The 123,973-nt window shown below is 43.0% G+C and overlaps 6 protein-coding genes and 1 long non-coding RNA gene across 9 annotated transcripts; 6 read left to right on the top strand and 1 right to left on the bottom strand.

Annotated features, from left to right (window-relative positions):
• The first annotated feature begins 3,181 nt into the window (after positions 1–3,181).
• LOC116684790 (uncharacterized) lies at positions 3,182–31,444 on the top strand. The gene is made up of 32 exons (XM_032510209.1): positions 3,182–3,310; positions 6,025–6,220; positions 6,351–6,513; positions 9,544–9,629; positions 10,376–10,464; positions 12,320–12,402; positions 12,525–12,612; positions 12,784–12,886; positions 13,095–13,215; positions 13,669–13,784; positions 14,155–14,292; positions 14,475–14,574; positions 14,677–14,771; positions 14,882–15,076; positions 15,159–15,314; positions 16,284–16,413; positions 17,423–17,491; positions 17,900–18,097; positions 18,201–18,318; positions 18,436–18,524; positions 19,420–19,559; positions 20,108–20,320; positions 22,065–22,128; positions 22,220–22,309; positions 22,421–22,627; positions 23,401–23,476; positions 23,610–23,769; positions 23,882–23,977; positions 24,678–24,828; positions 25,187–25,272; positions 27,179–27,256; positions 27,362–31,444. Exons 1-32 carry the CDS (start codon positions 3,234–3,236, stop codon positions 31,442–31,444), a joined length of 7,854 nt encoding a protein of 2,617 aa, XP_032366100.1. The 5' UTR covers positions 3,182–3,233.
• On the top strand, positions 31,421–38,837 carry LOC116684803 (complement C3). 2 transcript variants are annotated; one of them, XM_032510235.1, is made up of 11 exons: positions 31,421–31,641; positions 33,244–33,325; positions 34,851–34,899; positions 35,018–35,108; positions 35,189–35,278; positions 35,360–35,462; positions 35,548–35,637; positions 36,921–37,013; positions 37,136–37,219; positions 38,269–38,413; positions 38,570–38,837. In XM_032510235.1, the coding sequence occupies exons 2-11, from the start codon at positions 33,244–33,246 to the stop codon at positions 38,709–38,711; spliced, it is 969 nt and encodes a 322-aa protein (XP_032366126.1). In that variant the 5' UTR covers positions 31,421–31,641; the 3' UTR covers positions 38,712–38,837. The 2 variants fall into 2 exon arrangements, with proteins under 2 accessions (XP_032366126.1, XP_032366127.1); XM_032510236.1 differs by having other exon boundaries at positions 34,854–34,899.
• Positions 38,838–55,963: 17,126 nt separating this feature from the next.
• Positions 55,964–68,938, bottom strand: LOC116684813 (uncharacterized). Its single transcript, XR_004330846.1, has 3 exons — positions 68,927–68,938; positions 58,870–58,876; positions 55,964–56,255 (listed from the first exon to the last, which is right to left on the bottom strand). It is a non-coding gene; the product is annotated as an uncharacterized LOC116684813 (long non-coding RNA).
• Positions 65,848–81,691, top strand: LOC116684812 (GTP-binding protein 8). 2 transcript variants are annotated; one of them, XM_032510244.1, is made up of 8 exons: positions 65,848–65,972; positions 68,553–68,753; positions 71,146–71,299; positions 73,183–73,281; positions 75,226–75,356; positions 76,006–76,105; positions 79,135–79,253; positions 81,504–81,691. In XM_032510244.1, the coding sequence occupies exons 2-8, from the start codon at positions 68,584–68,586 to the stop codon at positions 81,592–81,594; spliced, it is 864 nt and encodes a 287-aa protein (XP_032366135.1). In that variant the 5' UTR covers positions 65,848–65,972; positions 68,553–68,583; the 3' UTR covers positions 81,595–81,691. The 2 variants fall into 2 exon arrangements, with proteins under 2 accessions (XP_032366135.1, XP_032366136.1); XM_032510245.1 differs by having other exon boundaries at positions 68,578–68,753.
• Positions 81,609–93,854, top strand: LOC116684811 (ileal sodium/bile acid cotransporter). The gene is made up of 7 exons (XM_032510243.1): positions 81,609–81,624; positions 89,173–89,803; positions 91,384–91,502; positions 91,667–91,755; positions 91,855–92,030; positions 92,967–93,124; positions 93,598–93,854. Exons 2-7 carry the CDS (start codon positions 89,409–89,411, stop codon positions 93,786–93,788), a joined length of 1,128 nt encoding a protein of 375 aa, XP_032366134.1. The 5' UTR covers positions 81,609–81,624; positions 89,173–89,408; the 3' UTR covers positions 93,789–93,854.
• Positions 93,855–106,569: 12,715 nt separating this feature from the next.
• LOC116684791 (actin-fragmin kinase) lies at positions 106,570–113,549 on the top strand. The gene is made up of 5 exons (XM_032510210.1): positions 106,570–106,828; positions 109,880–110,072; positions 110,521–110,603; positions 111,118–111,196; positions 113,470–113,549. Exons 2-5 carry the CDS (start codon positions 109,904–109,906, stop codon positions 113,547–113,549), a joined length of 411 nt encoding a protein of 136 aa, XP_032366101.1. The 5' UTR covers positions 106,570–106,828; positions 109,880–109,903.
• Positions 113,550–115,325: 1,776 nt separating this feature from the next.
• LOC116684808 (tRNA wybutosine-synthesizing protein 2/3/4) lies at positions 115,326–121,175 on the top strand. The gene is made up of 3 exons (XM_032510240.1): positions 115,326–115,522; positions 117,986–118,178; positions 120,032–121,175. Exons 1-3 carry the CDS (start codon positions 115,366–115,368, stop codon positions 120,588–120,590), a joined length of 909 nt encoding a protein of 302 aa, XP_032366131.1. The 5' UTR covers positions 115,326–115,365; the 3' UTR covers positions 120,591–121,175.
• The last annotated feature ends 2,798 nt before the right edge of the window (positions 121,176–123,973 follow it).

Consider the following 123,973-nt stretch of genomic DNA (forward strand, 5'->3'; position numbering starts at 1 on the left):
ATATATAAAGTCATTTGCACGCCAATATTAGCTATTGTATGGTTTTTAAATGTTATTACTTCTATAAGTAGGGGTGGATCAGAAGAAGAGTTGTGTTGAAATATGCACTTTGGATTGGAGAGATGGAGAGACAATAATAATATCCAATGTTTCAAAGTCACAAAGTGTTTCATAGGTGTAGAATTAAACACACCAACAGAAACATTAAAAAGCAATAAAAAAGAATTAAAAAAACCAGTAAAATAAAATGTAAATACAAGCCTAAATTGAGATGACAGAATGTATGACAGTATGTGAGCTTATGATGTGTTTCTAATCATTTTTGGACAGTGAGAAAAAAGATACATACACACACAACAGTTGTCAGAAGAATCAATTCATTGTTGTTTTGGGTCTTTTTATGGGATGACAATAACAAAAATATAGAACTTCATCAGCCTCTTCTGCTCTTTATATTAAATTATACCAAATATTTGGCAAACCGGTTTGCACAGAAAGCTGATAAAATACAGATGACTACCTCTAGTACCACTTCTGTGTGTTCGTACATCAACCAGCTTTAATCACTGAAACATTTGCAACATCAAAGTTTACCGTTCATGTTCAGTCTGTCAAATATGACCTCGCTCTCTCATTGCTGATTGCTGTGGGATGGAGTCAGTGTTCCCGCAGCAAAGCGCCGCTTTCATCCCCATTTCACCGCCACACTGTCCTCCTAAGCAGGTGCCAATCACAGCAGGCTAACTCGCCCAAAGCCCGGAGCGGCTGGAACTCATTAGAAAAAGCTGGGCATGTTTTGGTCCTTTGGTCCTCCAGAACCCAATGTGAGACATTCCTCGGGGCGGGGAGAGGTTAATCAGCAAGTCAAAAACAACGAGCTGAGATTCTGCAGGTAGGGAGGAGGAGAAAGAGGAGGAGAAGGAGGAAGAAGAGGGCGGATGATAGTCTGTGTCCGTGGGTGTGCAAAGGACGGCGTGCTGGGTCGACTGTGAAATGAGGAAATGCATCAGGAATTGCACAAGGACATCCAGGATGCTACACCATTTTGTGTGTGCAGCATTTTTTGCAATGCATACTAAATCGCAGCATATGAAGTGTGTTAGAGACATGGAAGTGGTACAAGTGAAAGATCTCGTGTTTTGTTATCCTTCACAAAGACTTTAGAAATCGAGTTGAGTGCAAAAGAGGAAATTCGAGGAAACACGTTGTAGTTACGGTTTTTCTAATTTGCTTTGAAATGTTTTTTGGGAGGGTTTGTCTCTGTAAGGTGGGAGCAGATCTACAGTGTAATGGATTCTGGATAGCTGGCACAGTTTTATATGTACACCACGGCCCATTTTAACCGCTAATGATGCAGGCCGAGTGACGATTCAAGGCCAGTCCGGCTGTAGGACTCGCTGCGGTTAGTTTTTTATGAGACACTTAGCGGGCACGCCCTTGGCCCTGGTCCATGCCAGGCAAACCACATTTCCCTAACATATATGGGACAGACATACTGACCAGCAAACATAGTTATGAAAAAGAATGATTCAAAGAAGACACCTAGGACTGAGCTACATTTTCTTTGGTGACTCAAGGGAAGATTATTTACAGCAATACGGTTTGCAAAAGAGGTCAGTGATGAATCAAATGCCTGTACACTCTTGCTCACACTCCACCCTCAAAGATGTTGAAAAAAAAGGTGTTGATAACACCCACCTTCCTCCACTCCTCTGCCTTCCCCTGCCGCAGCTACTGGACACATTCATTAGCACATCAGGTCATTTTTACTTGTTAACATGCACCAGCCTTATTAGTTTGTGCCTCAGTTATCAGCCTGTACTATATGCTGTGACAAAGAGAAGTACATTTCCAGGATTTTTTACAGTCTATGATAAAACCTGATATCCAGCAGGATTTGCCCCTCACCCCACGTTCACTGTGTTACTGTTCACAAAATCCATCGCGTCGGGAAACAACAACCTTCGATCTACAAATACACGCTGAAAATGGCAAGTTTTCATGAAAGTTTAGATCGTGCAATAAGGCAGGCATGATTGTTATTTTGGTAAATGATTGTAAAGATTTACACGTAATATGTTTATGGCATTTACTCTTTAACTTTGATTGGGGGACCAGTTGGGAGCAAATTACGTTTTAGCTAATTTAAATAACTAGCGTTACTGTAGCCTACTGTGTTCACAATTTACAACTTACATTCAATAGTTTGTGTTGCAGGGTGCAATCTTGTCCCCCCTGCCTATCCTTCACTTTACACACATACTTTGGGTCAGGTTAACTCGTCGCAAATACCCTATAATTGTCACAGTTTCCCCTCATGTGTCCTTCACATTTAGCACACACAACATGTCCTCTGGGTCAGGTAGACCCCTTGCAGTTAACCCCATAATAACCCCTAGAGCTCTTTTTTCCATCTGCTCTAGCAACACCCTCCTCCTGTGCCTCTTGTTGCCCATCCGTCCGGGGTTGTCTTTCGCCAAATGACAAAAGGCGTTGTAGGCAGACACGTCTACGATCTTGAGGAAGACGGCCAGGGGCCAGCGAGTGGTCCTCCGTCTGCAGCTGTACCCGCCGATCAACTTGTCAGGGTTGTCCGCCCTTGTTGCTATTGTAGTGAACGATCACTGATCTCGGAGTATCCATTCAGCTTCTTGTTCGTCTTGGTGGTTCCTCTTCTTTGGTGTAAAGTTCCTGGTTTTTTTTTTATTTGTGTGTGTTTTGTTTTTAGTAATTTAGCTTTTTCCCTTCCTGCCGCATGGGCAGCCTGATGTTGGAATGGGTTTCCCGGGTGGCACAGGAACTTGGCAGAAAACCTGGGAAAATGAGAACACGAGGAAAAAACAAATAAAACTCTTCTGAAGGATCCACCAAGCAAAGTTTCCAAAACGGGACCTCTAAGACCATTAGTTTTATTATTACAATTATTATCAGTAGCTTTATTATTATTATTATTTTTATTATTATTAGTTACAGTAGTAGTAGTATAAGGTCACATTGACCTGATGGGACGCCACTCCGGCCGGGCAACAACGCTCTCCCAGGTCGTGCTGACCCACTGGGTCAATGGGAGGGTTGAGAAATGCAAACAACCCAGTGTCCAAAATGGATCTGTAATTGGGAGGACCGGCTGGACAGTAGTGAGGTGGGTGCAGTGGAGGAGGTTGGGGGCGGGGGGATAAAAGGAAGGTGCTGCAGAGACAACAGTCTACAGAGGATCATGATCAGGCTGAAGTATGAGTAGGACTCTGCTGTGGCTGCTGGGCTCTCTGGCCTCTTTCTCTCTAACCTCTCTGGCTGATGGAGCTCCACTGTAAGTAGAGCTGCCCTACCTTTACACCCCCCCCCCCCCCCCCCCCCATTTGCTAAAGCCTTCTGAAACCAAAGGCATTTGTGAGCGTTTTTTTGCTCCTGTCACATTGTTACTCATATGCAGGTCTGGCCTCTTAAATTAACACACATATCCATGGCCAGAAGTAGCTCCTTATTGTCTTTTGAACTGTACAACAAAGTTATAATGGCATAAAAAAGGAAAAACAGGAGAAAAAAATAGAAAAATAATTGAATCTGATAATTTTCACAACTTTTTTTAAATTGGACATGTTCTGTGTGAGTTTTTTATACACTACGTGGCCTAACTTTGGAGTTTTTTACATAATTTAATCTAACATAATTTTGCCGAGACACATTCAGAGACGGAATATTCAGAATACAACGTACAATAAAGTTTAAGTGATTTTTCATAGACATTCTTTTTAAAATGCTTTTTCAAACCGGCAAGTCTTGGGGTTAGGAGGGTTGTAAGTTAATACACACACAAAGTTAAAAGTATAGTTTGTTTTTTCATCTTCCTGGTATTGAAAATATTATTGGTAAACTGCAATAAGAGCAACACAAATATCTAGGTTCCTTTGCATGTTTGTTAAATTAATACATAGTAGTTTGACTTGGGTCATACACAATAAGAGGTGGAGTCCAGTTTGCAGCTTGTGCGACACAAGTCAATGTATTGTTTTCTTTAAAAAGTTGCTAATGAGTTGACCTCATTCTTGTTCAGAGTTTGGAGAACGGTGCATTAAGCCAGACAGAGTAAAAGCCTAGAGGCATGTCATCATGCCTCTAGGCTGTTACTAGTGGTTTGTTGATCCAGTTCGTCAGTGTCTTTGTCAAGGTACTCAATGGATCACTCATTGTGTGTGAAGTCCATGTTGGTGCAAATGATCCTCATTTGAACAAATAGCGTTGTTTTCTGTGGTAATTCAGGTGTATTGTAGTCTTGCTTTGCCAGACCATCCACACGCTGCGGAGCAGAGGAGGGTCTGTTCAGTCCACATGGGATATAAACATTCAGTTTTATTGGCATTTTCTTTTAACCAATAGTCCCGTACTAATAACAACGATGCATACTTTATTTCAGATCTGTTATTACACACAGGCCTGAACTACACACACATGCTAAATACACCTATACATGCACTAAATGAGAGATGTCAAAGTGAGGGCGCTGCCCATGGAAAAGTGCCCCGAGCAGTTGGAGGTTTGGCGCTTTGTTCAAGAGCACCTTGGCAGTGACCAGGCATCTCTCCAGCTACCAGTCCACACTTTAGTCCGCATGGGGACCTGAACCAGTGACCCAACCCAACTCCCTACAGACTGAGCTACTGCCACCCCCCAAGTTCTGCAGGGAGCCACATGAAAGGAAGAAGAAGCTGTCTGCAGACATCTGAGGAGTAGTCAACCATAGTCTTCATAAATCAACCGTTCAATCAACAGGTTTAAAATTCCAGCACAAAAAAGCCAAAGGAAACGGACATCGCAGAAAGTACATGCATCCGGCGGAATATCCTTGCGGCACCGGAGAAATCCCAGAAGTGGAACATCAAGGATATAGACTAGGGGAATTGAAACTTTAACCCACAGACTCTGAGATAGTGGTTGTGGTAGGTTGGCCAGAGTGGCTAGGGTGATGGTAGGTAGGCAGAGTCAGACATTGTATTTTTCCAGAGCTGATTGTTTATTTCCAGTGGTCTGCAGTACCACGGATAATTAAATAATCAAAACTTACAACAATTACACATTCAAAAAAGTAGCAGCGCTAACAACAGGCATGTGATCCTAGCAGCACAGCCTCACCTCCCTCAAATCCTTCTATTTATACAGGGTTGTCAATTCACACCCCACTGCTTCAGTCCATCCCATCCTAAAGCAGGTTGATCTACTCCCTAACATTAATACCTTGCAATCTCTTAACCTATAGAACTTGGTCACAAGTTCCCTCCTATCTTACAGACTACAAAACAGGTCAGGGTTATTCATACCTTTTTTTATATAATAACCAAAAACAACCAAAATAAACATTTCTAAACACAAGAAAACACTCTACTTGGTTTAGCCCGGCGATGTCATCCATGACCACCCTATTCCTATAAAACAGGAAATACTTAGGCCGGCCCCTCCACAAACAATTGTCCTGCATTGTGGAACTGAACAAAGGAACAAACAATTGTAAGTATCAATACAGGGAAACTTTAAACCATGTTTCAACTTGCAACCTAATAAAATGGAACTGAAACTAACATGACTGTGTGTTTACTTTACTAATGACCTGTATGGGACAAGTGTTGAACAAACCCACTTCGTCACAGTGGTTCTCAACATTAGTCATGGGTCCCAACATAAACCTTAGGGGCCCAGAGGCAATTACACGAATAAGCAAGGGGGGGAAAAATATATTTTTGTCGCACAAAATTCTACTAACATTTTTAGACTTTTCTTCCATTTTCTTTTTTTGTGAAATACTTAAATGTTTCCCATCATCAAGAACATAAATATCACACTTTGTAAGGCCAATACCTGTGATGAAGGTTTTCAGTAGAAGCCCTTATTTTATTTTTTTAAGGGGCCACACACAAAAAAGGTTAATAACAATTGTCAGTACATCGTTATGAACAGCATGTGGTCACTTCTGCACATTGACTGCAGTAAGTTCACATCTATATATTTCTCTCTCTTACCGCTGTTCTGCAGGAAGGTGATGTCAGCCCCTAACTTGTTGCGGGTAGGGACGGCAGAAAATATCTTTGTGGAGTGTCAAGACTGCACCAGGGGAGACATCCGGGTCCACATCAACGTGATGAACCATCCATACAACAACACAAAGCTGACATCCGCATCTGTGACCCTCACCAGTGCAAGAAACTTCCAGGAGCTCGCACAGATTACGGTATATAAAATACTGTCACGCTGTGCATGTTACTACTTGGCTTCATTTTCTACCATGACCACTAAGACTCTAGAAATGAATCCAGAAATGTACATCCTGATGCACATTCTGCTCATCATCCTGGTTTCAGATCCCTCCCGGGTACTTCAGTAAGGATCCTGGCATAAAGCAGCATGTGTACCTGCAAGCTCGGTTCCCTGACCGGCTGCTGGAGAAAGTGGTCTTGGTGTCCTTCCAGTCTGGGTACATCTTCATCCAGACTGACAAGCCCCTCTACACCCCCAACAGCAAAGGTGAGTTCAATACTGAGCTACACAGTAAAAACTCCTGGGTTATTTCTTCAACCCAGATTCTATCTTATTTGTGGGTTATTTGTTCAGCGAGTAACAATTTTCTGGGTTATAGGGCTAATATTTTGACCAAATTCCTGGGTTGTTTGGGTTTCTGGGTTATTTTTCAAAGAGGAACCTATGTTCTGGATTTTAGGGTTGTCTCTCTCTCTCTCTCTCTCTCTCTCTCTCTCTCATATAATTTTGTAGGAGGGGTGTATTTAATGGAGTTATAATAATAGGAATAATATGATAAAACGGCATCACCAGTTGCAGGAGAAATAAAGTGACACCCCTAAAAACATGGATACGTTAACTAAGAAATAAGTTCATATATTACATCCTTGTTCCTATAACATACACATGAGTCTGCCAGAAGTTCAGAAGAAGAGGAAGAAGAAACACCTCGTTCCCTCTCTTGCCCCTTAGAAGAAGAGCCCCCCCCCCCACCCAAAGTTGTTCTGAAGTCGTCTGAAATAACCGTCGCTTCGCGCTCGATCCGTTTTGGTCTGCGCTTCTAGTATATTCAAGGTAAGAGAGTTTTTCAGTGTTGATGTAACGTAAACCTTTCTGTGCCGTTTTGCTGAAAAAATGACCGAGACTTAGCTAGTTGCTACGTTGAGCCTAACTAGCCTAGCTAGTTTAAAGCATGTGTAAAGTCCAAATAAATGTGTTTTGAGTTTGTCAGACATACATATGTATTTACATTTTCAATGACAGAAAATATGTGGCGTTGTAGGAGTGAAAGGAACAGATTTGTATGTCTGTTTCTGTTCTTTTATTGAATCTACCTTTTATTGAACCTTATTGATAAGGAAAAAGTGAAAATAGGTGACGCCACAACAACAGGCCCTTTTCATTTTTTGAGAGTGTTTTTTTTTAGAATTGCTCTGGACTTCCAGGTGCTGCATGGTGAGGCTGCACCTCTATTATTTTAGACCTGGCTCCCTGAATATGCTGAAAAGGTCCTGAAATTGGCCAAGCAGGACAATAAACTCCCTTCACTTTCAGTTGAGGACAGGACACTGGGTAAGTTAAAACTGACCTTTTGTGCGTTCTGTGGCAAGGGTCCCGGGATTCCTTTCCTTTTGGTCACATTTTTCTGACACAAATATCTGTTCATTTACATATATCTATACAGTCATTTCATTTTCCACACACATGCTGAATCCTAGAATATTGTTGACCTACAGATGCCAAAGGGGAACTAGCTCTAACACTGCTACCCACCATGGTGCCACAGACCGTCTACAGGGTTGCACCGAAGAGTCCCGGAGAGCGGTCATACACCAACTGCCTGTGAGTACAAGGGACCAGTTTTTCAGCACCACTCTGAGAGAGAACCTTCTTAAATAACTGTAGGATCCAGGTGAAAGAAGGCCATCTAAGTGGCATGTTTCATGTGAAAGCTAAAGGGTGAATCTCCAGGGTTCCTCACAGTTGTATTTCACTTTTGTGCGATGCCATCCAAGGTAGCAATCTGACTAGAAAGTGAAGTTAAAGATGTTAGGTTTAATTACTCAGGTGTTCTCAACCCAGATTTTCTTGTACACATTCAAGACCCACTCAAAATGAACACACCAAGTAAGAACCACAGCTCATTTGGCTTCCTTGTACAGTTAGTACAAGACACAATTATTGCTGTTAGTGTAAATGGGAACCAATCTTTGGTTCCTCGGGTGCAACCCGGAAGCCCATACAGTTTTTGACCACATGGCGACACACACACACACACAAACACACACACACACACCCGGACACACGCACAGCAACACCACATAAGCATACATAAAAGCAGTAATTTGTCTGGTCTATTAACTTACATCTCTTGGAAACGAATAGAACCAATGATGTTAATTGCAAATATGACTTGAACTTTCATTGATCAAAAAAGGTAAAAAGTGCGTCAATTACTCTACCCGTGGAAAGGCACCTCAGGGGCTTGAAGCTTGGGCTTAGCATCTTAGCATTGCTTACAATTCACCTTCTACACAATATTCACTTTCTTTTATCTATCTTTCTGTCTCTGTCTGTTTTAGATTGGAACAAATATGGTGGACTACCTCCACCAATCGAAGCCATTCCTACCTGTCTTGGCACTGGGAGATCCCCAGCAATGTGCCTCTCAGGCATTTGGGATTTTAGCTAGTCAGACACTCCCTCAGAGCACACTGCTTGGGGCAGCTGACATGTGCTTCAAGGTATTTTATGTTCTTGATATCACCACTACCCCAAGCAGTGTGCTCCCCCATGGGACGTTCTGCAGCAAGTTGTGTATCAGATTGAGGGATCTGAATCAAAACCGGTCAAACTTCTGTTTAGTTGTGTTAACCTGCAGTAAATGACATAAGCAATGTCAAAGTCCAGTCCAGTTAATGAATGTTTGAGAGTTAATTTTTCGATTTCTTCTTTCTAATATTGTCCCAGTGTGACCTTAAATAAAAAGGAAAAAAGTCCAAGTGTGCGTGTGTTTTTTGTATAGATTTTAATTTAATGCAACAAAAATTTCTGAAATAAGGCATACTGGCATAGCCATCCACGTTAGGTTATTTCCACCCAACTCCTGGGTTAAAAAAGGAACAACTCATTTCTGGGTTAACAGAAAATTGGGTTGTTCTTTTGAACCAGAAGTTGGGTTATATAAACTGTGATGTTGGGTTATTTTAACCAACTATTTAGGACAGGTAATTAACACAGAAATGGGTTATATTAAATACAATGTTGGGTTATTTTAACCCAAATGTTTAACCCAGAAGTTTGGTCAAAAAGAACAACCCAATTTTCTGGGTTGAAATAACCAAAATTAGTTGGTCCCTTTTTGACCCAGGTGTTTTTAGTGTGTACATAAGAAATACATTTACTCTTTACACTTTTTCCAGAATGTGAGGATTGTACTTTAAATTACAGAAACATGAATCCCTCTTTTGAAATACTGTAAGTGGAATAGAGAGGTTAAAAATAGATACCCTTCCAACCGCTGTCTTTCTCTGTCAGTTCATTTCAGGATGTTTGCAGTGACGCCCCGCATGGAGTCTGTAGAAGATGCCAAAATTCAAACTGACGCTTTCATTGCCATGGAGGTTGTGGAATTGTATTTCATATTTGATAAGTGTAGCGGGTGTGTGCTCTCTCTCTCTTGCGTTGTGTTGTGTTACAGGCAAAACCGTTGCACTTCGTAGGCTATCACCGCCGTTTATTCAGATAAATAGCAGAACAGTGTTTCACAATCACATTCGTCACCATAAAGAGCTCCAGCTAGCAAGAAGCAGGCTACAGCAGACGTGTGTAAGAATTGACCCTAAAGTCTGTGGAATAGCACCAATAGATGGCGCTCACGCTACAGAAAAGCCTATCTCATGGAAACTACTAGCCAATGAGGAGTTACCATGTACTGGCAAGTGGAATTATTAACTCTGCTGATTTAATGTCATATCCTGTAAATAATCCGCCGTAACTGACAACATTAGACCTATTTGTGAAGGGATATCACACATGCTTGACAGTTGATAATACAAATGACCAAATTAGAATTCACATCTACAGTGAACCTTGTGTCTTTGTTAGGTGGTTTGACACTGGAAACACTTGTCCTTGTACTTATTGGAAATATGAGAACAATAAATGCCGAGGTTGAGTTGCACATTACTCCATTGAAACACATGAACTTTTCAAAAATGCCTGAAAAAGAGTCACTCTAGACATTGACCAGGTTGCTGTTTTTAGACAAAATACGTCAAATAAAGATTAAAAAAGATTTTTCTTTAAAAGCAAGTTTTAACCTGGTACTGCTCTCTGTTTATGCTTGTTTAATATTGTTTATTTTTAGACCCCTGAAGGCATCATTTTACCACTTGATTCAGTCTCTTTGAAATCTGGGATCCACTCTGGACATTTCCAACTTGCTGAAATTGTCAGGTTAGTATTTTATTTTCATTTCATTTCCATACATTCTGTTCTTTAGTGGTGCATTTATATGTTAACATGGGAAAGTCTGTATGTGACAAATTCAATATCTTAAATCATTTAAAGCGTCCATATTATGCTCATTTTCAGGTTTATAATTGTATTTTGAGGTTGTGCCAGAATAGGATTACACACTATTTTTGTTGTACTTCACATTGCTGCAGATCCTGTTTTCACCCAGTGTGGTCTCTGAGAGACATCTCACTTGTTTTATCTCCAGAGTGAGACATGTCCCTTCTATCCTATCTTTGTTGGGAGCTGCACATGCTCAGTAGCTCGGTAAGATCCATCAGCTAGATAACTCTTTCTCCAGCTTTGGTCAGACCAAGGCAGGATTAGCTGGGACACTTCTCCTAGACCAGGGACACTTGTGAAATACCTGCACAACAGGGACAGGAATTAGAACAGGGACAGGAAGTAGTTCTTTTGGAGATTCTGGTCAACTAGTGGCTGTTGGAGCATTGTTTTGCCATTGAGAACGAGCTAGCATGCTACGGTTAGCCACCTCGTCTCTAGTGACGTAGAAAGCCGTGCAGATGTTGAACTGTTCACCCGGAGACTGAAGACAGAGGACATTCAGAAACCGGATCTCACTCAGAACAACATGGATAGTTTTTTTTCAGTTTGTTGGAATTAATTGATGCAAAACAAATTAATGTTTATGTTATTTTTCCACAATTATATTCCATGTTGTCAATATAGTGTTTTGACATATTAAAAAGGAAGTCAGAGGCCTTCACACATGGCCTTTCTGTGAGGAGGTTCTGGGTGTCCGGAGGACAAGACAAGATGAATACCTTGCGTAGCGGTCGGGGTTATTGCATTGTAGGGGTAATTCAGTACTTAATCTAGGGAGGACTGAGTGGGACAGGATTTAGGTCCCCCACACCCAATGCCTATGGCGTCAGTGGTAATAGTGTTAATAAATGAGCAGATTGTCCACTGTTTAGCAGCCTGGACTAGCACCAGCTTCTTAGGCAGAGTAAAGTAGGCTTCATATTACATGTTGGCCACCTGAAGCGTGTGCAGTGTATCTACAGTAAGGGCTGAGTGAACCTGACACTGCCCCTGCTTTACGTAAATCTAGCTAAACAGGTGAGGTGCCCCTACCCCCAGGTAAGTCGTATGTGAATATGAGGTAATGAAATAGGTAGGTAAACATAAAGAAAACCCTTTCATTTCCAGTGTGAATGTTGTCAATATGAACGAGCTGACAGTTTTCCTCTTTCCCAGTCCAGCAGTGTGAGTTTGTGTGTATTTAGAGCGCAGGTGTACTACCAGCACCGTGGCTTCACAGTTCAGTTCACTAGGCGCTGGTGTAGTGTACGTGTTTAACAGCACTAGCGCGTCAGTTAGTCCATTTAAATATTGGACTTTCAACTGCTCATACTATTCCACTGTTCTCTTTGGAACCTGGAACTTTCTCTGAGGTATTAGTTGGAGGCGCAGAAGCTCTGTATGGTGTGTACCGGAGACCCCAAAGGGGGGTCGCGCTGGTTAAACTGAGACTGCGGTGCTTTTTTCCATCTTTTCTTGGCTTTTTTATGTACATTAATACAAATGTTTACCTGGGGTGCCCAAACCTTTGAGCCCCACTGTATGTTTATTAAGGAACCCTCAAAAAAAAAGAAAAAAGAATCAAGGTTTGTATCGAATCGTGGGTCAAAAATCGTGAACCGAACCAAAGTTTGGTGTATGGTTTTATATATATACATATATATAATATATGTATTTGTGTGTGTGTGTGTGTGTGTGTGTGTGTGGTGTGTGTGTGTGTGTGTGTGTGTGTGTGTGTGCGTGTGTGTAGTACCGGACTGTGGAAAGTGGTGGCGAAGTTCCACAGCAACCCTCAGCAGAGCTATTCTGCAGTGTTTGAGGTCAAAGAATATGGTGAGCCACAATACCTGTACTTGTATTTAATGTATTCACATTTAAATGTTATACTTAGCTATAACATTCATTCTCTTTTTTTATTTAATTGGACCCATAATAAAACTTAATTCATTTTTCAGTGCTGCCCACTTTCGAAGTGAAACTGATGCCTGTGAGCGCCTTCTTCCACGTGGACAGTCGGGACCTCACCGTCAACATCAGAGCTACGTAAGTGAAGGTTTAGGGGCTTTAGAGATCTGATTGGGAGAAAACAAAGGGTGCTATCCAGAGGCTGTTGGGCCTCTTACTCTTTTAGTCTGGATGTCAGTTGATGTATTTTTGAACTGTCCTTGTTTACTTCATTGTGGGCTTAAACTTGTCCCTGTCTTGTGGATTTAGGTATCTGTTTGGTATGAATGTGGATGGGACGGCCTACGCGGTGTTCGGGGTTGTTCAAGAGGGTGGAAAGAAGAGCTTCACAAGTTCCCTTCAGAGAGTGCAGGTGAGCAAACTCAAAAGCAATTGTCTGCTATTGATTGGTCATTGTGCCGTATGCAGTAGGCCCATACCGTATGTTATACAAACGTAACGCTTGGCCTTTACCAGTGATACTAAATCTGACGAGAATTTACACCTTCAGTAAATCTCCATCTGTTCATCGCCTGCATCACTGCTCCGCTGTACAGTCTCTTTCTTTCATGTCCCGTTAGATAGAGGAAGGTGTTGGAGTGGTCCAACTGAAGAGAGAGCACATCACACAGACGTTCCCAAACATCAGTGAACTGGTGGGGAACTCCATCTATGTAGCTGTGGGGGTGCTGACAGAGAGCGGTAAGAAGGAGAGACTGTGTGCTTGTTCACTATGTTTGATCAGCTGAATTAAATATTAATTTTTATAATATTATTTCTTTTAATAATGATGCCCTGCAACGTCAGAAAACACATGCCAATAGACAAAACACACGCAAATTAAGAAAACAACTTTAATTTGACAAAACATATGCCCAGCATTTAACACACAACACAACCAAATACACAAACAAACAGACACACTATTTGCTCTTTGGCTAGCAATGGCAACCAGAGTGTTGTCCCTCTCCACATAATAATAATAATAGTAATAATAATAATAATGATAATAATGATAATAATTTATAACATAACAAGAATGAGAGAGAAAAAAGACAATACAGTATCAGGATAGGTTGTTCTGTATCAGTCAATCTAGAAGACTGTAAATAGCAGATTTCTAAATCAGTTTTGTGTTTGTGGATTTATTCCCAGGTGGAGAAATGGTGGAGGCGGAGTTAAGAAGTATCCAGATCGTCCAATCACCTTACACTATCACCTTTAAGAAAACGCCCAAGTATTTCAAACCAGGAATGTCCTTCGATGTTGCGGTAAAGTAACAGCAAAAGTATTTGTATATTTGCACATAAATGAGAAAACTACTCTACAGAAAAGATTCATTTCTCAGTACAGTTACTCTAAAAACACAGATACAAACACTGATGGCAGTGTATTCTAAATATAAAAGTTGCAAAACTGTTTTGATATGATTTTTTTTCATCTGTCATGGATGTTCTGAATGAAGCAAATATTGTCTTAAACTGTCGAGATTCCAAAAAAAAAAAGAAATTCACCCATTTGGGTCACTATAAACTGTCTACTTAAAAAATCAAAATACTGCACAGCTAGTGTCTTTTTTACAATAAATAATAGTATACCATGAGTGCATATGTTTTTCTAACTTTGTGTCTCTGATGACAGGTTGAAGTTTTGAATCCTGATGGCACTCCGGCCATAGGTGTTGCAGTGGTGGTGGCCCCAGGCCGGGTGCAGGCCGTAACCGCGGCCAACGGCATGGCGAAGCTTACCGTCAATGCAGCTGCAAGTCTGGCAATCACCGTAAGTATCTCCATTTGTTTTGTCTATTGTTTGCATTATAACCAGAATAGCAAATGGAAGATTAAAAGGTCATTTTGTTATTTTTTTTTAACTGCCAGGCAAGGTCCTCACAGGATAGGATAGACTTGAGACTTTTGAATGTATTCATCTGTTTGCTTACCTGGGTGTGTCATTGATTGCAGGCAAGGACCAACGATCCTCATATTTCACATGAAAAACAAGCATCAGCCACCATGGTAGCTCTCCCATATACCACTCAAAGCAAAAGCTACATTCACATTGGTGAGGGACATCCGGTATTAGATGTTGAAAAAAGGTGGTGGAATCTGCAAAGTATGCACCATGCACTGCACCTTTTAAGTGTCTAACATGTCCCATTTGCAGGTGTGGATACAGCTGAGCTGAAATTAGGAGACAACCTCAAAATCAGCCTCATCCTCAAGAGGCAGGACAATCATGACATTGACATCACATATCTGGTGAGAGATGTTTTACACCTGCATGTGTGCAAGTATAACTTTTTTGTTGCATCCCATAACCTTTGTAGTCTATATGTGTCGGATAAGAACTGATGTTGTCTATTCCATAGATCCTGAGCAGAGGTCAACTGGTAAAAAATGGGCGTTACAAGACGACAAGAGACCAAATACTGATTCCCCTTACAGTCACTGTTACGAAAGAAATGCTGCCATCGTTCCGAATCATAGCCTACTACCACACAGACGGCAATGAGGTGGTATCAGACTCGGTGTGGGTGGATGTGAAGGACTCCTGCATGGGCTCGGTGAGACGCCGATAGAATATTTAAAAAATCTAACTAACTGCTTTAACGTCGGCTCATTCGTTGACCTCACCTTCACATTTAGCTGAGGCTGGAATCATCAAAACCCGCTCCATCCTACGAGCCTCGCAGGATGTTTGGTCTGGAGATCACTGGAGACCCAGGGGCCGCCGTGGGACTGGTGGCAGTTGACAAAGGTGTTCACGTCCTAAACAACAAGCACCGTCTCACCCAGAAAAAGGTAATTTCTTCAATTTATATTTAAGACATACAATGTGTGACAGTGGTTTAAAAAAAAATAAAAATCGCACCAGTGAAAAAGGGAACTCAATGACACCCCGCACAAGACTCTACGTCATACATTTCATTAGCTGTGAAAGGGGGCGTGGCCAAAGCATAGGGGTTGGGCCAAACCTTTCCCAATAAAAAAGGAAGTCTCTGCTGAGTTTGTTGATACCTCACATACATGGCATGAAATGAAAACCCGCCCACCGGCCAAATGAAAAAGTAATTTTGCAATTGGCGGGTATCACTGTCAATCTACCTGCCACGTTCGCTGGTAGTCAACGAGAAGTGAGTGATTCAACTGGACAGTAATACTTGGTGGAAGATTGAGTTTAACAGTTTACAGCTAGTTTGGTTTTACCTGTAGACTACCTGTGTGACTGTGCCTGTATGTGTAAATGATATTATACTAAATGCCTTTTATTGTTTGTGTGGATTTATTTGAGTGTTCATCAGAAAGCTTTAAGTTTTGAGCTAAGTTTGTTTAAGATAACGCTGACTTGTGTTAATATGTAAGAAGGTTACAGCTTATAGTTCATATATTGTAGTAGTCTCACTTAAATGTTACGCAGATATTTTTACGTTGTGCTCATTTTGGAGTAATCAACATGCACTATATATAAATATGCAACTATTTTTGGTGTCATAGACCAGAGTAATATTTAACATTATTTCTAGATAATTTCTGTGGCTGTTTCATTCATTTTGTAAATGGCAGCCTAATGTGTAATTGTTTTTTGTATATGTTTCCCATTTTGACCACACCACATACACACTCCCACCAAAAACTGTTACTCATCTGGAGAATGGGAAGTTCTTTGTCTTCTGTGTCTGATCAACAAACTGTGGTGACGTCTACAACATGTGAACCCCTTAGCCTGTTTATCTTGTGTAATCAGTGTAACCCCATGTCTTGTATGCCCAGGTGTGGGATGCTGTAGAGGAGTACGACACAGGCTGCACACCAGGTGGAGGGAAGGATGGAATGGGTGTCTTCTACGATGCTGGGCTGTTGTTTGAGTCCAACACAGCTTCTGGGACTCCGTACAGACCAGGTGACACTACATTCTACTACTTTCTCTTCCCTTCCTTGAACATACCCCTCTTTAGGCTTAAATATTGTACCACTGAGCCATTCCTAATTCCAGTAGGAGAAAGTGGGTGTTAAAGTTTGGGGCTCTCTTTCATAGCATTGATTTCAATGTCTCACATATATTCACAAACACACTAAAATATGATAATGCCTCAGGGCCCTGCATTCATACTGTGACCAGAGCTATGCCTGTGCCACCCAACATAAAATAAATTCTAAATTATTTTCTTCAAAAAACAGCATCCACCGCCATGCAGTCTGCCCACACATGCTGTTCCGTTGGATGAGGGTAGAGAAAAACTCCCCAGTGCAAGTATACTGAACAACAATGAGTTGCTAGCTGTTAAAATAAAACAAAACAGAATTGTCATTATAAACATGTGACGAGGCAGTTATGGTCGCCTTAGGGAGCGTGGCATCCACCTGGACGCTATCTGGAACACTGGCTACTGCTGGCGTGCTTTGACATGACATTGGCACACCTGGCCAATCTGGGTTTTGTGGTTAACAAAAAAAAAAAAGAGTGAGTTTAACACAGAGACAGGACGTTTCTTTCCTGGGTCTGACCCTGAAGTCGCTCACCTCGCCTGTTAGCTGAGAGAGTTGACACTTTTAGTTCCACTCTGCCACATTTGATTGGGAAACAGGTCTGTTTGGTGTGTCTCAGGCTGTTGGGACTGGCGGTGTTAGCACTGTTGGTGGCAGGCTGTCCATGAGAGATTCGCAGCATTGGGTGGTTTTTCTGAGACTGAACACTGTGCACCACAGACACTGCCGGGTTATGGTGTTAGTCACAGATGAATATGTGAGTGGTATATATGCTCTGTCTGTGCATCCTGCTTGTATATGATTCCCCCCTCATAGGTGGCGTGTTTGGCACACTCCAGCAGAGGTTGCAAAACGTTAAAACTCAAGTCTAGTTCCAACCTTGTTGGGTTCTGCTAAAGAACCTGTCTGTGTTGCATTTCCAGACTTGAATTGTCCGGCCCACAGCAGGAGAAAACGAGCTGCAACCAACATGGACGTCACAACCAGCTTAGGTAAGAACCACAGCTCTAAACTACCCAAAACCACATATTCAGTCATCTTCTGTCATTGTTGACTTTTACGATACTTACCTTTGCCACGCTATATATTAGTGGACATATAAAAGTGAGAGACAGTTTTCTCCATAAACCGTGTCCTTTAGATGTCAGTGTGTTCCTTTCCATACTGAAGAGAGTGGGAGCCCTCATTTCTTTTTCAGGTTTTACCCTTCCTTTTTAAAAAATGTGTCCTAGGATAAAGTGTGTTAAATGTTGTACTGATTGTGATTTTGGCCTATTTTACTAAAACTGACTTGACTAGAAAAATCATATGTAATTATTAAATAAAAATGTAAACTTCTTCTTCGCTCCATGTCTTCTTACCTACGTATGTTGTTCCTCCACAACCTTCTTTCTTTCCAGTGAGTCAATATCAAGACCAACTGCAACGGGACTGTTGCTTGGATGGCATGAGGAGCACCCCCCTCTCATACACCTGTGACAGGCGCAGCGAGTACATCAGTGATGGAGCAGCCTGTGCCGCAGCCTTCCTGCGCTGCTGCAAGGAGATGGAAACCCAGCGAGCTGAGAGGAAGGAGGACAGCCTCCTACTGGCTCGCAGTAAGACAAGGGACAAGGGACGGGGGACGCCCTGGTTGGTTATTTGGTCATACTGTTAGTTAAAAAAACAGTTAACCTTGTAAAATAATTTATGACACTTTAGGTGAAGAGGATGACAGTTACATGGACAGCAGGGACATTCATTCTCGCACCGCATTCCCTGAAAGTTGGCTGTGGACAGACATCAAACTGCCTGCTTGTCCTCAGGAAGACCCTAACTGGTGGGTCAACTAAAACATAGACACAAACGAGACACTGATGACTTCATAATGACACTACTAGGAAATAGAGCTATGCTTTACTTCTCAAAGTGTTAAAACTTTGCTTTTTTGTTTCAGTGACACCACGACATTGACGAAAAATGTTCCTCTGAAGGACTCAATCACAACCTGGCAGTTCACTGGCATCAGTCTGTCAAGAACTCACGGTGAGGATTCAGTAGGCTCGCATTGCCAGACCCTCCTCCACAGCGCTGCGGGAGAGGGTCTGGCAAGTCCACAAAACATTCAGGGATGGGAGAAAAACCTGCTCTCGTTCATTGGCATTTCTTTTAACCAATCACACTGGTCTTGTGCGGCGCTAGGCACTGGATGCAATGAGAGAATATAAAGTAGCCTCAGGAAGGGACTTGTTTTTGGGAATGTGTACAAAAGTAGTTTTAGTCATGTAACAGAACAGAACAGATTTACCCTGCAGAGATCTGAGGAGCAGGTAACCATGGTCCTCAGATTGGACAGATAATCTAGCTAGTTGTCTGGATTTACCCTGCAGAGATCTGAGGACCAGGTAACCATAGTCGTCAGATTGGACAGATAGTCTAGCTAGCTGTCTGGATTTCCCCTGCAGAGATCTGAGAACCAGGTAACCATGGTCCTCAGATTGGACAGATAGTCTAGCTAGTTGTCTGGATTTACCCTGCAGAGATCTGAGGACCAGGTAACCATAGTCGTCAGATTGGACCGATAGTCTAGCTAGCTGTCTGGATTTACCCTGCAGAGATCTGAGAACCAGGTAACCATAGTCGTCAGATTGGACAGATAGTCTAGCTAGCTGTCTGGATTTACCCTGCAGAGATCTGAGAAAAGATAAACCAAAGTTCTCATGAATCAACCGGCAAAAAATGGCAATACAATGAAAGCCCAGGCAACGGCTATAAGGCCTTAATGAGTAATCCTGGAAGTGGAATGTCATGGATAGACTAGAATTCAGTGACTAAAAGATTTCTTGTGTTATGCCTCCAGCCCTAAAGTGCTCCCATCCCTTACAGTGGACCCCCTCTCTATCTGTTTCATAGCTTTTTTTTCATCCCTCTCATCTTAAAGGAATCTGTGTTGGCGAGCCATTAGAGGTCATTGTCCAGAAGGAATTTTTCATTGACCTCAGGCTGCCGTACTCTGCTGTCCGTGGAGAACAGCTGGAAATTAAGGCAATCCTCCACAACTACAGCCCCGACCCAGCCATCGTAAGTCACTGTTACTTTGCTCCGGTGTTTCCCGTTCCACACCATCCTCGCTCAGAGCACTGACCACCAAACTGCGATTGTGCAAGCATCTTATAACGAGTCATTGCCAGTCGACCTATGCTGTCGGTTAAAGAAGAAGACGTTCCAGAAGACATGCTCCTCAGTGCTCTGGAGATTTTTCATTCATAGTTTTTTCTCAAGAGTTAGCAAAGAAAAGGACAGAGACAACAGTAAATATATGGACTGACATACAAAAAGAGAATTTAATGAATCCTCTTTCTACTCTTTAATAACTGTAATAGCTGCTCACATGGTGGCCGGACCCAGAACAGTGGTAACTTTACTGGTACTAACGTACACAGTGTGTCTTTTCATTCTTCTGAAGAAAACAATGTCAGGCATTACATTTCTCTAAATTAGGGGTGCATCATTGTTAGGTGACCCAAAATAAAACTGATGATTTCGATCCTATCATTCACTCCACTGGGTTTCTATCTTTTAAAAACTGCACATACTTCAGTCTCTTTCTCCATCTTGTTTTTTTCAAGGTGCATGTGGATCTGACTGAAGAGGAGCATGTGTGCAGTTCAGCCTTCAAACGTGGAAGGTATCGCCGAGAGGTTAAAATGGGGGCCCAAACTACACAAGCTGTACCCTTCATCATTATTCCCATGAAAGAAGGAAAATATAGCATCGAGGTCAAAGCTGCTGTTAAGGATTCTTCGCTCAGCGACGGAATAATGAAGAAGCTGCTGGTGGTGGTAAGAAAAACACACTCCATCTAGGGGATTTAACCCTCTTGTTGTCGTCCCGTCAAAATCAACACTTTTGTTGAGGCTTTTTATCTATGTTTTTAACTTTGACTTACGTTTTACGTCCCTTTTTTCAATACTTTTGATGCTTTTTTCAACGTTTGTCACCTTTTTCGACGTTTTCAACACTACGTAACACTAACTTATTACCTTTAGTTTACAGTTGTTTTCAAAATTTAAGGTCGATAAACCTCATGTATTTGATTTGATTTATTTTATTTTCACTACAAAAACATTAAGACAGCATTGTATTACACAAAAAAGAAGTGATGGATGATTGCCGAAAAAACCCTCCAAGGGGCTTAATAGGTGGCAAACTCCATAGAAACAATAACATTTAACAATTTAAAAACAATTTATGTCATTATGTAAAAAAAAAAAACACGTTTAATTTGTATGAAACAACTTAAAATTAGATTTAGAGCCTAAACCCAAATGGAAAATTTAGACAACTTAGGAGCAACAATTTGACTCTCTGTTTAAAGAGTTCTTTAGAAAGCTCAGTGAGTGAAGTGGGAAGACTGGTCCATATCTTTGACCCTCTATACAATACACTAAACTGTGTTTGAGTCGTGCGAGAGTAGGGAGGCCATAATAAGACAACTACTACGAGTTGGATACTGATGAAATTCATTACTAAAAGTAAAAATATTACAAAGGTGCTGGGGAAATAACTTTTTTTATAGAGCTATAAACAAATAAAGCAATTTGAAGTTGATTCACTTGAAATACAGTAAGAATACTTGCATGGGCAAACAATAATTCAGAGGGGTGTCTACGATTAACACAAAATATTATTCTTAAAGCTCGATTCTGAAGTCGAAAAATAGATTCCAGTTTAGTTGGGTTGGTGCTAGCCCAAGCTACGTTGCAATAATTGATATATGGATACAACATTGAGTAATACAACAACCTCATTCATAGGAAATTATACCTTATGTTTGAGTTAGAAAAGCAGAAATTAGGAATTATTTAGACTGAAATTAAAGGAATGGATGATCATAGACTGGAATATGTCAACTTTTACTCAATACTATTTCAAAAATACTTCACTTTTTTCAAATAAATATGAAATTGACACCCCAAAATTAATGAAAGTGGAGATTTGTACTTGCCAAAGAGCCTTGCGTGGAATCAATCATGTTATTTTGGGGAATTAAAAAGAACATCGATGTAGGAAAATGGGTCAGTTTTACCCAAAGACAACATGAGGTTTAAAGCTTATTTATACCGTATAAGAAGTGTTCTTTTAAATATTCAACCTGCAATAAAAAAGTTAAACTTGACATTTACAGTGTTATGTTGGAATGCACAGTATGTGCGGTTACTTTCAGGCAGCTGGGATGTTGTATGCAGCATCTTGCTTGATTTGTCTGGGCCATCCAAAATCACTGTAATGATCTATTTTATGATATGACAATGTTATGGTTTTGGTCAGGTTTAGGAAAATACTTATGTTTTGTGTAAAAAAATGTGGGTTAAAATAAGTACTGGGGGTACAACTACAACTTTGTCGTTGTGGTTACAATGAAAACCATGAGTTATAGGTTAGGGAATTATTGTTGTTACACCGGTTGGAAACAGTAAACCAACAGCAATACTGTTGTTAATTAATTAGTTAATTAAAGGAATCAGTCTTCATACAGACAAGCTTGATCCAATTTCTAATGTTTGTCCTCCTTGTTTTTTTCAGCCTGAAGGCGTACTGGTTAAATCCTCTCAGATCATACTCCTAGACCCCACTAATAAAGGTGTTGGTAAGTTTATTAGTCCCAGTAAATAGTCATTTAGTAATATTTTACCATTTTCTACCTGATCCCCCAACTTGCCCATTGTATCTCCCTTTAGCTGGTAAACAAGAAGTAATGCTCAACAGTGGAATTCTTCAAAAAGATGTGGTCCGAAAAACACCTAGTAGAACACACGTCACTGTGACAGGTCAGATATTAAGTTATATTTTGGCGTGTTTGGGTTAGGCCATGCAGTGTCTGTACAAGGAACTTTGCATATATGTAATTTGTTGTGTTGGTGCATGTTTTGTGTGAGTAGGAAAAAATCAAGTTAATCGTTTGGTGGAGAAGACCATCAGTGCGGACTCTGTGGACACTATGATCGTCCAGCCCAGCGGCTGTGGAGAGCAGAACATGGTCGGCATGACCCTGCCAGTCATTGCAGTCACATATTTGGACAAAACCAACCAGTGGGGAAAAGTGGGCTCTGAGAAACGTGACGAAGCTCTCCAATACATCAAGACTGGTGGGCTCAAAGATGTATTTTATTTGCAGAGATGCGAGAAATCTTAACGATTGATTAATTCGCTTGTGGGGTAGACGGTAATGCATGCTATAGCCTTCCCCCACACATGCAAGCTAGGGACTGAGAAGGAATAGTCTGAAAGCCACACATAGACTCATAGACCAGGTTTTAACCCTTGTGTTGTCTTCCTGTTATCCATGAAATTGTCCTTCCAGGTCAAAATTGAAAATTAACATTTTGTTGTGCTTTTTCCGCTTTTTTTTAAAACTTGAGCTGGTTTAATAACAGGTTTTACACTTATTCTTGGAATTCATGGTCAACAAACATCATTTATATCAAATTATACATCAGTTTTTAGTTTAAAAGGCACAAGTTATGAATTATTTTGACTAATAGTTAAGATCAGAGGATGTTGAGTGGATCTCAGATGGGTAGATGTCAGAGTTTAGTCCGGATACTGATATGAATCCATTAAAAAAATACAATACAAATGCTATAAGATTAAATAAAACACCCAAAAAATTCAATAAAAGTAATCAATATTTTTACCTGAAGAACATAAGGAATCATCCATGTTATTGTAGGGTAATTTGGTTGAAAGAAATCCATATTTCTGATATAAAACACTTTGAAACGGGTCAGTTTGACCCGAGGACAACACAAGGGTTAAAAAGGTTGTCAGTCAAACAAAAACTGTAGAATCAAATGAAAGAGGCTATAATCGGGGAATGTAACAGGACTTCTCAAACTGGTCGTGTGTTGTTTGTGTCCAGGCTACCAGAATGAGCTTGTCTTCCGTAAAAATGATGGGTCTTTTTCTGCTTGGCCGGATCAAGGTAGCAGCACCTGGTGAGGCATCCAAACATTCGTGAACTTGTGTAAATATACATCGAATTGTTTGCACATCCTCCTCTAACTTAGATTCTGACAATGTGAGGATGGAGTTACCCTAAATGAAACTACGCTTCCTCGCCTCTCTAAGGTTGACAGCTTATGTTGCCAAGGTGTTTGCCATGGCTAGTAGTCTGGTGGAAGTGCAAATACTACACATCTGCAAAGCCATCAAGTTTCTGATTCTCAACGCACAGCAACCCGACGGCTCTTTTAAAGAAGTTGGAAAGGTTATCCACGGAGAGATGGTTGTGCGTATACTGATTTCATTGACATGTGATATTAATCTTGGTGCTACAAAAACAGCTGATTGAGATGAATACAGTTACATGTGTATGAATATGAAAACGTATATGTGTGTAGGGTGATGTGGACGGCAAAGATTCAGACGCCTCCATGACAGCCTTCTGCCTCATTGCCATGCAGGAGTCTCGCGCCATGTGTTCCGACAGTGTTAACGTGAGTATTTCATCTGCAAACAGTGTTTCTTCTTTAACCCTCACCTCTTTTATGTCTTCATTTATGGACTCCACACCAGTGTTGAGCAACACAAAATTAATGTTTTAGTCATCTTAGTAGCTTTTTTTATTTTAACTATCAATAGCCAGCTTAAGTTAATGTAGTTGGGTAACGATGTTCTCTTTGGCCTTGGTATTCCCATTTAGTTACCACTGAATGTAATACTTCTTTGCAGCCTACATTAGAGCAGAGAAGGACTTTTTTTATTGATTTCTTACGTTATTCTCTTGTTTCTTTAGTTTTGAAATTGTTAAAAAAAAACTGCTTGTATTAAGACTGGATCCACATTCCCATACCGGATCAAAACGTCCGCAGTAAATTTTGCTAAATTGATTCTTCCGAAACAATTGACACATTCAAAATGGAGACACGCAATATTTACTAATTTAAGGGTTGTAGTAGAAAAAGAGACCACTCTTCTACAGTCCACATATCTGCTTTTAAATACTGTAGCAGATTAACAAAGACACCTCTCTGACATGAGTGGTGCTTGTTTTTGTCAATTTGATTGTTGATTTCAAAGCGAGGCATTAAAACATCTTGCGGCCTCCTTATCCAGTCTCATTGTCCAAGGTTAAAATGATACGGCATTCCTGGATATATTTGAAATAAATGCAGTGTTTTTTTTTCTTCTGTCCAGAGTCTGCAAGGCAGTATAGACAAAGCAGTGAACTATCTGGAAGGGCGTCTGCCCAGCCTCACCAACCAATATGCTGTTGCCATGACGTCATATGCCCTGGCCAATGAAAACAAACTGAACAAAGCCATCCTCTACAGATATGTTTCCAAAGGTACTGTAACACAACAATATTCTTAAACTAAAAGTCAGGAACAGAAGATATGGTGTGATGAATAAATTAAACAGTACTACACATCCATGATTAATAAATATAATAGGATTATTAGAGCCTGACATGTCCAACATAACAATTTCCATAGATTCTCCAGCAGAACTGGTAATGTTATTTTCAGCCATTTAGTGTCTTTAGTACCAAATGGTAAGAATTTTTCAATGATACTGAAAAGATAGAACGATTAGTTCAAATTCTTCAAAGTAAGCAGTTTTTACTTCACTTGATGTGTGAATGAATGAATCTCGTTTGATGTAAAGCATAGTAAAATAAAGGTTTTTATGTACGTCTTCTTCAGAGTTGTCCCACTGGCAGACACCTAAGGGATACGTTTCCACGCGGGAGGCCACGGCGTACGCTCTCCTCGCTCTGGTCAGGGCCAAGGTGAGCGTGACCCACTAGAGCATGTCTAGTCGGGACCCTGACAGAAAACACACAACTGGGTCCTCATCCATGCTACCTCACTGAAAGGGAATCAGGGAAAGTGTCTCTCAATGTAACTGCCTCAGTTTTACACTTTTTAAGTAACATGTTGTTCAAGTTATTTATTCGGGTCATGTTGACCTTTCACGTTACAACATGGCTCATGAAGACCTTAACATGGCTCATGTTGACCTTAACAAGGCTCATGTTGACCTTAACATGGCTCATGTTGACCTATCACTTTAGGATTTTATATAGATATATAGAAGGCATTTTTCTTCCCCTTATGCAATGACTCAGTGTGGAGCTGCAGCCTGGTCTCACAGAAACTGTTAACACCGCATTATATGTGGCCACCACATTGCCGATGTAAAGTCAATGAGAAGATGACGCATTAGCACCGAATATGGTAGCGAGTAGTATGAAAACCTGAAAATCTTCATAAGGAGGTTGGTTGGGTGGGGGGGGGTGGCAGATGGGTCAAACACAGGACTTTCACCCAGGAGACCGGGAATCATGTCCCACGTGTAACGTTTCCTAAAGTTGCTTGCTAAACCCAACCGTCCCGTTCTTCCTGCGTGTCACAGATCTGTAAGCACACCCACAACCTTTTCCTTTATTTAAAGGAGAATTACGGCCAATTTTGATGTTAATCTTGATCGCTATGTATATGCGAGTACCACCTCTCTGTGTGGTTCTTTCCAACGCTTGTGAGGCGAGTTCTTCGTCTGTATTCTCAGGTTCAAATAAATGATACATGTCATGATGACTCCCAAAACATCATAGCTGGTGTAATGATGTTAGCTGTGCAAATGTCCAGTATTATCTCAATTTTAATTGGCCCATGTTTGATATGGAACAGAGATAATTAGGAATTAGGTAAGGAGCTTGGAATAACGTAAGTAGGAGAATATAGCAGATACACAACTTGATGTTACGTAAGGGCCCTGTTCATGTTGTACAGACATGTTAATTGCATTGTTTGTCTGTTAAAAGGCACAAATGCTCCAAAACTTGCCCCATTAACTGCCATTTTAGCTCAGTGGAAGCTTGTACACGTAGCTGCAGCTGCTCAGTGTTGCCGCCACCGATTCAGGTCGGGGAGTTTTTTCAATCCAAAGTACTTGCATATTTATAGCGATCAAGATTAACATGAAAATCATCTGGAATTTTCCTTTTAAGGAGCCATGTTTATTTCACAGAACTGTTCCATGGGCCCACGATGGAACTTTTCTTCTGTCGGCCCATCAGAGATTTTTTCGCAATTCTGTGAAACTGCCACCAATTTTGATTTGAGAGGTTGTAATCATTTCACAGAATTCTGTGAGATCAGGTTGGGAGTTGACTTATAGACGGCTCCAGTTCAAAGTACCTCTTATCAGTACAGAGGCTGATTAAACAAGCCCGTTCTACCTGGAACGGTCTGCAGGTCAAGCTCAAACTTTCGCCCCTTATCTCTTGAAATTATTTTAAACCTATTACCTATTGTTGCTCTTTTGATTTATTGTTGTTGGATACTGCTATGTGACCTTTGTCATGGTCAGGTCTTACTTGCAAAACTTAATAGGAAAATCATCATCATAGTTGAACATTCTTCTCACATAAACACACAACAATGTGGTAAAACAAAAGAAATGTAGTTTGCTATTTTTTTGCTTTTACCAGACAAGTTTCAAGTCTCTATTGTTTGACTGTCTCGTAATACAAACACATGATTCAGAAGCTCTATGGTAGGCTTTGGAAACTGGCAGATTACAATCTAAAGTATAACTGTAAAAGAATCAGGACTTGTCTCTAGTACTAAAGTTATCAATGTCAAGTCAACCACAGACCATTTCAACCATTCACTTGCCATCCACTAATAAAGGCTTTTGAAGACGCCAGACCTGTTGTGAAATGGTTCAACTACGAGGTGGAGACTGACGGGGGATATGGATCAACTCAGGTAACACAGACCTGGCTCTCCAGCTTGATATCTACAGCTTATGTCAGCTCATAACCTAAACTTCTTCTAAATCTTGTTGCCGTCCGTCACTCTTTCTCTCTCTAGGCGACCATAATGGTGTACCAGGCTTTAGCAGAGTACTGGACTAATGCAAATGATGATTCTGGGGATAATTATCTGAATGTGGACATCCTCTTACCAGACGAGTCAGAGCCTGACAAGTTCTACAAAGTCAGCTGCAACACAGACAGCGGCAGTGACACTGGCAACAGCGGCAACAGCGGAAACAGCGGCAGCAGTGGCAACAATGGCAACAGCGGAAACAGTGGTAACAGCGGCGGCACTGGCAACAGTGGCAACAGTGGAAACAATGGCAACAGCGGCAACAGTGGCAACAGCGGCAACAGCGGCGGCACTGGCAATAGTGGCAATAGTGGCAATAGTGGCAACAGTGGCAACAGCGGAAACAGTGGTAACAGCGGCGGCACTGGCAACAGTGGCAACAGTGGAAACAATGGCAACAGCGGCAACAGTGGTAACAGCGGCAACAGCGGCGGCACTGGCAATAGTGGCAACAGTGGCAACAGCGGCACTGGCAACAGCGGCAACAGTGGCAACAGTGGAAACAGCGGCAACAGCGGAAACAATGGCAACAGCGGCAACAGTGGCAACAGCGGCAACAGCGGTGGCACTGGCAATAGTGGCAATAGTGGCAACAGTGGCAACAGCGGAAACAGTGGTAACAGCGGCGGCAGTGGCAACAGTGGAAACAATGGCAACAGCGGCAACAGTGGTAATAGTGGCAACAGTGGCAACAGCGGCACTGGCAACAGCGGCACTGGCAACAGTGGCAACAGTGGCAACAGCGGAAACAGCGGCAACAGCGGCACTGGCAACAGCGGCAACAGTGGAAACAATGGCAACAGCGGCAACAGTGGCAACAGCGGCAACAGCGGCGGCACTGGCAATAGTGGCAATAGTGGCAACAGTGGCAACAGCGGAAACAGTGGTAACAGCGGCGGCACTGGCAACAGTGGAAACAATGGCAACAGTGGTAACAGCGGCAACAGCGGCGGCACTGGCAATAGTGGCAACAGCGGCACTGGCAACAGCGGCAACAGTGGCAACAGCGGAAACAGCGGCAACAGCGGCACTGGCAACAGCGGCAACAACGGAAACAGCGGCAATGGTAACAGCGGCAACAGTGGAAACACCGGCACTGGCAACACCGGCACTGGCAACAGCGGCGGCACTGGCAACAGCGGCGGCACTGGCAACAGCGGCGGCACTGGCAATAGTGGCAACAGTGGCAACACCGGCAATGGCAACAGCGGAAACAGCGGCACTGGCAACATCGGCAACACTGGAAACACCGGCACTGGCAACAGCGGCAACACTGGCAACAGCGGAAACACTGGCAACAGTGGCAACAATGGCAACACCGGCAATGGCAACAGTGGTAACAGTGGTAGTGGCAACACCGGCACTGGCAACACCGGCAACAGCGGGAACAGTGGCAACAGCGGGAACAGTGGCAACAATGGCAACAGCGGCAATGGCAACACTGGCAACAGCGACAACACCAACAATGGCAACAGCGGCAGTGGCAACAGCGGCAACAGTGGAAACACCGGCACTGGCAACAGTGGCAATACTGACACTGGCAACAGCGGTAACAGCGGCGGCACTGGCAACAGTGGAAACAGTGGAAACAGTGGAAACAGCGGCAACAGCGGCAACACTGGCAACAGTGGAAACAGCGGCACTGGCAATAGCGGCGACAGTGACACTGGCAACAGTGGAAACAGCGGAAACAGTGGCAACACTGACAACAGTGGCAACACCGGCAATGGAAACAGCGACACTGGCGACAGCAGCAACAGCGGCAACACAGTCAACACCGGCAATGGTAATAGCGGCAACAGTGGCACTGGCAACAGCGGCACCGGCAACAGTGGAAACACTGGTACTGGCAACGGTGGCAACAGTGGAAACAGTGATAACACTGGCAATAGTGGCAACAGCGGCAACACTGGAACAGGCAACACCGGCACTGGCAACAGCGGCACTGGTGACACTGGAAACAGTGGCAACAGCGGCACTGGCAACAGCGGCAACAGTGGCAACAGTGGCAACAACGGCAACAGTGGCAACAGCGGCAACACTGGCAACAGCGGCAACAGTGAAAACACCGGTAACACAGGAAATAGCGGCAACAGCGGCAGTGGCAACACTGGCAACAGCGACGGTACTGGCAATAGTGAAGACAATGGCAACAGCGGCACTGGCAACAGCGGCAACAATGGCAACACCGGCAATAGCAACAGTGGTAACAGTGGCAGTGGCAACACCGGCACTGACAACACCGGCAACAGCGGGAACAGTGGCAACAGCGGGAACACTGGCAACAATGGCAACAGCGGGACTGGCAACGGCGGCAACACCGGCAATGGCAACAGTGGCACTGGCAACATTGGCAACACTGGCAACAGCGACAACAACGGCAATGGCAACAGCGGCAACAGTGGAAACACCGACACTGGTAACAATGGAAATACTGACACTGGCAACAGCGGTAACAGCGGCGGCACTGGCAACAGTGGAAACAGTGGAAACAGCGGCAACACTGGCAACAGTGGCAACAGCGGCACTGGCAACAGTGGAAACAGCGGAAACAGCGGCAACACTGGCAACAGCGGCAACACTGGCAACAGCGACAACACTGGCAACAGTGGCAACACTGGCAACAGCGGCAACACTGGCAACAGTGGCAACACTGGCAACAGCGGCACTGGCAACAGTGGCAACACTGGCAACACCGGCAACACCGACAATGGAAACAGCGGCACTGGCGACAGCAGCAACAGTGGCAACACAGGCAACAACGGCAATGGCAATAGCGGCAACACCGGCAACACCGACAATGGAAACAGCGGCACTGGCGACAGCAGCAACAGTGGCAACACAGGCAACAACGCCAATGGCAATAGCGGCAACACCGGCAACACCGACAATGGAAACAGCGGCACTGGCGACAGCAGCAACAGTGGCAACACAGGCAACAACGGCAATGGCAATAGTGGCAACACCGACAATGGAAACGGCGGCACTGGCGACAGCAGCAACAGTGGCAACACAGGCAACAACGGCAATGGCAATAGCGGCAACACCGACAATGGAAACAGCGGCACTGGCGACAGCAGCAACAGTGGCAACACAGGCAACAACGGCAATGGCAATAGCGGCAACAGTGGCACTGGTGACACTGGCAACAGCGGCAACAGCGGCCCTGGCAACAGCGCCGGCAGTGGCACTGGCAACAGTGGAAACACCGGCAACAGTGGCAACACCGGCAACACAGGTAACACAGGAAATAGCGGCAACAGCGGCAGTGGAAACAGCGGCACTGGCAACACCGGCAACAGTGGCAACACCAACACTGGCAGCAGCGGCAATGGTGGTGTCAGTGGCACTGGCAACACTGGTAATGGCAATAGCGGCAACACTGGCAACAGCGGCACTGGCAACAGCGGCACTGGCAACAGCGGCGGCGGTGGCACTGGCAACAGTGGCAACAGCGGCAACACTGGGACTGGCAGCAACGGCAACAGCGGTGGCAGTGGCACTGGCAACAGTGGCAGTGGCACTGGCAACAGTGGCACTGGCAACACTGGCAACACTGGCAACAGTGGCACTGGCAACACTGGCAACACTGGCACTGGCAATACTGGCAATAGTGGGAACACCGGCAATGTCAACAGCGGCAACACTGGCACTGGCAACAGCGGCGGCAGTGGCGCTGATAACAGTGGAAACAGTGGCAATATTGGAAACACTGGCAACAGTGGAAACACCGGCAGCGGCACTGGCAACACCGGCAATAGTGGCACTGGCAACAGTGGCAGCGGCGGCAGGGGCACTGGCAACAGTGGCAACACCGGAAGTACTGGCAGCGGCACTGACAACCTCGCCATTGGCCCTGGTAACACCGGCAACAGTGGCACTGGCAACAGTGGCACTGGCAACACCGGCAACTCCGGCAGTGGCACTCGCAACACCGGCAGCGGCACTGGTAACACCGGCAACAGTGGCACTGGCAACACCGGCAACAGCGGCACCGGCAACCGCGGCAGGAGCAGAACAACTAATATGAGAAGACATCCAAACAAACTTATAGTGGCACATTAATATGATAATGCACGTTGTTTTTTGTACTTTTTTTTCTGCTGATGCCTGTGTGTGTGTGTGTGTGTGTGTGTGTGTGTGTGTGTGTGTGTGTGTGTGTGTGTGTGTTTGTGTGTGTTTGCATTTAAATTCACCAGATCAACGGTATAAACAAGGATGTAAAAGTAATTGCCACGGGAACAGGGGAAGCAACAGTGAAAGTAAGTACAAATTGTTTTGTCATCTGTCAGTAATTATTTTGTCTTCTTTTATTAAACAGTAATGATTATGGCCAGCTAACCTAACCTAGCTGTTAGCTTAGCTGTTGTCAAAACAGCAGGTCATGATGGACAATGTAAATGCACCACTAAATTTGAGCACAGTAATTTAATTCAATTACATTTTATTTATAGTATCAATTCATAATAAGTTATCTCAAGACACTTTACAGATGGCGTGGGTCTATCCCACACGCTATAATTTACAAGGACCCAAAAGTTCTAGTAGGTCCCTCCAGAGCAAGCATTAAGTGTGAAAGTGGAAACACTCCCTTTTAGAAAGAAACCCGGGACAGACCCAGGCTCTTGGTAGGCAGAGTCTAATGGGCCATTTGGGGTTGAAATGAATAGTGGCACTAACAGGCACAGTAAAAGATAATGGAAGAGTAACTAGAAATAGTAGTTTGTAGTAGTTCATGGCATAGCAGGGCACTGTACGGCATTACGTGGCACAGCAGGACGTAGCAGGGTACCGCAAAGCGTATCAGGATGTAACAGGGTATTGCAGAAAAATGGCGACATCTTCAAGGAAACATGCTGGGGGGGAAACAGAAGGACTCCGGGGAACAACTCCCCAGTTTTAGATGGGCATTAAAGGATATATCCTGATCAAAAATAACTCCTAGATTTCTGACAGTAGTGCAAGAGGCCAGGGCCATAACATCTAGCGTAGCTATATATAATTGGGTGTTATCTGCATAACAATGAAAGTTAATTGAGTGTGTCCTAATATTATTGCCTAGAGGAAGCATATATAAGGAGAATACAATTGGTCCAAGCACTGAGCCTTGTGGAACGCCATGGCTAACTTTAGCGCAAGGATTTATTGAGATTGATCGGATAAATGTGACTTAAACCCACTTAGTGTGATTCCTTTAATGCCAACAAAATATCCCAGTCTCTGTAACAGGATGGGATGGTCAATGGTGTTGAAAGCAGCACTAACATCTAGCAAAACAACAGAGACAAGTCCTTTGTCTGCAGCAGTTAGAAGGTTGTTAGTCATTTTCACCAGTGCTGTCTCTGTGCTATGTTGCTTTGTAAATCCTGACTGAAAGTCCTCCAGTAAACTATTGCTATGTAGAAAATCCCATAACTGATTAGTGACTACCTTTCTTAAGGATCATGGAGAGAAAGGGAAGGTTAGATATAGGTCTATAGTTTGCTAAGACCTCCGGATCCAGGGAGGGTTTTTTCAGGAGAGGTTTTATCACAGCTACTTTAATTGACCGCGGTACATAACCTGTTAATAGAGACATATTGATCATATCTAGTAATAGAGTGGTAACCACGGGCAACGCTTCTTTAAGTAGCCTCGTTGGAATGGGGTCCAATATATCTTGGCAGGCAAAAGCCAAGCTATAGCTTGGAAAATGTTTCTATAAATTCCCTTAAAGAAAAGAATGAACATGAAAATTAGCATTTTATTTTTCCATCATTGTGTGCTTTTTTGAATCTCTGAAAATACAACAACTTATTTTAGATATTTGTGATATAGAAGTCTATTAGTTCAACACATATACAATGCTTTCATCTGTCTGACAGATGGTGTCACTGTATTACGCTTTGCCTAAAGAGAAAGAGAGCGACTGTCAGATGTTTAACTTGTCAGTGCAGCTCCTCCCAGGTAATTCGGTATCCTCTCTCTTGTTCTTTTTTTTCTGACAAGTATCTTTTTAAAATTGGATGAACAAAATATTCAGCTACTTTCTTGTCAAAGTCTTTAATGACATCCACCTTAACACAGATAATGGCAAAATTTCAATCTTAGTATTACTTGATCTCAGTGCTGCATTTGACACGGTCGACCACGACATACTACTAGACCGATTGGAAAACTGCGTTGGCCTTTCTGGCTTAGTACTAAACTGGTTTGAATCCTACCTAAAGAATAGGGATTACTTTGTGTCTATAGGTAATTATGCATCTGAGCGTACAAATATGACGTGCGGAGTTCCGCAAGGCTCCATTCTGGGGCCTCTTCTGTTTAACATCTACATGCTTCCACTGGCTCAGATTATGGAGAAAAACAAAATAAGTTACCATAGTAATGCGGACGACACACAAATTTACATAACCTTATCGCCAGGGGACTATCGTCCAATACAAAAACTGACTAAGTGCATCGAACAAATTAACGACTGGATGTGCCAGAACTTTCTGAAATTAAATGAAGGAAAAACTGAGGTGGTTGTTTTTGGAAAAAAAGAGGAACGATTAAAAGTCGGCGCTCAGCTTCAAACAACAATTCTAAAAACAGACAAAGCCAGAAATCTGGGTGTAGTCATGGACTCAGACCTGAATTTTAACAGCCACATTAAGACAATAACAAAGTCAGCCTACTATCACCTTAAGAATATATCAAGGGTTAAAGGACTTATGTGTAAACAGGACTTGGAAAAACTGGTCCATGCTTTCATCTTCAGTAGACTTGACTACTGTAACGGGGTCTTTACAGGTCTCCCTAAAAAATCAATCAGACAGCTACAGCTGATTCAGAACGCTGCTGCTCGAATCCTCACTAAGACCAAGAGACTGGATCACATCACTCCAGTTCTGAAGTCTTTACACTGGCTTCCTGTGTCTCAAAGAATTGATTTCAAAGTACTCTTGCTAGTTTATAAATCCCTTAACGGTTTAGGTCCAAAATACATTTCTGATCTGCTACTACACTATGACCCCCCCAGACCTCTCAGGTCATCTGGGACAGGTCTACTTTCTGTCCCCAGAGTCAGAACTAAACAGGGTGAAGCAGCTTTCAGTTTCTATGCTCCTCATATCTGGAATAAACTCCCAGAAACCTGCAGATCCGCTGCTACTCTCAGTTCTTTTAAATCAAGGCTGAAGACCTTTCTTTTTGATGCTGCCTTTCTTTAAATGAATGCTCATTTCTTTAAATTTCTAATGCTGCACTGTAACTTTTATTCTTGTGTTTTATGTGTCCTAATGTTTCTATTTTGTTTTTAACTGTCTATTCATGTGTTTTATTAATTTTTAATGTTTATGATTTTTAACTGTTTGTACTTGTGTTTTATCTGTTTAACTGATTTCATGTAAAGCACTTTGAATTGCCCTGTTGCTGAAATGTGCTATACAAATAAAGCTGCCTTGCCTTGCCTTGCCTTACTTAATACGTTATTTTGCTCTTGCAGTGAAAATGGATGAGGATGAGAACATATACAAGCTTAAAATAGAGGTTTTGTAAGTATAATCAAGAATTCCTACTGACAACTGTTATACTAACATGAACATGTATAACCAGCTAGCTCCTGCATTACCCTTTTCTGTTATTTCATTATTCTGTTCATTCTGTGTGCAGGTATAAGGACAATGACAGTGATGCAACCATGTCAATCCTGGATATTGGCTTGCTAACTGGCTTTACCGTTAACACGAATGACCTGGACTTAGTAAGAACTTGTACTATTCATAGAAATACATTTCTGTGCTTTTATGTTTAGTTTTTAACTTTGTGTTTTTGTGTGTGTAGTTGTCTAAAGGACGATCCCGCATCATTGCAAGATATGAGATGAACACAGTCCTGTCAGAAAGAGGCTCACTCATCATCTATCTGGACAAGGTTTGACTGTTTCCTACTTCTGTAGTTTTTCTCTTTGTATTATTCTTCCATCCTTTATCTCTGTCTCACATTTGGCCACAGGTTTCTCACACACGTCCAGAAGAGATCTCTTTTAGGATCCATCAGAAGCTGAAAGTCGGAGTCTTACAACCAGCTGCTGTGTCTGTCTATGAATACTATGACCGTGAGTCTCAGAGACAAATAATATATACTTTTAAAAACGATTTAACGTACTCTACATTTTGTAAAATCTTTCTTTCCCATTGCAGAAACACATTGTGTGAAGTTCTACCATCCAGAGAGGAAAGCAGGAAAGCTGCTGCAGCTCTGTACAGATGATGAATGCACATGTGCAGAAGGTAAGGTTGATGTCAAACTAACCTAATCTGTTGTCTGTAAACATAAATATGTTATATCTAAAATTCTTGAACAAACACCGAAACCCAACACTAACATTGGGCTTCATAGAGATAAACCATTGATCCATCATGTGGGGCTTGTCATCCTGCATTGTCTATAGACTGCAGTTGAACAGGAGATGAACCCCAGAGTCCAAAAAAAGTAATAAATAATTTCTATTGGTTACTATCAGGATCATACTTATTATGTTATTCAGTTGGAAAGTACCTTGTAGTTTCATGACTCAATAGTCCATTGTTTCCACATCTGTCCCTTGAGATATGAAGGCTGAAGCGTTGGGATCTCAACATTATTGACACCCCCCGTGGTGATATGCTTAGCAGTTTTCACCGCCAGCTGTAGAGCCTAAAGGCCATTTTACAGTCGCTGCAGCCAGCCTGTCGCACGCCAATGTGACGTCAAAATAACCTAGATTTTCGCTAGACACGCGCCAGAATTTTGAGCGTGCGACTTTCTGCAGCAGCGCACGATAAAGCGGAAACATGGACGGGTTTGAGGGTGTTCGGAAGCCAGGACTTTCAGAGTGACTGCAAGTTTCTCTGGTAAACTTTCTGGGTTAAGATGAAATCCTTTATGGTGAAGGAGAGTCTTGATCCGACAAAGTAGGTTATGAATCAAATTGAAACATAGACGTCAATGCTGCTGCCAGATCTGCCATTGTTTACCTTTTTCTTCTTCTAGTCCGTCGAAATAGCAAAGTCGGAAGCCTTTGCTTATTAGCACCAACTCTGTTCAAGAGAAAAGTGTCTTAGCAGTCTTAGTGATGGTGTTCGTGTTGTGAGTCCAGGTCAGTTCCTCACTGATTATAACCCTGAGGAACCTAAAGCTGCTGAATTTCTCCACTGCAGTCCCATTGTTGGAGATGGGGACGTGTCCTTCTCTCTGTCCCTTACTGTCGAGTACAATCCACTTCTTTGATTAACTGACGTAGAAATGGAGTTTGTTGTCTTTGCACCAAGATGTCTGGGCTCTGTAGGCTGTTGGTGATCAGGCCGATGACAGTGGTGGTCAGCGAATTTTATGAATATTCCTTCAAGCCAACAAGCACCTGCAGGATCTAGTATGATCAGAGCAGTGGTCTAGCTAAAGAATGTTTCATTAAAATACTTAAACTGTGACTAAGATACAGATGCACTCACCCTTTAACTCATCCACACACATCATCACCATTTGCTTATTTAACCAGCTGTGTATGTACTTTGTGCCTTTTGTGTATTTCCAGAAAACTGCAGTATGCAGAACAAGGACAAACTCAGCAATGATCAGCGAACAGCTCTGGTCTGTGAGACTACACAGACCAGCAGAATAGATTTTGGTAAGAGAGTGAAAATGAATTGCATTAATATCACACAAAAATGGACAGAGATGGAGAGAATAAGGGCAGTAGGACTATGAGGGAGCAAGTGAGCTAACAATCTGCAACCTGTCTGTCCTCAGTGTACAAAGTGAGACTGGACAGTTTTACAGAAGACTTGACCACTGACATTTTCACAGTAAAGGTACTGGAAGTCATCAAAGAAGGTAGGTATTTAACTTCCTAAAATGTACTACAAACTGATGTTCTAATGTGCCTTACAAGTGATGGTGACATACCTATTTATTTCCCTCTATCTGAAACGTTGTGGACACATTAAATGAATGAATGAAGAAATGTATTTCAGACATATCAAAAATAAACAAAACGAAACAAAGAAATGTAGAAATAAGTTAACAAATAAGCAAAACGTTCAAAAAACAATAAGAAACATTAACCAGCATAGAGATGTCTGAAAAGGAGTAGGATGAAGTAGTCACTTATTTCATCCTGACCCTTTTTCATGGCTCAGTAATTAATTAGGGGGTCAAAGCCCGAGGCTGGAAGGATCAAAATTGCAAAGCAACCGGGTTCCCACAGCAGGGCCCTGGAACCCTCTTGTTTTGGATTTTTAGGGCCCGAGCACTGAAGTGCAAGGGCACTGAAGTGCAACGGCCCCAACGGTGTCCCAGCACGAAGTGCAAGGAACCTATTGTTTCGTTAGGGGTTATTCCGCAACTCTCCCGTCTCTCTCATTTGTTAGGGTCTTAGCACGCGGGAAAACTCACAAGAACTTTCACACATGTCCGACTTAGGAAAAATCACAAACTTCTGTAGTGATTGGTCTTGGGTGTTGCCAGGGGGATCCATAGCGCCTCCTCACGTGCACCCTGGGTTCAACAAAAGTTATAATTTTCATAAAATCTTTTGAGGGTATCACGTAGGATTGTATCAAGCTATTTTTAGACAATAATCACAACATTTAAAAAATTACGAAATGGCGAATTCTGTGCGAAATTTCTCATTTTACAAAGACTTTTTTGAGGACTTTAGGATCCACGGAAACTCTCAAAATCTTGCAGCCATGTGCATAATATCACACTCTTTCATCTGAATTTACATTTAGGCTTTAGGTTTTAAATCAATATACTTTTCCTTGAGTAGATTTGTAAAGAAGAAACTGTCTTACTCCGCTACACTAGGCTACAATGAACTTTTCTTTTTACCTCGTTAGTATTTATCTACCGTTTCTCTGTTCTCCTTTATTGAATTTCAGGAAGTCTTGATGTTGGTCCTCTGAATAAACAGCACACATTCGTCAGTTATCCCCACTGCAGGAGGTCTTTAGCTCTGGGGACGGGTAAAACCTACCTTGTCATGGGCACGTCCAAAGATATTCACAGAGATGACCAACATCAATCGTATGTTCTTTTCTTTGTGTGAATTTATTGTGAATGTTGCATTTTGTACTCTAGCGTAAGTGTTACAGTTGTTATTTATAGTGATTGTGGAAAGAGATGAGGAGGCTTTTCATGGTTTGTGTCACAGATGCTTACTGTTTACTTTGCTTTCTTCAGGTTTCAGTATGTATTTGGAGAGACAACTTGGATCGAGTACTGGCCCACAGAAGCAGAGTGTCAAACTCAGAAACACAGATTGACGTGTTTGGGCCTGGAGGAGATGGTTCATCAGTACCAACTCTTTGGGTGTCAGCAGTAGTGAAACTCAAGAAACGAAAACGTTAATTATTATCATGTCAAAATGTCCCTGCTATGGGATATGAGGGCTTAAAATATTGCACTGTATTGATTAAAATGTAATGTTTAATCTCATTGTCTGTGTTTGCCAAATATACACTGGTTACTCTTATGTCGATTACTGTATAGTAATCTTTAAGGTTAATAAATAATTGTTTGAAATTGACAATGTTGCGCTCAGTGGAGGGATGCAAAGACAGGTAAATTTAAAATGAACCAAATTCCAAATTGGTTGGGATTCAGAATATGAGTGCTGAAGCTTCTCACAAATTTTAAATTAACAAATTCCTTTGTTTTTCTGAATCAAACAAAATATTAAAATAGCTTTTCATTTTTTTTGGGTCTGTGGCAGATATAGGTTTAATATATAAAAATGGATGTAATCTGCGAACAGCAACACCTTATGTTCTTTAACCCCGGGAATTATTCTTTCTCTAGGCTAATTGCTACATATTGCTGTGGCTAGTGGCTCCATCACACTAAAGAACCATAATGAGTAGAGATGGGAACCCTTGTCCCATGCTTAAGATGTAACTGTCAAGACATGGTATCAAGTACACATACATCCACCAAGACAGATGCCTGTGGAAACTTCCCATCTTCCCACTCAATTTTGGTCAAATGTCCTTCTCATTGGTGATGATTTGCAGTGTTTGAGCGCCGTGCAGATGCACGGTCACAAGGAGCAGCGTCCGCCAGTAACCCCGCCGCTGTCCAACTCTGGTTGCAGCTTTAATTTTTGTTGCTATTGTTATTCTTTTTCCTATTGTTATTCTTATTATTAGTATTAGGTAAAATTGACCCGATGGGACAAAAGTCCAGCCTGGCTTGGCATGCAAGGTGGGGTTGAGTGGATAAAAGGAGGGTGCTGCAGAGCAACAGTCTACATTGCCAGCAGATCAGGATCAAGCTAAATTATGAGTAGGACTCTGCTGAGGCTGCTGGCTTCTCTGACCTTTTTCTCTCTGACTTCTCTGGCTGATGGAGCGCCGTTGGAAGTAGAGCTGCCTTACCTTTACACCTGCTAGAGATTCCAGAGAAAGACAAAATAAAAGTGGCAAGAGTGGACACCCCTGTCTTGTTCCACGCTGTAGGGTAAAAGGAGAAGAGATTATGTCCCACGTTAGCACACTTGCCAAAGGTGAGAGGTACAGCGCCTTAATCATTGCTTTAAAATAAGGCCTGAAACCAAAACGTTGCAATACTGCCCACATATATTTCCACTCTATCCTATCCAAGGCTTTCTCTGCATCAAGTGAAAATATGGTCTAATGATATGGGTGTCTCTGCCAACTCTACAATGTGTGGTAGCCTTCCCATGTTGAGAAGATGTATAGTGTCCCTTTGATACAGCCAATTTGGTCTTCATTCACTGAGATTGATTAACTCTTTCCAGATTTCAAATACAGTATTAGGGGACCACTAAGGTCTATATAAAAGAGACTTCAGATACGCTATTAGTGGACCACTAAGGTCTATATAAAAGAGACTTCAGATTCAGTATTAGGGACCTCTAAGGTCTAAATAAAAGAGACTTCAGATACAGTATTAGGGACCACTAAGGTCTATATAAAAGAGACTTCAGAGACAGTATTAGGGACCACTAAGGTCTATATAAAGAGACTTCAGATTCAGTATTAGGGGACCACTAAGGGTTATATAAAAGAGACTTCAGATACGCTATTAGGGGACCACTAAGGTCTATATATAAGAGACTTCAGAGACAGTATTAGGGACCACTAAGGTCTATATAAAGAGACTTCAGATTCAGTATTAGGGGACCACTAAGGTCTATATAAAAGAGACTTCAGATACACTATTAGGGGACCACTAAGGTCTATATAAAAGAGACTTTAGATTCAGTATTAGGGACCTCTAAGGTCTAAATAAAAGAGACTTCAGATACAGTATTAAGGACCACTAAGGTCTATATAAAAGAGACTTCAGAGACAGTATTAGGGACCACTAAGGTCTATGTAAAGAGACTTCAGATTCAGTATTAGGGGACCACTAAGGGTTATATAAAAGAGACTTCAGATACGCTATTAGGGGACCACTAAGGTCTATATAAAAGAGACTTCAGATTCAGTATTAGGGCCCACTAAGGTCTAAATAAAAGAGACTTCAGATACAGTATTAGGGACCACTAAGGTCTATATAAAAGAGACTTCAGATACAGTATTAGGGACCACTAAGGTCTATATAAAAGAGACTTCAGATACAGTATTAGGGGACCACTAAGGTCTATGTAAAAGACTTCAGATACAGTATTAGGGACCACTAAGGTCTAAATAAAAGAGACTTCAGATACAGTATTAGGGGACCATTAAGATATATGTAAAAGCGTCTAAAGCGCACCATGTCATGGGACCTTTAACGTGATGTTAGCATGTTAACCAACTGAACTAATATGGTCACACCATATGAACACCAGTTAGCTTTGTCATTGTGAGAAAGTTAGCATGTTGATGTTGCATTTAGCTCAAAGCACCAATGTGTTTGCATGGCTGCTGATTATTTGTGCAAAAAGTTTTTGAGGATTTAAAAAGTTAGAAAAGTTTTTATGAGTGATATCCTTTCTAACATATCCTAAAATCTGATACGTACTCTACATGTTGCATTGCCTCCACACAGATGTGTAATGCCTAAATAGGGCTTCATCTTGTAACTTCTACAGATAGCTAAAAATTGACAATCTCTACTCCATAACTTTCGAGTTTGCTCCATTTTAGGTTTATGGAAGGCGATAATGAAACAGAACCTCCAGACTCTTTGGATGCAAAGAATCGCCATGCACACTGCTTTGGCATGTTTGTTACAGTTGCTTGGGTAATGATCAGTTAGAAAATGTCAGTTATGTCGTCATAATTGACATTTTTGGCCGGACCGAAATGAGAAATCCAAATAATCTTGAGCCTCACAGGTCATTTTCCCCTTAATGTTTTTATAGTATGGTTTAGAGGAATAATAAAGAAAGAAAAGTTCTGCCAATCATCCTAATGTCAGCTGGCTCACATTTCCAATGTAACCCCCTCATAAATCTTTGAATTTAACACAGATATTATTTGACAGCTAATAAATATGTATCCAGTGAGAATTGGATTTCTCCAACAGTTCAAGTGATTTTGTTGCCAAATGACCACCCTGCTCTTTGGGTTCCCACCATGACCTCATTATGTTCTGTATTTATCGATTTGGTTCCTTCTCTGTGGTTAGTTTTCCTAAAAACCTTAATGGAGCTCACTGAATGACTATGGCTATTTGTTAAGCACATGTCAAAAAAACACCAGATGGAGCCCATTTGTGGTTGGATCAATGTACCCATTAATTTGTCAAAATGTTGTCCTACAGCTAGTACAAGACTGATTATTTCATTGCAAAGAGTTGATGGGGTTTTCCTCAGTGTAGGTACACGACCACCCGTTCCAAGTCTGTAGGGGAGAGCAGTTGGACCTCACCCACCAGCAGCAGAGAAGTTACCAACGTGACATCAGATCTCACCTGCAGGGGCTCCATGATCTAAGCTGAAGCCAGATTTCAGATAGAGGAGACGGGTTGTCCAGACAGGCTGCTTGGACGTGGGCCAGCCGCACAAGCTGTGAAAAGGTCCCGCGGCCTCCCTCACATACGCTAGCGCTAGATTTGTTCTAGCTCCTCTCTACTTCCCCCGCCATCTGTGGTCTTAATGAAGCTGTCAAGAAGCTGTCATTCACTCATGAGTGGCTGTGCCTCACAGCACGCCGGCTAACATTTAGCCAACAGGGACTCAGCAAAGCCCTGAGCCCAGGCATAAAGTTTCAAAATTGCTGCGTAAATGACTTTTTCCAGCACCAGACATCATCGGTTGTCAGCAACTTTTCACCTGTGATGATAAAAGCTGGTTGAATCAGAGACCAAAGGCACACCATTGCTTGTATTCATTCTCAGGAGAATAAACTCACGGGGTGTATGAAATGAATGGGTAATGGCAAATCACAGTATGTCATAAAGTCTTGGACCAGAGATGGTAGTCATGAGGAACAAAAGAGAAAGTCCTACTGTTGGTGGCGAAGGAGTCATGGCAACGGCAGACCGCTGGGTAGTTGGTGAATGACAGAAGGGATTTTGATTCTTGTTCGCATGGTGTCACACATGGCTACAAGAGGGACCGGAGGCTTTGTGGCGCTCTGTGTATCCACGCCCTCCTGTTTATCGACTGCCAATGTCCATTGCTTTTTGGGGCAAAAGGGTCCCTCCCTCTGTCTCAAGGTAATTCACCAAAGACAATCTGGAGCTTGTGGGTTGTGTGGTGGACGGGGAGTGGGGGGGGGGGTTTGGGATCTGGGTTTTTTTGAACACACATTTGCTTCTTTGGTGTTCACAATGCTGTGGTTGTTTCAAAGGAGCATGCACTGCAATGTAATGAGCTCAAATAACACCATTACTTCACTAAGAAAAATGGAATTACATTGATTTTCCAGCAGAGTTTCAATCTTTATAAATGACTGAAGTGGGGTCGAAAGATGACGTCAAAATAATTGGACCAGGTTTGAAATTGACCATGGAAAACCTACATAAAGCAGATGTGCATAAGTGTTTTTTTTTTAAATCCAAAAGAGGCTTGAGGACTATCGGACTTTATTCAAAAAGACTCCAGGATAATTAGATGCCATTCAAAATCATCTCGACCCCGCCCAAATTGGGTTCCTTGGAAATCGATGCATTGACCAGTAAAGGCTTAGTTGTAGTCAAAAGTGTGTGTCATTTAAGAACACCAGTCAACTGAACAGCTATTATCCAGTAATGCCTTATGTATCATTAATCCAACAGGCTGCATTGTATGTGGGTGCATGTCTTTTGGAGAAAGAAAAAACCTTAACACTTAACTACTGTTCTAATCTAATCCAGTTTTATCTCTCATGACCATCATTTCCACACTAATGGCATAATCACCCTCAGGCTGTAGCGCTCCTATGATGGTGAGTTGAGGAGGAAAAAGACAAATTGCCATGGATTTGGACACAAGTTCAATGTCTTTGAGGGGAGACTTATTTAACCATGAGAAAGTGTTGCGGGCGGGTGTCGTTTTTTTTCCGCTGGAGCTTGTCAGACTTGTGAGAGGTGGAGAGGTTGGAGGCTTTCTGCGAGATGCCCGGTGCCAAATGGGGATGAGTAAGCAGTCCCGAGAGCCAGAGGTTGTTCTGGGCCTGTGAGGAGTGTGGCCACGCTGACGTGAGCCAGCGTTCCCCTTTTTATAGAGGAGAAGCAGCGCCGAGCCAAAAGAGGCAGTATAGAGAGAGCCAGCCCTAGCTAGCAGGACATCTTTGCGGCTGGGGCCCATTCTTACCCGCAGGCTGCTAAGCCTGGACAGACACCCGCAACCGCAGAGCTTGGAGCGGACCGCTACATAGTCCCTTTCATTTAACCAATCGCTCTTTCATTTCTCCGACTCCAGCCTCTCTCTTTCGCTCATACACATCTGTCTCTGTCAGTTTCTCCCTCCACCTTTGGCTCCCTCTCTATCTGTCTTTTTCCTTCACGCTTTTTTTGGCTCTCCCACTTGTCAATCTGCTAATACTGTTAGGTATTACTAAGAGGGCAAAAATGTGGCTTAATGAAACAACACGGGGAGTAACACCCTGCCGTGGGTGAAGATGAAGCCGCTCTGTTTATGAGTGCAGAACAAATAAACCAGCTTTGAGGGTGCGCCTGGACTGTGTCTGCCACAGAGCAGGGACAGGGCCCCAGCCCTTTTCTGTTCAATAAAGCTAGAGGAAAATCCATTTTACTCTCATAACTGAGGTCTTTGTGAACAAAGAACATTATGGTTGGCTTTTGCTTAGCAATATTTCTACCCACTGTGCCCAAGGCACAAAATTGTAAATTGTATGTATCCAGGGTTGACTTTTAGTCCAAATGTCTGGTCTTGTTGTTCAACACTCAGCTTTATGATTTAAAGTACCAGGTTTATGCTGCTAAGTGCAAAAATAATGATCCTTCATTGGCCATTAAAAGAAATATCTACCTTCAAAACCTGTATCCCTGGAAAAACAGCTTTGTACAGTTCTCAGCCACAGTTTGACTAGTGTACATTTCTTTCTTTTTACAAATCGCAGGAATATTGTTATGGAGCTATACTGGAGATGATATAAAGCACTGTTACTGTTAATGTTTCACAGTAACATTAACAGTACATGTTTTTACATTTTACAAAGGTTTTACAATTTTAATCAAAGAGCGAGGGCTTCTTTCTAGTTTGTAGAGGCACTGGTACACATTCTTTTCATGGTCACAATGCCATGAATGGACCAGAATGCAACGCAGCCACAAGAAATGCACCTCCGTAACAAGCAGCATCATTGCTGCCCTTTTCCAGCTCAAAGCATAGCAAGGAGTCTTCTCTGAAGATTACCAAAAGGCATCAAAAAGCGAGACGTATCTGTCTGTCTGCATGCGTGTGTGTGTCTGTGTTTGGGGGGGTTGGTGGGAAGGTAACCTGCACGTCACACGCAGACGTCACACTTTCCTAGAGCACGAGCGGATAGCTGTAAGGAACAGTGTCTATCATTTCCCTAACAGGAAACTCAATAAAAAGTCATTTCAGAGCTGAACCGGGCCGACACAGCAGTTTCCATCAGACTCACCCTGGGCCAGGTTAATTAAGTCTACTGCTAACTTACAACACTAATAACATTACCGTCGCCAAAATACCCCCGCTAATCAAGTCCCCTACTTTACCGTTAACTGTCAAGCCACTAAACCTGTGTGAATTAACACCTCTGTTCTCTCTCTCTGTGCACACACACACACACAAAGTGCCCAGTTCTGGCGGTTGATGAGTGCAGATATGTGTAGATTAGCTCTCATAGCGGGCCTGGTGGGTAGCGCACCGCCATGAGTCCATGACACCAATGTCTGATTCCTCCACATTATCATTGTGATATTTTAAGTCAGTAGTAGGCTATACAGTAGAGTTGCATATGAAGGGTTGGGGGCCCTTCTCTTAGTTGTTTTGGGGTACAATTTGGTTTTGATGAATTCTACAAGCAGCAATACCACAGGCCAAGCAATCGACCCAAACAGGCAAATTTTCAACACTCACTGTTCTAATAATAAGAATAACTGTAAATGTAGCATGAAGTTGTGTGTGTTGTGTTGCTGTGGTTACCTGTAAACACTGGTAAAGAACAGTGGTAATTTTTGAAGCATCCTGAAAAACAAGGAAGGGGTCAAAGGCATTGCTTGCTCTGTAGGGGAGCTACTAGAACTGTTGGGTCCTGTGGTCTATAGACCTACGCTATCTGTAGAGTCTCTCAAGATAACTCTTGTTATGAAATGATACTATAAATACAATTGATTTGGAATGAGTTAAGTAGACCATGACGGTCTCCAGTCTTTATGCTAAGTTTGGGTAAACAAAGTCCTACTTTGCCAGACCTTCCTCCACAGCACTACTTGACTCCAGCTCAGTACTTCACCTAAAGACACAAGATTAGAATCAATTCTCTCACATACTTTTAGAAGCATAGCAAAAAGGAAAAACGACCTCTGCCCTTCCTATAATATAATTCAGTCCCAATCAGTTTACCCTGCTGTTCCTCCACCCTTTCCCCTACCTTTCAGTTTCTCCTCTCCCGTGTGCACGGCATCGGCCCCCCCGCCTGAGCGGCAGCTCAGTGTGCCAACACGGAGCTCAGGAGATAACGTGCACAGCTACGGGACAGATTTATTCCAACGCGGCTGGCCGTGTAGACGACTAAAATGATCCCCATCGCCTCGCGGAGAAACACTGACCTCTGGAGCCATGAGGACAAAAAAGGGGAACGAGCCCCGGGGGCCTCAGCAGCACCAAAGTGTGCACTCAGTGGCATGCCCAGAGACCCTTTCCACAGGCTCCTTCTTTCTCATTATTCACCTCCGTCACTTTGCTCTGAGGTCTCTCTCTCTCTCTCTCTCTCTCTCTCTCACACACACATACACACATACAGAGATCAGTCATCCACACAGATTACAACACCCACTCAGGGGGTTGTGGATGGGTTCTTGCCTGAGACTCACTATCGCGCTGTTATTTTTGGAGCACCTTTATCTGCTCATCATCATCAGACACATCTGCTTGTTCTGCAACACGGTCCACTGTAGCCTACAGACTAGCGAGAGGCGTGTGACGGGACAGGCAGAATAAATTACCAGGGAAACGCGCTCGGAGGCCTGGAGTGATACGCCTATGATATTTGTAATCAACAAGCCTGGGGGTCCTTTTCTTTAGTCAGAGCTTGAATTAGTCTTGCAGTGACCTGACAAGTGGACAGTGTTTCAGTATTTTCTGTCATGGTTTTGTGTGTTCTGTCAACTGTTTTAATTTTGTTTTATTTTCTCCAGCCTTGTATGGTTTAACTTCCTGTCCCGCCTTTTTGGGGGATTTCTGTGCCCAGCCCTAGTGAGTTTCACCTGTTTCCCCACCCTTAGCGTCACCTGTCCCTTGTTCCCTCGTTACCATGTAGCCCCTGTGTTTCTCTTGTGGTTTCATTTAGTTGTGAGTGTTTCTTGTGTTTTGTTGCGTGGCGTACTGTGTGCGCCTGCTCATTCCTGGCTTCCTGCATGCTTTTGGGACTTCTTTATTTAATAACACATCAAACTCATCAATCCTTGACATTTTCAGCAGTACATAGAAGCACAGACCATACTGTATTTCCAAAGTCAGAGCAGTGTGATGAGCGATTGTTGCCCTAATTTTAAGCCAATAAAGTGTATTTCCGTCAGATGGAAAAAGACGGAGAGGTCGTGGAATATTTAGCGGTTCCTACTGTAATACCAAGCCCAGGAAGTGTGTCTGTTAGTCTTGAACAGAGCTCCGGAGGAGGGGGCGGGGGAGACGACTCTCTCCAGTATTTGGATGAATTAGTAGAAACTTGTACTGCAGTAACTGTTTTAAAGTACCTTTTTAGGACAGTTTTCTATCATAATTACACACATAATTACATAATTACAATTCTTTCTTTCTTTTTGATGTTGCCTTTCTTTAAATGTTGATATTTATTTCTTTAATGTTTAATTTCTTACACTGCACTGTAACTATTACTCTTCTTTTAATTTTAATAAATATAATAAGATTTTTTTTATCTGATTTTGTGTAAAGCACTTTGAATTGCCCTGTTGCTGAAATGTGCTATACAAATAAAGCTGCCTTGCCTTGCCTTGCATACAATTACATTTTTTTATCAGTGATAAAAGTAAGCAAAACTGACTTTAGCATTCATAAAACAAATATAGACAACATCCATCACAAAATCTAATAGTTTTGTGGGACCTTTTTTCATTTGAGTTGAGAATAGAATAGGTGAAGTAGCTCTGCTGACACATGTGCAGAGTCCCTCTTTGGGAAATAGTCCACATCAAGCCCAGATGTTTATAGCCCTTTTTTGGCAGGCAAACACAAATTGAGGTCAGAAAATTCCTGTGGCCACCAAATTGGAAATACATTAATGTTGTTTAACCTGGTCCCTTTAACTCGTGCTACTGAATGTTTTCCCCTTCATTTTTCAGGTGAGAAACCAAGCTGATGTTGCTACAGCAGCTTCCCAAACCTGACCCGTCGGCACGCGGGTCGCGTTTGGCTCGAATGCAACTAATAAGCCGAAAAAAAAAAAAAATGCCAAGCTATCGTTAAAATAAATCATGTGTGGTGAAGTGGATTTATTTTATCCCACTTTAATCTTGAACCAAATGTTGGAAATGCGTGCAAACCTCAGTCTGCCTCAGGCTCAGTTATTCAATCTGGACTTTAAAAAAGGTGAGCAGGAAAAATGGAGCTGAGAACAGTGGAGATAAATAATAATAAAAAGTAGGATGAGCCTGAGTAACAAGCATTAGGCTTATACCTCCCGTGTCTGGCAATCTCCTGGGAACTCTTGCAGAGCAACAGATGGTAAACTCTGAATGACTCAGCCGCGGCTCGTCCACGCGTGGTCCTCTACTGCCCCCTGCTGGCCACGTGCAGGACCAATCACTGCATTCACAATCACAAATATTAGAATAAAGGTTGCCTCAGCAGACCTTTTTGTTGCCATCATGTGAACTGCTTAAAAACAGGTAGCAAAAAAGTGATTCTTATATTAAAACAATGGCTTAATGAACCCATTTGGTTCAATAAGTGAAGTGCAGACACCCATTGTGAGTGATGATCTCCATGCAGACTCCCACTCTAATGATAAACACATGTGAGTGTTCCCACTATCTGGGCCATTTACAGGCAGCCGACACTAAACAATCTATCACAGGCGTATAGAAGAATGACCCCCCCCCCCCCCGATACAAAAGGAGGATGACAAATTACATGGAATGTGAAGAGGTGAGAGCAGATGGATTATGAACTATAAATGTATAACAAATGAACCGAGCAAGGGGGGGGGGCTCCGGACCGCCGGACCCGCTCAATCAATCAGCGCTCTAACAAGACACAGGGCTTGGAGGACAATGGCACACACAATCACACACGTCCACGCAGAAAGAGAAAGTTAGTCTCTCTCGTTGTTGTGTAGCTTTGGATTGTTGTAGAAGATAAGAGCGAGATAACATGAAGACAAATGTTATTGTCTGTTCAGACATCATTTTTTCTTGCACCATCGCCCTCTAACGAGTTTTATTTTCTCTGTCTCATAGCTCTTTCTTTTTTCTGTCTGTCTCTCCTGTCCTCTTAGTGGCTACACTGGTGTGACTAAGGGGATGGCACTGGTGGTGGTGGGGGGGGGGGGGGGTCCACCACACCTGTTTCACATCCAGCGCCAGCAGCAGGTTGATGTTTTTTGGTTCCGAGTGTCATGTCTTCGTAACACTTGAATTGGTTTCTAGGATATTCGGTCCGACATTCCCGCTCCTCACAATACGAATTGCAATACTTTGGTTGTCCTCTGACTTGTCCTTTAGCGTCCCAATCTGGACAAAATGTATCCATTACTTTTGTTTATGACAAAGAAAACCCTGCAAAAGTGATTGTGATCATCCAAATAAACCTGGTTAGTGCTGATGGTAAATGATGGTAAATGTTACAAATTAAATAACAGATTAAACTTACTCCAACTTTTATCCATTTTACAATTATTTTTTTAGCAGGGCTGTGGACTAAAGACATTCTGGTCACAATCAAGGGAAGTACATTTCCAGGATAATTGCCTAACTTCAAGTTAGCAAGCTACAAGCTAAAAATGGCACCAAAAAAAATGGCAGGTTTTGAACATAATTTGGGTGGTGTGTTGCAACCTAGAAGTATTATTTTATCGTTTATCCTAGAATAGGAATGTGCTTAGAATTCTGTTGGGAAATCACTGTGATTTTGTTGTAATTTCATTTAATAATTGTTCTGGGTATTGTTTATTTTACTGAAAGGTGAAAGTTCAGTGATGATGTCATAAGCCAGCGGGGCAGCCTGGGAGAGAGCTGGGCCGAGGGATGCGAACGGGGGCCGCTGGTGATAGAAGATGTCGTGTTGCTTCGTGGAAAAAGAGACTTCCGACAGTTTTAAGAGTGGAACAGGTGCAACCAGGCGGTCTTGCTCGGTTCTTTTGGGGAAAGATGGTGAAGATGTACAAAGAACATGTTTAGGGCCTTTCCTCTCTAACTGGGAGGCTTTGGCGCTGATTGGTGGGACTGCATCCAGAGATCCACTGGTAAGAGAGAAGGACTTTTAATAATAATAATAATAATAATAATAATAACAGTACATGTTATTTATAATGCACTTTTCATCAATAAATCTCAAAGTGCTACAGGTAAAAAATAGACAACAAAAAACAACAAAAAAGAAAGACAAAAAAAAGAAAATAAAGCTATTCTTAGAAGAGAGGATAAAAAAATCTAAAGCTTTGCTAAAAAGAAATGTTTTAAGGTCTTTTTTAAAACACTCAGTGGACATTTTTGAGACATGTATCAGCTCATTTAAATAGCTCACCTCTCTGTATTGTGTGTACACTTAACTTCATTTAATATAGAATGTGGTGTGTGACACTTCCACCAAAACAAGTTCCTTCCTGAGACTATTTAGCAGAGCCCCCGTCTCTTAGCACACCCAAGACCATTGGGATTGGTTTAAATAATCTTTTGATCTTTGAATCTTTCTTTCTTCTATCCCAGAATGCATCTAGGGTCTAGCCAGACCTTACGCCACAGTGCTGTGGAAAGAAAATACACCTGGCAATACGAGACTCACCTCGTTCAGACAGATTCATTTCTCCAGGGCAGGTGGGGGTTATTTAAATATTATAAGTCTTGGCTGGTCTGCCTATGTATGACAGATTTTATCACAGACACCCGTCCCTCTGAACTATAATAGGAATCTAGAACAATTCCAGAAATGGATCATAGAGTTTGTGTGTAAATGCTAATACTATCAATAGTATTAACTTAAAGAATGTTGGTTTGTCTCTCCCAGAACCACTTGCCATGTGAAGAGATGAAGTTAGTGAGGGAAGAACAGGGCCAATATTTACTGCACACCCCCCCGCCCCCGGAACCTGAAGCTCTCTTTCCCGCCACTCGGCCTCCTCAGAGTCCCCCCCACCATTTCCCCTCCATTTCTCCAGAGGTGGAAAGCAACAAATTGCAATTGATCATGTTACTGTAATATTTTTCTGTAGTTGTAATTTTTAAGGTAGTTATGTGACATGGTGATATGGCTCCGTGCCCTTATCAAATCCCGAAAGACTGTGATTTAATTTAATAAATATAATAAGTATAAATAAGAAAGCTAATTATGCAGGACTGTAAGTCCACCCGCTGTCATACAGTAACTAAGGAAAAGGCAGTACCAGTTTTTTTGGGGTACTATAGCTTAGGGTACTGCGATGTTGTCCTAGTACTGAGCTCGTAAATCCACATTGATGGGGGGGGGGCGTTTCTGACTCCGACCTCAGAATATCTGACTTTCAACTACAAATGGAACACACTGTTTTATGACCTCACAGTCCAGCCGGGCCCCCCACCTGCCGCACAGACGGGGGGCCCAGGGGACTCGGGTGCGTCCGTCTCCAATAAACACATCGTGAGTGCCGGCTGTGCTGTCGGAGTCCAGCGAGTCATAAGGAGCCAGCAGTGTGGATACCGGCCGCACTGAAGCCATGGCAGAGGGATGTCCTGCTGTCTGAGACGTTCTCCAGGGCCATGGGAGGGGGGGTGAAACACGGGGGGGGGAGGGGGGTGATGGTGGTTTGGAGGACACTTTACCCCCCCAACCTCCCCACATGCACCTTGCTTTCCTCTAAAAGAGTCACAGAGATGTGGAAGAGGGAACAAATGAGCCTGTGAACACGAGCCCACACTCAGATGGAAATTCTTTCTTTCTTTCTTTCTTTCTTTCTTTCTTTCTTTCTTTCTTTCTTTCTTTCTTTCAAACTTGAGTAAAAGTGCTTTGGTTTGCTGTTGAAACTGGAAAAGCCAGCTGAGACTGAAGAAAACTGTTTCACAGTTATTTGTAATAACTAATAACTAATAAGTAATTTGACCTCCTTCCTGCTCAGGGTGGGAAGGTTACGGTAAAGTCAATTCTACGACAATATGATACACATCAAAGTTTCAAAATGAAAGGAATTAAAAGTAAGTAAAAATGTTCCATGAATGACATTTAGCTCATTTCTACGGCTTGGATGAGCACAAACATGTTCATGGTTGAATCATCAGTACAAAAGATGAACAAACGCGTATCTGGTGCTTTGATAAAAAAAGTCGAAAGTACAAACCTGTGTACATAAAACTTAGTGGGAGGTTAACTGCAACGCCCAAGTAGCATTTTGAGCAGAAACATCCAATCACAGGCTTAACATTATGTTACATGTGCAAAGCTGGTGAAAGCTAAAATTATAGTGTTCAGAAAACTAATAAAACAATCTGAGTCAGGGTCAATTACAGCTCAGATTCCCATCTCTGACTGGCCTCTTCTCCATAGCAACTGCAGCCAAGGCTCATGGGTACAGACTACATACAGTACTATATACAAGATTCCTCAGAAAGGAGGATAAACAGCTATATATATACACTATATATATATATATATATATATATATATATATATAACAGATGCACATTAGCCGACCTGAACCTTTGTGAGTGAAAATGTGCGTCTATTATATAATAACAGGATAGACTCACATTTTCGCATGTATGTTGAACGAGTACTGTAACAAGTCTCTGTACAAGCCAAGGAGATCATTTGATATTTATATTTAATTACAATATCGTTCCATGCAAAAATGAATACCAACATTTGACTGAATTTGTCAAACCAACTTGTTCTTTTTCTAAAAGTTACAGTCAAAATACATGTGGACATGTCAATATTGTCTGAGAAAGACTGAAAATATGTGAACCGTTAATGTTTAACTGCCAGTGCCCAAGGTGATTGTTCTTATATCAGCCTGGTAGAACTTTCCACTTTCTGTGTGGGTTCCCCCCCCCCCCCCCTTGCTGACAGCAAACCTCTCTGCGTTTACACTTTTGTGTCAAAAAAAGAAAATAATGCACCTCAATGCCAAGTGTCAGGGTCAGCGGTTTTCAACTCAAGCGTGTGAAAACCTGCGTGGATAGACACTCGTGCACACGTCCACACATGCACTTGCATTCCCCTTTCCCCTCTCAGCTTCCTCCTGGCTCAGCTTTTATGAGGAGAGCAGTGTGAAACTGACACGGCCATTATCTCTCCTGTAGCTGCCCCTCCCCTGCCGTCCCCCTGCCCATCTGTCACATAACAGGGACAGGAGTCGACTATCAGAATGAAAGGACTGCAGCCGCTTTGTTAAAGACTCTGCTTGTTCACTGGTCGGGTCGGGTGAAGCTTCGCTAATACTAGCATGAGGTCATAGTGATCTGGTCTAAGACGTAGACTGTAAAAAGCATTCCGGGACTGAAAAGTGAAGCTAATTCTGAAGCTTCTTAAACCTGCGTTCTATCCACTCCAGTGGCTCCAAAGAGAAGTCTATGAGCAAATGACCGTACTTCCCATTGATTTATTACCTGAGTAAACATTTTCATAATGAATCCATTGTCAATTGCTAGTTGTAAGTCTTCATCAATACAGAATGACGTTCATTTTGTAAATTATGGTTCCATTTATTGGGATGCTTTAGGACCTGTCGATCAAGACAAAGGCTTGGCAAGGCTTACATTTAGATCGCCTAAAATGTGTTGTTTAGCGTCCAGCCTACTGAGCTAGCCAGATCCTGCTAGCGTTAGCTGGTAACTTACGGGAAAGCTCGCTAATTTTCTTTTGTACTGAGGTATATGCAGATAAATGGTGCCAGTAACCGAGAAGTCCGTGTTTTCTCGCTGGTAAATCTCTGCTGGATGATTTGCTTCACTAGGGTTGAAAATCTACCATTTCCCACCCTTTAGCATTTAGCTTAGCGCAGCGCCAATGCAACAATAACTCGGCCTAACTTGGCCAACTAACCACAGCTCCACCCTTTTGTCAAAAACCCTAGCACAAATCGTTAATATAATGCATCCTTGCGCCAAACTCGAGACTAGGATGCTATGTCCACTAATCGTATGGTCTATGGTCTCAGGTTCGGCATGCTCTTCTGGGAGGTCTTGTGGCAATGACCTGCTGAGTCTACACATTTTTCTTGCAGTTTGACAGTTTTTTTAACATTAACTGTTACCGGTATTTTTAGATTCAATTAATTATGACAACCCATTGTCCATCTATTCACTTGGGAGCCTGAGCTGGCGGTGTCCTACCTAAAAGTGAAAGAGCCATTATTTTTGGTTATGTGAAAATGGAGCCTCAGGTCTCATTATTTTTATGTTCTGCTACTTATATTTTTTTTCTGGGGTCAACCATGTATCTTCCTTAGACAATTGCAGCCAAGTGGAAAGCTCTCCCGCCTGCAGTCATGTCACCTCCCAAGGCCCCGGTGTTATAACTCAGAGTCTCTGCAGAGGGCCTTGCCTTGCTGCATCACCTTCATTAACCACCGTGCTGGAAGCTTCTTTGTCATCCCTGGTTCGATGACTTGCCTTTCAACTCCGGCTTAGCTTCCCTCCAAGTTTATTTTTCCACTTAGAGTATCTGTTGTGAGGACAGAGGGAGGCACAGACAGAAGGGGAGAAAGGGGAGCTACTCAGGGCTCGGGCTGTGCTTTTTTAATCTGTTATTCTCCTGTATTGGCACGGGCGTCTCCAGTGAGGGGATTAAGAATCCAGACAGAGTGATGGAGCTCGACGCTGACCCTGAGGGCGGCGGAGGACTGGAGGAGGAGAGGGTAGAAACAAAATAAATCACCTCTGTGGAATGAAAGAGAGGAAGACAGAGACTCAAAGAGGCGTAGAGGATGGAGGATTTTGTGTGACAGACAAAGAGAAGCAACAGAAAGCAGAGGAAAGAAGCAATTGAGGGAAGAGAAAGTGAGGTGCTGGCAGCGGTGATGGTCTTGCTGAATGAGGGAGCAGTCTAAATCCTGAAACATGACCTAAGCAATCCAAAGGTTTCCTCACGGTTACATTCTGTGCTGATAACCAGCCGAGGGGTTGCCGTGTAGGAGTACCGCCGTGCCTTCACACCTCATTTATACATGGATGATTTCATCAGACAAATAAACAAGTTCAAGGTTTTCCTAGATCCGGGCCTATCAGCTCAGAGTAATGGCTTATTCTCCAGCATGTAACGGCAGCAGAGAGGCTACAGTGTTGTTTCTGAGGGAATGGTGTCCTGTGGTTTTTAATTGGTGGCGGATGCATTTTCATTTTCATTTGGCCCAGCTGGAGAGAGTTTATGAATGTGACTGTTGTTTCAGGTGTTATTTATTGTTGGAGCATGTACACATCACTTAGGCTATGCTTCCCCTTGACCTGTAATAGACTGTATTATCAACAAACCCTTTGAAATAAGCCCATTACATACAATCTGTCAGGAATTTAATCATAGGGTCAACTCTAAGACGGCTATTAGTAAAGGTCCCGTTTTGTAAAAAGTGAGATTTCCATGTCCCTTTTATTATAAAACAGGTTGAGGTGCCATGTACAGTAAATACTGTGAAAGTATCAAAACACTCAATCCACAAAGAAATGCACACAGCCCATATTCAGAAACTGTAACCTGTAACCTGAACCTGAACATGAGCATTACGAAGGACGTTTAAATAAAGAAGTTCTAGATTTAATGATACTGTCTCACCCTTTAAGCATAGTTTGGGATTTTTACACGTGTGTCCGGCTTTGAACCCTGCCTTCGAGTGTGGCCGTTTTAAAGCTCTAGTGTGTAACTTTTTGACATCAATGGACGTCTGTTAAATTAAAGCCATTGCCATATGAGTTGCTATGAAGCTAAATAAGACGATCAGCTCCATACAACTCTCTCTGTGTTTCTCAGTGTGACTATGTTCAGAGGATTGGGGCGTCCGGCAGCTTTCTTGCTCAGAAGCTCGAGTGAAGATAATGAGCTCTTCTGAAGAGTCCGCCATGTTTTTGTAATCCTCCGTGTCCTCCTTGGTCACAAGCAACTGCCTGGAGGAGGGCTGGGTGTGGTGCGCAATCACAGAAGCTTTCCTCATGGGGGAGACAGAAACTAGGCACTTTATCTTTAAGAACAGACTTTGGCAGAAACAAACCTACAACAACCTAAACCATCCCTCCACCACAGCTCAGCAAGGTAATACTGCTGTTGGTATTTGGCACAAACAAGACAGATTGATTTGGCTAACTCAGACCGCAGAAGCCTCGTATTAGCCTCGAGACGGTGGGATTTGTCCCGTGTCTCTAAGCTGGCGTTCAAATCAAATAACAGCACTGCTTTAAAAACAAATACAGTGAGATGTGTCCATGGGAGCTCGTTGCCTCTTGAGTACAATCCAAGAGTCTGAAGGCTTACCTGATACTGTCCAGTGGTTTTTCTCAATATAAGGAGTCGTCACACCAGCAATCATTTTCTCATAACTGCAAGTAGACTTTAGAAATAGAAATTACAGCGGGTACCAGGATGTGTGCTTGCGCATTTCTATTGGCCACAAAGTGCCCTGATGATGCGTGTGATGTTACATTTTGCTAAAGTAGAGTAAATAAATGAGGCAGCAGTTCATCGTACATGTAATTCATGGATTTCAATCCAAATGAAAATGCGAATGAATGTGCATTTCCATCCCCTAGAGTTACGTGCATGCAGTGGCTTGCATAAGTTTACACCCCCATACTAAAGTTGATTTAAAAGAGGAATAAAAAAACTTTGGAAATTGATCTTAATGCCTTAATTCAAAACATTCAGGTAAATCCAACCTTCAAGGACACCAATTATCTTTGTGAATGAATAATGTGTTATTATTAGTAAATGAATAAATGTTCTTCCTTACAATACAGGGTTCATGAACATACACCCCTATGTTAAAATACCGGGGGCATTAGTATACACCCCCCTATGTTAAAATACAGGGTTCATGAGCATACACCCCCTATGTTAAAATACCAGGGGCATTAGTATACACCCCCCTATGTTAAAATACAGGTGGCATAAGTATACACCCCCCTATGTTAAAATACAGGGGGCATAAGTATACACCCCCTATGTTAAAATACAGGGGATAAGTATACACCCCCTATGTTAAAATACAGGGGGCATAAGTGTACACCCCCCTATGTTAAAATACAGGGTTCATGAGCATACACCCCCTATGTTAAAATACCAGGGGCATTAGTATACACCCCCCTATGTTAAAATACAGGGGGCATAAGTATACACCCCCCTATGTTAAAATACAGGGGGCATAAGTATACGCCCCCCTATGTTAAAATACAGGGGGCATAAGTGTACACCCCCCTATGTTAAAATACAGGGAGCATAAGTATACACCCCCCTGTGTTAAAATACAGGGAGCATAAGTATACACCCCCCTGTGTTAAAATACAGGGGCATAAGTATACACCCCCCTGTGTTAAATTCCCATAGAGGCAAGCACATTTTCATTTTTAAATGCCAGTTATTTCATGGATCAAGATACTATGCATCCTGGTAAAGTTCCCCTCCCCCCCCCCCCCACCCCCCCACATCATCACATACACTTCACCATACCTAGAGATTGGCATGGTGTTATTTCAGTTAGACCAATAGCTGGTCTGATTGGCACTGAGAGATGATTTTGTGGAAAGTACCCCATGCCAATCTCTAGGTATGGTGAAGTGTATGTGATGATGTGGGGGGGGGGGGGGTAAGGGAACTTTAGAGTATCCTGGATCCATGAAATAACTGGCCTTATATATAAATACAAATCTGCCTGCTATATTTTTTTGAATTAAGGCATTAAGATCAGTTTCCAAAAGATGGTTTTATTCCTCTTTTTAATCAACTTTAGCATGGGGGTGTAAACTTATGCAAGCCACTGTATTACGGTAGAAGTGCAGGAGAAAGATGACGTGATTAAAGAGTCAAATGGCAAATATTTCTGTTTATTTCATTAATTGGCCTTCATTTGAGGAAGGTTACACACACAGGTCAGGGGTTTTTCTTCAGTGATGCTGAGCCACACGCCTCATCTATTCACTAAATCTCTTTCCGTTTCTTTTTATTACTACACAAACTTTTCCACCTCAGCCAAGTGGTTGTTTTTAATCAGTTGTTTTAATACGTATGCATATTCCCACATACAAACAGCCTCCTTTTCTGTAAAAATGGGAAAGAATTTGAAGTTTCCACTGAACACGTGCGGCTGCTGCTGTTTGTGTGGCTCTTAACAAGGTGAACACACTTTTAACCCTGCTGAGATTTGGGTGGTGTTGGTAGATGCGCATCATTTCCATGCATTAGCAGCACGATAATTCCAGCCTGAACAGCTTACTTGTCTTCCCCAAATGGAAAACTAAATCAATAGCAGTCGGAAGAAAAAGAGATTGCTTTAAACATCAGATACTCCAAATTGTTGCTCTGTGTCTTTCCCCCCTCATTGTCTTTCTTCTGTGGGGCTCACAGTGTTACTCCCGAGTCTCTGCACTCTGACATCTTCGGTGTTTTATTTTCCTGCGTTTCCTTCCTGCGGCTTTATTTGTCAAGATTGTTTCCTGGTGCAAGGTCACTCCTTTCTCATTCAACCTCCCCTCCTCGGGCGTATTGATGCCAGCAGAGCCATGCTTCTTGGCCGCTAAAGCTGAATCGATATCCTTGAGCGCTCAACGCTTGTGCTCTAATATCCTCCAAACAGCACCTGCCAAAATATTTATGCCGTATTCATGGGAGATGCTTAGAGACAGACACAGAACAACAAGGAAAGACACAGCCGGCGGCTTGATCTTAAATAGAATACTGGGCATCACACATGATTTATAGATCATTGCGATTCTTATTAAATGTTAAATCAGAACGCTTTCAAAATTGGACATCGGAAGAGGACACTCACTCACCCAAATTGGAATTTCATGATATTAAATTTGGTACTATAACAAAGGACGAAAAAAGAATAAATAAATTGTCTAATCCAGATGGCCAAACAATTTATGGATTCACTAGTTGTAAACCTTTGTTTTTAACATTTTGTTAAAAAGAAAAGAAAAATAGAACTTAAATCGAACTAACACTAACTTGGACTTGGACTGTAGCTCAGAGACCTGAGACTTGACTTGGACTCTAGCTCAGTGATCTGGGATTTGACTTGGACTGTAGCTCAGAGACCTGAGACTTGACTTGGACTCTAGCTGATAGACCTGAGACTTGACTTGGACTCTAGCTGATAGACCTGAGACTTGACTTGGACTCTAACTCAGAGACTTGAGACTTGACTTGGACTCTAGCTGATAGACCTGAGACTTGACTTGGACTCTAACTCAGAGACCTGAGACTTGACTTGGACTCTAGCTGATAGACTTGAGACTTGACTTGGACTCAGGCTCAGAGACTTGAGACTTGACTAGGACTCTAGCTAAGAGACCTGAGACTTGACTTGGACTCTAGCTCAGAGACCTGAGACTTGACTTGGACTCTAGCTGATAGACTTGAGACTTGACTTGGACTCAGGCTCAGAGACTAGAGACTTGACTTGGACTCCAGCTCAGCTCAGTTTTCTAGTCTTAGCTTAGTCTATTTTGACAACCTTTCATTTCTGGGATTGTTCAGGTGCCGCCAGAAATTCCGCCGGATGTCATTTAATCGTTCTCACCTCTGGTGGATTTCTGAGGACTATGGTTACCTGGTCCTCAGATCTCTGCAGGGTAAATCCAGACAGCTAGCTAGACTCTCTGTCCAATCTGAGGACTATGGTTACCTGGTCCTCAGATCTCTGCAGGGTAAATCCAGACAGCTAGCTAGACTATCTGTCCAATCTGAGGACTATGGTTACCTGGTCCTCAGATCTCTGCAGGGTAAATCCAGACAGCTAGCTAGACTATCTGTCCAAAAACTACTTCTGAACGTACACATGTTCCACCAAAACAAGTTCCTTCCTGAGGCTATTTAGCAGAGGCACCGTGGCTTCGTCCGGCGCTTAGCCCCACCCATGACGATTGTGATTGGTTTAAAGAAATGCTAATCAGAATCAGACTCGGAATCAGCTTTATTTGCCAGGTGTGAGGACACACACGAGGAACTTTTCTTTGGAGCATCGTTGCTCACAACGTGCTTACACACACAAAACAACCAAACAATTTATACACACTAATATATGCATACTCTAAACAACCACAAACCAGAACAGGTTTCACTCCCATCCCGGAATGCTGTGTGGTCTAGCCAGACCTTCCTCCACACACTGACCATGGCAGCTTTCAGTGGGACCAGATGGGCAGTCAGAACAAATACACTCCTGTGTTAATCTCTAGTTGTCTTTTTGCCCTGGAGGCAAGTGCCTGTGACAGCTGTGTGTGTTTGTATGAGGCGTATTGATGATTTGACCTCTTGACTTGATCAACTCCCCTGAACTTCATCCTCCTGGACAAACAATAGCTTTGGTTTTTTTTGGCTTTGGTTGTTGTGGCGGCGCACGTCCCACTGTGCCCCTGTCAGAGCGCGGCGGGAGGTATCGGAGGCTGAGCAGTGGGGGCGGCCTTGGTGCTTAACATGCAAATGAGCGCTTTAATGGACCTGAAAAGACCCCTCAGGTCTCAGGTCTGGGGATAATTCAGTGTCCGATTAAAACAGGGTCAGTGTGTGCGTGGGCGCTTGTGGGCGGCTGGTCCGCAGCGTTGCAGCTGGAATTGGTCCTCGCGCTACATTGTCAAAAGAAGACCACAAAACCAAGGCCTCTCGGTGGCTGCTGCTTTGTGCCTCCAATTGAGTCCAAATGAGTTAAAAAATAATCAGACGGAAAAACGTCAAAGAAAACGCCGACGTTTTTTAAAAACGCATCAAAAAGATTGAAAAAAAAACAACAAAACGTAGGCAGAGATAGTAAAATAAGCGAGAAAAATGTTGAAAGAAATTGACAAATGTAGGAAAAACCATGATGATTTTAAAAAAGTTTTAAAAACAACAACAACAACAACAACACAACAACAACAACAAAATGCTTAAAACTAGAAATAAATGTCAAAAACAGTCAGGGCAGGAAATTGGTTAGTTCCATCTGTGCTTGTCTGTTGTACATCAATCAAGTCCAACGGAAGGACTGCAACAGACAGAGAGGCACAAACCACTGAAAGATTGGACAGAGACAGACATCAGACAGGGACAGACAGCGAATGAGGAGCCCGAGAACAGATGATGATGAGGAGGGGCTTGCTTGATGGTGTAGGTGGGCTGGTTGTTTGGTGGGGGGGGAGGGGGGGGGATATCAATTTTGTATAAATTCTTTTTATTTTATTGATATGCACCCCGGGGAAGGAAATGCCATCACGGCCCGCGCTTTAGATGTCTGCTTGGAGGACGATTGATTGGTCTGGCATTTGATCCTCTGGCTCATGGTGAAGGATGAGGGTGGGCTGGGTGAAGTCATGAGAACACCCATGCCCCCCACCCCTCACTTCCCCACCCCCTGTCGATCCCTTTTATCCCCTCCTCTTTTCACCTTCCATCATCAGCTGCCATATATCCCTCATTGTCTTGTTTTCCCAAGTGTCTCTTAAAACCCCCGGTGAGGTGTGGTTTCGTGAGGTTTTAAAGGTTTTAGTCTTGAGTTGTATTGTGCTAAAAGCCGTGTAAAAGACAGAGGGCTCAACGCGTAACTGGTAAGCATCCCATCAGCTGTCCTGGATGGTGCTCTCTTGTCTCATAGTTAAATGCAGGGGTGTTTGCAGCCCGTTTATTTTAGATGACATGATTCCGGCACCCCTAAAAATTAACTGCAAAAAATGAATTAAGTTAAGTTAATCTATTGTGAGCTAAGGAGTTCTGCTGTAGGACTATCTGTCCAATCTGAGGACTATGGTTACCTGGTCCTCAGATCTCTGCAGGGTAAATCCAGACAGCTAGCTAGACTATCTGTCCAATCTGAGGACTATGGTTACCTGGTCCTCAGATCTCTGCAGGGTAAATCCAGACAGCTAGCTAGACTATCTGTCCAATCTGCGGACTATGGTTACCCGGTCCCAGCATCGGGGAACTAACCCCAGGATCTAGATGATGCCCAGATCATTCAGGAAACAATCCCAGCCAAGTCATTGATATTTCGTTTGAAAATGTCTGCTGATGATATTTAAATAACCCCCCCTTTGTAGTAATGGCCATGTGGATCCGCGTTGAAGGAAGTTTTCTCAGACCTCTTAGTGTCTTTCTAGTTACATAGTTCAGTACCATGATGGTCCAAAATGATGGTAAAATGCACAGTTAGCACGAGATACGGTAAAAAGGGTGCCAGGCACCCTAAAGCTAAAGCTCTGATCCTAGAGTCGACCCTGAGGAAAGAAGTAATGCAGCTACCAGCCTTTCATTTGCTAAGTAATCCAAGGAGCACAGAACTACTCTTCCTTTTATTCTTATTTCACTTAAAGCATTAACGAACTGCCAAACACACGCGTGACACCCATTTAACGACGCAAGACACACACGCAATAAAGGGAAGGAGAAAGACAGACAGAGACGTAGAGAATAAATCAGTTACATATTTAATTGACTAGTTTAATAAGGCACTCGGTGGGATCTATATCCTTTTAAATGGGCGATGAATTAAAAAAGGCACAGGCATTACCACACGCCCCACGAGAATAAAAGAGTCCACTGCAAAAAGGACAGGGGAAATATGAGAGCTGTAATTGGATGTGTGTGAATTAATTTGTTCAGTGAACATGCTATGAATCACATCGGGTCATAAAAGCCAGATGGAGCACAGAGAGGACTGGCACAAGGTGGCAAAGGCAGATACACAACACAGCAGCGAGAGTGCAGAGGGACGCTTCCACAAGTCACCACTGCCCCCATGTGGAGAGACAACGGTCCACAAACCAGTGGTGGAATGGAACGGAGTACGTCTGCTCATGTACTGTAGTTAAGTCCACATGTTGAGGTAGTTGTATTTTACTCTTAAGTCTTGTCTTTCAGGCCACTTTCTACTTTAGTTACTCCACTACATTCATCTGACTGCTTTAGTTACTAGTTACTTTAGTTACTAGTTACTTTAGTTACTCCACTACATTCATCTGACTGCTTTAGTAACTACTTACTTTAGTTACTAGTTACTTTAGTTACTCCACTACATTCATCTGACTGCTTTAGTTACTACTTACTTTAGTTACTAGTTTTTTTAGTTACTCCACTACATTCATCTGACTGCTTTAGTTACTAGTTACTTTAGTTACTAGTTACTTTAGTTACTCGTCTACAATCATCTGACTGCTTTAGTTACTAGTTACTTTAGTTACTCCTCTACATTCATCTGATAGCTTTAGTTACTAGTTAATTTAGTTACTAGTTACTTTAGTTACTCCTCTACATTCATCTGACAGCTTAAGTTACTAGTTACTTTAGTTACTAGTTACTTTAGTTACTCCACTACATTCATCAGACAGCTTAAGTTACTAGTTACTTTAGTTACTAGTTACTTTAGTCAGTAGTTACTTTAGTTACTCCTCTACATTCATATGATAGCTTTAGGTACTAGTTAATTTAGTTACTAGTTACTTTAGTTACTCCACTACATTCATCTGACAGCTTTAGTTACTAGTTACTTTAGTTACTCCACTACATTCATCTGACAGCTTTAGTTAGTAGTTACTTTAGTTACTCCACTACATTCATCTGACAGCTTTAGTTACTAGTTACTTTAGTTACTTGACTACATTCATCTGACAGCTTTAGTTACTAATTACTTTAGTTACGAGTTACTTTAGTTACTCCTCTACATTCATCTGACAGCTTAAGTTACTAGTTACTTTAGTTACTAGTTACTTTAGTTACTCCACTACATTCATCTGACAGCTTTAGTTACTAGTTACTTTAGTTACTTCACTACATTCATCTGACAGCTTTAGTTACTAGTTACTTTAGTTGCTCCACTACATTCATCTGACAGCTTTAGTTACTAGTTACTTTAGTTACTAGTTACTACCCACATCAAGACTTTTGGGGCCAGTGGCCAGGGTGGTTCAGTGGTCGAGCAGGCGCACATACACAGGGAGGTCCAGGCTTCAAATCTGACCTGTGATGATTTCCAGCACCTCTTCCCCCTTTCTCACCTCGCTGTCCTGTCAAATAAAGGCAGAAAAGCCCCAAAAAAATAGTATAAAAAAAAAGTTTTATTACAAAGCAACCTAGCAACAATATGACGGCCGACAAGTCCAGCTGAGATGATGAGACCATTAAACACACAGCTGATTGGTTGGATCCTTTACACTTTCTACACTGGAAGGATTTTTCTGCATCAACTACTTTTCCTTTTATTACTCTATGTACATTTTCTGACTTACATACTTTTACTTCAGTAATATTTTCAATACAGGATTTCTACTTCTAACAGAGTATTCTTTAAGTGTGGTATTAGTGGGCTACTTTTACTTAGGTAAATGACGTCAACACTTCCTCCACCCTTGCAACAAACAAGGAGTAGATAACTGTGATTCATTTTGTTAAGCAAGATCCCCAAACGTGTGCCAAACATTCTACCTATTAAACAGAAAATTGTGTTTTCAAACTATTAATGAAAGCTGCGACTCTTATTAGAACTGACTCCTTCTCCCCCATAGGAACGGAATGTGGAGAAGACCACTGTGAGAAGAAGACTATAACCACCTTGTGTTCCTGAGGACTGACTGAGTATTGATGGAAGCCCATTTCCTACTGGGAGACTCGGAGTGAAAGAATGCCGAGTGGGAGAGAAGCCCGGAGTCGCTCTTATCACAGCCACCTCCCAGAACTAAATATATGGAGACATTTCTTTGGCGTGCTCCTCATAAACGTCAGCATCATAATGCTCAATAATCCCCACTAAGAGGGTGATGCAGGACGTATGGGACAGCTAGATCTGGACCTTTTTTTTTCCTGTGGATAGGAGTCGTTTCCCCCCCCCGTGAAGAATGTGGCGGGGATCTAAAATGGGAGGTGTGCTCATTAGTTATGTCCCGATGCCCTATGAAATATTAGAATAGCACAAGGATAGAGATGTAATCGCAATGCCCTTGTTGTAGCCTCCTCGGGGTCTCACGTCATTGTCTGTCTCAAGGTCTCACGTGTTTGTATTAGGGCACATTTTCAGAGAAAAAAGGACGTTGGGATGTAACAACGTGTGCCATCAGTGTTTAGATAAGGCTCAGCATGTTATGTATTGAGCTGTTCATAATCATTTGAATGCAATAACTGCATACATGCAAACAGGGTTTGGTGGTTAATGCACTGCACTGCATATAATTTCTTTACTGGAATTTAAAATGGAAACACATGCAGACGGGGATATTATGCATCTGTAAAAGCAATATTAGCTGGAATTATTGACCAAAACCACAATTTTTTCTTATAAACATGACAGTAAAACACAGAAAAAAAAATTGCTGCAGCTCCTGCTTATGCTAGCTACTACTGCCATGACTACTGTATAAATAAAATGCCTTATAAAAGCCATCATTTCTTTCTGGCAAGATATGGTGACGTGCACATTACAAATAAATCTACTTTTAAATGATTTCTGGTGGTTTATGAAATAAAGTAAGTCAAATAAGTAACCAAAGGCTTCATTTTATTAAAATAACAATGGCAGCGGAACCCTTAGCTCAAACGTCGGTCAGTCGGCCTCATTTGAGCGCCGCACACAACATGGCGGACAGCGAAAGTAGAAGTCATAGTACCGGAGAATAACGCTCAGTTTTTAAAGCTAAACCAGGCTTTATTATTTCAATATTAATCAACGAATACATTGAATTGGAGGTAAGTCGCATTTTGAAATGAATTACAAACATATTGTAACGTTCACTGCTACTTTCTGAACGTAAGGGGTAACGTTACAACGGGATTTGTTTTGGGAAAAATAAACTATTAAATGGACTTTCGGGAGAGTTTTGTGCACGGAAATGGAGAAACCATGTCGTACATGATAGGTTCAAAACCGTAGGGTATAGAGCCTTTGTATTGTTGTAGTATCACCAGGTATTAGGGCATTCAGCGTTTACATTAATGTTAATCAGGCATCACTCTACTACACATTGTATTACCTGTATAATGAGCCACTTAAAGGGACAGTAGCATAAGACTTTAGCAGCAGCTGACAGGATTTGGGTCTGTCCAAACATCTGGACATCTGGACATCTGGACCAGTCACAGCTGGACCAGTCACAGCTGGACCAGTCACAGCTGGCCTGCCAACCCAATGGCCTAGGTTTAGTTTCCAGATTTTGTGAGGAGATATATGATTTTAGGCATTAAACACTGAATTTTGATGACCTATTTCCACCCATTTCTACATTTCTACTGTACATATTCAAATATTTCTTTTATTTTATTCATATTATTTTTTCATGTATATTGCATGTATGTATATTTTTCCTAGTATTTCATTTATATTTCATTTTTTGTGCTTTGTGATTGATTTTGCTGCTGTAACACCGTAATTTCCCATTTTTCTTGGGATCAGTAAACCTCTATCTATCTATCTATCTATCTATCTATCTATCTATCTATCTATCTATCTATCAATTTATTCTAGAAACAATTGAAAATATTGAACAACAAGGCCCTGAGGTGTTTTGTTGGGGAAGTAAATCTCTTTAAATGTGCATGTGGCACTTATTTATGTGAATCCTACATTCATTCATATGAATGAAGTTATGAACCCCTGGACTTCATATAGCTCGGATCTCCCGTTGGATATATAATCGCTGCACCTAAACATGTTTTTGACAAATGTGCTAACACATTGTGCCTTAATTGTTTGTATGACTATTGTAAATCAATTTAAAAAAATCCTGTTGTCACTCCTCGATGTCAGTCAAGTGCAGATATCAGTCGAGCGTGCTCAGATGTATACGGTTCACCGCATAACGTGTTATACTGAAATTTGTGAAATCCATAATACAATAACAACAACATGAATAACAACAACAATAACAGCAGATGGAAATCATTTCTATCTATGATTGATTGGTTGCTAACGTTAGCTTAAAACGCCATTCCACTGACAGCCTTTGTTGTGTTTGATGCTAACGTGTAGCCAACAGTGAACCAACTTCGTGAAGCAGGTCCATTTTTACTGTGTTGACATTACAGGAGTCTCTCGTTAGCATCTTGTTGGCTACTTGTCGCAAAGTGACGCATGCACGACTCAAATCTGCACTCGACTCAACTGCCACTTTGCTCGTTTGAAAGCCATGATGTCTCTCTCTTATGGGGGGGGGGGGGGGGCAAATTCTCTGGGCGGGCAAAGCAGATAAAGGGGAGGTAACCTTGCCCCATATGACCTCATAAGGAGCAAGATTCCAGATCGGCCCATCTGAGCTTTCATTTCCTCAAAGGCAGAGCAGGATACCCAGGGCTCGGTTACACCTATCACCTTTTCTAGCCACGGGGGGGGGGGGGCATAGGCATGCTGGGGGAACTCATATTAATGTTAAAAAACCTCAAAGTGACATTTTCATGCCATGGGACCTTTTACAGAACATAAGTACATCGCCAGTATGTACAGTACATACACAAAAAAGTCAATACCAGAGGTGATTATACAAAGAAATTATATGTAAAAAATGAATAAAGGTCATAGAAAATGTGATACACATTTAAATGAAATATACTGTTGGTACATGAGAAATGTATCCCGTTGACCACAATTTTAGCTCAAAATTTAATTTAAATAAAACCGTAAGAGACTTTTTTTTTCTCTGAGTTTTTTTTAAATACTTTTTTTCAATAAGTCTTTGACACTGTTTACGATATCTGTGTCGATTGTTTTCTTTTTTGTCACTTTTTTCAACATTCTTTTGTAGTTTTTCTTCTTCAAATGCTATAAAACTGAACGAAACACCCAGATTCATGACAGAAACAGACTGATCATTTATTTTACATGTGACGAGCGTTGTACAGAGCCATCCACTTTTTTCTTTGACAATTTGGTTGAGAGAAACCCAAATTTTAAATTTAGAAACTTTTTGAAAAAAAGAAAAGAAAATGTTTCTTACAGGTTTGCCGTTTTGGTGCAGTTCTTTAAAAATGTGTCAAAGTTTGGCTTGGAAAATGCCTATTTTGTCTTCTTTATCTGGAATTTTCCCAATAAAAAAAATGAACTGTAGAAAAAAAAGACAATATCTTCATCCATCTCATTCCCCCCAAAACTAATGTCTTTATCCTGAAATTGAATTGATTTCCCAGTTTTTATTCTTGTATGACGTTAAAAATCAACCAAAAATATTGGAGTATGTATACAGTGAGCAAACAAATGACAGATTGTACCTGAATATTATTTTTTAGATGAGGCTGCATCTAAATGAAAAGGTGATAATCCCACTGTCCTCTCCTCAGCTGCAGGCAGGTCTAAAACCGGCAGAGGACGATGTTTGGTCTCCGTCTGTCCCTGGGGCTTCAGCCTGGGACACAGCTGTGCTCCGTCTCCCGGCGGAGTGTCCATAAACTTGCTTCGCTTCAGAAAGCCACGTTGCTTCCCCCGAACAAAGTCCAAGGCTTACTCTACCCCTTCAGTGAGCTGGAGGCTTACCTGGACAGGTACTGCATTTGGTTTCTACCCCTGACAGGTTTGACTCAGAGCTGGGCGATCTGGAGAAAATCCAACATCCCGATATGTTCGACCAAATACATCAAAGTCGATATTGTAGGCTTGACTATTAGTGCTTTCACAAAATATTAACACCGTGAGACTTTAGATAAACAGTCGCCACTAATGTGGATGTATTGACTACGTGGGTAAAGGCAAATAACAGAAGAGATGAACAGTGTGGTAGCAGGGTTTCAGCACGGTCTTAAATAGTCTCAAATTTCCAAATCAAAGTTTTAGGCCTTAACATTTAAAAAATTCGCTGAAGCATTATGTTCTCGGTATTAAAGAGTTCATTTTCTGCTCATTTTCAGGTTCATAATTGTATTATGAGGTTATATAAGAATAGGTTTACATGGTTTAATTTTCAAACAACACCATATTGTTGTTGTACTGCACAGTGCTGCAGCTCCCCTTTTCACCCTGTGTGTTGAGCTCTCGGTTTTACCTACAGAGTGAGACATCTCACTTCTGTTCCATCTTTGTTGGGAGTCACACATGCTCAGTAGCTCGGTAAAGACTACTAGCCAGTCAGAAGCAGAGCATGAGGGCCCTGACAGTACCTAGGTAAGGACTACTAGCCAGTCAGAAGCAGAGTATGAGGGCCCTGACAGTGCCTAGGTAAGGACTACTAGCCAGTCAGAAGCAGAGCATGAGGGCCCTGACAGTACCTAGGTAAGGACTACTAGCCAGTCAGAAGCAGAGTATGAGGGCCCTGACAGTGCCTAGGTAAGGACTACGAGCCAGTCAGGAGCAGAGTATGAGGGTGTGCCATGCTAGCAGCTAGGCTAGCATTATAACGTTTGTCTCTGAAGTAAAGGCTGGACTACAACAGAGCTGGTTGGAGCAGGTTGTGAACAGTGGTTTTTCACTTTGTAAATCTATTACATGTACAAAAATAATATACACCACAATAAATAAAAGGAAAAAAAAACAACAAGCAAAATATGAGCTCTCTCAATAACTAGACCGGTGTTAACTGTCCTACGTCAGTGCAGCTCTACCTCTACTGCTTCTGCAGCGCTTTGTGGTGTTGTAGTTCTTTCTTTTGCTAGTCCAAATATAAGATGCTGTATATTTACCGACTGTTATTAATCTGTTTTGCTTTGATTCAATTTGACTACATTTATTTACCTTGAAAGTCATTTTGTGACTGCATTTTGTTGTACTTTTGTGTTCAGATCTTATATGTCACGCATAATAGTCTGAGACCGTCTTAAAAAGTCTCACATTTGACTTGGTGAAATCTGCTGAAACTGAGTCAATTCAGAAAATGACATCACTCTACTGCAATGTAGCCCGTATAACCAGAAAAAGACAACACGATAATCCAAAATCTAAGGCAGTATCTAGCGTTGTTTATCAATATCAATGTAATATCAATTTATTTCCCAGCCCTAGTTTGAGTTCATCCTAGAGACAATAAGTCTCAGGGTTGGGTTTACATGTAGGGATTATGTAATCAGATTACAAAATACAAGGAACTATAATCAGACTGGATCACATTTTTGATTACGTCTTTCAAATATGGCAATTTTCAAATGATACTTTACAGTACGATTGTAGACATGTATGTCAGCAGTTTTTAATGCTGAATATGTTCTACTCTATATATCAAATGTAAACTACTGTGGGTGGCCAGTTTTGTTAAACCATGGTTAACGGTGATTTATATATTTGTTTTACCTCATGTTTTTTTTTTTTTTTTTTTGAAAATGGATGAACATTTTGAGGAAGGGTTTACCTTATGTTTTTTTTTTTTTTTTTAATGTGTTTATTGATCCCCAATGGGGAAATTACAATTCACACTCTGTGTCCACACTTTGTTAGTAATCACACACAGTCCTGAACTACACACACACACACACACGCTCAGGATCTGTACATGCACTAATGGAGAGATGTCAGAGTGGGGGGGGCTGCCAGTCGAACCAGCGCCCGGAGCGGTTGGAGGGGCACGGTGCCTTGCTCAACGGCACCTGGCAGTGCCCAGGAAGTGAAGTGGCATCTCTCCAGCCACCAATCCACACTCCGTACTTTTTGGTCCACACGGGGACTTGAACCAGTGACCACTTAAAGATACACGAGCAAAAGAAACGGCCTCCCACACCTGCAGTCTGGGCCAGGACTGGCTTTTGATTGGAGCAACTGTAAATGATTTAGCAGTTATCCAAAAGTATTACGAATATATTACTTTTTTTTTTTTACAATCTAATGGATTACGTTACAAATGACAAATTGGCCATGCCCTCTGTTTTCAGTGTCTAACTACATTTTAAATGAATCGGACCCTACCCTGTGTATTCTCGGGGAGCCTGAACTGTCGATTTGGATCCTTCTCAGGTCTGTGGACAGGACCCAGTTCCAGCTCTTTCATCCCAGTTTGGAGGACATGGTTAAGTCCGAAAAGCTCTTCTGCTCCTCCCCGTCTCATAAGATTGATTACTACGTCTCTGCAGAGAGGCTGGACCACGTACCTGCACTGAAACCGCCAGAGGTTAGTGGGCCGCCTCGGTCCCACCGTCAGCCACCTGGCTCCCATACAGCACTACCAACATGTCCTCTCCTCAAGTTACCTCATGTCATTGCTTTGTTTTTCTCTTAACCCTCATGTTGTCCCTGGGTCAAGTTGACCCGTTTTCAGTAAAAAAAAAAAAAAAAAGTTCTCACAAAAAATGGGCCGTCGAAATAAGCGCTGAAAATGTCAACATTAAAAATATCAGAAAACGTTGGAAAAAAACATAAAAAAAAGCTCCCACTACATTGAAAAAGTGACAAAAAAGCGGGAATAATGTTGGAAAAAAGTGACCAAAACTTTTTTTCTTTCATTCATGGTTGACGGGAAGACCACACAAGGGTTAAATATGTGAGCTTACAAAATTGGTATGGGAAAAAAGTATTGTTCAGGAACGGGTGTCAAAGTCTCGGTGTCACGATTGGTAGCGGTCCGATACCCAGCCCCACTCATCTTTGAAACCTCCGGCCCTCCCCCGGCCCAGAACGTGGACCCCCTGAAACACGTGGCGTCATGTCTCCTTACGCTCCTGCAGCCTCGTGCATTATTAAGCATGAGTCGACACTAGATGATAAACGAGCAGATCTGTAACCTTACACGCGGTAGTGTTCAGCGGCGAGTTCGGGACGGAACACTGCGTTGCCAGGGACGACGGAGCGTCTCTGGCGCGCCGCGGTGGCTCCCGCTCCGCCTCCCGCGCTCTGTCCGAGGATGATGTATTCATAGCCTGCTGGCAGCGTGAGCCTCCATCCATCTGTCTGGCGTCTGAGAGATGGATGAGCCAGAGCCGTGTCCTGTGGGACTCGGCGGTCGGTGGCACCGCAGTAGCAAAACGGGAGCAGCCAATCAGAGCGGCCTGCGAGTCAGAGTGCAGGTGGGCCTGCTAATCCGTTCACTGAATGAGGAAAACCTGAAAAGACCTTTTTAACCCTTGTGTCGTCCTCGGGTCAAACTGACCCGTTTCAAAGTGTTTCATATCAGAAATATGGATTTCTTTCAACCAAATTGCCCAAAAAATAACATGGATGATTCCTTATGTTCTTCAGGTAAAACTATTGATGACTTTTATTGAATTTTGTGGGTGTTTTATTTAATCTTATAGCATTTGTTTTATTTTTTTTGAATGGTTTCAGATAAGTATCCGGACTAAACTCTGACATCTACCCATCTGAGATCCCCTCAACATCCTCTGATCTTAACTATTAGTCAAAATAACTCATAACTTCTGCCTTTTCAACTAAAAACTGATGTATAATTTGATATAAATGATGTTTGTTGAACATGAATTCCAAGAATAAGTGTAAAACCTGTTGTTAAACCAGCTCAGGTTTTTTTAAAAAGCGCCAAAAACATCGGGAAAAGCACCAAAAAAATGTTAATTTTCATTTTTGACCTGGAAGGACAATTTCATGGATAACAGGAAGACAACACGAGGGTTAAGGAAAACATTCCAGCACAGACTCTCACAGATCCATTAATTACTATTAAAAGGTTTGATCGCTGACATGTAAGAGCTGGATATCACCAGTGGTTCCCAGAATGGATTCAAGTCCCAGACTCCATTGCATTTCCATTGGATATATAAGTCGGGTTAGGGGATACCAATACAGCTGGGATATAAAAGAGGTTTTCAGAGGACTTGTGCTGTAAATTGTACAAGCAAGAAGCAACCCTCAGCTATTTTTATAATCCACCAGGTTAGGGGTTATTTTAGATTTTAAAGCTTTTTTGAAAGCTCGATATAAATTGGAGACTCAGCCTCATAACTCAGTCACAAGAAATTGCCATTTCATCACAGTATTTGAGAAGAAAAAGACTTAGAGCAGTGTGTGTGTGTGTGTGCGTGTGCGTGTGTGTGTTCCCAGGTGTGTTTCATTGGCAGGAGCAACGTGGGCAAGTCCTCTCTCATCAAAGGGCTGTTCTCCCTGACTCCTGAGGTAGAAGTCCGAGTCTCCAAAACTCCAGTGAGTAGTCTCAGCCGACATCCTGTCCGTTGCAGTTTCATGGTCCAGCGGAGGTTGGTGTTTTTTTGCCCCCAACGTCTCCCAATGGTTATGTTTAGGGTTGAGGTTAGGTTTAGCTGTTTAGCTGGAAGGCAAGAAAACACCATCAAGCTGGTCCAGCGTGTATTGCTTATGTAAGATGACATTATTTAAAGTTACATAGATCTTTTTCTTTTGTTTTATTGGATTATTTTTAACACAAAAGTTCCAAAAAAGGAAGAAAAGTTCAATGCAGTCTTCTGGCAAACAGCTAAAAAAACCTTTTATTTAGATTTCATGTCAAAAGTACTGGTACATGTTAGTAGATACAAGATGACAGGAGCCAGGTAACACATGCAAAGTATGACCACTAGATGGCACTACAAAATAGATATTAAGATGAAAAGGATAATATGAAAAGATATGATGGAAAACACGGGTGTGCAAACCGATCAGTGACTACGTTCACATGCACATAATATTCCGGTTATTGCCCTTATTCTGAAAAAGAGGACATTTCAACTAAGCTGTTTCCATGGCTAATGAAAGAGTATTCCACTAATGTTCCTGTTTACATGTAGCTGTGGAAAACGTGATGTTTTCAACGTTTACCAGCGTAGGAGGACTTGTTGGAGCGTGTGAACACCGCGTCCCTCTTTCGTTCCTTCAAGCAGCTTCTAGAAACGTCGTGGTAGCGACGTGTGCACATATCCAAAAACCCGGTGATATCCAAATCTAGGATTTATTCATCATTCTCATTTTCTATTTTCAGAACTGTTCATACTGTTCATATTGTAATATAATAACATCATACTATCTATCCCAGTACCCTTGCACTATGCACATTTAAATAATTGTATTGATCTCTTCATTGCACTCATGCCTCTGTATCGTTTCTGTTTAGAGTACGTATATATTGGGTATATATTAGTGTGTATATTTTTTGTTTTGGTTGATATGTATGTGTAAGCACAGTGTGAGTAACGATGCTCCAAAGACAAATTCCTCGTATGTGTCCTCATACCTGGCGAATAAAGCTGATTCTGATTCTGATTCTGATAATGTTTAAAAGTAGCTCTGTTTCTCCTTCTTATCGGGTCTGCAGCCCTGCAAACTGTCGGCTGCTTGGTCAGTGTACAGAAACCATAGCAACACACCGGGCTGACCACGAGCCATAAACGGGTAAAAACCCTGACGGGACTCATATTCTGAACGTGCTGTATACATGTCCAAATAATGCCTCTAAAACCAGAATGATACCGGAATATTGCACATGTCTTAATCGGAAAATGCTACGTTCAGAGAAAAAGCCTTATTCGGAATATCAAACTGAAATATGCTGTTTACATGACCTGTATCACATTCGGAATATTGTCATGTTAGGAATAATGGTGGAATATACACTACCGGTCAAAAGTATGGGGCCACTTACAAATTTCCATTCCACTCGATGTTAGACAGAATACCAGCTGATCTGAGTGGGGGGGCTGATCTTTAATGCAATATCTACATTGCCCATTATCAGCAACCATTCATCCAGTGTTCCAAAGGCCCATTCTGTTCACTAATCTGATATCATTTAAAACAAACTAACTGAGAAAACATTGGAGAACCCTTTTTGCAATTATGTAAGCACATAATGTAATCTGAAAACTGCTGCGCTGGTTAAAAAAACAATGCAACTGATCTCAGCTGGTATTCTGTCTATAATGGAGTGTAATGGAAATTTCGAAGTGACCCCAAACTTTGGACCAGTAGTGTAGGTGTGCGTGTAAACGTACTCCGTGATCAGTTAATTGCTTTCTGTGTAAATAGAGAAAGATATCGACGTAGGATTTGCCTGGTTCATAGTAGCTCTGGTTTGCCTGGTTCATAGCTCATTGTTTTTTCCTTAAGTCTTCACTCCCTTGTGTTTTTCCTCGTCAGGGTCACACGAAGAAGATGAACTTCTTCCGAGTGGGCCGAGCTTTCACTGTGGTGGACATGCCAGGCTACGGTCACAGAGCTCCCAAAGACTTTGTGGACATGGTGGAGCCGTATCTCTACACGAGGAAAAAGTAAGGCATTTTTTTAGTTAGCTGCCTGAGGGAAGCAAGTGCTGTGGGCTTATTAAAGTCAAACAAACCGATATATGAACAGATATGGGGGTGGTAGTAGCTCAGTCCGTAGGGAGTTGGGCTGGGAACCGGAGGGTTGCTGGTTCAAGTCCCCGTACGGACCAAAGCATGGTGGTGGACTGGTAGCTGGAGACGTGCCAGTTCACCTCCTGGGCACCGCCATGGTGCTCTTGAGCAAGGCACTGAACCCCCAACTGCTCGGGCGCCTTTCCATGGCCAGGCCCCCCTCACTCTGACATGTCTCCATTAGTGCATGTGTAGGTCCTGAGCATGTGTGTGTAATTCAGGCCTGTGTGTAATAACAACAGAGTGAAAAGTGTAGTTTCCCCTTGTGGGATTAATAAAGTATAATATTTTATATTTAGATATGAATCAGACTATACTAGGTCGGGAGGGGATTTTTCTAAAAGACCATCACAGAACTCTCTTCAGTATTACCGGAGGTGACGCTCAACCAGATACAGTATAGGTACCGGTCTGGTTTGAAGTGTACTGACCCGGTCTTCTGCACCTGAGGAGCTGTGCCTGTGCTCTCTGATTGGTCCCGTCCATTAACCCGCTCTACGCTAACACCTTACTGTTCCCTCAGTCTGGTGAGGACGTTCCTGTTGGTCGACGGCAGCGTTGGTGTCCAGAAGGCTGACCTGATCGCCCTGGAGATGTGTGAGGAGATCAGACGTCCATATGTGGTAGAACACACACACACACACACAAACACAGTCACTCACACTGTCTCCATAAATAGTAACATCATGTCTACTTAGTTAGGAAATATTTCCAAATGAAGAATTCTATAAAATCTCAGCTTGAAAGCAGAATACATGGACAAATCTAAAGGTAACTATTACCCATATGCCAAACAGACATTATGTTCCTTCCATCCATGTAATTACAATCAGGAGTATTATGGAACTGGAAATTTCAGCCTCAATGTAATTTTGCCTTACATTAAAAATGAATGCAGTTAAAAAAAACATGCGTTAAAGAAAATATAAAGAGAGTTCCTTTACAATAATACAGGTATGAAATACAAAAAATAAAAGTTACATGGCAATATGAGAAATGGACAATTCCTTAAAAAAGGCAGCACCAGACAGAAAAGTCTTCAGCCTTGATGTAAGAAGTGAAAGTTGCAGCAGTTTTCTGGGAGTTTGGTCCAGATATGTGGAGCATTGAAACTGAACGCTGCCCCCCCCCCCCCCCGTTTAGTTCTGACTCTGGGGACAGAAAGCAGACCTGTCCCAGACCACCGGAGAGGTCTGGGGGGGGGGGGGGGGGGGTCACAATGTAGCAGCAGAACAGATAAAAAGCCAGTGCTTTACAAACCAACAGTAGGCTTTTGAAGCCAATTCTTTGAGAGGCAGGAAGCCAGTGTAAAGACCTGAGGACTGTAGTAGTAAAAGAGGGCTGCCTGATCTGAGGAACATAAGCGATGTGTGATAACAGTGTTGATTATGGTGATAACGATATCGCTTGCGATGAGTAAACTGATATCAGGGTTTTCCCCCCAGAAAAGTTGTTCAGCCCAGTGGGAAGAAACCGAACAGCAGAATCATGGACGGGATCGCGAATTTGAGAATTTACAAAGGCTACAACACAAATTCATAGGGCCCTACATTAGGTCAGAGCTAAAAGCTTACTGGAGATTTGAAAATATGATTAAATATATCTAACTTTCCAACCGAGCCGCCCCGCTGTAATTGTAGTTTAAAAATGTCTTAAAAATACATTCAAAAAATGCATTCCAGGGATTCAGGTCTGGTGGACACTGTGGGGAAATAGTGTGCTCCATTTGCTTCTTTTAGTATTCTGCTAAAATACAAAAAAAGTGTTTTTGGAATTGGCAGCTGATTGGACGAACGCATCACGTGAGTCTGGCTGCTTCCGAATTTCAAAGCCAGGCCGCCATGGCGGCTCTCCACCAATCAGATTGGTCATTGAGTCCTACTGCCGGGTTAGCACTCCACCAATCAGATCGGTCATTGAGTCCTACTTCCGGGTTAGCTCTTCACCAATCAGATTGGTCATTGAGTCCTACTGCCGGGTTAGCACTCCACCAATCAGATCGGTCATTGAGTCCTACTGCCGGGTTAGCACTCCACCAATCAGATCGGTCATTGAGTCCTACTTCCGGGTTAGCTCTCCACCAATCAGATTGGTCATTGAGTCCTACTGCCGGGTTAGCACTCCACCAATCAGATTGGTCATTGAGTCCTACTGCCGGGTTAGCACTCCACCAATCAGATTGGTCATTGAGTCCTACTGCCGGGTTAGCACTCCACCAATCAGATTGGTCATTGAGTCCTACTGCCGGGTTAGCTCTCCACCAATCAGATCGGTCATTGAGTCCTACTGCCGGGTTAGCTCTCCACCAATCAGATCGGTCATTGAGTCCTACTGCCGGGTTAGCTCTCCACCAATCAGATCGGTCATTGAGTCCTACTGCCGGGTCAGCTCTCCACCAATCAGATCGGTCATTGAGTCCTACTGCCCGCCGTCCTGTCCAACATGTCCAATCGGTCCAGATGAAGGCCTCTCCGACTGATGATGGCACAGAACACACCAAACAGACTCCAGTCACCAACCTCGGCGCATGGTGCATCAGAGCCGTAACATAAAAAAATCTGAGTGTCTTTCACTATATTTCGCAGCCTTTTGCGATGTGTTAATTATGCCAGTTGATATTGCGATGATGATGGAAAAAAAAAAAAACTTCATATTGTGTCCTACTAGAAAGGCAGGGTGTCTGAGACTTGGTGGAGCTACAGGAAGCCTTCTCTCCTTTTCCCAATTTACCCGTCCTTCTTTAAAGATCTTCATCATTATGTCCACAGTGAATTAATGCTGAACACTCTCACTCAGCTATTTAAAAACTGCTGTCCGCTCTGAAACGCCACCGCTGAGGCGTTATAATAAAGCACCCCCACTCTCTATGCAGTCAATTATTCATGCTCCCAGGATATTAAACACTCTGACCATTATTAAGGCTGTGACAGGACAGCTTATAACGAAGATCAAGTCTGCTCGAAGGCAACAGAGGCATGAAGACAGGAACTGGAAGGGCCACTTCAAACTAAAACTTAAAAAAATATGATAACGGGATAAGATACAGTGCTTTGTACCAGAGTAACAGCACATCAGGAAGTTGTAATGTAGGGGCTGTTTAATTTAGGGAACTGTTAAGTTCTATTCATTGATTTCCTACACTGCAACTTAAATGATGTTGGAATAGAAATAAAATGGGGAATGTGCAGCCCTGGAAACAGAGACTGCATAGTGCAGCGTTCTTAGCTGTAGATGCACTGATAACAAATGAGAGAAAAACGAGGATCACAATGCTGTCTGTTGGAATTTTGTAGAGCAACTGTTATGATTATCGGTTTGAGACATTTTTTCTCTGATGTCAGCTCGTTAAATTTTGAATACGTTCTAGTTTCTTCTCTCCTCTGTGACAGTAAACTTAATATCTTTGAGTTGGGGACAAAACAACACATTTGAGGACACCGTCTTGGGCTTTGGGGAACACTGAGCCACATTTTTCACCATTTTCTGAAAATTTTGAGACTGAAAAACTAACCCATCCATCAGTAAAATAATCCACAACGAAAAGAATTTTTTGTTGCAGCCCTATCATTTTTGAATGAGCTGCTGTCCACTCCGTTTACCTTTAGTTTGCTGACAATGTTCTTTAACTGTATGAAAACGTTTTGTTGTGCAGATGGTGGTGACGAAGATTGACAAATGTGGCTCGGGAACACTGCTGACCAATTTACTGGATCTTCAGGATGTGGTGAAAACACACACCACGAGCTGCTTCCCCCAGCCGTTCCTGGTCAGGTAAGAGTCCCACGTTGTAACCGGCTGCTTAAAGAATAAGGCTGGTGTAGGGCTGCTCCATGTGTCCTTTTCTATCGTCCTCCTGGTATCCACTGGCGCAATAAAACGACGACGAGTGGTCTTCTTTGGGAGTGGCAGCGGCAGACAGCGCGCTGCCGTTTCCGTCCTTTGGGCTGCCTTGTTGAGTGCCGCGGCACTGAGAACACTATATTTCACACAGTTTAAGCTCTTTCTTTTCTAAATGAAATGGGATTAGTCCAACGAATCGTTGGCTTTGCATTGCGTACTGTTAGAATTTATAATTGCTTTGCTTAACCCTTGTGTTGTCTTCACTTTCGGGACCCTCTCATATCCCTTGAGTCAAATTGACCCGGGACTTAAATGGTTTTTTTAACACAATTCTGATCTCTAACAATTGAGATGACATACTGTATATGTTTAGGGAATGCAATTATTCTCCACTAGAACACAATTAAAAATGGAAGTGTGATGTGTTTTTTGTCGTTTCCTCTCATGTTAAAAATCCACTATGGAAAAAACATAAGTGGTTATATCCACAATAGTTTTCTGAATTAGGTATACATGTTTATCACAGAAAATAAAGTAAGACCATTGATTTTCAGGTATAAAATTTCTTGTAAAAATTTGAAATGGGTCAATTTGATCCAAATACCATACAAGGGTTAATATTGTGTGAATTATAATCATCATGTGAGTGTGTTGTGTTCAGTTAGGGTGAGGAAATGTTGCAGTGGAAAAGAACACCAAACAAAGGAGAAGCCTATAACCTAAATGATGTCCTCGCGTGACCTTGTGATGTATCTGCCGAAACCAGATGTCTCCCTCTGTACCCGAGACACTCGCCCACGAGTAAAAACAGCACCTCTGATTCATAGTTTAATCATTTATAAACCATACAAGCTATCGACTTACCAATGGTTGCGTCTGAAAGGTAACGAGTTAGCGGTTACAGAGGTCTTTTCCCGGTCTTTCTAGCCTCTACAGGTGATTTTCTATCCAGCCTGGAACTTCCAGCCTCTTTCGGGGTCGTTGGGCTTTAAATCCACACTGTTACATCCAAGATTGATCCACTTTATGTCCATAATTCATCGCGTTTTGGCTCATTTCTGCCGCTAGCTCGCGGCTCCGTCTCTCCTCTCTGTTGTTTCCGGAAATACAGGCACCAGCATGCCCATATATGGGAGTCAATGTCACCCTATTATATGGAAGGCCAGAGGGGACAAAAAGGCCAATAGGCTGTATGGCAGGCCAAGAGGCGCACATTTTTAGACACGCAATTGCTTGTGTAGTATTGGTGTGGGTGTAATATCAATAAATATGACATTATTATGTTATTATTGGCATAAGTAAATGTCATGAGAGCAAAAGCGTCTTGACTTTCTTTGAAAAAATATATGTAATTTGTCAACTGTATAAGTTATAATGATTATTTCTTCACAGCGTGACTCCCAAGACATATGAGAAGTGTTTTAGAAAGGAAAATGGCTTAGGTATTACTTATCTGTCTGTGATATCACTACATATCTGGAAGATTCATGTTTCGTTTTATTTATTTATTTGTCTTTAACAACCATTCTACAACCATTTTTAACATTCAAGTGACCTCATTTCAACCCAAATATATATACTAATAACCCAGTTTGTCCTGAAAAACATGATGTTCATATCTTGACTGTAGACAACAGGGTGGATGTTTTACAAGCTTTTTCATAAAATAAATCCAGACGGACAATAAACTGTCAAAATGGCCTCAGGGCCCAGAGGGTTAAAGTTGCTGAGCTTTCTGATTATGAACGTCTGAAAGGTGTGTATAAGGGGGCAGCCAAAAAGAGAGGAAGACAGACAATTTGGTAATCTACTGCAAGGGACTTGTCCCTCTGTACTTTGCCTGCATCTTGTCTCCAGAACGTTGTGTAATAAAGCACACTCTATGCTCCAACTGCAACTGAGAATCTCTTCCTAAAAAAGAACCCTGGGGCAGAGTTGAGCAGCCCAACGGTACCTAACTGAAAGCCTCTTACCGATCGGTTCAATACGAATGTATCGTTACACCCCAAATGCATCCATACATTTTTGTTTTCCCAGCTAACCAAAATCTTGAATTACAGCTTCAGATTTCTGTTCAAAATATTTATTGCTGTAACAGGACAAGAACTTGAAGAGGTGGATGGATGCATTTAGCAGTTTGGTAGCCTCCGTTCTCTCTGTCTGTCTCTCTCTCTGTAACAGCTCCCTCCACTTCTGGGGGATCTACCTGCTGAGATGCTTCATTACCCACGTAACAGGGAGCCTCAGGTTAACGGACACTGCTCCCAGCTGACCAGAGCTCCACGTACATCCACAATGCTTGGTTCACATGCATCGAAACAACTTCTTCAGAGGCTTTTATTTTCTAATAAAACATAAAATACTCCTTTTGTTGGTTTGGCTGGTTGTCCTTTTACTTTATAGTTACACATTACATAAACTATGTCAACAATGTTTCATTTCTGGGAAAACTGTAAATCACGGAGTCGAGACAGAGCAGCTGGAGGACATAAAATCTCCATAAAATATCACCAAACTTCACCAAAATCACTGAAAATGTTTAATGCACTCTAATATCCTGAATGTGACATAATTCTGAATCCTGTAAATGAGTTTCTGAATGCATACTGAGATTTGGGAATGTGTACAGGAAGCTGTTAAAGGACAATTCCGGCACCAAATGAACCTAGGGGTTACCACATGAGTACAGAGTCGAGACTTCTCTGGGATGTGTTTTCATGCTAATCGAATGTGACCAATTTTAGCGCAAACTGCTAATTAGCTCATAAAGCTAGTCGGGGCACGCTAAAGTAAAAAGAAATCGCTATTTCTTAACCACTAATGAGGCTCAAAATAACACCACACATCCATGATGGCATAACCAGGGGCCCTACGTGTTAAACCAAAGCATTGAGAACTTTGGAAGTGCACAGACAGTTTATTAAAAAGATAGTTTATGAAAACTACCACTGCCAGTATACAGGCAGGCGCCATCTTGGGAAAACAGTCGTACCGGTCGAAGGACACAGCACACGCACGGCGTTTGTCTATCCCTAACCCTTTGAACCTTGTTAGTGGTGTAAATATAGCGATTTCTTTTTACTTTAACGCCCCCCCCAAAGACTAGCGTTACAAGCTAATTAGCGGTTTGCCTTAAAACTGGTCACATTCAATTAGCATGAAAAAAACATATCCCAGGGATAACCCATGTGTTATTAACCCTTGTGTTGTCCTCGGGTCGAATTTGAGCCATTTTCAAAAAAACTTTCCAAAATGAACATTTTGAACAAGATTTCTATGAGGTAACCACCCACCCACACACACACACACACACACACACACACACTGCTGATGCCTGGAGAGCATGTGAAATACATGATTACTTTAATTGAATTTAGGGCTTTTTATTCTATTTTAAAGCATTTGAAAAACATTTTTCTAAATGTTTTTCGGAACAGTATATCCCGACGTAACTTTGACATGAAGTGGTCCTCTTAACTGCTATTTTATTAACTAAAAAATAGGTTTAATGTTATAAAAATTAGGTTTATTGACATGAATCAAAAACATTGGAGGAAACGTTTGAAGTTAATGGTCGACAGGAAGACACAAGGGTTAACCCCTTGGTACATTTTGAGCCGCATTTGTCCTTTAATGCGTATTCAGTATCTGTGTGTGTGTTAATGTGTAAAAAAAAACAACTTTGCTGGCAAATAAGAAGTCTTATGGTTCATGTTGGGCAGATGGAGAGAGAAAGGCCCTGAGCACTGTTGGAGCTCAAATCCTGCTCCGGTCTCAGGGTCCAGATAAATCCACTCAGAAACTAAGATGTTGATGAGTGATCATTTATTCAATAGAATATTCCAGAGACAAGTCATGAAACTCAGCATGCAACAGCCACAGAGTTGTCTGACCCTCCTCACTAAGTCTTACCCTCTTTATTTACATCAGGGCAAAAGCTCATTAAACCTTGTGCCTGTTCTCCATGTCTCCAAAGATAAGGTGTGGCCTTCACTCCCATCCTGCAACTGTCTCTCCCTAGGACATCCTGACCTGCTTTAGAAACAATAGTTACACTAAGAATTCAGTTAGTTGCACAAGCAGTGTCCACTTCTTATATGTCAATAATAAAGCATTGGAGCACTATAAGCATACATAATTATTCACGGTAAATATGTGGTTAATCATACTTCAATATATGGTTTAACCCTTGTGTCGTCCTCGGGTCAAACTGACCCGTTTCGGAGTGTTTAATATCAGAAATATGGATTTCTGTCACCCAAATTGCCCAAAAATAACATGGATGATTCCATACAACATTACTTTCATTGAATTTTGTGGGTGTTTCATTTAATCTTATAGCATTTGAGTTCTTTTTTTAATGGTTTTCAAACAGTATCCGGACTAAACTTTGACTTCTACCCATCTGAGATCACCTAAACGTCCTCAGATCTTAACTATAAGTCAAAGTAATTCATAATTTCTGCCTTAGTAACTAAAAACCTATGTATAATTTGATATAAAAGAGGTTTGTTGACCATGAATTCCAAGAATAAGTGTAAAACCTGTTGTTAAACCCGCTCAGGTTAAAAAAAAAAAGGAAAAAGCGACAAAAAACCTCGGAAAAGCACAAAATAAATTCTATTTTGACCTGGAAGGACAAGTTCATGTTTAACGGAAAGACAACACGAGGGTTAAACAGATATATTTCCAACAGCACGCTCAGGAGAAGCTGTGTGTTTGAGTGTGATGACCCTGGACCCAGATGAAGGGCCAGAGCATGGACAAGACACTCAGCTGGGAGACTATTATCTTCAATTCTGTTAATAAAAAGTGCAACTTTTACAATACCTTTTAAACTCAAAATGGCCGACTTCATCAGACTCTAGGTTATAGGTGCTAAAGTTCATGTAGCCAAGTGGTAATACACTTGGTAATGCATGATGGGAAACATCTAGTCTGCGAAGACGGATGGAAGTGCAAAGAATACGTAGCAGATCAGCAGATGCGGCCATAAAGTTTTTATAGAAGCTAGTAGATAAGGTGTCAAGGTTACATACTTAAAATCTCCTCTTTCTTTTTTTTTTTTTTTAGCCAGTGGGACAGTTTCCCAAAGGTGTCTTCATTTCCTCAAGTCCCAGTGAAGCAGCTTTGTTCAGATTGAAGTATGGACTTATCGGATCAGATAATCTGCGATCAGATCACCTTAGATCACGGCCTTTGCGTGACACAGACCTCCACTCGTTCACACAGCAGGAGCAGAAAGATACTTAAAATTTAATGTGTTTAACCCTCAACCAAGGACATGTCAGATGGAGAGACAGAGATAAAAGCTGATGGGACAGATAACGACTGATAAGAGTGCCTCTGAAGGGCTACAATAAGTATGGAACTGATCCTTCCTCATAGCCCAGAGCTGAGGTAGACATACACACTCATTGTCTGTTTATGAGAAATGAACACGAATGTCCATCGCTGCACGCTTTTAAAGGTCTAGCTTTTATATATCACTTTAAAATCCCAATTTCTTTTGGCGGTATCACTGTAGTACTATAAGTAAATAAGCAGAGCGCGAGCTATAATTTTGTCATGACAACCCTTCAGTATGTTCAGCAAAAAACAAATATACATATCAGGCCTGAAACATTATTATCAATATTTTTAAGCTTAAATGATGCTAAAGTTGTGTTGTAAAAAGTGAATAATGCTCAAAATCCTTAGAATCCTTTTAATTCCATAATACCAGTGCAGTGGGAACACTGCACGTTCGATTCCAAATCAAAATGCCCAAAACTGATCAGGTTTGTGTTCTACCTTTACAGAAAGTGAAGAAAAAGGAATGTTAGGCTGTTTGAAAAAATAGTTTTTGCAAATTCAAACATTTACTGCAGTCTCTAGGGTTTGCCTTCCTTTGAATCCATCTCCAGTCTCCATCTTCATCCGTTTATCCGGTATCGGGCTGCGGGGGCAGCAGCTCCAGCAGGGGACCCCAAACTTCCCTTTCCCAAGCCACATCAACCAGCTGTGGGATCCCGAGGCGTTCCCAGACCAGGAAATATAATCCCTCCACCTAGTCCTGGGTCTTCCCCAAGGCCTCCTCCCAGCTGGACGTGCCTGGAACACCTCCCTAGGGAGGCCCCCGGGAGGCATCCTTACCAGATACCTGAACCACCTCAACTGGCTCCTTTCGACGTGAAGGAGCAGCGGCTCTACTCCGAGCTCCTCTCGGATGATTGACCTTCTCACCCTATCTCTAAGGGAGACGCCAGCCCCCCCCTCCTGAGGAAACCCATTTTGGCATCTTGTACCCTGGATCTCGTTCTTTCTGGCATGACCCAGCCTTCTTGACCATAGGTGAAGGTAGGAACGAAAATTGCCCGGTAGATCGAGAGATTTTCCTTCTGGCTTAGCTCCAACAAGACCCCAAGGTCTTTAAACTCCTTCACTTGGGGTAAGGACTCACTCCCTACCTGAAGAAAGCACTCCATCGGTTTGAATCCTTGCAGTAAAATTTAGTTTCTGAGAACTGCTTCCCATCTGTGTTGCATGGAGTCACCTGTGAACAGGTATTCAGCCCAGGACCATTCAACTACATCCCATAATTCCTCTGCATTACTGGCTTTGGCCTCAGAAACAGCATTAATGATGTCACTCCACATGTTTTCACAAGGTCCATGATCCCCCCCCCCCCCCCCCCCCCCCCCCCCGGTGTAACAGCAGTTTGTGCAATGGTCACGTTATTTCGATCTATTGATGGTTTATTTCATGGTGGTCGCCATGGAATGGGAACGTGACCATTTCACATTTGCTCTGGTGGACACCAACGGGACACGATCCATGTCATCTGGGGGACGCAACAAGGGACCGCCACATGTTTTTATGTTTTATCAGCTGTACACTACTATCTCTGTATGGATGGGATATGATGGGATTGGTTGTTGGTCAAAACGTTCAAAACAGTCAGTCAGAACAGAAAAACAACATTAATAAACTACTTCAACATAGAATTTTTTTTTTTTTACGTGGTATCGGATGGTGCATAAACTCCCGTACTTCCCCGTACCGATGCCAGCGTTTTAGGCAGCATCGGACAGTTGTGGATAGGAAAATAACAACGGGGTAAAGGAACCGTCACTCGCTGACTTTCGGCTTTTTAATACAACTCACCACCTTAATCGTGCTGCTATCATGAAAGATGCTTCCCATTGAAACACATTAGTATAAAATTTGTGCTCACCACTGCAAGAAAAACAAGAAAATGGTGTCCCTGTAAACTAATTAATAGATTAAATAAGGTCACCATTTCACAACCTGCTGGATTCTCCCTGTTCTTGACACATAATGGCACTTTCTCCATGTCACATTAAACAGAATAATGATCTAGTTTACTTGTTTACATTTGATATAAAAACCGATAGCCCTCTAAGATTGAAAGACATTTGAAGTGATTGGCTATCAGTTATTATGTCAGTCTAATGAAAAAAAGAAATGCAGGTACGGAGTCATATTAGTGTCTAAGTAGTGCCGGTTTACACGACTCTAACAGAACCATAAACTGCAGCATTCAGAATCCTCATCTTACCAAACCTTGTCTGGCACAGTCTCAAGACAAATGTATTTAAAGTGTCATAAAGGTTGTGTAAATGGCAGGGTCTAATGTTAGCGCTGCAGTTTATTTAACAGATTACATCATTGCTTTTATCATGTCCATTCCATTTTATGGCATTTACAGTTAAGTCTAAAAATGTATCCATAAAATGTGACGAACGAGTGGAGACGTACCCAATGCTCGTCCTTGTTTAATCTGCAGACGCACCATTGTTGTATTGTGCAGCTACATCGAAACAAACACTACATTAACACAAGTTAGCAAGTAACTGCTTTTCCTTGGTTGAGCTTTAACTTTACAGTTAAGCATTACCCATTCCTCCGGTGGCAGACACAAACTCTTCAACAGGACCCTGGGAAGGTAAGACCAACCCAAATGTTTCATTATTTTGTTGAACAATCCAGTTTGTTTTCCTGTTCTGCGGTATTTGTCGCTCTCATGCACCTGACTCAAGATGACTGTTTCCACTCTAAAGTGCCTCTGAAACGCATTCCCTCCCACTTCCCCATCCCGATTATTTAATGTTTTATAGCTTTACATTATTGAATCCGTGGTCATGGATATCAGATTTAGAGATAAGAATTTAACATGAAGTACAAAATATCTAACAGCTCCAAGTCAAAATTGGTCAGAAACCCTATCATGAGACATTCCTGTGAGGCTATGTGCTAGGCTTTGCATATTTAGACTGCAGATTTGATGTTCGTCTTCCCAAAACGGTCTAAATTGGCCCATCCCTGTTTTTCAGTAAGACTTGTGATTTCTTAGGTTGTGAATCACCTGGGCAACAGTTGCTTTGTATGGTTGTTTTTCTTTTCTTTTTTAATAGGCCTACATCTTTATTGTTTTGTGTTTTAGACATACAGTTATCTTCACATCCCAAGTAGCGTATGCATGCTCTGCGGTGTCTTCCATCTCAGCCATTGAACCTTGTGACTCAGTGTTTTACTTATTTACAGCTTAGCCCTGGTTGGCCTTTGTCTACGAGGGATATGTCCTGTAGGCTTCTCAGAACTTTTCTACAACGATGTTCCAAATGTAAGTAAGTAAATTTGATTTCTAGAGCCCATTGAAACACAGCTAAGCTGACCAAAGTGCTGTACAATAAAGCACCAAGTGGTCGGGGGGTGGGGGGGGGGGGGGGGAGTGTTGGTCTCTGTTACGATTTGATGCTATAAATAAAATTGAATTGCATTGATTGAAGGGGCCATGCACAAAGCAATGGAGTGGAACGCCCGCTGTGAGCCAGGCCTTACCACCCACTTTGTGTAGTCTCTCATTGCCAGACCTTCGTCCACAGTGCTGCAAAGGATGGTCTGGCTAGTCCAAACAGCAGTCCAGTATGGGAGAAAAACTCTAGTTTATTAGCATTTCTTTAAACCAATCACAATCGTCGTGGGCGGCACTAAGGACCGGACAGAGCCACGGTTGTTTTGGTGGAACATCTGTACGTTCGTAAGTAGTTTTAGTCGTCAAAAGAAAACTCCCATCGGACAGATGGTCTAGCTAGCTGTCTGGATTTACCCTACAGAGATCTGAGGACCAGGTAACCATAGTCCTCAGATTGGACAGATAGTCTAGCTAGCTGTCTGGATTTACCCTGCAGAGATCTGAGGACCAGGTAACCATAGTCCTCAGAAATCCACCAGAGGTTAGAACGCCAACACAGAGACAGAGGACGGGGACGGACATCCGGCCTAAAAGAGTGACATCAGACAGAATTTCCGGCGGCACAGGAGCAATACCAGAAATGAAACGCTGTTGATATAGACTATGTTCAAGTATACCTTAACAATCCTTTATATTGTGTCATATATATTGCGCGTATTAAACTGGATTTAAATACATTGTAGAGACTTGGATACACATTGAAATTTAAGACTTTCTTTTGTTGAACAGTGTCAGAAAATCTTTATTACATCACCTACATGATTTAATGGTTTAAAATAATGAATCAAAGAAAACACAAGGCCACGGAACTTTAATGGGACCTGTGGCATAAAAGACCTTATCCATAGGGTGTGTCCCCTAGCTGTCTGTGAGAACTCCAAGCATCTTCCCTCCTTACTGGCATTGCAGGATGATGATGCTGCAGAGCATAGTTGTCCAATAAAGTTTTAAGAGGCCAAAGGGCAGAAAATGTTTGAGATGTGGCGCAATCCCAATTAACATTTCAGAATGATTCTCTTTTTTATATGCATGTGCTTCTGAACACTGACCCCATAAAAAATGAAGTATTGGTTAAATTTTTTCTTTTCCCAGCTGATCTTCCCCTCCCAATTGTATCCGGCTGTAGCAGGGTGGGCATAAAGAGCACTGAGCTGGACAGTTCTTGCCATTATTGGCCATCTTCTTCTTGGATATCGGAGAAGGAGAAACTGGAGAAGTTTTGTGGATTCTTAAGAACTACCAAGCCCCGAGGGAAACATTTATCTAGTCTTCTCTTTTCTAATTGGCAGCCCCAGATTATCCTCTTCTTCTACTGAACATTGTCCAAAATGTCCATGTTAAATGCCACAACTGCGCCTGCTGCCTGCGCCCCTCTCTCCACAGTGTGCTCGGGCCCAGACTGCCTCGTTCCTCCCAGCAACTTCAACGAGACGCTGGGCCTGATCCTGAGCACCGTGCTCACTGTGATGCTCGCCATGGTCATGTTCTCCATGGGCTGCACCGTGGAGGTCAAAAAGCTGTGGAGCCACATCAAGAGGCCCTGGGGCATCCTCATTGGCTTCCTGTGCCAGTTTGGAATCATGCCTTTTACCGCCTTCGCCCTGTCGCTGGCCTTCAACGTGCTGCCAGTTCAGGCTGTTGTCATTATCATCATGGGCTGCTGTCCCGGAGGCACGGGCTCCAACATCATCTGCTACTGGCTGGATGGAGACATGGACCTAAGGTAAGAAACAGGCTGGGACAGACTGAGCTGCAACGAGGAATCAATCGGTTGTTAACTATTTAAGTAAACGTCAATTAGTCTGATAATCAAGTCATTTCTTATGAAAACCACGAGGGGATAAATCATCACAAAACACATGCGACCTCTCTTGATTATTCAATTCAAAGATAAATCAATGAATTTATTAGTTGTCAACTATTAAATTAATCACCAACTGTTTTGACAATCAATTAATCAGTTTGAGTCATTACGTCTGCTTCCAGCGTGTTAAATGGGAACACGTTCTAGTTTCTTCTCTAAATTGAATATCTTTGAGTTGTGGACAGAATGAGACATTTGAGGACGTCGTCTTGGCCTTTGGGAAACCCTGATACACATTTTTCCCCATTTTCTGACATTTTAGAGACAAAACAGCTAATCGAATTATTGAGAAACAATCAAAAGAAGAATCGACTATAAATCAACATTATATGAAAATAATGGTTAGTTGCAGCCCCAACCAGCTGGCTGGTTTGGCAAGCTCATTGGTTTATCTCATGTGATAATGTTTGGATGACTGAACACCTTCAAAATATTTGAAAAACCTGCCAACCTGACCACACCGGATGGTTGAATGGTTAATAACACGCAAGTTGTGCAATCTGTGTGTGAGAAGCGAGATCTGTAAACATGTAAAATAATCCCTGAATGCGTACTTAGATGTGTGAATGTGTCCACTAATCAGCAAATGTGTATTAAGAATCAGTGAATGCATAATTATATTTATATGCTATAGGTGTAAAAACAAACCGTCAATAACTGCAAATTCATAGACAAATCTGTAAATGCGTACATAGATATTAAAAGTCAAAGTATTTTGCTCCAACGGGTGGAAATACAGACAGGTCGTCAGTTACAACTCAGTCTTTGTACACGTGACTTTTGCTACACTTCTGCTACGACAGACATCTGCAAATGTGTGCCGAGATTTGTCTGTTCTGCTCAGCTCGTTTTTAGGGTTTATGATGTACGTGGAGTAGAAACAAAGCGTTGTCTCTAATTAGAATCTCGATAGTCAGGCTATAACCGCTGCTAGGCCCAACACTACTCCTCCCAGAAGTGTCAGCAGTGGCCATAGACCCAATACGACTTGGTGTAGTGTGTCTACGCAGCCCAGCAAAGTCACATGTAACGTGTCTGGGCACCGAGATCCAAAATGGCCGACAGGCAATAGACATAGTGGCACTGTTACACCCAACTCTTGGGAACACCCAGTCAAGGTGTCCTTCTACACCCAACATGGGTTAGTAATAGGATAAAATGTAGGTTCCATTTAGGCTGATATTCATAAAGGGTTGTGTAGACCCAATGTAGGTTGATCAAATTTTCCAAATTGGGCCCTTCACCTGTACCCCATGACTCCCCCCCCCCCTTTTGTCTTATAAGGTAGTGTACTGTGTACAGTATGATCGGGCCAGTGAGGGCACCAGTTGTTACTTACTTTTAGTAAAATATCATGTTGAATCCCATTGAAAAACTACAATGCATGAAAGAAATATGTTATTAAAAGAAGCTTGCTTGACATGATCTCCCCTCCCCAGTATCAGTATGACAGCCTGCTCCTCCATCCTGGCCTTGGGGATGATGCCTCTCTGCCTGCTCATTTACACCGCCACCTGGACTTCCTCCGACACCATCGAGATCCCGTTTGACAGCATCGGTAAGTAAGAAGAAGAATTCCACAAAGACTTTATACTTTAAGGGCTTCCATGCCTATTGTTTTATCGGGTTAATCAATCACTTTGTAGTTTTCTACCAAGAGCACTGTACAGGGTTATTATCATCTTATAAACCTGTGCTAAACTGAAGTGTGTTTATCCTCAGGTATCACTCTGGTGGCCCTTCTTATCCCAATTGGTGCTGGGATTTTTGTTAAACGCAGGTGGCCCCACCTAGCAAAAAAGATCCTCAAGGTAGGAATCTAAATATGATTCTACTTAATTTTTGATTATGATGTTTGATCAAGTTTTTTTTTTTTAAATGTACACATGTGGCTTTATCCAATGAAACAGGTAGGGTCCATCGCAGGCTTCGCCCTCATTGTCATCATAGCTGTGGTTGGAGGAATTCTCTACCAGTCCTCCTGGGACATCGCTCCCTCCCTGTGGATTATTGGAACTATCTTCCCCTTCATTGGTTTTGGCCTGGGGTTCTTCTCTGCCCGTTTTGCAGGTCAACCCTGGCACAGGTAGGGTGACAGCATATACCAGTTTTGTCAAATAAATCTTGAACCTGCTTGATTTACATTAATATTTGCTTCATAACTTGTTTTTAACCCTAACCCTGTAAAAAAAAATCTCCTCACTATCTGCGAGCTGCCTGTCCCCTTAACACACTGTAAAAAAAAATCTCCTCACTATCTGCTAGCTGCCTGTCCCCTTAACACACTGTAAAAAACCTCTCCTCACTATCTGCTAGCTGCCTGTCCCCAGAACACACTGTAAAAACATCTCCTCACTATCTGCTAGCTGCCTGTCCCCAGAACACACTGTAAAAACATCTCCTCACTATCTGCTAGCTGCCTGTCCCCAGAACACACTGTAAAAAACCTCTCCTCACTATCTGCTAGCTGCCTTTCCCCAGAACACACTGTAAAAAACATCTCCTCACTATCTGCTAGCTGCCTGTCCCCAGAACACACTGTAAAAAACATCTCCTCACTATCTGCTAGCTGCCTGTCCCCAGAACACACTGTAAAAAACATCTCCTCACTATCTGCTAGCTGCCTGTCCCCAGAACACACTGTAAAAAACCTCTCCTCACTATCTGCTAGCTGCCTGTCCCCAGACACACTGTAAAAAACATCTCCTCACTATCTGCTAGCTGCCTGTCCCCAGAACACACTGTAAAAAGAAAAGCGGTCTCTGTAGACAGCCCAGGCTCCACAAATGGCACCAAAAACATACTGTGCCAACCAGACCCACATCTGGATGATGTGGGTCTGGTTTGTCAGGCTACAATACCAAACCATTTTCAAAGATTGTTGTCCCCATGATTCACTTAGACACAAAAACATGGGAAAATAGGGTTCAGGTCAAAAAAAAAAAGTTTCCCTTTATATTAAATTCTATACATCTTGAAATCACTTCTGCATCAACAAACCCCAAATCCCTGCTTTGTTCAGATGCCGAACCATCGCACTGGAGACGGGTTTCCAGAACTCGCAGCTGTGCAGCACCATTGTCCAGCTGTCCTTCAGCCCGGCTGAGTTGGAAGTCATGTTCGCATTCCCACTCATCTACAGCATCTTCCAGCTGGTGGTGGCAGTCTCGTGTGTGGGAGGTGAGAGTTTAGCAGGCAGATTCCCACTGCATGCCTTTACCAATGTGTCCCTGAGCAAGACACTTAGCATTTTCATCAAAACTGGATGTTGTCATCTACCACCAAAACAATATTTAGGTAGTTGGGCTGTCAACTAGTGTCAAATGTTAATCAGTTTCCATAGTTAACTGGTAATTTCTTTTTTATTTAACCTTTATTTATCCAGGTAAGTCTATTGAAAACAAATTCTCATTTGCAATGACGACCTGATCACATTCACACAGTTCCACTTACCTACCTGGAAGCTGCCCCCCCCTCAACCACAGTCTGATCTGATCACATTCATACCTGGAAGCTGCCCCCCCCCCACCACCACAGATCTGATCTGAGGATATTCTCAAGAGTAACCTCAAACGTAGGGTTTGCTCAAAAATATGATGAAAGCATAGTATTGCAAGAGCATGTTTCTAAATCCATATGTTTTTCCTCTGCAGCCTACCAGGTGTATAAAAAGCGCTGTGGCGGCGGTTCAGCGGATGCGGACAGGGAGGCTCCGCCCCTGGAAGCTGGCGACGGTGACTCGGCGAAAAAGAACGGCCACGCCGTGGACAACAGCGCCTTTGAGTTTGATCACGACGACGGCGGAGAGATGGAGAAGGACGTGAAAAAGATCACTCGGATGTGAGATCACAGACGCTGTACTGATCAGTGTGAACACCCAGGGCCTCAGCACTACTGCAGACAGCTGCCAACACACACACACACACACACACACACACACACACACACACACACACTGTGACGACACACTGCACTCTGCAGGCCGGAGCTGTACACCACAGCTCCTGTTCTGAAACATTTTGCCAGAACTGGGAAGCCCGGACGTCCTCCCCAGTGGGGCCCACGAGGAGCAGCGACTGACACACTGCTTTACATTGTGTTGAATTGCACCGTATGAATATACAAGAACCTCCTTTGACTTAATTTATTCATATATTTTATCCACATATTATCATTTCTGTCAGAAAGCCCGTTGTGTATTTTCTGTCTGATTCCAACTTGTGGCTGGGAATATTCCCATACTATCACTGTACTGTGACTTCAATATTGAACTTCATTTGATACCAATCTCATAAAAATCTATTTGAACAAAAGATGTATTACAACATTACACACTGCCCTGTATTAACTTGGTATCGGATCAATACCAAAGATTGCAGTTTTGCACACCGTTAGTAATTTAGGAGGTACTACGTTCTCGTGTGCTCTGATGAATACGGCACGCAGTTAACACACCAGTCCTAATTTAACCACTGGCTGGGAAAAAGGTGAACTACAGCTTTAAAAGTTATTTATTTCAAAGTTTCCTTTAAGGGCTGTGTAGCAGATAGAAACTTTAAGGTAGTAAAAAAAATGAGCAGTATCAAATGAGCAGTGTGTACTTTTGAGAGACAATGTTCCGCAGTCCTGAAACCCACTAAGAGAGCACAATGCTTTTATGTTTGACCCATTGTGTTGTCTTCCCGTCAACCGTGAAAAAAAGTTATCGCATTTTCTGACATTTTGTCACTTTTTTAATGTAGAGGGTCTTTTTTTTTTTTTTATGTTTTTCCAAAGTTGTTTGATATTTCTACTGTTGACATTTTCAGCTTTTTTTCGAAGGCCCATTCTTTGTAATGAAAAAAACGGAAAACAGGAGGGTTTAAAGAAAAGGTTATTCTGGTGTAACAGAAGATTTGGCCCTTGGGTCCAGATGCAAATGTCTGCTGTGTGTTCTTCTTCTCTGCTTCTTTTGGACTACAGTAGTCGATACGTAGCGGTAAGGGTGGGATGAAGAAACACGGATATACACCATGTCCCAGTATATTTATGAAACATATTCACAGGAGTTAGTCCTCTGTATTGTGCAAATGTAAAAAAAAAACAAAATTCCAAATTTCATGGATACATGTATTGTACATTAACAAAATACTATACAAAACTCTTTGCTTTCCTACAGTATTTACCACTATGTGTAAGTCGAGAAACGTTCCTTCTGAAATGGTGTTTTTATCAAAACACGTTGACATTGTTGTTGTCTATTTTGTTTGAACTATTGAGCTCAATAAACATATTCATATTTGTTAACTTAGGCATGTTGTATGTGTATTTAATGTAGAAGTGATAATAAAGAGAATATATATTAAAATGGCTCTTTGGCTGATAGGCGTTAGGTGTTGGGATAGTTACTGTTAAAACGTATTCCACTACCACGAAATACTAGAGTTGGGTATTGTTTGGATTTTTGGGATTCCGATGTAGCGTACGTTTACGCGGTAGACTACAGAGAAAGAAGGAAAATATTTGGGTACCCAAACCATGTCCTAAAGTTGGATCTGTAACATACTCAGAAAATGGATGCGCGAAAGACATGCAACAAAATTGAAGGACAGGAAAAAAAGGTAACAGAAATACAACACTGCACTCTCTTGTAAACTCCCAACGGCAGCAAAAAAAGAGACAACCCCCCCGGTTTGGTTCGTAGAGTATTGGCTAGAAAGTAGGTTTAAAATAAAAAAAAAGGTGCAGATGAAAGTAAAACAACAATTATGTATCAGCTTGTGTGTTATCACCATCCTGTGGCGCTCAGTGGACGATGAAGGACCAGAAGAAGAAGACATGCTTTTATTAATCCCACAAGGGGAAATTACTTGGCGTTACACTTTACACAAAGGCCTGAAACACAGACACACACACACACACACACACACACACACACACATGCCCAGGACCTATACATGCACAAATGGAGGGATGTTAGAGTGGGGGGGGGCTGTCCATTAAAGGTACCCCAAGCAGGTTTGGTGCCTTGCTGAAAAAGGTGAACCGACCCCTCTCCAGCTTCCAGTCCAGACTCCGCCATTGAACCGGCGACCCTCGGGTTCTCAGGCAAAGTCCCTATGGTCCGAGGTAAGCCCCCCCCCAACTATACTCATAAATAACATTCGGACTTTGGTTTACTTTTAATGTAGCACATTCATTTAAAAAACTCCTTAGTAGGTGTCCTATAGGACTTTTTAATGGCCACCCTGCAGCCAATCAGAACGGAGTGTTGTCCCAGACCATGGTATAACTTTGGTACTACACGCTACTGCCCGTATGTCCTTTTGAAAAAACTGGCACGTGTGTAGATTTTGGTCTTCAAAAGTGAAAAATGTCCACATGCACAGGCCACGTGGTCCTGGTCCAGGGTCCGAAACATATTGCTTTTCAACCATTAAAAAAACACGTTTAACTCTTGCAGTTGTTTAAAGTCCAAGCTGTGACAGCAAAAGCAAGTCCCCTGTCACAAAAGGAGAAGGGCTGCCATGTGATGGCATCCGTGTTCTGCTGTGTGTGACATAACGGATCCCTTCAGAGTGGGAGCAAACCCAGGACACACACTCGCCCCTCCTCCTGATGAGGGCACTACAGCTGCCTTCACTTACTCATAGAGGTAATGGGAATTCTCACGTGTATCTCCCCATTTGGTAACACGTACAGTACATATTTTAAAGGGTTTAAGAGAAGAGTCAGTTGAGTTGTCTCCTTATTAAAAGAGGTCATGCTTTTTGAAACGCCCGCACCCCCCACACACACACACACAGCTGTTTGATTCAGCCTAATTAGGCTTGTTAAACATGGGGGATTGTTACAAGTGAGACATGTTCTGATTGGTTCCCTGTTGGTTGACCTTAACCCTTGTGTTGTCTTCAAACTGACCCGGGACTTATTTGGGATTTTAAAAACAATTCTGAAATAACATTTTCCTTCATAATCTATTAACAAATATTGCCTTTTATCTCAATTTCAAAAAATGGAGATAACATATGTGTTTAGGGAATGCATCAGTCTCTACTAGCACACAATTAAAAATGGAAGTGTGATGTGTTTTTTGTCATAAGGTCATAATTCATGTTAAAAATCCACTATGGAAAAAACACAAAGGGTCATATCCAGAATAATGTTCTGAACTGAGTCAGGAATACATGTTTATCACAGGAAATAAGGTAAACACGCTGATTTCAGGTAGAAAAAATGTAACTTGTACCATTTTTCTTCTTGTAACAATTTGAAATGGGTCAATTGGACCCCGATACCATACAAGGGTTAAGTAATTCCAGCATAGATAGCTGGAATGCAATTTATAATGGTTTTCACCTCTGTTGATCCTTCTGCCTTCGTCTTGGAAGACGGTAAAGCTCGACAAGGAGACGACGGATTTCTCCGGTGACGTGTATATTGTTACGTCACCTGAGAAACAGAACAATATATACGCCACCAGAGAAATAGAAGTTATTGCAAACCAACAAAGTGATCGGGGTTGCGTCCGAAATGGCAGACTATGCCCTGCACGTACTCAACAGGCTACTATGGTTCAACATGCTTTTGTGTAAATTTTCATTTTCAGCGTCGCATTCTGAGACGGTCCTTGCCGGTTGGTGAGGCGTTGCCATGGTTACCCCTGCTGACCATAGCTCTGGCGAATGTTTAAATCACTGCAAATGGAAAGCAACTATACCAATGTTCACAGGTGCCAAAATCACAAATTTTTAAACTTGGAAAAGCAAATTAAAGTGTTCTTTGAAGTTAAAGAGCTCCTTGGTTGCTGCCCTTTGTGTTATGAACGTTGTCGTTACTAACGCATTGCATTGTGGGATACTTATGCTGCCTTAGTGTAGCTCCGTAGTATTTCAATTGCTATAGTAAAATTCACATACTACTGGTTTCATAGGCTTCCGATGTACCAAAAAATGTCACCATGGAATTTGGGTCCATGGCTCAACCCACCTTCATCGTGAGGAGAGCTCTAAGGCCTCCTGCATACTGCCTGGGTGGCGGGAGCCTGGCGGGAGCGTGGCATTTCTGATGCGTGGCGTGAGCGTGGCGTTTCAGATGCGTGGCGTTTCAGATGCGTGGCGTTTCTGATGCGTGGCGTTTCTGATGCGTGGCATTTCTGATGCGTGGCATGAGCGTGGCAGCTGCGTGGCGTGAGCGTGGCGTGGCGTGAGCGTGGCGTGAGCGTTGCGTTTCTGATGCGTGGCGTGAGTGTGGCGTTTCTGATGCGTGGCGTGAGCGTGGCATGAGCGTGGCAGCTGCGTGCCGTGAGCGTGGCAGCTGCGTGGCGTGAGCGTGGCGTTTCTGTTGCGTGGCGTGAGCGTGGCAGCTGCGTGGCCTGGAGTTTCTGATGCGTGGCGTGAGTGTGGCAGCTGCGTGGCGTGAGCGTGGCGTGGCGTGAGCGTGGCGTGAGCGTGGCGTGAGCGTGGCAGCTGCGTGGCGTGAGCGTAGCGTGAGCGTAGCGTGAGCGTGGCGTGGCGTTTCTGATGCGTGGCGTGAGTGTGGCAGCTGCGTGGCGTGAGCGTGGCGTGGCAGCTGCGTGGCGTGGCAGCTGCGTGGCGTGAGCGTGGCGTGGCAGCTGTGTGGCGTGGCAGCCGCATGGCGTGACCGTTGCAGCTGCGTGGCGTGAGCGTGGCGTTTCTGTTGCGTGGCGTGAGCATGGCGTTTCTGTTGCGTGGCGTGAGCGTGGCAGCTGCATGGCGTGAGCGTGGCGTTTCTGTTGCGTGGCGTGAGCGTGGCGTCTCTGTTGCGTGGCGTGAGCGTGGCAGGTGTGTGGCTTGAGCGTGGCGTTTCTGTGGCGTGAGCGGGGCGTTTCTGTTGCGTGGCATGAGCGTGGCAGCTGCGTGGCGTGAGCGTGGCGTTTCTGTTGCGTGCGTGAGCGTGGCAGGTGTGTGGCGTGAGCGTGGCGTTTCTGTGGCGTTTCTGTGGCGTGAGCGTGAGCGGGCGTTTCTGTTTGCGTGTCGTGAGCGTGGCAGCTGCGTGGCGTGAGCGTGGCGTGGCGTTTCTGATGCGTGGCGTGAGCGTGGCGTGGCAGCCGCGTGGCGTGAGCGTGGCAGCCGCGTGGCGTGAGCGTGGCGTTTCTGTTGTGTGGCGTGAGCGTGGCAGCTGCTTGGCGTGAGCGTGGCGTGGCAGCTGTGTGGCGTGGCAGGCGCATGGCGTGACCGTGGCAGCTGCGTGGCGTGAGCGTGGCGTTTCTGTTGCGTGGCGTGAGCATGGCGTTTCTGTTGCGTGGCGTGAGCGTGGCAGCTGCATGGCGTGAGCGTGGCGTTTCTGTTGCGTGGCGTGAGCGTGGCGTTTCTGTTGCGTGGCGTGAGCGTGGCAGCTGCATGGCGTGAGCGTGGCGTTTCTGTTGCGTGGCGTGAGCGTGGCAGCTGCATGGCGTGAGCGTGGCGTTTCTGTTGCGTGGCGTGAGCGTGGCGTCTCTGTTGCGTGGCGTGAGCGTGGCAGCTGCATGGCGTGAGCGTGGCGTTTCTGTTGCGTGGCGTGAGCGTGGCAGGTGTGTGGCGTGAGCGTGGCGTTTCTGTGGCGTTTCTGTGGCGTGAGCGTGAGCGGGGCGTTTCTGTTTGCGTGGCGTGAGTGTGGCGTTTCTGATGCGTGGCGTGAGCGTGGCATGAGCGTGGCAGCTGCGTGCCGTGAGCGTGGCAGCTGCGTGGCGTGAGCGTGGCGTTTCTGTTGCGTGGCGTGAGCGTGGCAGCTGCGTGGCCTGGATTTTCTGATGCGTGGCGTGAGTGTGGCAGCTGCGTGGCGTGAGCGTGGCGTGGCGTGAGCGTGGCGTGAGCGTGGCAGCTGCGTGGCGTGAGCGTAGCGTGAGCGTAGCGTGAGCGTGGCGTGGCGTTTCTGATGCGTGGCGTGAGTGTGGCAGCTGCGTGGCGTGAGCGTGGCGTGGCAGCTGCGTGGCGTGGCAGCTGCGTGGCGTGAGCGTGGCGTGGCAGCTGTGTGGCGTGGCAGCCGCATGGCGTGACCGTTGCAGCTGCGTGGCGTGAGCGTGGCGTTTCTGTTGCGTGGCGTGAGCATGGCGTTTCTGTTGCGTGGCGTGAGCGTGGCAGCTGCATGGCGTGAGCGTGGCGTTTCTGTTGCGTGGCGTGAGCGTGGCGTCTCTGTTGCGTGGCGTGAGCGTGGCAGGTGTGTGGCTTGAGCGTGGCGTTTCTGTGGCGTGAGCGGGGCGTTTCTGTTGCGTGGCATGAGCGTGGCAGCTGCGTGGCGTGAGCGTGGCGTTTCTGTTGCGTGGCGTGAGCGTGGCAGGTGTGTGGCGTGAGCGTGGCGTTTCTGTGGCGTTTCTGTGGCGTGAGCGTGAGCGGGGCGTTTCTGTTTGCGTGTCGTGAGCGTGGCAGCTGCGTGGCGTGAGCGTGGCGTGGCGTTTCTGATGCGTGGCGTGAGCGTGGCGTGGCAGCCGCGTGGCGTGAGCGTGGCAGCCGCGTGGCGTGAGCGTGGCGTTTCTGTTGTGTGGCGTGAGCGTGGCAGCTGCTTGGCGTGAGCGTGGCGTGGCAGCTGTGTGGCGTGGCAGGCGCATGGCGTGACCGTGGCAGCTGCGTGGCGTGAGCGTGGCGTTTCTGTTGCGTGGCGTGAGCATGGCGTTTCTGTTGCGTGGCGTGAGCGTGGCAGCTGCATGGCGTGAGCGTGGCGTTTCTGTTGCGTGGCGTGAGCGTGGCGTTTCTGTTGCGTGGCGTGAGCGTGGCAGCTGCATGGCGTGAGCGTGGCGTTTCTGTTGCGTGGCGTGAGCGTGGCAGCTGCATGGCGTGAGCGTGGCGTTTCTGTTGCGTGGCGTGAGCGTGGCGTCTCTGTTGCGTGGCGTGAGCGTGCAGCTGCATGGCGTGAGCGTGGCGTTTCTGTTGCGTGGCGTGAGCGTGGCAGGTGTGTGGCGTGAGCGTGGCGTTTCTGTGGCGTTTCTCTGTGGCGTGAGCGTGAGCGGGGCGTTTCTGTTTGCGTGTCGTGAGCGTGGCAGCTGCGTGGCGTGAGCGTGGCGTGGCGTTTCTGATGCGTGGCGTGAGCGTGGCGTGGCAGCCGCGTGGCGTGAGCGTGGCAGCCGCGTGGCGTGAGCGTGGCGTTTCTGTTGTGTGGCGTGAGCGTGGCAGCTGCTTGGCGTGAGCGTGGCGTGGCAGCTGTGTGGCGTGGCAGCCGCATGGCGTGACCGTGGCAGCTGCGTGGCGTGAGCGTGGCGTTTCTGTTGCGTGGCGTGAGCATGGCGTTTCTGTTGCGTGGCGTGACCGTGGCAGCTGCATGGCGTGAGCGTGGCATTTCTGTTGCGTGAGCGTGGCAGCTGCATGGCGTGAGCGTGGCGTTTCTGTTGCGTGGCGTGAGCGTGGCGTTTCTGTTGCGTGGCGTGAGCTTGGCAGCTGCATGGCGTGAGCGTGGCGTTTCTGTTGCGTGGCGTGAGCGTGGCAGCTGCATGGCGTGAGCGTGGCGTTTCTGTTGCGTGGCGTGAGCGTGGCGTCTCTGTTGCGTGGCGTGAGCGTGGCAGGTGTGTGGCTTGAGCGTGGCGTTTCTGTGGCGTGAGCGGGGCGTTTCTGTTGCGTGGCATGAGCGTGGCAGCTGCATGGCGTGAGCGTGGCGTTTCTGTTGCGTGGCGTGAGCGTGGCAGGTGTGTGGCGTGAGCGTGGCGTTTCTGTGGCGTGAGCGTGGCGTGAGCGTGAGCGGGGCGTTTCTGTTTGCGTGGCGTGAGCGTGGCAGCTGCGTGGCGTGAGCGTGGCGTGGCGTTTCTGATGCGTGGCGTGAGCGTGGCGTGGCAGCCGCGTGGCGTGAGCGTGGCAGCCGCGTGGCGTGAGCGTGGCGTTTCTGCTGTGTGGCGTGAGCGTGGCAGCTGCGTGGCGTGGCAGCTGCGTGGCGTGAGCGTGGCGTTTCTGTTGCGTGGCGTGAGCATGGCGTGAGCGTGGCGTGAGCGTGGCGTGAGCGTGGCGTGAGCGTGGCGTGGCGTTTCTGATGCGTGACGTGAGCGTGGCAGCTGCATGGCGTGAGTGTGGCGTGGCAGCTGCGTGGCGTGAGCGTGGCGTGAGCGTGGCGTGGCAGCCGCGTGGCGTGAGCGTGGCGTTTCTGTTGCGTGGCGTGAGCGTGGCATGAGCGTGGCGTTTCTGTTGCGTGGCGTGAGCGTGGCAGCTGCGTGGCTTAAGCGTGGCGTTTCTGTGGCGTGGCGACTGCGTGGCATTTTCTACATCTTTCTCCATCAGAAACGTGTCTGACGCGCCGCTGCTGCTGCTAGCCTTGTCTGTACACATGTAAGTCTTCCCTTGGTAAAATGAAATAATAGCAGAAGTGTACATCATGTTAAACATAAACATACTAATTTGATGACAGCAAAGACAACGTCGGCAGTACTGACGGCTAAATAGGGTACAGAATATTTTGTTCTGTATGACGGGGCAATATTTGAAAATCAATGATTATCATTTATTTTTTTAATTACATTTACATCTGCATTTATGTCAAAACTTGGAGATTTTTAGACATCAAAATGACATTTATCAATGTATTCACGCCAAAATGACATATAAACGTCTTTAGTAGTCTATTTTGCCTGGAAACGCTTCCGGCACACTTGTCGCATATAAAAAAAAAATAGACGTCGGTCTTATTTCTAGCATGCACGCGTTTTCGTCGTGGCTCGAGCCGCGTTGAAACTGCCGGGCTACAATGAATTAATTTCCTCGAACATCATTTCCTCTTAGAGTAACAAAACATTGACTTTACGTTCATATCTTTATTTTCTTAGTCTCTTGAAAATAACTAAATGTGTTTATTTTCTAAATTAGCTATAAGTTCAAATAGTAGCATATGGCTACTGGGCAAAATTGTCAATTGAGCACATAATATCTCTGTGGTTGTGACCACCACTTGATATAAAAAGTGTGTTTATAATATTTATCAGGTTATGAGTTGAGCTATTATATTCTAGGTGTATAACATGTTAGCTCCAACTATATTAGTCTTCATTAAGCTTCTACAGGTACCTTAGCTTTGCGAACTGGGAAACACAGCAAGGAACACATTGGCTATTTCTGGCACATGACAATAATATTAATGCATTCGCAACATGCTGTTAAAACATTAAAACATGTCCAGTCGTAAATGTTTTGCTGAGAACTCAGGAAAATTGGACCAGTGTTTTGGTAAAACAGTTTTTCATCCTGTCTTGTGTTTGTGTCTTTCCTTTTTTCTTTTTTTTTAAAAAAAGCTTTATTGACGTTTGTACAAATGACATGTTGTGACATTCATAAGAGAGCAAAAAAAGATAAAGACAACAAACTACGAATTACAAAAACATGACAGTTTACATTATAAAGTGCAGAGAGCGGTTAAAGTGCATGTGTTAAAGTGCATGTGCTAAAGTGCATGTGCTAATAGTGCATGTGCTAATAGTGCAAAGAACAGACCATAAAGTGCAAAGAGTACAAAACATTACAAATTAATAATATTCCGAGGTAGGAGCTGATTTTTGTCTAATTATTTCCTCCTTCTTAACTCAGTGATGACTTGTTTTAAAACATCATCATTAATTATGACAGTCTGTTGTATTGTCATACAGCACCTGCTCCTCCACAGTTTAAAACACACGATTTTTATTCTTTAACAATTTCAGGAGCAGGGTTCCTTCATTTTGGGTTAAGTGTTTAGAATCAATAAACCCACCATATTTAAAATCATTGATCTTTTTAAAAAATCCTTCTCCTTGGGAGGCCGTTCCAATCAATTTTAAGTTTTTTGAAATTCATCGATAAAATCGCCGTAGTTGATCATGTATTGTGGTCCCTGTCTTGCTCGGCCCCTCCTCTTCCTCCACCTGGACGAGTCCCCGACCCAGAGAGCGTTCCTCGACAATGCTGCCGATGCGTTTTTTACAAAGGAAATATATAACTTTATACCCATATCCACCGCCCCCCATATTCTCTGCTTTTATACAAAATCTCTCTTTTTGTGACCTCTCTCGTCGTGCCCCATCCCAGATTCACACACTGTTTATTTAATTGGATTATCATTTTATGAGATGGAGGAAAGATGTTTGCAACGAAAAGAAGTTTGGAAAGGATGAACGTTTTAATGATATGAACTCTTGATTTATAATTGGTGTTTTTATTTTCCCATTTCTTTACTTCCTCTTTAACCTCGCTGAGCTCAAGCTCCCGGTTTCTTTCACTGCAGTCACGGTTACAAATGGTTAAACCCCGAATTTTGTGTCTTTCCTCCCCAGTCCTGTGGTGTTGGTCCTGTCCTGTGCTCCCCTGCGTGTCGGTGTGTTCTGTTCCCTGTTTTATTTTGAAGCCCGGTCTCTGTCTCGTCCTGTCTTTAGTTCTACTTCCTGTGTTTTCCCTCTCTTGTGATTACCTGATGTTTCCCACCTGCTTCCCTGTCCTCCTGTCACCTGCCTGTCGTTACCTCGTTACCTCGTGTATTTAATGTCTGGGCTTCCCCTGTCTTTAGTCAGATTCTTTTTCATATTCAACCTGTTCCTGGTGTGGTCCAGATCGTCCCAGTGAGTTGTCCTCTGTGCAGTTACGCTGGTTTTTGTTGGTGTTGTATTGCCTTTCCCTGGACCTGTTTTTGGACTTTTGGATTTTGCCTGTTCCTTTTTGCTCCCTGTGTTTTTACTTGGACTTTGTTTAATAAATTCTTGTTTACCATCGCCTGCCTGCCGTCCTTGTCTCTGCATTTTTGGGCCTATCCTCCTCTAACTGTAACAGTAAGTACCCTTTTTGTGTACCTCAAGTACACAAAAAGGGTACTTGAGGTACTTTTTTTTTTTTTTTGTAGGCTACGTTATTGTAAAGTGTTTCTGCAGTCTGATTTACAGACTAACAAATCACAGAACAGTCACTGAAACAAGTACATAAGTACTTTTGAAAAAAAAATGTAATCTCGAAATGTGTATCTTTTTCGAATGTTGTTGTCCAACCAAGCGACACCCAGTTCTTTGAGCGTCCACCACAAACCGGCCACCGCTTCAAGAGTATATGGCTGCCGCCTGAAGCATCCCATGTCATCCGTCCCGTCTCATGCGGAGGCGTGTCCAACGGTAAATCCAGAGGGTCAAAAATGCAAAATCGCGAACATTTTTTTTTTATTCATTTTTATGATTGCGGCAATCATACAATTAAAAAAAAATTTTTTTTAACTAAACAGGTCCATAAGATAAATGTAGACTATCATACTGATGAATAAAAACACTTAAAATATATGTTCGTCTATAAAATAAATGCAGATTATAGGCAAACTGAAAAAATCCTGCCATCCCCGAGTTTTTCTACTTTTCAAAATAAAAGCTCACATCTGGAACAAAATACTAATATCTCTCTTTTCAAAGTTAAAGCTCACGTCAACTATCATGCTAATGAATAAAATATTTGGTGTGTTTTTAAATATTTAAAAATACATGTCCGTCTCTAAAAAAATGCAGATGATAGGCAACAAAAAAATTCCTTCTATAGCTGCATCTTTGATCCAAGTTAACTTGGATCAAAGATGCAGAAGGAATTTCTCTTCCGACAGAGTTCAAGCATTTGGTTTTGTTTTAAAAAAAAATGTCCCCCTTTCATACAATACAAATACAATAGAACCGCTGGCGGAAGTGGAAGAAAATTCAATCGCATCCTGGCCCAAGGCCGTGGCGGCAGAGATATGCAGTCAATGCGTCCCAGAGACCCGAAGGCCGAGGCCGCGGTAGTAGAAAAATAGAACCGCATTCTGCCCGGGTCCCAGAGACCCGATAACATTCTGCCCCGGGTCCCAGAGACCCGACAGCCGAGGCCGCGGTAGTAGAAAAAATAGAACCGCATTCTGTCCCGGGTCCCAGAGACCTGACAGCATTCTGTCCCGGGTCCCAGAGAGCCGACAGCATTCTGTCCCCGGTCCCAGAGACCCGGCAGCATTCTGTCCTGGTCCCAGAGACCTGACAGCATTCTGTCCCGGTCCCAGAGAGCCGACAGCATTCTGTCCCCGGTCCCAGAGACCCGGCAGCATTCTGTCCTGGGTCCCAGAGACCTGACAGCATTCTGTCCCGGTCCCAGAGAGCCGACAGCATTCTGTCCCCGGTCCCAGAGACCCGGCAGCATTCTGTCCTGGGTCCCAGAGAGCCGACAGCCGAGGCCGACAGTCGCTCTCGCCATGCTGATAAGCAGTTGTATTTGCAGCAATGTCCCGGGGAAGTGTGAAAACAATATAGAATATACAATTAAAAGTCTTGGGAAGCGTGTAACATGTTTATTTTGTAGTCTTGTTGTGTGTGCAGATCGTGGATTGTTGTCCCCTCAGGAGGTCAGGAGGTCCTGCCGTTAGTTGGCAAAATCGGCTGCGTCGCTGATGCAGGTTTCATCAGATGTAGCTTCATTAACATGGAACAACACGAGCATAACATCAGAAATGAGCAAACTATATGTAGCTTATGGCAAAATTGTTAACAGTTTTTTTTACGTTTTTCAATTGATTGCAACAAATGTGGTCACGAATTTACCCGTGACTCCGTCTGGAAAATTATTCGTGATTTCGTAACTTTGACCCTCTGGATTTACCGTTGGACACACCTCCGTATGAGACGGGACGGATGACATGGGACGCTCCAGGCTGCAGCCATACCCGTCTCCAACGCTTTGACATCCCTGCTCCCAGCTAACAATTTTTGGTTCCCAGAACGTTCTGAGAACGTTCGTTTTTTGTTGTGGTAACGTTCCCTGAACGTTTGTTTTGGTTGTCTGTTGGTTAATTGGAAGGTATTCTTAACGTTGTGTTGATTTGAATGGGAATGACCGGTCTACTGTCGTTTATCGTATGGAAACAAGTTATTCACAGGACTTTCCAATTAAGAGCTCAAATTTACTGACGACCCTGAATGCAGCACACGCCCGTTTACAGAGAGAGAGACAACAATCCGACGAAGAGAAGCATATCGTAAGTCACAATATGTTAACCGCATTTTTTACTACATGAAATGCCTGTCACCCACTTTTATAAGTATAAAAAGTTTAGGGCACTGAAAAAGATGCTGTCGTGTGTCTTATAGGCATCGAATAGCGTCAGTATCTACAAAGAAGCTCGAGAAAAGTTCATCTCCTCGTTTCCTCTTCGACTTTACCGTTATTAACGTTGGCGTTTAGCAAGTCTGCGCGCGAGACACTGACGGATGTGACTACCTAGTCATAACTTAATGTTATATCAAGTTAACTCCTAAATATAGTGGTTGGGTTGTTGCGCTGGAAACCGAGCCGTAAGAAATTAACGGGCCTCATTCCTCCATTCAGGGGTAGTATTGACCGAAAGCGCCGTCTCGACCGCAAATGTTAAGTCACGTTAGCGTCACGTTAGCGTCACTTAAGTATGTATCAAGCCGTTTGAACAGTTTAAAGGTGTAACATGAAAACGTTACCACAGTAACACACATACGTCGTCGCGATGTAATCAGAATGCGGCGGCAATATGTCGTATATCGTTCGTTTGCTCACTGGCACGACGTCCCCGCTCTGGGACTGTATTAAATCAAAATGAGCCCAATGTGTCATCACACATACTAACTGGAGATACTATGTTTTCTGACAACAATGCTAAATGCCAGTATTGTCTCCTTCTGTTTGTGTTTTGGCCTGTGTGTTGGTATCATAGACAGCATGTATCACATATACCTGTACAAGCTGCCCAGTGTACAACAGTCTATGTGTAGTACAATACTGTATCTGAAGTCTATTTTATATAGACCTTAGTGGTCCCTAATACTGTATCTGAAGTCTCTCTTATATAGACCTTAGTAGTCCCCTAATACTGTATCTGAAGTCTATTTTATATAGACCTTAGTGGTCCCCTAATACTGTATCTGAAGTCTATTTTATATAGACCTTAGTGGTCCCCTAATACTGTATCTGAAGTCTATTTTATATAGACCTTAGTGGTCCCTAATACTGTATCTGAAGTCTCTATTATAAGACCTTAGTAGTCCCCTAATACTGTATCTGAAGTCTATTTTATATAGACCTTAGTGGTCCCATAATACTGTATCTGAAGTTTCTTTTATATAGACCTTAGTGGTCCCCTAATACTGTATCTGAAGTCTCTTTTATAGAGACCTTAGTGGTCCCCTAATACTGTATCTGAAGTCTCTTTTATATAGACCTTAGTGGTCCCTAATACTGAATCTCAAGTCTCTTTATATAGACCTGAGTGGCCCCTAATACTGTATCTGAAGTCTCTTTTATATAGACCTTAGTGGTCCCTAATACTGAATCTCAAGTCTCTTTATATAGACCTTAGTGGTCCCCTAATACTGTATCTGAAGTCTCTTTAAATAGACCTTAGTGGTCCTTAATACTGCATCTGAAGTCTCTTTATATAGACCTTTGAGGTCCCTGATACTGTATCTGAAATCTATTTTATATAGACCTTAGTGGTCTCCTAATACTGTATCTGAAGTCTATTTTATATAGACCCTAGTGTTCCCCTAATACTGTATCTGAAGTCTCTTTTATATGGACCTTAGTGGTCCCTAATACTTTATCTGAAGTCTATTTTATAGACCTTAGTGGCCCCTAATACTGTATCTGAAGTCTCTTTTATATGGACCTTAGTGGTCCCCTAATACTGTATCTGAAGTCTCTTTTATGTAGACCTTAGTGGTCCCTAATACTGTATCTGACGTCTCTTTTATATAGACCTTAGTGGTCCCTAATACTGTATCTGAAGTCTATTTTATATAGACATTAGTGGTCCCCTAATACTGTATCTGACGTCTCTTTTATATAGACCTTAGTGGTCCCCTAATACTGTATCTGACGTCTCTTTTATATAGACCTTAGTGGTCCCTAATACTGTATCTGAAGTCTCTTTTATATAGACCTTAGTGGTCCCTAATACTGTATCTGAAGTCTCTTTTATATAGACCTTAGTGGTCCCCTAATACTGTATCTGAAGTCTATTTTATATAGACCTTAGTGGTCCCTAATACTGTATCTGACGTCTCTTTTATATAGACCTTAGTGGTCCCCTAATACTGTATCTGAAGTCTCTTTTATATAGACCTTAGTGGTCCCCTAATACTGTATCTGATGTCTATTTTTTATAGACCTTAGTGGTCCCTTAATACTGTATCTGAAGTCTCTTTTATATAGACCTTAGTGGTCCCCTAATACTGTATCTGAAGTCTCTTTTATATAGACCTTAGTGGTCCCCTAATACTGTATCTGACGTCTATTTTATATAGACCTTAGTGGTCCCCTAATACACACATCCACAACTTCTAATGTCACATCATTATTTCACTTAATGTAGGATGCCCACTGTAGTTGAGATTAGTCTTAGGGTTGACTCTAGTGTTTGCCAAAAGTCTTTTAAAATACAACCCAAAGATGAATAATGATGACTGTATGGTTAAAAGGAGCCAACTGCGTTAGAATATTTTGCCACTGGAGAGCTTTTTTCCCCCGAGCCACGCTTCACAGTCTTTCTATGGCAGTGTATTTCTCCCCCCACACCAGGGCCTGTGGGTCTAAAGCAGTCCCAGCTGAACACCAATAGGAGCCAAGCTCTCTACACCCGTAAGCTAACACTGTCCTCTACTGTATAACACCCAATGGCTCGCCGTGCCATATGGCAGGCTTGTCATTGTATGAGGCTTCACCAGCTGGATCATAGTTTTCTTCTATTCCTGTTCCGAGATCCATAACGTCGACTTACAAGGCACCTGAAGGTCGTTTTCTCATCGGGATTGTTTTTTATAGAGTGCTGAAGCAGGGTGTCCCCTGGAAGTTGTTTGCTGGTATACATGGTGGATTTGAGCCACAGGGTGTTTTTGGAGGGGAAGTTAGACAGACAGGCTGTGGTTTTATTGTTACAGACCTCCACTGGGAAATGACTATTGTATGAGGAATATGGCAGTTGGACACTACTTTTCCCAACTTTTACAGTTAGACTAATGACCCCAAACCAATGTACTTCATATCTAATTGATATTTTTAGAAAATGGTCCAGTGAGAGCAGCTGATGCAAGCTATGAGTCACAGTAGTCCTTGCCTGTGGACTCGGCTCCTCCAGGACAGCCAGGCCCCATGTGACCGCTACAAGCATGCCTGCTGCAGCTACGGTGGACATGTCTACATCCTGGGAGGGAGAGACAGCAGCACTTTGAGGGACTTCTGGAGGTACAGCGTGGGTAAGGGCTAAACACACATTTGACTTTAGTGCCAACAAGTTGGGCTTTTACTACTGGATGACATTATCCCATGAAGGGATAATGTAGAGCGGGGCGGTTGTTACAGCCAATACAACCCCGACAGGGTGATAAGGACTTGAATCAGTGCTTATTACATATATTGATATAAATGGGAGTTTTTTTTAAATTTAAATCTGATTGTATTGCTTCCTTGGCTTCTTTAGGAATATTTATGTTGACATTTATGTCCTCATTCATCTCGTTTTCCTTCTGTTATCAAGAAAATAACCCGTATTCTACATTAGAGTTCAACCAAGCCATGTAATAATACTGCATTTCATATGATGCATTATACATGTAGAAAGCTGCCCTGTATGAAAAAAGAAAACAAAGGTGAGCTGTGTTGCATGATCTCTGGCTAAACATGTCATTCTGTGCAACATTTAAGTTTGTGACGAGTGGACAGAGTTAAACTGCACCAGTGATGCTGCACCAGAAGAACTAGAAGGACATTCTATGGTGGCTCATGAGGTACACACTTTCAAGCTTTAAATGGCATAAAAACAGGGTTTCCACAGGGTCTCAAAAACGTCTAAAATACCAGGCCTTAAAGAGTCTTAAATACCCTAAAGTGTTTTAGGTTTTAAATCTACGTCTATGCAACGCTACCTCAACGTGTTAATTTCTTTTAAATTATGTAGTGTTGTCTTTCTTTCTTTCGCTATTGCCAATATAATTTCGCTGTGTTACGACTACAAATGAGACCAACTTACATTGCAGCCATTCAGCTTTGGCGTTGGTGCCAGTCTCTTTCAGATTGTACCCCAGACATAAAACAGACTTTATTCTTGGCTTATACTTAGCTTGAAAAACACTGAATTTAGGGCTTAGTGTATTCATAATGGTCTTAAAAAGGCTTGAATTTGCCTTGGTGAAACCTGCAGGAACCCTGAAAAAGCATATGAAAGCTTCTATCTTTGTTCACATCCCACAAATTAGTGTGTCAGTGTGTCAGGAACACGTTTACCAGCTCTGACCTTTTCAGGGCTTCCTGTACGTGTTTGGAGGCATGCTGGATTCTGCGTACAACGAGCAGAGATGCCCCCTCTGGGTATTTGACATCGGTGAGTCTGACTGTGGAGGTGCATGCACGATACAACTTAACATCAGCGCTTGTCTGCAAATGCTCAGGCTCGAAGGACAGAACTTGTTGCATGTCAACTCAAGGGTTTGCGTGCAATAGTGTCCCAAATTTCACCATGGTCCACACCAAGACCCACCAATGGGTTGGGGTTAGGCATTTGACATTGAGTGGTTATGGTTAGGATAGCCGATTGGTTGGGGGATAGGACCTGTACAAATGGGGTTACGCTGCGGGGAATTTGGGACATTAAACTGCGACTGCAGCCCCCGTCTCTGCGCCCCAGTGAAAATATAGTTCTCAACTGTAGGTGAAGCCGGTAAAAAGTTTGCCCGACCTTACTTTAGCTGTGAATACAATTTTTAAAATAAGGATAAGTAACTGTACAATCAAAAAGTAACATAAAAATGGCATTTACACTGAAAAATACTAATCCTGTGGTAAATTGTCTGCGGTGAGCTGTGACACAAACAGGACATGCAGGACAGTACCAAAACATGGGACGTAATGATTCAGTGTCATGTTACACGCTCTGCACACAGGAAACTGTTGAAGAACATGTTTATATGTCCCACTTGTGTTGTGAAAGCCCTCACCTCATGCCAAGGCCGATGGTTGGGCGTTTCCAGGAAGCTGTTGGAGTGCAACAACTGGCACAAAAAAAAAATCATATTCAAACAGCACACTGAACCCAGATAGGCAAGGCAAATTTATTTATAGAGAAGCTTGTCATACAGTCATTCAAAGGGCTTTAGAGACAGAAACAGATATACAATAAGACACATTTTATAAAGGTGCCACAAAGTTTAAAAGAAATAGTAAAGTCCCTTCAAACAAGACTAATTTTTTAATTTAATTTTTAATCTGTTTATTGATCCCCAATGGGGAAATTACAATTTACACTCTGTGTCCACACTTTGTTAGTTATCACACACAGTCCTGAACTACACACACACATGCTCAGGATCTGTACATGCACTAATGGAGAGATGTCAGGGTGGGGGGGCTGCCAGCCGAACCAGCTGAGCGGTTGGGGGGTACGGTGCCTTGCTCAAGAGCACCTGGCAGTGCCCAGGAGGTGAAGTGACATCTCTCCAGCCACCAATCCACACTCCGTACTTTTTGGTCTTGAACCAGTGACCCTCCGGTCCCCAACCCAACTCCCTACGGACTGAGCTACCGCCACCCCTAATTAAAAGCACTGGAGAAAAGAACGGTCTTTAATGTACTCAATAAGCATATCGGCAATCTAGTGGTGATGGCGCAGTGGACATGACCCATGCCTTTGGTGTGGGAGACCCGGGTTTGATTCCCACTGCGATACATCGACCAATGTGTCCCTGAGCAAGACACTTAACCCCTAGCTGCTCCAGAGGCGTGCAACCTCTGATATATATATATATATATATATATATATAATATATATAATATAGCCATTGTAAGTCGCTTTGGATAACTGCGTCAGCTTAATGACACGTATTGTAATGTTTTTAGGCCCCAGACCACTGAAAGACTTATAGGCAACATGTAGGGCCTTGTAATCGATTTTATATGTACCCTAACAGGGATTTCAGAATTTGAGTAAAGTGCTCTCTCCTCTTGGTGTCAGAAATCTAGCAGCAGCATTTGAATGAGTTGGAGCTGTTGTATGGTCTTCACTAGTAAGAAGCGCATTACAGTAGTCTACCCAACAAGAAATAATGATCTTATTAAAATATATACTGTGGTGTGTGTGTGTGTGTGTGTGTGTGTGTTGTGTGTGTGTGTGTGTGTGTGTGTGTGTGTGTGTGTGTGTGTGTGTGTGTGTGTGTGTGGCACCCAAAACAACAAGCACCCCACATAATATGAAAATGTAATTGCTGCAACACTATGTAATTTTACACAGATCAAATGATAATTTATCAACTAAAATAAAACATACTGAAATTAAGAATTAAGCACACACACGACATTGTTAAATCTGAGAACAGGGCCTAGTGAAAGGGGAGTTAGGTAACGAAAAATGTATCTTTGGGAGTCTGTAATTGTTGCTTTGGTTGTCGATTAAGCAACTAATCAGTTATTTTTGTCCGAGTCAACAAAGATTCCTTGAGTGGTTTTTTTCATCCTTTTTCGTGCTGAATGGCTTATATTAAAGAAACAAATCAGAACATCTGTCGTAACAATAAGATTCGAAGTGAAGCTCAACATCTGTAGCTCCTTACTGTCACATGAGCTCTACTTTGTTTTCATATTCCTTTGTTGCGTGTGTTTCAGCGAAGCAGAAGTGGGTGCCCTGCCAGGGAAAGACCAGCTCCCCCAGGTACAGAACAGCCTTTCATATGAAAGTCATTTGAAGTATTTCCAGATGATCTCAAGCCACTCTGGTTTCCCCGTGCCAAGTTTCTGTGTCAGTGTTCCTCCTGACAACACCTGTAAAAGATTAGATCCTGTTTTAAATACATAAAACAAAACAAAAAAGAGAAACGAATGACACGTTTTGCACGTGTACTCGTAAAAAACCTTTTCGTTTTTTGTAGTTTCTTTTTGTACATTTCAGCAGGAAACTCAAACATCAGAAAAAAAGACATCACTAGGGTTGGTTCTTTAATGGACTCATTTGGAATCGTTTGGGGGGATTTGGCTTTCAAATCTGATCATTGGATCCAAGTTTAATATACCGATGATACCAAAATTTAAGATTTGGTTTCCGCAGCGCTAGGTGCTTGTTGTGCTGCAGCCATGGAGCACAGTTAGCTCTAGTATGGCTTTATTTTGCATTGAAAAAGCTCTGTAACACTGCAACCCACCATTGAATCAAAATCAAACCTTCTTATCAGTGAAATAAGACTGTGACAACTCCACCCCTCGAAGAATCTCAGCATCTCCATTCTGATTGATGAGAACCGGAATCCACAAGAAGAATCGGAACTGGAATCGTTAAAATCCAAACAATGCCCGACCCTAGACCCTAGACCCAGTATTGACCCAAAAGCAAAAACATCATTAATTGATGAGTGATTTCATGTTTATCTTCAAAAACGTCACGTGTTTGTATGACAAAGAACTGTAACTGCGTCCAGGACGTCCAGCGTTTCTGAAGAGGAATTTCAAGTATGAATTTGTTCTCAACATGCAAATCAGAGAATTATCAGCTCCCCGTTGTCTTGAACACAGCATGGCCTGTTCAGTTCAGTACTGAGTACCCTGCTCAGTGTGCACACAGAGAGCCCCCAAATCCACGCTGACATCAGATCTGAAATTCTGGTGGCTCCATGAAACCTCTGAAAGAAATATAGAAACTTTAAAGGATACTTGCAGGGGTTGTTCAACCTAGACTATATTTTCCCATGTTTTTCTGTCTAAGTAACTGATGGGAACAAAAATCTTTGTATTAAGTGAGCCCAAACAGGCTGCAATGGAACAATGTGAAAGTGTGCACCGTCAATGTCCTTCCACTAAAACTACTTTTTACCACTGACATTATGGAAAGGATCCCTACAGAGATAGGCCTCTCTGTTAAGATCCTTTTAGTTTAACATGAAACAGCCCCGAAATCACCATCACCCAACGCAGCAGACTCCATTTAAATAAACAGTATTTTTTTTATCTTTGTTGAAGTCACTTCATGCAAAGTGGACAGAAACAAATCAAATCAATCACAAGCCGTCTTGGTTCATCTTTCCATTCTTCCAACAATCACTGCTCCGGTCTGGTTGAAATAAACCCTTAATTCACCCATTTACATGTGGAGATATGCTGCTCTATACACGCTAAAAGTAGTGATTATTTAAATGGAGTCTGGTTGGTTTGGCAATGGCGATTTCAGAGCTGTTTCAAGTCATGGAGAAAAATAGGATTTTACTCTTTAACAATAAGGTCTATCTCTGTATTAATCTGAGCCTGTTAGTGGCAAAAACACAATTTTTGAGTGGACGAAAAATTAATGACGCACATTTGCCCTAAAGGGTTACAAAACAGTCTGGTTTACTGCTGCTGGTTACAGTGTTCTTGCTCAATACTGGACCAGTTTCAATAATTTGTGTTCCCATTAGTCACTTAGACACCAATGCACAGGTAAGTAAAGTCCATGTGGAGACTGAGGGTTTTGAAGTTTCAAGTTGCTGGTGATAATAAAGTCCTGTTTCTTTTGTTTGATAGCCCGTTATCTCGATGTTTGTGTCTTCTTGGGTGTGTTTGTGCGTGCAGAGCCGAATGCCAACCAACAGAAAGGGACACAGTGCTGTGCTGCTCGGGTCTGCCATGCTGCTGTATGGAGGGTTATTGGACATCAAAGGATCCTCGCAGGACTTTTGGAGTTTGGATTTTGGTAAGTTTAAAGTGGCTTTTATCATAAAAAACACTCATGGATGCACCCAGTACCGCCGCCACATGCCACTACCGCTGCGATGACATCATCAACGCCATCACCACCTATTTTTGTGAATGTAACCGAGTCAACCTTTAGTTTAAAAGCATATTTAGGACAGAAGCACCACTTTTAAGATTTACCGTATTCTCGTTTTGGGTCAAACGGCTTTTGAATGGGAGAGATAGGGGCCCTACTATGATAGCATCAAAATAGCTAATAAACACTACACTGAAAACACTGAAACTTTGCTGAAAGTCTCACCAGGGGACCTACACATGAACCCAGCATTGAGAACATTGTTTGTGTTCAGAGTTAACTCAAAAATAAAAGGTTTTGACCGACTTACTTGAGCAGTTGGTTTTTCCGGTCGCTGCCACACCAACAATGTTCTCAATGCTCGAGTTCATGTGTAGATACTTGAGCAAGGTTTCATGTTGTGTCGAGTCTTCTTAGTGTTTTAAAAATAGCTATATTGATGCTACCTAGGTCACCCATTCAAAAGGCCATTTGACCCAAAACAAGAATATGGTAAATCTTAAAAGTGGAGCTTCTGTCCTAAATACACTTTTAAACTAAAGTGTGACTCAGGTACATTCACAAAATAACCTAGGTTGCATTTTGGCCAGAGTTACGCTTTAAGGCACCCTGCCATACTCGCTCTAACTTACGCTACTCTCGTAAGGGGGTTGCGATATACTGTTGTACTGAGGGAATTTCTTGCTTTTCAACCGGGGTAAAAAAAAAATCAAATAGTCCCAGGTCAACCCAGTGTGTTGTTGTTTTTTGTACATATTGTATTATTCATGTTATCAGCCATTAGTGCAGCGTAAATAGTCAGTAAAAACAAGACCAATCCACAGTAAAACACACGCAGCCTCTCTCCATCTTTTATTTGTTGATGTTGGAACTACATCTGCAAATATTAATCAATTAGTTGATTAGTTGTCACCTATTCCATCCATCCATCCATTCATCTTCTTCCGCTTATCCGGTATCAGGTCGCGGGGGCAGCAGCTCCAGCAGGGGACCCCAAACTTCCCTTTCCCGAGCCACATCAACCAGCTCCGACTGGGGGATCCCGAGGGCGTTCCCAGGCCATGTTGGAGATATAATCCCTCCACCTAGTCCTGGGTCTTCCCCGAGGCCTCCTCCCAGCTGAACCCTAACCCTAACCCTCCCTAGGGATGGGGCCCAGGGGGCATTCTTACCACATTAAATCCAGTTATTTTGGAGTCACTTTGTTTAAAAAAGGAAAATATTCCCTTATTGCAACTTGGGGAGTGGGTGGGGATTAGCGACAGTTAGTCATTAAGGCTAGCCTAACAAGTCAGACCCACATCATCAAGATGTTGGATCTGGCAACCCACCATCTGCTGGGCTCAATCCGAGGGGCGGGATAAATGGTTGTCTTTCAAATACTCTCTGCACGCAATAGGATTGCGCTCCAACCAACCAGAGCAACGCTGTGGACAAAGAACAAAAGGACATAGAAATGAAAGTGTTGCGTCATTATGCAACATCACACAAAGCTTAGCTTAAGGATGGAACTAGAAGTGAAGCACTTCCTGTTTCTTCCCTTAAAGTGACAATTCACAAAATGAACACCAAAGGTCCCAAAGCAATGCAAACATATCTGGCTCCATAACACACCATGGGATTGGCTGGACCAGAATTGGTTTTCCGGCTCGCAAGCCTCTGACCCTTCTTTGTGTAACTAGTCTTTCTCAGAAGGGTGGTATCTTTAAAAGCCTTAGTCTGGTTTCTCATCTCCCCTGCACAATGTTTTACCTTGAATCAAGCCTTATTTGAAGTATTATGTTAGTTTGTTTTAATTAAGTGTGAATATATTAAACTAAGTTGTCTTCACACAGCGGGGGGGCAATACAGAAGGCATAGGATTGTCATTTAAAACCGACGCTGGCAGCTTACAAAAAGACGGCAAGTGTGAACATAGCCTATGACTAACGCTTACATTACAGTAACTGGGCATTAACTGTGCAACACTGTACACACGGTATACTGGTGTGTGTGTGTGTGTGTGTGTGTCTGCGTTCATGCGTGTGTGCTAAAAATGAATGATGACCCTGCTCCCCACATTTCAAATCCTCCATTAGTACTGCATGTCTAGTTTTGCTTTTATTATATAATATTTTAGTCATGTTTCAACGTTGGTCCAGAACAGCACCAAAATATGCAAGTAGGGCTGCGGTTGAAAAGCAAGAATGGCAGGGTGCCGTGTGGTCACGCAAGGAGAACGAGCCGTAACGGAGAGCAGCGTATGAGTGAGGACAAGAGAGAGGAAAAAGAGATAGCAAAGATGATGTAACTCTCCACACAGGAAACTGATGAAGAATGTGTTAATATGTTGCAATTGTTTAAAGTAATTAATATGGAAGTGCTTGCATTTTGTGTGTGTGACAGATTCCATGGCTTGGTCTCTGCTGAATGGCTCCCAGCAGCAGGGCCCTTTGGGCCCCGGCCCCAGACACAGCCACTCAGCCGTGGGCAGCCACGGCTGCATGTACCTATTCGGGGGCCTGAAAGGCTTGCAGGAGCAGAGGGACTTCTGGAAGTGGAGCTCCACCAGCAACACGTGGAGTTCCCTCAAAAACAAGTGAGAAGATATTTCATCTCTCAGTTTGTCCTTTTGGGCAAATCTCCACGGCTAAATACGGTATTAGTTATAGTTATTACAGTTAATACACAATACACAGATATTGCAAAAGATATTGATGGTTCCTTGAGAACTTCCACTGTTATTACAGTTTATTGCCAAATGTTTAGCACAAGACAAAATCATTTAGTTTTTGACTCTGTTAATATGAGAATAGCAATGCTTTAAGAGGGCAGAGAGACACTGCATTCATTCAATATGGGAGGTTAACTATCCTCACATGATTTCAAAGTAATCTCTAATCTGTGGTACAGAGTTTTAAGGTGCAGTGTGAAGCGCAACACACACACACACACACACAGGGCAGGGTTCAACGCCGAATTGGCAACCAGGCATCCGCCTTTGGTTGTCGAAACTGACAATAAAGACACAGAGCCAGGTCGCCTCTTTATTCAAACCGCAGCGGTGCATACAGGAGAGAAAGTAAAACTAAAGTATTGATCTCGATAAACGTTGGTATCGATATATTATAGATTTTCAGATCGATTCGCCCACCACTCGTGACCAGGGCTTCGTTTATGTCTTTTAGCTCGTAGCTTAAGCAGCAGACTATGGCCTTGCCCTGGAAAAGCAACTTTATCATTCTACGTCCCGCTGTTGGAATCCTCTACAGTGAAATACAGTCACATTTTTACACCGTTTAGCTGTCAGCGTTGTCACCGTGTTTAGTCCAGTCCCAACTGTAGCTAACGGTAGGCTAACGTCACCCTCTGTGTAACATGTCATTGTTTATTTGTGTGACAGCAGCGATGTTTCTGTTGCCTCCTGCGTCTGTTCTGAGAATCAGAGTGTTGCCAGGCATTTAGGGGGCACCGGAATGAGGCACCAATCCACATTGCCATTTTGGCCGGGCAGGTACCGGGCACCGGTGCCGTATTAGCACCGGATTTTAACATGCGGCGTTAGCATGAACAGAAAGTTGCGTTGCCTGTAGCTTTTCACAACGAACCCGCGTGTGTGAAAAGCGGTCGCACAACAGCTGAAATGTTGTGTCGCGCCCCAACGTCGTGTTTAACTTTACGAAGGCCACCAAATACAATATTGACTTTAACAAGATTTTCTAGTTTTGTAAGTTTTGATTTCTTTCTACATATATTAAAAAAAATACAAATACTGATCAGGTGGTTGCCAATTGACTTAACCTGACAGCTACTGTCGAGTCCTGCAGCCTGTGAATGCATCATTGGATTGTTTTCTGGGTTAATCGATTTGTTGTTTGGTCTACAAAATGTTAGAAAATGAAAATTGTAAAAAATATGGATCAGTTTTTCCCATGTAGATTATTTCCTCAATGTCTCAAAGAAATTCAGTTTACTGTCACAGAGGAGAGAAGGAACTAGAAAATAGTCACATTTAAGGATATAGTGCATAGTTTCTGTCTCCCCCAGGAGGAATTGGAAGTATTGTAGGGTGACCAGACGTCTTGAAAAATTTGGATTTGAATTCCGAATCCTGCCCTAATTGTCCCCAAAATTTTAGCAAAGTCTAAAGAGCAGATTCTGGAGTAGGTCTAGTCTGATCTGGTCAGACATCAGGTGGGATGCTAGCAGCAAACTACATATAAGTTAGTGATAGGAGCCTAGTATATAACTAACAGCTGTACAGACCAACACTTTGTTCTCAGCCTTCTTTAAGCGGGAGGATAGCTCATTTTTTATTTGTATTTTTGGGTTTACATGACAGTTGAATTCCTGAATAAAAATAATAAATACTTTTGGTCTGAAAGCAGAGCAGCATTGTATTCGTTGTAGGTGTTCAGTGTCCCACCACCTCCTCTCTGCTTGTTGTCTCAGGGCCGGCCCCTCCAGACTGATGGGCCACTCGGCCGTGGCCTACCAGGACAGCATGCTTCTTTATGGGGGATGTGAGAGCCAGAACTCTCCTAAGCACTGCCTGTGGAGGTACCACTTCAGCACTCAGACCTGGGGGCAGGTTGCCACGCTCCCCGGCTCCAACCCCCCAGGGAAGATCCACCACTGCTGCGTTGGGCTGGGTCCCAGCTACAAGTCCAAGACCAGCAGCGGCCCCTGCTCCGGCTCAGCACAACCCAGGCTGCTGGAGGGGAAACGAAGGCTCTTCAAGAACAAGTGCTTCCCCACCCCACCTAGGAAGATGTGTCTAGGATCCGAGGGAGCTATAGAGCTGGAGACGTTCAGCCCGGCCAGATGCTACGGTAGCAAAACCCCCACACAACCCTCCCAACTAGTCAACAGCAAAGAGGGCTTAATGGGGAGAGAGGCCCAGCAGATTGAAAACTGTTTGACTTTTGAAAACAAGGTGTTAGGAAACCGTGGGGCTGCAGAGGCGATAACCCGCTGGACAAGGAGGAGGAGGAGGATGATGAAGATGTAGCCGCGCATCTGCCTGATCTGGTGCTGGTGCTGGGTGGGAGACCGTGTACCACCCACAGCCCTATCTCCATATGGCAAATGACTCTGACAGACTCATAGCAGCTTTTGAAGAAAAGAAACTTTTGCGTTAACATGTTCTCTATATGAGGAATATAAAGAAAAAAAACACACATTGTATATGTTGAAAAGGTTTACTGACATGCTGTGAACAAGAGAATAACCCAACTATTTTTATAATCCTGTTACTCTTGTTGTGAGTTTTAATGTCAGGAGTTGCATTTACACATTTCTTTTTTTCAGAAGTCAAATAAATTATCAGAAAATGCAATTAAGAAAAGCTGTACAATGATTGCAATGGTGAACAATGAACTAATTCACAGCGTCGTGGAAAATATACAGCACACACATGAGCATAAAAATGGCAAAATCAGGATCAGCGATCCTAAACATTTCTGTGTACTGCTTCAGATGAACGGGGCCGGTTCCCAGAGCTCCGTGGTTACCCGTCGGTAGTCTGTATCCACAACGTTCCACTCCCGGGATTATTGTTCAGGTGGCGCCAGGAACTCCGCTTGATGTCCCTCTTATATCGGTTACCTTCTTCTTTCTTTGTGTTGGCATTCTAGAGCCAGTGGATTCATCAGGGCGATGCCATGCACACAGGAGAGAAGAAACTGAAAGGTGGGGGAAAGGGTGGAGGAACAGCAGGGTAAACTGAACAGTTTATTGTATTATAGTTAGGGAATAGGTTGCTTTGTCCATTTGCTATGCTTCTAAAAGTATGTGAGAGAATTGATACTAATCTTGTGTCTTTAGGTGAAGTACAGAGCTGGAGTCAGGACAAGGCTGGCCAATGATTCATTAAGGGAATTGGTCAGGAGCCTCCGGAAGATCTGCCGTCCCCTTCCTCTGTCTCTGTGTTCTAACCTCCGGTTTTCTGAGCGGGAAAAAAAAATCAAGATGGCCGCCGCCTAATTGACAAACTTAAGGTTTCAACACAGCAGTCCACAAACCATCCTGCATCCAATATTTACACAGTCTGTGTTCAATGTCATTCAGCAATCAGCTAGTCAGCGAGCCATGAACAGGATAAACAGACACACCAATGAGAAAAGAAAACTATAAAAAACCAACTCCATCCTTTGCTCAAAGTGATATTACTTCACTAGCTATTTACCTTTGCAGAGCAAATATGATTTTGCTGCTATGTTAATGTTCTGAATGTCGAGCACAGAAATCTCGAAGAGGCTTCTTAAAGAAGTGTTCAATGTGAGAACGGAATTTGTTGTGGCGCTTTAGTAACTCAGAAGGTTTTCATTTTTTAAGTAGGGAAATCAGTTTGGTTGTACTACTCTGTAACCTCGAAATAGTCTCATGAAAAAGAATTGGGATCTTGGATCTTAATCCTGTCTAAAAAAAACAAAACGTTGTATGATCTTTCTGCCATTTTGCCCAGCCTATCTGTGATAAATTTCAGACTTACGAGCCGTGTATGGCACATTGCATTTTCTGCGAACTGCCAACACAGAGCTGAGAATAATGCCTGTAATATAAACTGGGTTACACAAGATGGCGCCAGCGCTCAGCATCTTCTTTCCTTGTAACCTATAACTGAAGGAATAAGGCACGGGTTTCTTTACCAATAGGCCGATTTATCATTTCTAATATGTTATATTAATGAATACTTTCAGACATATTTTAATTTGGGGGGGAAAACACATTCAAAAAAGTATTAAACAATAATTTGGCGCCCCCCCCCCCCCCCCTTGCAGTGACTCTGAGGACCCCCATCTCCACTGTAATGCACAAGCTCCATTGTTTTGTGTTGGGCTGCTTACAAAAAAATGGGCTTTTTAGTTAACTTTTACAATTGTATCACTGCATTGTGTTAATAAAATCAGCTAATGTTACATTCAGGGTCAAGATGACCATGTGTTGTTTCTCGATGGGCTGGAAATTGCCATATTTATTATTACTTCAATTCCTGTTCAAACTACGGAGAAACCCAAGGTCCAAATCCCAAACGCTGTCTTAGACCATCGGAATAGTTTGCATGGACTTTGAAAAGGGTTTAGGTTTCACTTTAAATACCTCCTGGCGACAATTCCATACTTTCTGACACCAATCTTTGTTATCAAGTTATTCAATAGCAATAACTACTACTACTATCTACACTGAGACTTACTTATCGTGACATCGTTTCACCAAATAGATGTGTTTTATATCATTTGAGACACATTTTCCCAAATCTCAGCCCGACATATTTGGGATGTTTGGAAACGTTGGGAGATGGCCAGTCTGCTGCTTGTTAAGGACGAAGAAGGTCCCCCTAAATATTGGGACTAAAATCCCAGTGGGAAAGTCACAGTGAGTTATGAGTAACTGAGTCATTTCTAAATAAACTCTGACTCCACAGCTTTACTTTTTTTCTCTATATGAGGACAGTAGGTAAAGGGAACCTAATCCCCGAGGCTCTGTAGGAGAGGGAACTATCAGCTGACACGCAGCAGGCCAGTGCTCCGTCACCGCTGCGCCGCCTCTCTTCCTTCCTCCTGTTGGCAGACAGGTGTACTCCACTCACACACACTACTACCAGGCACTTTGAAAAGTACTTCAATCAACTGGTACACCTGAATTACTTTTAAAAGTAGCTTCAAGTGCCCATCTGTCCATCATCCATCTATCTATATCTGTACCTATCTATTCATCACTCCATCCATCCATCTATCAATATATCCATCATATGTACAGTATATCTACCTATCCATCTATCCATCCATCTATTATCAATCTATCCATCCAGTTATCTATTTATATATCTGTCTATCAATCTATCATCCATCTATCTGTATATCTATCTATTTACCATCTATCCATCATCCATCTATCAATCTATCTGTCAAACAATATATCCATCCATATACTGTATCTATCATCCATATATCTATCATTTATCATTTATTTATCAATCCATCCATACATCAATTCATTCATCCGTCCACCCATCTATCTATCAATCTATCCATATATCTATTTACCATCCACGGATCCATTCATCCATCTATCTATCTATCTATCTATCTATCTATCTATCTATCTATCTATCTGCCTGCCTGTGTGTGTATATATCTTATTGCCTGCCTGTCTGTGTGTGTGTGTGTGTGTCTGTGTATATGTATTATTGCATGCCTGCCTGTGTGTGTGTTTGTGTATATGTATTATTGCATGCCTGCCTGTATGTGTGTGTGTCTGTGTGTGTGTCTGTCCGGCCGGCATCTTATCTCTAGCCTTAGTTCCAATGTGTAATGACAGGTGTGTGTCGGTAGATGGCGCTATTAACGAGGTAATCAGCTTTAGAGCTCACCTGACTGAACTTCCAACTTT

The sequence above is a fragment of the Etheostoma spectabile genome, unplaced genomic scaffold (genome assembly GCF_008692095.1).
Source record: "Etheostoma spectabile isolate EspeVRDwgs_2016 unplaced genomic scaffold, UIUC_Espe_1.0 scaffold00569331, whole genome shotgun sequence".
NCBI lineage: Eukaryota > Metazoa > Chordata > Actinopteri > Perciformes > Percidae > Etheostoma > Etheostoma spectabile.

What these genes read in the sequence shown, in the direction of transcription:
- LOC116684791 (XM_032510210.1), top strand. Translation starts at nt 109,904, where the DNA reads ATGCAAGCTATGAGTCACAGTAGTCCTTGCCTGTGGACTCGGCTCCTC. An exon ending in CTTCTGGAGGTACAGCGTGG is followed by an intron (nt 110,073 to 110,520) that starts GTAAGGGCTAAA and finishes GCAACATTTAAG; the next exon opens with TTTGTGACGAGTGGACAGAG. An exon ending in ATTCTATGGTGGCTCATGAG is followed by an intron (nt 110,604 to 111,117) that starts GTACACACTTTC and finishes TGACCTTTTCAG; the next exon opens with GGCTTCCTGTACGTGTTTGG.
- LOC116684808 (XM_032510240.1), top strand. Translation starts at nt 115,366, where the DNA reads ATGTTTGTGTCTTCTTGGGTGTGTTTGTGCGTGCAGAGCCGAATGCCA. An exon ending in CTTTTGGAGTTTGGATTTTG is followed by an intron (nt 115,523 to 117,985) that starts GTAAGTTTAAAG and finishes TGTGTGTGACAG; the next exon opens with ATTCCATGGCTTGGTCTCTG. An exon ending in TGGAGTTCCCTCAAAAACAA is followed by an intron (nt 118,179 to 120,031) that starts GTGAGAAGATAT and finishes TTGTTGTCTCAG; the next exon opens with GGCCGGCCCCTCCAGACTGA.
- LOC116684803 (XM_032510235.1), top strand. Translation starts at nt 33,244, where the DNA reads ATGGTGTCACTGTATTACGCTTTGCCTAAAGAGAAAGAGAGCGACTGT. An exon ending in TGAATGCACATGTGCAGAAG is followed by an intron (nt 35,638 to 36,920) that starts GTAAGGTTGATG and finishes GTGTATTTCCAG; the next exon opens with AAAACTGCAGTATGCAGAAC. An exon ending in GACCAGCAGAATAGATTTTG is followed by an intron (nt 37,014 to 37,135) that starts GTAAGAGAGTGA and finishes GTCTGTCCTCAG; the next exon opens with TGTACAAAGTGAGACTGGAC.
- LOC116684812 (XM_032510244.1), top strand. Translation starts at nt 68,584, where the DNA reads ATGTTTGGTCTCCGTCTGTCCCTGGGGCTTCAGCCTGGGACACAGCTG. An exon ending in CTGGAGGCTTACCTGGACAG is followed by an intron (nt 68,754 to 71,145) that starts GTACTGCATTTG and finishes GATCCTTCTCAG; the next exon opens with GTCTGTGGACAGGACCCAGT. An exon ending in TCCGAGTCTCCAAAACTCCA is followed by an intron (nt 73,282 to 75,225) that starts GTGAGTAGTCTC and finishes TTTCCTCGTCAG; the next exon opens with GGTCACACGAAGAAGATGAA.
- LOC116684811 (XM_032510243.1), top strand. Translation starts at nt 89,409, where the DNA reads ATGTCCATGTTAAATGCCACAACTGCGCCTGCTGCCTGCGCCCCTCTC. An exon ending in GATCCCGTTTGACAGCATCG is followed by an intron (nt 91,503 to 91,666) that starts GTAAGTAAGAAG and finishes GTTTATCCTCAG; the next exon opens with GTATCACTCTGGTGGCCCTT. An exon ending in TAGCAAAAAAGATCCTCAAG is followed by an intron (nt 91,756 to 91,854) that starts GTAGGAATCTAA and finishes CCAATGAAACAG; the next exon opens with GTAGGGTCCATCGCAGGCTT.
- LOC116684790 (XM_032510209.1), top strand. Translation starts at nt 3,234, where the DNA reads ATGAGTAGGACTCTGCTGTGGCTGCTGGGCTCTCTGGCCTCTTTCTCT. An exon ending in GTTTGAGGTCAAAGAATATG is followed by an intron (nt 12,403 to 12,524) that starts GTGAGCCACAAT and finishes TTCATTTTTCAG; the next exon opens with TGCTGCCCACTTTCGAAGTG. An exon ending in GGACGTCACAACCAGCTTAG is followed by an intron (nt 17,492 to 17,899) that starts GTAAGAACCACA and finishes CTTTCTTTCCAG; the next exon opens with TGAGTCAATATCAAGACCAA.